This window comes from Ranitomeya imitator, chromosome 8 (assembly GCF_032444005.1).
Source record: "Ranitomeya imitator isolate aRanImi1 chromosome 8, aRanImi1.pri, whole genome shotgun sequence".
Lineage (NCBI taxonomy): Eukaryota > Metazoa > Chordata > Amphibia > Anura > Dendrobatidae > Ranitomeya > Ranitomeya imitator.
Window position 1 is genome coordinate 173,018,815 of NC_091289.1, and position 133,811 is coordinate 173,152,625.

A 133,811-nucleotide genomic window follows, 5' to 3' on the forward strand; every position below is an offset into this window, starting at 1 on the left:
TCACGATTCACCAGCCCTGGTACCACCTCTTGTAGCTGACCGCCAGGACAACAGTTATTGTATCAGATCATTGCGATACTGCAACTCCACAATCCATAAAACCTGATACCACAAGGTGCACATTACCTCTCTTCTAGAGGGGAATGAACTTACAAAAATCCAACTCGGCCAAAAATTTCAATTCTGCATGAATTGATTAGTACTAACATACCGTAAATTCCAATTGTCCTAAAGACATGTATGACATTCAGAGGTCTCCTAAGACACCATCCAGACCCTTTTTCGGTTCTTTAATGCAATGACTGACTTGGTAATATCATACTGACATCGGCATATATGGCTATGGGTAACTGGGTGGTAATTAACAGCCTGTTCAATAACAAACGGTATTGTCAGACGTTTTAAGCTTTCTAAAATTAAAAGGTCTATAAAAATATGCCTTTTTGGGGCAGATGCCTGCCATGCTTCATTCAGATACATTCATATCAGAAGAAGCAATGGCGTCTTAAAAAGCAGTCCAAAAATTATCTTTTTTTTTGGGGGGGGGGGGGGGAGGGAGGTAGCAATATGTTTAGTATCTGGAAAGTGAGGAAGCAATGGCTTATTTTAGCCATCTGAAAATCAACCCTTCTTGTGAGCAGTTACAGGTTTATTATATTTAGCCCAATGCAGGGAAGGGCTGCCAGCAGCAGTACATTATGGAACATGATGTACAGATTGGAGACGTGTAGTTTTAGCAACAGCAGTTCTGTATGGAACTTGATAGATAGGCAGGAGATATAGTGATAGCAGTACAGTATGGAACATCATAGACGGGGATGTGTGAAGGAACAAATAAAGAAAGATTCTCCATTTTGTGCTTTTGACTCCATTTTCTTGTTGCTTAAAGATAAATTCTGTTATTTAATTAGGTAAAAGGTTATAGCTGTCATGAAGTAACTTTATCTTGTTGTTCACAAGTCTGTTATTCAACTAGGCTATTGTTCATGTTCTGCCTCAAGGCCAGAGTGTTCTAACTTGAACCAGATAATGGACTCAGGGGTGTATCGCTATACAAGACTCTGAGGCACCTGTTGGTATACTTTTTCTATGCCAAGAAGACACGACCATATATGTAGTTTCCGGTTTTTCTGTATCCTCATAGGTGAAGTGCTGAAAGTGTGTTCTTATGCTGATTGGTTGAAGTATAACTTCTATGATTATGAAAAGTGATACACAATAAACAGGGGCCAGAGATCTGCTCGATTCTCCCAAACAGACACACGTCTCCGTCTGGTCATTTTCAGTTGCCGGCAATGGCCTGTTAATTAATCTGAAAATCACTAGGTTAACCGTGAAGGGTCACTTTAGATCCTCCCTCAACAATGGTAGCAACAGCTGTATGGAACATCACAGATGGGGATGTGTGGTGGTAGCAACAGCAGCACCGTATGGAACATCATAGACCGTAGACGTGTGGTAGTAGCAACAGCAGTACAGTATGGAACATCATAGATGGGGATGTGTGGTGGTAGCAACAGCAGCAGCACCGTATGAAACATCACAGACCGTAGACGTGTGGTAGTAGCAACAGCAGTACAGTATGGGACATCATAGATGGGGATGTGTGGTGGCAGCAACATCTGTATGGAACATGATAGATGGGGATGTGTGGTGGTAGCAGCAACAGCAGCAGCACCGTATTGGACATCATAGACTCGAGATGTGTGGTAATAGCAACAGCAGTACAGTATGGAACATCATAGATGGGGATGTGTGATGGTGGCAACAGCAGCACCGTATTGGACATCATAGACGGGGATGTGTGATGGTGGCAACAGCAGTACTGTATGGAACATCATAGATGGGGATGTGTGTTGTTCCATACGGTGCTGTTGCTACCATCATAGACCGTAGACGTGTGGTAGTAGCAACAGCAGTACTGTATGGAAGATCATAGATGGGGATGTGTGGTGGCAATAGCAGTACTGTATGGAACATCATAGACGGGGATGTGTGATGGTGGCAACAGCAGTACAGTATGGAACATCATAGATGGGGATGTGTGTTGGTAGCAACAGCACCGTATGAAACATCACAGACCGTAGACGTGTGGTAGTAGCAACAGCCGTACTGTATGGAAGATCATAGATGGGGATGTGATGGTGGCAACAGCAGTACAGTATAGAACATCATAGACGGGGATGTGTGTTGGTAGCAACAGCACCGTATGGAACATCATAGACCGTAGACGTGTGGTAGTAGCAACAGCAGTACTGTATGGAACATCATAGACGGGGATGTGTGATGGTTGCAACAGCAGTACAGTATGGAACATCGTACACGGGGATTTGTGATGGTGGCAACAGCTGTATGGAACATCATAGATGGGGATGTGTGGTGGTAGCAACAGCAGCAGCACCGTATGAAACATCACAGACCGTAGACGTGTGGTAGTAGCAACAGCAGTACTGTATGGAAGATCATACATGGGGATGTGTGATGGTGGCAACAGCAGTACTGTACGGAACATCATAGACGGGGATGTGTGATGGTGGCAACAGCAGTACAGTATGGAAGGTCATAGATGGGGATGTGTGTTAGTAGCAACAGCACCGTATGGAACATCATAGACCGTAGACGTGTGGTAGTAGCAACAGCAGTACTGTATGGAAGATCATAGATGGGGATGTGTGGTGGTAACAGCACCGTATGGAACATCATAGACCGTAGACGTGTGGTAGTAGCAACAGCAGTACTGTATGGAAGATCATAGATGGGGATGTGTGGTAGTAGCAACAGCAGTACTGTATGGAAGATCATAGATGGGGATGTGTGGTGGTGGCAACAGCAGTACTGTATGGAACATGTGTGGGAGTTGCAGCAATTACAAAAAAAAAATTTGTCATGCCTCACTAGTCAGACTGAAATATACCGGTAAGTATACACATACTGACAAATGGTTTATTAAACCGTCACGAAGTGTGTGATAAGCAAAACCTTTATTAACATACAACAGTACAAAGAGTGTAAAACAGTGCCTCAAAACCAGATAAAATGCAATGTCAAAGGAAACAGCAGGAGTCATAAATACCCTACTTATGATATACTTAACAGATTTTTAATGGTCATCGCAATATCGCCCTATGGTTCATATCAGAGATATTGCAGAATTGCTATCATATCTATCCCCGGTGGTCATACGAGAACCAACCATAGTGTGACCCGAGTGATCATTCACTCGACAACCCGTAATCCGCACAGCGGAACATGCATAGGGCTTAAAGCAAGAAACCCTGCACAACCATAAAATGCATGCGAGGCCGCCAAATATTGCACTTAGTCCATATCGTATGCCTTGCTCATACAGAAACCTCCCACCATCAGAGAGATATCACAGGCAAAACCTGCTCCTCCCATGTCCGTCACACCAGACCGATAGTATAGCACATGAAGAATATCAAGTCAAGTTATGGGCAATCCACCCGATACATATTACCTGTGTCCTTACTCCTCTGCCTCGTGGCATGCTGCACCTTGACAACCCCGACGCGCGTTTCGCCTCTGCTTCCTCCTGGGGGCATTATATATGAAATATAAGTAACAGCAATGTTCAAAGGCTAGTTTGACGCAGACAATAGATAATATTAGATGTGGCAGTCAGATCCTGCACAAATGCAACAAAATGAGAGCCGTGCTAAACTGTCACTTTATGTGGACACAGCACAGAGTGATTAAGGCACACACTGTGATTACACATTGTAGCACTGACAACAGCAGCCATTTGTCCCTCTCTGACTGCCCCCGGCCTAACAGTGTCAGTGACTTTTACCTCTCTCCCTAAAGCCTCACTCCATCAAGGTCTTCTAATCAAATCTATTCTTTTTATTTGCTAATACTCACAATGTGGCTGTCTCTCTTGCGTGAAATCCTCAGTTCTTTACCCATCTTCCACAAAATGACTGCAGCATCTCCTACTTGGGCTATTAAAAAATGCTGAGTCATCAGTGACCTCAAACTATTGCCCCTCATCATTGGCTGTTGTATAGGGTGGGGTGCTTGCAAGGCATTATTGGGAAACCCACCGGACTGCACTGAAGATCATGTACGTGATCCTCCTAATCTGAAACATGGCGTTTTGCCAGGAACTAATCGATAATTTTCCAAAATTTACAAAAAAAATGTGCCCAGAATAAATTCTCCCATCTTTCTTCACAATTGAATACAGTATGATCATATTGGTGAAAATGTATGCTTATACCCTGAACAGTTTTTATTGATGTTTATACGGGACCGATCTGTAGGAGTAGTTCCAAAAGCAAAATCCACAGGTAAAGTACTTAATTGTAAGGTGAATTGTAAATGGTGATAACCTCAGAATAAACTCATTCACTTGCTGAAGATTTCAGTTCCGCAGTGTCTGACAGTTTACGGTGTAGATTTTCTTAATTGTAAATTAGATTTCTTTGCGTATTTCCTCCATGAGAAAGTAACTTAGACAAATAGGAAGTTTCCTAAATTGAAATATACAAGTCACTATTTAGCACGCAGATGTAAGATTGTTTGTAATGTTGCACATTTTAGGTGCAACAACTTTGCACCTTTCACACTTGTACACTAGCCTTGGCCGGCTCTCCCAAACCTTTTTGGAAAGTGGTTTGTCACGAGGGTGTCATGTCCCCCTAGAAGACATGGAATTAGACTGTCACGTGGGGTTATGAATTGCAGGTCTTCTTTAGGCCAGTCTCACACGTCCAGATAATTCCGGTACCGGAAAAATTGGTACCGGAATTGTCCGTGTGCTCACGTGGCACATCAGTGTGGCACACGTGCGGCATCTGTGTGCCGACTGAGTACCACACGCACCGTGCAGGAGACAGCGCTACAGTTAAGCGCTGTCCCCTGCATCTGGTGCTGAAGCTGCCATTAATTTCTTCCCTTCAGCAGCGTTCCCTGGAGAGAAGATATGAAAAATCTTTATTTTTTTTTTATTTTTTGGTGTTTAAAAAAAGATCCCTGTCCCCAACCCCAGGGCCGGCTCCAGGTTTTTGAGGGCCCCGGGCGAAAGAGTCTCAGTGGGCCCCCCCCCTTTAACACATACCCGATTTATGATGCACAGATATGGCAGAGAAATGTATAGTACAATGCCAGATTTCACTTCTTACATGAGTGACAGCTATTGTAAATTCTGCAGTGTATATATACAGGACAGGAGGAGTGGTACTGTGCAGTGTATATATACAGGAGGAAAGGTGCTGTGCAGTGTATATATACAGGAGAGGTGCTGTGCAATGTATACATACAGGAGGAAAGGTGCTGTGCAGTGTATATATACAGGGGGAAAGGTGCTGTGCAGTGTATATATACAGGAGAGGTGCTGTGCAGTGTCGTGAGCAGGGCGTTGTATCAGAAAATCTTTTCTGTTTTGAGTTTTTCTATGAAACAAAGACTTTTCTACATAAACAACGTTGTTTAGTTTTGCGGCCCTAACAGATCTGTGCTACAAAGTAACATCGCTCGGGCATTAATGAGGGACCTGATGCTGAATCCTTTCCACAAACCCTAATGACCCAATTAGTGCCCCGTCATTAGAAGCTCATTAAACGCCTCCCTGTCCCGAGCAATCATGTACAGTATGGGGGGATCCTGCAGCCCACCCGTGACTGCTCCATACCATACACTGCCCTCTGTCGCTCTCACTATTATCCTGTGCATTTCTCCTTCATCGTTACCCCATGTTACACTTGTCACCCCCCACTACAGAGTAGCAGGGCAGCCAATGTCACCCCCTCCCGGACCCTAATGGCAGCAGGAAATGTCTGCTCCTCTATTGGGTTGGAACCTGATTTAATCAAGGAATAATGTGGATTTGTTGCCGGTGGCTGCAGGGGAAGGGTTAAGTGATGCCATGTCCTTGGTGGGAGCAGTGGCAGCTGCTGGGACCTGGACAGACACAACCAATGTTGCTGTGACTGCACAGTGTGACCTGGAGGAGAGAAGCTGAGACTCCGGAGCAGAAATCACCCACATGCCAGCACTGGGCAGAGTCCCTCCAGTCACCAGCATGGGGCCACGGGGCCCCAACCTACAGCCCACATGGCAGCAGCTCCCCTTCCTCCTGGCATCTGGTTAACCCCATTTATGCGGGTCAGATTGTTATATTTAAGGTTTAGCAATAACCTTCATACAGATGGGAAGGGGTTAAGCTTCTTCCTACCCCACTGGTGCAGGTTTGGTGCAGCATGCATGTATTCTGGGGTTCTGGGAGAGCTGGGTGGCTGCAGGCTGCACCCCACCAGCTGCTCCTCCAGACATCACCCACATTTTTAGGCAGCAGAGACAGACAGCAGCAGACTGAGCCACAGGACCAACTGCAATTATTGCTGGATACCTTTGCACTCTGGTAGGACTAGCTCCTCCGGAATCTTCCTGATAAGTTCAGCTCAGCAGCACTGTCTGCAGCCAGCCAGGGGCCAGAGCAGAGAACTGCTCTCTCCGCCCACAGTCACACTGGCTGCCTTCTGTTAACCCCTATGTGTGCCTGCCTGGCTGCACTGACTGAGTCAGAAGATGCTTGTGTCAGAGCTGGCACATAGGGGTTAAGAGAATACAGCCAGCAGTGACTTTGTGGGCGGAGAGAGCATGTTATCTCCTGCTCTGCTCTCCCAGCTGCTAGTGGGCCCCCCTTTCTTCCCAAGGCCCCGGCATTTGCCCGCTGTGCCGGGTGCTGACGCCGGCCCTGCCCAACCCCCTCCTGTTGTGAATTCCGCTCTTGGGCTCCCTCTTGTGGTTTCTAGTGGTATGGCTGCTCCTTGGAGTTAGCTGTCATCAGCTGCCTCCACTTATCGTCTCTTCTGCTCGGCTATTTAAGTCTGGCTCTATCTTCAGCCAGTGCCACTTGTAAATGGTTCCTGGTTGGATTCACATCTCTTTGGAGTTCCCTGTTATCCTGACCAGTTCAGCTAAGCTAAGTTTTTGCTTGCCCTTTTCTGTCCATAGATTGTGGACTTATCCATTCTGTGCTTTCTATGTTTGTCCAGCTTATCAGTGTGAATTAATTCTGTATTGCTGGAAGCTCTGGGAGGCAGATTTGCCCTCCACACCTTTAGTCAGGTGTGGAGATTTTTTGTAAACTCTGCGTGGATTTTTGTAGTGTTTTTATACTGACCGCACAGTATTCCATCCTGTCCTATTTAGTTAGACTGGCCTCCTGTGCTCATCCTGGTTTCATTCTGTGTATGTCTTTTCCCTCTCCACTTAGTCATTATTTGTGGGGTCTAATCTATCCTTTGGGGATTTTCTCTGAGGCAAGATAGCTTTCCTGCTTCTTTCTTTAGGGGTAGTTAGCTCTTAGGCTGTGACGAGATGCCTAGGGAGAGTTAGGAGCATTCCACGGCTACTTCTAGTGTTGTGTTGAGCTTAGGGACTGCGGTCAGTACAGTTACCACTTCCTTCAGAGCTCGTTCCATGTTGCTCCTAGACCACCGTATCATAACAGTACAAGTGGCCAAAAATGAATTAAATGCATCTCAAAAGAAGGAAAAGAAAGTTCTGAACCGTTTTTTTTTCTGTGCTCTAGTTTTTTTTTTTTTTCTTTTCCTCTTGATATCTGGGTGGTTCAGGATATATGCTTTGGCATGGATGTTCAGGGTTTGTTTTCTCGTGTGGATCAACTTGCTGCAAGAGTACAGAGTATCCAGGACTATGTTGTCCAGACTCCGGCTTTAGAGCCCAGAATTTCTACTCCTGATTTTTTTTTTTTGGGGGGGGGACAGATCCAAGTTTTTGAACTTTAAAAATAACTGCAAATTGTTTTTTTGCTTTGAAACCCCGTTCTTCTGGTGATCCCATTCAGCAGGTAAAAATATCATATTCTTGCTGCGTGGTGACCCTCAAGACTGGGCTTTTTCTCTTGAAACAGGGGATCCGGCATTATTGAATGTAGATGCATTTTTTCAAGCGCTCGGATTATTGTATGACGAACCTAATTCTGTGGATCATGCAGAAAAAACCCTGTTGGCCCTGTGTCAAGGTCAAGGTCAGGAAGCGGCAGAGTTATACTGCCAGAAATATAGGAAATGGTCTGTGCTCACTAAATGGAGTGAGGAGGCTCTGGCTGCTATTTTCAGAAAAGGTCTTTCTGAAGCCCTTAAAGATGTTATGATGGGCTTTCCTACGCCTGCCGGTTTGAGCGAATCTATGTCTCTAGCCATTCAGATTGATCGGCGTCTGCGCAAGCGCAAATCTGTGCACCATATGGCAGTATCCTCTGAGCAAAGTCCTGAACCTATGCAATGTGATAGGATTTTGACTAGAATAGAACGGCAGGAATTCAGACGTCAGAATAGGCTGTGTTTTTACTGTGGTGATTCGGCTCATGTTATCTCTGATTGCCCTAAGCGTACTAAGAGAGTCGCTAGGTCTGTTACCATTAGTACTATACAGCCTAAATTTCCCTTATCTGTGACCCTGATTTGCTCATTGTCGTCCTTTTCTGTCATGGCATTTGTGGATTCAGGCGCTGCCCTGAACTTAATGGACTTAGAATTCGCCAGGCGCTGTGGTTTTTCCTTGCAGCCTTTGCAGAGCCCTATTCCTTTGAGGGGCATTGATGCTACACCCTTGGCCAAGGATAAACCTCAGTACTGGACGCAGATGACCATGTACATGGCTCCTGCACATCAGGAAGATTGCCGTTTTCTGGTGTTGCATAACCTGCATGATGTTGTTGTACTGGGATTTCCATGGTTACAGGAACATAATCCGGTGCTGGATTGGAAAACTGTCGGTGACTAGTTGGGGTTGTCGAGGAGTACATAGTGACGTTCCTTTGATGTCAATTTCCTCTTCCCCCTCTTCTGAGGTCCCTGAGTTTTTGTCGGATTTCCAGGATGTATTTGGTGAGCCCAAGTCCAGTTCCCTTCCTCCGCACAGGGACTGTGATTGTGCTATTAACTTGATTCCTGGTTGTAAGTTCCCTAAGGGCCGACTTTTCAATCTGTCTGGGCCAGAGCATGCCGCCATGCGGAGCTATCTTAAGGAATCTTTGGAGAAGGGGCATATTCGGCCGTCTTCGTCACCATTGGGAGCGGGTTTCTTTTTTGTTGCTAAGAAGGATGGCTCCTTGAGACCCTGTATTGATTATCGTCTTCTTAATAAGATCACGGTCAAATTCCAATACCCCTTGCCTCTGCTTACTGATTTGTTTGCTCAGATTAAGGGGGCTAGTTGGTTTACTAAGATTGACCTCCGAGGGGCATATAATCTTGTTCGTATTAAACAGGGTGACGAATGGAAAACTGCATTTAATATGCCCGAAGGCCATTTTGAATACCTTGTGATGCCATTTGGGCTCTCTAATGCTCCATCTGTGTTCCAGTCTTTCATGCATGATATTTTCCTCAATTATCTTGATAAATTCATGGTCGTATATTTGGATGATATTTTGATTTTTTTCCGATGATTGGGAGTGTCATGTGAAGCAGGTCAGGATGGTGTTCCAGATCCTTCGTGATAATGCTTTCTTTGTGAAGGGGTCTAAGTGCCTATTCGGAGTTCAGAAGGTCTCTTTTTTTGGGTTTTGTTTTTTCTCCCTCGTCTATAGAAATGGATCCTGTTAAGGTCCAAGCTATTCATGACTGGATCCAACCCACATCTGTGAAGGGTCTTCAAAAATTTTGGGGTTTTGCTAATTTCTATCACCGTTTCATTGCCAACTTTTCCAGTGTGGTTAAGCCCCTTACTGATTTGACGAAGAAAGGAGCTGATGTGACGAATTGGTCCTCTGAGGCTGAGGCCTTTCAGGAGCTTAAACGCTGATTTACTTCTGCCCCTGTGTTGCGTCAGCCGGATGTTTCTCTTCCTTTTCAGGTTGACGCTTCTGAGATTGGGGCAGGGGCCGTTTTGTCTCAGAGGGAGTCTGATGGTTCTTTGATGAAACTGTGTGCCTTTTTTTCCAGAAAGTTTTCGCCTGCGGAACGCAATTATGATGTCGGCAATCGGGAGTTGTTGGCTATGAAGTGGGCGTTTGAGGAGTGGCGACATTGGCTTGAGGGAGCTAAACACCGTGTTGTGGTCCTGACCGATCATAAGAATCTGATTTACCTAGAGTCGGCCAAGCGGCTGAATCCTAGACAGGCTCGATGGTCCCTGTTTTTCTCCCGTTTTGATTTTGTGGTCTCGTATCTTCCGGGATCTAAGAATGTTAAGGCTGATGCCCTCTAGGAGTTTTTCGCCTTATTCTCCTGGAGTCCTTGAGCCGGTTGGCATTCTTAAGGAGGGGGTGATTTTTTTTCTGCTATCTCCCCTGATTTGCGGCGGGTGCTTCAGGAATTTCAGGCTGATAGGCCTGACCGCTGTCCAGTGGGGAAGCTGTTTGTTCCTGATAGATGGACAAGTAAGGGAATTTCTGAGGTTGTGTTGGCTGGGCATCCTGGGATTTTTGGTACCAGAGATTTGGTTGCTAGGTCCTTTTGGTGGCCTTCCTTGTCGCGCGATGTGCGTGCTTTTGTGCAGTCCTGTGGGACTTGCGCCCGGGCCAAGCCTTGCTGTTCCCGCGCTAGTGGGTTGCTTTTGCCTTTGCCGGTCCCTGAGAGGCCCTGGACGCATATTTCCATGGATTTTATTTCGGATCTTCCTGTTTCCCAGAAGATGTCTGTTATCTGGGTTGTTTGTGACCGGTTCTCTAAAATGGTCCATCTGGTACCTTTGCCTAAGTTGCCTTCCTCCTCAGATCTGGTTCCATTATTTTTTCAGCATGTGGTTCGTTTGCATGGCATTCCGGAGAATATTGTCTCTGACAGAGGTTCTCAGTTTGTCTCTAGATTTTGGCGGGCCTTTTGTGCTAGGATGGGCATTGATTTGTCTTTTTCTTCGGCGTTTCATCCTCAGACTAATGGCCAAACTGAGCGAACTAATCAGACCTTGGAGACCTATTTGAGATGCTTTGTGTCTGCTGATCAGGATGATTGGGTGGCTTTCTTGTCGTTGGCCGAGTTTGCCCTTAATAATCGGGCTAGTTCGGCTACTTTGGTTTCACCTTTCTTTTGTAATTTTGGTTTTCATCCTCATTTTTCTTCTGGGCAGGTTGAGCCTTCTGATTGTCCTGGTGTTGATTCTGTGGTGGACAGGCTGCAGCAGATTTGGACTCATGTGGTGGACAATTTTGACGTTGTCTCAAGAAAGGGCTCAACGTTTTGCCAACCGCCGTCGGTGTGTTGGTCCCCGGCTTCGTGTGGGGGATTTGGTTTGGTTGTCTTCTCGTCATGTTCCTATGAAGGTTTCTTCTCCTAAGTTTAAGCCTCGGTTTATTGGTCCTTATAAAATTTCTGAAATTATTAATCCGGTGTCTTTTCGTTTGGCTCTTCCTGCCTCTTTTGCCATTCATAATGTTTTCCATAGATCTTTGTTGCGGAGATATGTGGTGCCTGTTGTTCCCTCAGTTGACCCTCCTGCCCCGGTGTTGGTTGAGGGAGAGTTGGAATATAAGGTTGAGAAGATTTTGGATTCTCGTTTTTCGAGGCGGAGGCTTCAGTATCTTGTCAAGTGGAAGGGTTATGGCCAGGAGGATAATTCTTGGGTTGTTGCCTCCGATGTCCACGCCACCGATTTGGTTCGTGCTTTTCACTTGGCTCGTCCTGATCGGCCTGGGGGCTCTGGTGAGGGTTCGGTGATCCCTCCTCAAGGGGGGGTACTGTTGTGAGTTCTGCTCTTGGGCTCCTTCTTGTGGTTTCTAGTGGTATGGCTGCTCCTTGGAGTTAGCTGTCATCAGCTGCCTCCACTTATCGTCTCTTCTGCTCGGCTATTTAAGTCTGGCTCTATCTTCAGCCAGTGCCACTTGTAAATGGTTCCTGGTTGGATTCACATCTCTTTGGAGTTCCCTGTTATCCTGACCAGTTCAGCTAAGCTAAGTTTTTGCTTGCCCTTTTCTGTCCATAGATTGTGGACTTATCCATTCTGTGCTTTCTATGTTTGTCCAGCTTATCAGTGTGAATTAATTCTGTATTGCTGGAAGCTCTGGGAGGCAGATTTGCCCTCCACACCTTTAGTCAGGTGTGGAGATTTTTTGTAAACTCTGCGTGGATTTTTGTAGTGTTTTTATACTGACCGCACAGTATTCCATCCTGTCCTATTTAGTTAGACTGGCCTCCTGTGCTCATCCTGGTTTCATTCTGTGTATGTCTTTTCCCTCTCCACTCAGTCATTATTTGTGGGGGGCTAATCTATCCTTTGGGGATTTTCTCTGAAAAAGCGAACGCTGCTGGAGAGAAGAAATGAATGGTGGCTTCAGCACCATGCTGGGGGGACAGCGCTTACTGTAGCGCTGTCTCCTGCACGGCACACGGACAGCATCCGTGTGCGGTACGTGTTTTACACGGGCCCATTGACTTTAATGGGTCCGTGTAATACGTGCGCTCCCACGAACACTGACATGTCTCCGTGTTTTCCAAACGGACACACGGTCTGTGAAAACACGCTGACATGTGCAGAGACACATTGATTTTAATGTGTCTACATGAGTCAGTGTCTCCGGTACGTGAGGAAACTGTCACCCCCCCCCCCCTTCCTTACCGAAGACCATCAAAGCATGACTTGTTCATAGCTTAACCAGGAGGATGGTGGAGCACACCATGCAAATCTATAAAAATGACAATTTTGTGGTGTCACATAGCAGCTGATCGCTTAATGAATTTGGTACATTTTTCTCTGGTGCACTGTTCATCAAGACAGACATACCATACACCAGCACTGATGAATGGAGACATTAATATTTTGGTTCTCCCTTTAGATGCTGGTTGCAGTTTGTGTAATTGTTTTGTTTTCTCTTCAATTTAGTAAAAATCTCAAATTTATAATATCTCACATACAGGAAACCGCTGACAATATGTCAAAACGAGCTGTCGCAGACGCTAAAGTTACCTACGCCCATGCTGAAGCTTACTCCAATGGACAAGATGCCGAAGCTTATGCTGAAGCTGGGATTTGTAAAGCAGAAGTGGAGGCCGGCATGTTCAGTGCTGGGGCCAATCTGCTCAATGCTTCAGCTGGAGCTAAAGATACTAGAAGAGGAGCCGGAGCCATGGCAAGAGCCGAACTAGCAAGTGTATCAGCTGGTGTTGGACCCGTCAAGGTCAAAGCTGGTCTTGGCGTAGACACTGGGATCAAAGCAGGAAACGATGGATTAGAAGTTAAAGTCTTGGGTACCGGTTTAAATCTTGGACCCAAACCCAGTATTTCTGTTCTTGGTTCTGAAGCTGAATGTATTGTGATGTAAAAAAAGAAAAAAATTGGGCACTGGTGTCTTGTATCAGTATCACAAAATATAAAATATCTGATTTTCTTTACATTCTGCATAATAAATTCTGACGAGACCTGAAAACCTGTGTCTGATGACTGCATGTTTAAGAAAATATGATTTGCCTTAATGATATAAATGTATTCATAGAAGAACCAATCTATAATAACAAACCTAGAGATAGGGCTTGGAATAACAGGATTTTTGGTTGCTTACCGTAAAATCTGTTTCTCGGAGCCTTCATTGGGGGACACAGGAAACCATGGGTGTATGCTGCTGCCACTAGGAGGCTGACACTATGCAAATAAAAAAGTTAGCTCCTCCTCTGCAGTATACACCCTACCGACAGGAAGTAGGATATTCAGTTAGTGAGAAAGCAGTAGGAGAAGCAACGTGTAAAAGAGGAATAATAATAATAAACTTTATTCACATAGCGCCAACAAATTCTACGGCGCTCCATAGATTAACAGTTTCAAACACTCGAAGAGTGTTCAAAGAACTCAAACGTATACAGTAAACAGAGCTGTTCAACTTGGGAGGGTGCTGTGTCCCCCAATGAAGGCTCCGAGAAACAGATTTTACGGTAAGCAACCAAAAATCCTGTTTTCTCTATCGCCTTTCATTGGGGGACACAGGAACCATGGGACGTCCCAAAGCAGTCCCTGGGGTGGGAAAAACAGACTTCCATCAGGTCCGAGGACTCACCACTGCCGCCTGCAGGATCCTTCTGCCCAGGCTGGAGTCCGCCGTAGTTCGGCGAAACGTGTGGATGGAAGACCAGGTGCCGCTTGCAAAGCCGTCAGCGATAACCCTGTGACGTACCGCACTGGAAGCGCCGACTGCCCGGGTAGAGTGAGCCTTTATCTCAGGAGGGGGCACTCTTGTTCTTGACCCGGTAAAGCTTCCAAAATTGCCGATCTGATAGAGCGAACAATAGTCGCCATTGCCGATCTGATAGAGCGAGCAATAGTCGCCTTGGAAGTCGGCAGGCCTCTACGCACGCCATCAGGGATGGCGAAAAGAGAATCCATCTTTCGGAAAGCGGCTGTGCTAGCCAGGGAGATCCTCACTGCCCTGACGAGGCCCAGCCTGTTCAACGATCACTCCAGAGGATGAATCGGAGCTGGACAAAAGGAAAGGTATAACGATGTCCTCGTTGAGGTGGAAAGATGAAAAACCACCTCGAGAAAGGAAGGAAGGCAGAGGCCTGGGACTACCTTGTCCTGGTTTAAAATCAAAAAAGGAGGTCGGCAAGAAGCGGCCGCCAACTCAAAAACGCGGCGGATCAAAAAGATGGACCTGAGAAAAGCCACCTTCCGAGATAGAACTGACAGGGAAAACTCCCTGAGAGGCTCAAAGGGGGGAACCCCTAAGCACAACCAATCCAACCTTTAAATCCCATGAATCCACAGAGGCCCTGTACGGAGGGACAGCGTGGGCTACTCCTTGAAGGGAGGTCTTAACCTGTGGCTGAGAAGATAACGTCTTCTGAAAGGGAAGAAGAGCGCAGGAACCTGGTCCTTTAGGGAACTAAGAGCGAAGCCCGAATCCAGCCCTGCCTGAAGGAAAACCAAATGGAAGGCAGGGAAAAAGGACATAGGTGAAAAGTGGTTGGACTCGCATCAACGAAAGTAAGCCTTCCAGGTATGATAGTAGATCCTGGAAGAAGACAAAGGCTTCCCAGCCTGGATTATAGAGTGACTCATCTGGGCCGAAAGGCCGGACGCTCTTAGAACTGTGGAGTCCACAACCACGCCGTTAAACTGAGCGACCGATAATTCGGGTGGCAGATCGGACCCTGAGACAGCAGATCGGGTCCGCCCGGAAGACACCAGGGGTGTCCGCGGAAGATTGGCGATGTCTGCAAACTAAGACCTCCTTGGCCAATCCGGGACGATCAGAATGACCGGCACCCATCCAGCCTTGATCTTTTTCAACAGCTTGGAAAGCAAGGGAAGGCGTGGGAACCGATAGGGGAGCCCGAACTGCGACCGAGGAATGGCCAGAGAGACAACACCACTGAGAGGATCACGGGACCCTGGGCCGACCCGAGGGACCTCCTGTTCAATGGGGACGCCATGAGGAAAATACTCACCTAAACATCCCCCGCCGGTACTAACCTGGAAGGAATGAGACGTCCACGGAGCTGATGGACGTCCTCGTCTCCTCCGACCGACAGGCTCTGGTGGGCGAGTGGGTGGGGGACGGAGCCAGGACCGGACTTCTAAGCACGCTTGTGTGCTAGGATCTTGGTCCTGGTGAGGGATCTATGAGGATACGGGGTGGCAGTACACGCCGTACTCATAGTCCACATTGTGGGACTACAGGTGTGACTGTTCACCCTGTATCCCTCCGGAAAAACCTGAAAGGAAACGACGCACATTGAGGTAGATAAGGGTCTAATGAAAGACCCGTGTCCACCTCCTACTGACACTAAGCTAAACTGAATATCCTACTTCCTGTCGGTAGGGTGTATACTGCAGAGGAGGAGCTAACTTTTTTATTTGCATAGTGTCAGCCTCCTAGTGGCAGCAGCATACACCCATGGTTCCTGTGTCCCCCAATGAAAGGCGATAGAGAAACTATCTTTTTTTTTTCCTGTAGGATTTGCCTGCCTGTGGAACAGCTTCTGCCATATCTGACCCCTTAACTTCAACTTTATTTTTACAAAGCCATCTGGTTTCTTAATCTTAAAGTCTAGTTTACTGACATAAGAACTTATATGTACAGGGGTTGCCAGAACAATACTTGGTTGACCCCGTATTCTTTCACGCTGATCTCCAGGTCTGGCTAATACTGCAACCTTCTTCCAACTCAAGAGGAAACTGCCGTACTGTAGTTTACTTGATGTATGGCTTGCTCCCTTGCTGATCCGTTTCTTCATGCACACCCAATGACGACAGCACTCTGAAGGTGTCCTTTCTCTATCTCTCTATAAACTACAGAAAAACAGGAACTAACTTCTAGTGCCCATTTCTCCTCCCAATTATGGGCTAGCCCTACAGTTAACCCCATCTACCCTCAGGGAAACTGCAGCCTACATGAGGAATAATCACAAAACACACAGGTCACACCAGGGCAGGGACAAGGGGAAGGAAGGGTAGGCATAACCTCTCCTACCCCCTCCCGTTGGGGCTGCACTTTTTTTTTTTTTTAATTCGTTTATTAGCAACAAAATAAGTGATGTTACATACATTTTGTATCCAAGATTATTAAACATAGTGTATGATACACATAAATCATGCGTTGGTAAGCAGACAATAAAGCATAACTGTCACCTATATCCAGCATTGTCTTGTGATTATTAGATTTATCAAATCGATTGTAACATGTGAATTATGTAAATAGAAAAAAAAAAACTCGTAGAACCAGAACTCCTGAAATAAAACTGTACTCTTAACTACTAACTCGCCGCAATGCCTCGCGCCTACCTCTCCACGTGAAATCCCCAAACCACGATGAGTCTACAGGGTAAGATGGGAAGAATTCCACCTACCCCAGATCTTTTCAAATTTTCCCGGACATCCTCTATTTTGATACAATGTGCGTTCATATGGAATGATTGAATTAACCAAATCGATCCAAGCTCTTGTAGATGGGTTTGAGCTCCCCATCACCGCAAAGCCAGTACCTTTCGTGCCATAAAGAGCGTTTCGCGTAGGAAAATGTCAATGTAATGATCCCAGGACTCCTCCTCCCATACCCCAAATATGCAAACTAGTGGGTCAAGGGGAACTGGAATTGACAGCAATGTTGCAAGTAGTGATATCACCTCTCTCCAATATTGAAGAACAACAGAGCATCTCCATATCATGTGGATGAAGTCTGCATCTAGAGCCCGGCATCTCATACACTCAGATGTTTGAAACCTACCCATCCTAAAGAGCCTTACCGGAGTTGAATATGATTGGTGTAGTATGTATAGCTGGGTCATCCTATTGTTAACTGATGGGGATACTTTAATTGGAGATTCAATGATGTCGTCCCATTCCTCCTCTTGTACATTGGAAAGAAGTCCCTCCCACTTCCCTTTAATGGAATTGACAGTAGACATGGCTCCCGAAGATAGCAGATAGGTATATAAGGAGGAGATAAGGCCCTGGGGGCCCTGCGATTTAAGAATTCCTATTAAGGGTAAAGAGGATATAGCCCGACCTACACCCGCCTGTCTCATGTATGATTGTATGGCTGACCGTAACTGTAGATATCGGAAAAATTGGGATCTCGGTACGTCATACTTAGTTTGCAACTGCTCAAAGGACACAAACACCCCACCATCATACAAATCACCTATTGAGGAAACACCATGCCCAATCCAAAAGTCCGTTGATGGGTGATTCAATAAAGTTGAGAAATAACCGTTCCTCCACAGGGGCATCTCCGCTATAATATCTGTGAATCCTACAGTTTTTTTGATTTGTCTCCAAACTGACCGCGCCAAGCGAAGCAAGGGCAACATGCGAGGGATATTAATTTTCTCCAGCTCTAAGAAGTTCAATGGACAGTCAGTTTGAGCTGCATGAAGTAAATGATTTTCAGAGTTAGGGAGGCAACTATTAGGCATCCATTTATTGAGTGCTTTAACCTGACCGGCCAAATAATATAAATAAAAATCTGGCAGCGCTGCCCCACCCCCCTGCCTTGGTCTCTGCAGCATAGACAGCTTAAGTCTGGGCCTGGATTTCCCCCATATGAAGGATGTGATTTGAGAGTTCAGACCCGTGAAGAAGAATTTAGGGATTAGCACAGCACTATGTTGAAGACAGTAACAGAGCTTAGGGAGCAGTATCATTTTGATTAAGTTGATACGGCCAGCTACAGACAATGGAAGTTTGCTCCAAGTTGCAAATTTAGATTTAACTAATTCTAACAACGGAAATATATTAAGTTGCAGATCAGATCTACTATGGTGAGATATATGTATACCCAGGTATTTAAAGCTAGTTACAATAGGAAGGGAGGAAAGGGTCCCAAGACTGGGCATCGGAATATGGGAGAGAGACATCAACGCCGATTTGTCCCAATTTATGTATAAGCCTGAGTGTCTACTGAATCTGTCCACAGTAGCGATTACCCGTGGTAGTGTTACTTCCGCCTCATCCATAAATATCACCATGTCATCAGCATATAGGCCAATGGTGTCCACACGACCAGCTATATTTATGCCTTTAATGTCCGTAGATGATCTTATACGTATCGCAAGGGCCTCTATTGCGAGGGCAAAGAGGGCCGGGGAGAGGGGACACCCCTGGCGGGTCCCTCTATATAGTGAAAAAGATTTGGAGATGGAACCGTTAACAATTATACGGGCCTTGGGTTTCATATACAATAGACCTACCCAATTCAAAAATTTATCCCCAAAACCATATTTTTGTAAACATGCTAATAGGAAGGGCCATTCAAGAGAGTCAAAGGCTTTGGCCGCATCCAAGGATGCCAAAGCCCAGGAGTTATCTAGTTCCAATGAGCTGTATTGAACTACTGACTGGACCCGTCTAATGTTGATCGAAGTATTTTTGCCCGGCATTTGGGGCTGCACTTTGGGGAACAAAAACCGGACACTGCCGAATTCCTGCAGCAGTCCGCCATGTTCCTCCAACCACAGGCATTCAGGCCAAATGCGGTCGAAGTGCAGGCAAAAGGGAGCCGTGTCGGCTACTGACGCCACTCACCCCTCTCTCTTTAATACAATACTTGGGGGTATAACAATTTGGGCTGGACAGTATGATGAGCTAGCTGTGGGAACACAGTGATTATGATGTCAATATGATCGCCGCAGCCCTAAAAATAAGGAGAGATGGATATATGGTATATACATATCTACACATCTCCCAAATAAAAAAATTCCCTGTCACTGCGCCCCTGAACACAAATCTGTACCCCATATACTATCAGCCACACACCATTCAAAATATAAACTGATTAGGTAGTGCTGTGCCCCTCAATAACTATTTTCCACATTCAATGAATATGAATGAATCGGTCTCTGCGACGCTCACCCAATTAATTTGCTTTTTTTCACACGTACTAATAAATGGGGGGGGGGGGGGGGAAAATACGCAAAAAATTCACATGTAAAAAAGCACATCAAAAACATGTATTATGCTGCATTTTTCATACCAACATATCAGGATTTGCAGCTGCAAATCCTGAACATGTGCAAGTAGCCAAAGTCCCTGGCACTTGCTGCCTCCAACAATTCATTAAGTCCCTGATAGCATCATAATTAAGTAGTGAGAGAAGACATTATTAGGGTCTTCTAATATAATGGGGGTGAGAGAACGCTATCAGGTAATATTTAGGCTTCCTGAAATAATGTCCACCATACTGGGCCCCTTAATGGGATAATGTCTTCCAACCTGGTGTCCTTCAAGGTATAGTATTGTCCCCTTCTTGGGGGAATGTGCCACATCCTGGTGCAGGTGGGCACTCCTCGACCTCCGGGGACCAGTGCAGCGGTGACATACCAGTCTCCACTTTATACATTTAATGCATCAAACAAAATAATTTAATCCTTTGGAGAGAAGGAAAAAAAAAAAGTGTGAATCTGTTCTGGAAACTGACTCCACTGCATCAAATTTTTGTCCTTTCAATTTTTGGGGGCGTTTTGGAAAGATAATATTCATATGCAACTAACTCAGGAAAAGATGTTGAATGGCAATTTCAAAATGTATTTCATTGAGTTTCTGCAGGGCAATACAGGATGTGGACGGGCGCACCAAACTGCAAACAACCGCCTTTCGAAAGTTTTTACTGAAGCTCCAATTTTCACCTGACAGTTAATTTTCTTAATGACAATTTCAAAATGCCAGAATTATTTCTGCTACCTGAAACTATTTTAGTATAACTTATTTTATTTTTTTTTAATTTAAACACCTGCTCCTTCTAGGCTTAGGAGTCCAGGGGGCGGTCCTACCAGTGAGTGACAGCCATTCTGAAAAATGTAAGTTATACTGAATCCTAATCAATAAACCTACACAACCTCAGTCTGTTCAGCTCCTCTTGTTCTATAAAATGCTACTGGCAAATCAGACAATGTGACTGGTTTCCGTTAATGGGGTATTCTCATGTTATTAAATTGCTTTAGTTAGTGAGGCTGCAAGACATTAAAGGATAGAGTAGCGATCCACAGACCAGGGTATGAGAGCTACTCACAAAGCAGCTGTCCCACTAACCCGCTCACAGGTTTTCCTCCGAGTTATGAGACAATCATCAGCCAAATCCCTGCCCATACTTAATTATCAGTTTTCTTTTTCAAACGCCGCCCCCTCTATACAGCCGCCCTAGGCATGGGTCTTCTCATGTATTATAAATACAGCCCTTGCTGTAATCTTATGGAGCAGTTGGGATGTTGAGGCTCGCTACCTACAGGTGATGAAGATCTGATGGAGTATGAGCCTCTGAGAAGGAGCTGAGACCAGTGGAAGATGGTCATTTATAGGAGTGAAATTGTTAAAATGAACCTGTCAGGATCAGCAAATTAATTACATTGCTGGGTAGGGGAGTAAAAGACAAACCTCTACATACCTGCCGGACAACAAGTTTCCATTTCTGAGAAAATTAAGTTTGACTCTATATGTGAATGATGTTGCAAGTGCAACAAGGGCAGGGGGTATTACCGTCTAGTACAATCGATACTGTTCATTATTCTCTCCTAAGGCTAGGGTCACATTGCGTTAGGGCAATCCGTTTAGCGCTAGCGGATTGCGCTAACGCAATGTTTTTAAGGGGCCGCATTTCGGGGTCGCGTTAACGTCCCCGCTCTCGCAGATCCCCGATCTGCGAGAGCTGGGAACGGACCTCGGGCGCGCCACAGACGCTGCAAGCAGCGTCCGAGGCGCGCTGCAAAAGACCGGCACATCGCTAGCGCGTGCCGAAAAGGACACGCGCTAGCAATGCGCTGGTTACATTGCGGGCTATGGGAGCGCTAACGGGCGCGTTGAATGGCGTTAATTTCGCCGTGCAACGCTGTCCGTTAGCGCTCACACTAAAACGCAATGTGACCCTAGCCTAACTCCAATATGTGAGGGTCCACTACTTGGACAACCCCTTCGTGTTCAAAATGTTTGGCCCCAATAAAATAAATCCTATACTCGCCTCCCATGTCAGCGCCGTTCAAGCGGTGTCGGCACCCGCTCTCCCTAGGATTACGTGCGGTGCCCCTTGGCATTCTCTCGAACAGCTTCATCAGGTCGTCACCTGGAATGGCTTCCAATGAACAGGTAGGACTTCTCAAGAGTTCATTTGTGGAATCACTGGTCTTCAAAACCTGTTTGTAACCATCCGCTGTGATTTGCAGTGGCAACGTTGGTACACTGTTCCATATAGTGCTGAGCGCTATCCTATTCCACAGCTGTTCTAAGGCAGAATATGACAAGGTTTGGGATGAGTTGAACACGGAGTGAAGGCAAAACGGCCATTAAGTGCTTAACACCTGTAGGAAACTCATCAAGACTGTTGGAAGCCATTCCAGGTGACAACCAGATGAAGCTGCGTGAGAGAATGCCAAGGGAGTGTAATGCAGTCAGAATAAAAGGGGGGTACTTTAAAGAACTTGAAGTTTAACTCCTATTTTGGTTTGTTTCACATGCTTTTCTTTACTCCTGGCTTCCAAATATTCCTTGATGGTTTTGCCACCTTCAGTCTGAATTTACATTGTGCACATTCCAATAAGATCAAGGAAAACAATCGCGTAAACCGATAGGTCGAAAATTTTAACTGGTACTGTGTATAATGAATATGTGAATATGTGAACGAGCTATAATTATTTCATCAATAGTTAAGTGCAACGTATCAGTTGGTCTCTAGATCATGTTTGAAAACAAAAAGAGCCGAAACGCGTCACTGTAAGATGATGATGCCACTTCTCAAAACTATTGATTGTAGTTTTATTGAAAGAGAAGCGCTTTTCTATATAAATTTTCAGAAAGGAAAAAAAAAAAATGCCAAAAACTTCTGAACCTGAAGCAATGTTTAAAAATGGAATAAAAATTGAAAGAAAATACCAGTAATTCTATATTGTCAGAATAAAGAAAGATTAGCAATTATATTGACAAACATGATTACAACTCTACTGACAGCCACAAGTGATTAAACTAAAAGATAAGGCAACCTTAAACCTTATTTGGCTCCAGGTATCACTGAGGGGGGTCTGGCTTTGGTACAACAGCATCCCAGCTCCACTTGTAAATACGTATTCTCACCTAAAGGGACAGTCCGGCTTTAAGCTTCAAGTCTGAAGTCACATGCCGACTAGACGTGAGCGGCCTCGCTTAATGCAAGTGTTTTGAGCGAGGCCGGACAAGTCTAGTCGGAATGTGGCATCGGAGAATCCACACAGTGTGCATGATGTCTGGCTGGCTTTGGTACAACAGCATCCCAGCTCCACTTGTAAATACGTATTCTCACCTAAAGGGACAGTCCGGCTTTAAGCTTCAAGTCTGAAGTCACATGCCGACTAGACGTGAGCGGCCTCGCTTAATGCAAGTGTATTGAGCGAGGCCGGACAAGTCTAGTCGGAATGTGGCATCGGAGAATCCTCACAGTGTGCATGATGTGATGATTCACAAGTGTGCAGTCACATTGAGTGACTGCAGACTTGTAGCCTAAGGCCGGACAACCATGAAAACTCCATTCTCTGCACAGGTGCAGTTCCTAGAGGCACAGCGTGCATCCATCAGATATTTTCTGACAGATCCTGCAGACAAGCCATACATTTCCTAGACGGGAATCTCTCTTTTATACAAAAATGTTAAGTTTTATTTGAAATCACAACATTTATTAGGAAATGGGAAGAAATACAATAAGTTCTTTGTATTTGTATATCTGTTGGATGCCAGTACGCTCCCATTACCCCAATTACTCTCTGACAGCGGGTCTTTCTATGGTAATGAGGAAAAAAAAAAAACTACAAGTATTTTCTGAAGATTAGATTTTAATTGCAAATCATAAATGCGAATCTAATAAAATAATTTGCTCTAACATTTCATTAGGAAATAAATACAAAGGCAAGACCAATTTTTTTTTGGAAAAAAAAAAGGACTAAATGTGGAGAAGAAGTCGGTGAGATGGGGGGAGGCAGATTTACATATCAGAGTATTGGGAAACAAGTAATTCTTGATGAAAGTAAAGTTGTGGAAATTTTTGGAATTACATGTAACGTATAATAAAATGGCAGATTTATGTTATATACACAGGAGGAAACTGAAAACTTATATGGATACAGAAGAGTCATCAGGTCCTGTAAATCATCAGAAGAACAGACGTCCGGGCAAATCTTCTTTACAATGCATTTTACATGGCTGCCCGGGGTCAGTTCTTTACATTAAAGTGCACTTGTTGCCTACTTACAATGGTGGCAGCCATTCTGTGGGCATTGCCAATATTCCACCCACTGGGTTATAATATGATGGGCTCAGTCGCTTTCAGCTCATAGAATAGCTGCCTTCACTGCCAACAGGTCACACGTACATTTGGAAAGGGACAGAATAATAATAATAATAATATAAAAAAAAAAAAAAAAGAAATAAAAAAAGAAAGAGGGTCTTTTGTTTTTATTTTCTTATAGCATGAACACGATGCTGGCGAGTCACCATGCCCTGCTTGAATTGTCACTCCGTAGAAGTCCAGTATCCCTGAGTTAGGAACCGCTGCGGTGCAAGGGGATCTCAGCACCGCAGGGAAGATCGTCATCTAGAAATGTGAGAATACCTTCTTCCTTTCTGGGCTTCAGATGATACTTTTATTTCTGCTACAATTGTTCTGAAAGCCACTTAATGCCTGAGGCAAGGCTGTCTCTTCAGTAATGGTTCGTCGTACACCCAGCACTCTCCGTCCTCGTGGAACAGCTAAGACAAGAAGACGTCATCCATTATTTATAGGGTCATATTCTGCTATACGGTGCTTCTATCTGTGGCATCTAATATGTCTAACAATGGCATCGATACCAGTATATATGAGCTTACTGCAAAGCTTTGTCCATTCTACAGGAAAACACTGCTATACGTCTCATCGGAAATGATAAAATTGCACTGGATATTTTTTTTTTTCATTTTATAGTGGCTGGTTACCTAAGCAAGGAGTGGAGCATTTGCAAGCGCTTTGCTATAGAACTTTGGATCGCAGCTCTGAAGTTGGATGGATCTGGCTTCAGTGCCTTTGCACGCCTCCTATGCCTGCTTGCAGCATTGCAGAGCGCACCGTTAACACCAGCAGCTCAGACTAAGCTGCTGCTCCAAACAGTCAATTACAAAGAGTGCACCGCAGAGTAGCAGTGCGCTCCACAGAGTAGCAGTGCGCTCCACACTGGTGTATGATGGACATGCACTAGTTTGGAAGTCACAAATCGACAATATGCTTGTTCACGAGATTCCTAACTGAACAGGTCATACACATCTCATTTGTTTGAAACTCAACTATTTTGGTCAATGTGTATGGCAGCAGCCCTAGGTAATCTATAAGCCTGATTTTGTGCATCCAAAACTCCAATCCTCTCTGCGTAACGGTATAAAAGATGCTGCAGGATACAACAAATCTGCATGCTTATAGGGGGGCACTGTTAAATGTTTGTCTATCAATCAAATTGTGTCTGGACAGATTAATAGGGGTATTCTCATCTTATAAAGTGATGGTGTAAACATGGACACATTGATGGCTTGAATTGTCACTGTGTAGAAGGAAAGTATCCCCCAGTAAGGAACAGCTGCAGAGTAAGGGGACTTCATTACTGTGGATAATGAACCTATAAGACCTCCATAGTTTAGGAGACGCTGACGACGCAACGCTGTGCCCCCCACAGTGATGTCACCTCCTGTGTAGGAGCCCTACAACACAGCTTTGTACAAGTGAATGGGGCCCATGTCTTTCCCCGCACAGCAGAGGAAACATTAGAAAGTGACGCAGCAGTCCACCAGCACTAGACCTCCCTCATTCTCAGAATCGGCCATCGCTTTGGTAAGACGGAAACAACCTACTTAAAACCCAATAGCAAAGACAGCGGTTTAGAATTTAGTAGCAGAATTCAAGTCCTGCCTTGAGATCTCACATCCGTCCAAACAAATCACTATTTGATAAGACTCTGCAATGTGGATCTCGGGATGCACAAGAAATGGATGAGACCGAGTGGCTGCCGACTGGTCACATATACGATCAAGACCGGTCCCATAAACACGGCTAGTGAAACAAGGGTAGAATCTGCTCTAACATCATCACATAGATAGTGGCGGGGATGAGGCACTTACTCGAGTCTCCCACTGTTCCTCCTTCTCTTTGCGCTCCCTTGCTTCCGTTCGCTGTTTCTCTTCCAGGCGGTGCTTTGCCTCCGTGGCTGCATCGATGTCTCTGATTTTCAAGTTATATGTGACATCTTTCCATAATCTGACAAAAGGGGAGTACAGTTTAAAGGGGATGTCCACCTTTGCTGATCAATTTTTTTTTTAGTTAAATGCATGCATTTTGGGCTAGATATAATTTTTGCACTTGTGTTTCTTTAACTTTTTGTCAGTGTCTGCCTTTTACAAGCTATATTTTGCTGGACATCCATCTTTGCTGTGGTCTGTAGCCCTAAATCAGCTGGGAGGACCTCAGAAAAATAAAAAGTCTTAGTTACTCACCGGTTAACGGTGTTTTTCGGAGTCCATGACAGCACTACGGAGAGAGGGGATCCGCCCTTCAGGAACAGGAAACCTACAGATACATAAGGGCGGCACCTCTCCCCACGCATCAGTTGGTTTACAGAGCATAAGAGGACCACCAAGGTTAATAGCATACACAATAAACAATAATACAATATTAACCATTCACTACCCGTGAATTATATATAAATAAAGGAAGAGGTGTACACCCAGAACTTAAGAAGACAGGAGGGTATGTACAGGTGCTGTCATGGACTCCGAAAAACACCGTTAACCGGTGAGTAACTAAGACTTTATTCGGTCGTCCATGACAGCACTACGGAGAGAATTACAGAGAGTAACAACTAGGGAGGGACTACAGCTTGCAGCACCCTTACACCAAAAGAGAGGTCAGAGGAGGCACCCAGGTTCAATCTATAATGGTTATAGAAAGTGTTTGGAGAAGACCAAGTAGCAGCCTTACAAATCTGGTCGATCGACACCTCCAATCTTTCCGCCCACGAAGCCGCCATAGCTCTAGTGGAATGCGCTTTAAGACCTTCAGGCGCCGGCTTGCCCTTTGAGATATAAGCCAGCGAGATAGCCTCCCTGATCCATCTAGCTAGAGTAGACTTCGATGCTCTATGCCCTTTCCTACTACCCTGATAGGACACGAATAGGGCATTATCTAACTTCCAGGGATCAGTTACCGCTAGATACTCCAGGATACATCTTCTTACATCTAAAGTGTGTAACTTCCTTTCCTTATCGTTAGTAGGATTGGGGAGGAAAGATGGAAGAACTATTTCCTGTGTTCTGTGGAATCTGGACACTACCTTAGGAAGATATGCTGGATCAGGGGACAGTATCACTCTATCATCCCTAAGCTGCATGTAAGGGGGAACCCTGGATAATGCTTGTATGTCACCTATCCTACGCGCCGATGTTATGGCCACCAGGAAGGCTACTTTAAGGGATAGATGTTTAATAGAGGCTGAAGTAATTGGCTCAAATGGGGCCTCTGTCATGGCTGAGAGGACTAGGTTCAGGTCCAATGGCATGACTCTATTCTTCACAATTGGCCTAGACCGTTTTGTTGCCCTGATGAATCTGCTGACCCAGTGATTCTCAGCAATGTTGCAGCCAAAGAGGGCCCCCAAGGCTGATACCTGCACCTTAAGAGTATTTGGGGATAACCCCATATCTAACCCTCTTTGTAAGAACTCCAAGATCTGATCTATTGGTATTGACTGACCAGCTATTACCCCCGAGTTCTGAAGAAATCTCTTCCAGATTCTGACAGATTTTTGTGGTTATCACTTTCCTGCTTTTCAGCAGTGTGTTAATGAGGGCCGGCGAGAACCCCCTATCTTTTAGTAGCGCCCGCTCAAAATCCACGCCGTCAGATGAAGGCCAACCGCTCGAGGATGGTAGACTGGACCCTGGGATAGGAGATCCGGAATGTCTGGCAAGACCCATGGATCGGACATCGACATAGCCCTCAGGCATGGAAACCACGTCCTTCTGGGCCAGAAGGGGGCAATTACTATCACTGTGGCCTTGTCCTTCCTGATTTTCCTCACCACCAGAGGAAGTAGAGACAGGGGAGGAAAGGCGTAGGCTAGCCTGAAGTTCCAGTCTATGAGGAGGGCGTCTACTGACAGGGGATTTTCTCTGGGGTTCAGAGAGCAGAATTGTGCCACTTTCCTGTTTCCTTTTGTGGCAAACAGGTCTACCTCTGGTTGTCCCCACCTTTCCACGATAAGGTCGAAGATGGTGCTGTTCAGGGACCACTCTCCCTGCCTTAATGTGTTGCGACTTAAGAAATCCGCTGTAGTGTTTTCTGCCCCTTTTATGTGTAGAGCCGTCAACGAGAGAAGATGTTGCTCTGCTAGATGAAACAGACGATCTGCTACACACATCAGGGATCTGGAGCGAGTCCCGCCTTGGTGATTTATGTATGCCACGGTGACTCGATTGTCCGAGAATACCCGCACGTGGTGGCCCTGTAGACAGACAAGGAGTGTTTTAACCGCCTGTTCCACAGCCGTTAACTCCTTTAGATTGGAAGACATCTCCATCTGATCATGATCCCAAAGCCCCTGGACCAATGAATCCCCCATGTGAGCCCCCCACCCAGAAGGGCTAGCGTCCGAGGTGATAATACGAGTTATATTATACTCCCAGGGGACAGGTTCTTTTGATCTAACCACCACTCGAGGGATACCACAGCGTCTTGGGATAGGGTCAGCAGACTGTCTAGACCTCCTCCCAACCTTTTTTGATGTAACAGCACCTCGCCCTGGAGTATCCTCGTATGATACTGAGCCCATCGGACCGCTGGAATACAGGACGAGAGAGAGCCTAACAGAGACATGGCTCTACGTAGGGACATGGTGGGGTTTTTTGAGGCATTCAGCACCTGAAGGTGCAGGCGATTAATTTTTTCTTGAGGCAAACGGCATTCCTGAACCTGGGAATCCAGGGTCAGGCCTAAAAATCGCTGCACCGTCATGGGCTGTAAGCGAGATTTTTTAACGTTTAACATCCACCTCAGATGCTCTAGAGCTGACATCACTTTATGCAACTGTTCTAGACAGTGATCCGCTGTTTTACCTACGATAAGGAGATCGTCCAGGTAGGGGATTATTAGAATGTTGGACTCATGTAGGTGTGCCATAACTTCCGCCATTACCTTGGTAAATACCCGAGGGGCGACTGAAATCCCAAAGGGAAGGGCCCTATACTGGAAGTGTCTTATTACCCCATCCAACCGTACCGCCACCCTCAGGTATCGTTGGTGACCTGCATAAATAGGGATATGGTAATAGGCGTCCTTCAAATCCAATACTACCATAAAGCAGTTTTTAAACAGCAACTTTATTGCGGTATTAATAGTTTCCATTTTAAATGGTTGAACGGTCAGAAAATTATTCAGCGCTCTAAGGTTGATAATTGTTCTGAAGGAGCCGTCTGGTTTACTTATTAGGAATAGAGGAGAGTAGAATCCACTACCCTGTTCTCCTTCCGGAACCTCGGATAAGACATTTTTATTGAGCAGATCGTGAACTTCCGCTTCCAGGGCCGCCTGTTCCGCTGGAGAGGATCTGAGAGGGATGACTCTGAAGAAGTTCTGAGGGATAGAGGAGAATTCTAGCCGCAGACCCATAGCTATCAACCCCAAAATCCAATCGCTACTGGAGATCTTGGATCAGGCCAGGTAGAAGGCAGATAGTCTACCTCCCACCGGGGCGACTAGTCATTGGGGTGGTTTTTTGACTTCACGGGGTGGCTCCTGACGTCCTCCACCAAACATGAACCCAGTACCTCTCTTCTTTTTCTCGTCCCATCTGCTCTGATCTCTGGCCGGTCTCCTCCGCTTTTCCCTGCGAAGGGGCGCCTGTAAGAAGTAGTTGGTAGATTAGGAAACTTCTTCTTCTCATCTCCGGCTTTCTCTAGCAGCTCATCTAGGACTGGCCCAAACAGGTATTCCCCTTCGCATGGGATAGAGCACAGACGAGATCTGGACTGAAGGTCACCCGGCCAACATTTCAGCCATAGGGCCCTGCGCGCTGCGTTCGAAAGTCCTGCCGCTCTAGCCGCCATTCTTGCGGAATCCGCAGAAGCATCTGCGAGAAAGGCAGCAGCATTTTGAATTGTTGGCAGGAATTTCAACATGGAATCTCTGGAAACACCTTCTTCCAATTTAGACCCCAGCTGATCTAGCCAGACCATCATTGATCTAGCTGCGCATGTCGCCGCTACCGCAGGTCTCAAGGCACCAGCCGACATTTCCCATGTCCCTTTAAGGAACGAGTCAGCTTTTTTATCTAGAGGATCCTTTAGGGAAGCCATGTCGTCAAAGGGGATAGAAGATTTCTTAGATGCCTTAGACACCGCCGCATCTAATTTTGGTGCCTTATCCCATGTGTTCACCATGGGGTCCTCAAAGGGGTATCTTCGTTTAAAGGCCGGTGGAAAAGAGCCTTTTTTCTCTGGCTTCTTCCATTCTTTTTTAATGAGGTTTTGGACCTTGTCATTGAGCGGAAAAGACCTACGTTTTTTAGGGTCTAGGCCGCCAAACATTAAGTCCTGTGCTGAAAGTTCAGGCCTTTCATCCGCCACCCCCATAGTGGATCTAACTGATTTAATCAGTTTGTCCATTTGGTCCAACGGGAAACAGAACCGGTTAGACTCTTCATCCGAAGAGGACGCTGAGGAGACAGAGACGTCTGAATCATTCTCCCTACTTGGGCCAACAGACGAATCCGAATTTGAGGCGCTAGGCTCCCTTCTCCTTTTGGAAGGCTCCCCCCGGGATAGGGATTTCAGGGAATCCTTCACCTCCTTTCTGATAATCTCCCTAAGATTTGATGTGAAATCGGGAGACTCCTCCGCCACCTATGGGAGCGGAAAAAAGGCTATGTAATTTATCCGGTGCTACCGCTATACCGTATCCTATTCAACTATTTCCTACCGTCTGCCGCACACACGACTGACAAAGTCTTTTAGGGTAGGCGTCTGGCAAAGGGCAAGCGCATAGCGCGCACTCCTTGTTTTTTGATTTACCAGCGCTTTTTTTCCCCTACGGAAATAAACATAGGAAAAAGACTGCATCAGGGTACATTCACGAAGATCTCTTACCCAGGCAGTAGCGGTAGGTACCGGATCACTGGGGGGTCGGTCCAGATCCTTCTGTCTAGATCTGCGGCTGGGCTGATTACTGCGTCCGCGGGTCTTCGGCTGGGGGTTTGCATGGGACTTCTCCGAGGATCTGTCCTGCTCCTGCTCCAGCAGACCGACGGCAGCTTCCGGCTCATCCATAGCTGCAGATGGGCACACAAGCAGCCCTGCAGCGTTCTGTTCGGCTATAAATAGCCCTTCCCCCGGATCCGGAACATGTGCAGCTGTGTGGCCGAATCAACCCCCCCCACGTGCAGGACGCTCCCCCACCCCCAATCGCCCCTCCCCCGCCGCATGCAGGACAGCGGCGCTGCAAGCAAAAAACCGGCCGGCGTTTCACTTCCGGTTTAGGCACCGCCCCCTGTGCGTCACTTCCGGTTTCGGGCAGAGAGCTCAGGGACGCTCCCGGAAGCCGGGGACGGCTCCGCCGGACCCCCCAGCCGCCCGCTGCTACACTACCGCCGCTCACGGCCGCAGCACAGTGGCGATCGCGGCAGAAGCCAGCGCCCGACCCCCGGCTCCGGTCCCGCCCCCCCCCCCCCCCGAACCGAAAGGAGCGCACGGGGCGCTCCCGGAAAGCTTGCCCCGCACTGCACCGATGGGGGCCAGAGGCGGAGAAGACCGAGGCCCAGGAGAGAGAACCGCACCGGGGGGGGGGGGGATATACTCACCCTGCTGCCACTGGGGATGGACCTCCTCCGGACGCCGCTCCAGCCTGCACCGCACACTGTCATGGAGTCCTACCCGGACCCACCGTGGCGCTTCCAGGGACCCGCACTGCCCGAGGTAGGAGACCCCCTCGCTACCTGGGTCGGACAGCCGGCCTGGGTGCTTGATAGGTGAACGAACGTATCTGAAGGGAATCCTGTCCTCCAGGAACAGGAAACCAACTGATGCGTGGGGAGAGGTGCCGCCCTTATGTATCTGTAGGTTTCCTGTTCCTGAAGGGCGGATCCCCTCTCTCCGTAGTGCTGTCATGGACGACCGAATAAATAATGAACTCGCCTGTCGTTCTGTCTGTATGAGCTCACTGGCTGATTTTCAGTTAACTCACTCTACAGCCAGGAATAGACAGAGCAACACAGTAGCTATAAAAAGCAAACGGTGCAAATTTTTTTATGAAACCCAACTGCAAACATTTATTTTAGCTCAAATTCATGCATTTAAGAAATACAAAAAAAAAAAGTCCTCGAAGATGGATAAAGACTTGTGTATCAGTCCAGTGTGCACAGTGCCAAGTCACATGACAGACCGTGTAACACTTTATTTTGGTTTTAGGCTTCTTTTACACTTCCACCGGTACGGGGCCGTCGCTAAGTGTCGGCGCGACGTACTGACGGACGTTGTGAAAATTCTGTGCAACGTGGGCAGCGGACGCAGTGTTTCAACGCATCCGCTGCTCACTGTATAGTCCCAGGGAGGAGGGGGTGGAGTTCCGGCCACGCATGCGCGGTAGGAATTGCAGGACCCGACGTACGAAAAAACGTTCCCTTGAATGTTTTTTCGATACGACGGTCCGCCAAATACCGACACATCCAGTGCACGACGTATGGAACGTGTGTCTATACATCACGATGCGTCGGTAATACAAGTCTATGTGCAAAAAACCCATCCTGCGGGCGACTTTGCAGGATGTGTTTTTTGCACAGAACGACGCATTGCGACGGCCCCTAAATGACGCAAGTGTGAAAGAGGCCTTAGGCGTACACATTTTGTTGGCGGACTTAATGTGGTTCAGTCAGAAATATAAGCTGAGGAATAATGACCTGACATGATACCACCGTGCTGAAAGAAAACTTACCGTCTAGATTCATGCTCTATCTGATCCTCTAGCTTCCGAACCCTTTTCTTGACTATAGGCATTTTCTTGGTATCTATAAAAACTACATTCTCCTGAGTAAAAGAAGAAGAAAAAATGATAAATTATCAAAGCTGGCATATAAAAGAGCACACAAAAACGGAGGATCAAAAGGACCTTTGAGAAGATCGCTTATTTGAGAAGGCTGATGGTGTCTATACTCATACATATCCGTATTTTAGATATAAGTCCCTTAAATGGTTAAAAGCGACATCTCTGCACATTAGATACCACTGCTCTAACTTACAGGATACTCAAGTAATAAAATGTCCCCCAACAGGTAATGCAAACCACAGCCTATCCTAATCACGTGTCAGGATGGGCTGCAGTCTGAAGAAACACCGCTCCCGAGACCTGTGTCTCAACTGAAAGAGGAGCTGCGTTGGAAGCACACATACCTCCGTGAGCCGAAGAGAAGGACTGTGACATAACAAAAATATATATTTATTCCAGGGTGATTGAGAGCAAATAATTTTATCTTCAGTCTCAGCCCTCTGTGCATAGTCTGCCAAAGATTTATTTCTCCTCCTGTCACAGCTCTGCTCTGGCCGCTCACCAGTATGTATGCTTACGAAACAGCTCCTCTGTTAGCTAAGACACAGGTCTCAGGAGCAGCGTTTGCGTCAGACTACGGACCATCCAGACATGTTACTAGGACAGGCTGCCATTTTAATTATGTGACAGCAGCCCTTTTTAAGACCATATGTATATCATAACTAAAAAACATCATGTGGACAGGCTGTCTAATATTCTATATAACTATATTAAGTTATCGTTAGACTTATAACTGAAATGTAAACATGCGAATGCAACAGTGAAAATTTCTATGGATATTCGATTACCCCATTTGCATATTTTGCATACATGACGCCATTCCACTCTCCTTCCACCGAACATATTGATTTCTTGTCATTGTGAGGACTGAAAAAAAAAACAAAAACAGAACTTGTAAGCGTCATTCATTGATATTCCACAATGGCTAAACGGACATATGGATTTATTACTCATCCTTCCTGGGCATATTCTTATGGTGAACTTAGCCATTGATGAAGTCTTGTGTAACATCGATAAAAGTACAACATAGACCCAAGACCACGACTCTCAGACCCCAAGTCTCTTAGCTCAGACACATATTATAAATCTGTGCTGTTTCAGGTCACTCATTTTTTATCAAAATGCAGGACTGGTTTGTGAAAAGTCTTACAATGCAGTCAGCTCTCCTGATATTTTAGCAATAAATAGTCTGTATGTTAAGGATACAAAATGCTACAGAGAGCACGGTGGGTGTGGGAACGAATGAAAGACGGGACCGTGTTCTGAATATAGGAAAGGAGAACTGAGAAAAGTTAAATTAGTGAAGTGATAAGCCAGCCTAAAAAGAAGTGTCTCAGGGCACGCTTAAAACTGTGGATACTGGGAATTACATTGAATTTTTAGGGTTGTGCATTCCAGAGAACTGGTGCAGCAGGAGAAAAGTCCTGGAGAAAGAAGTGATAGTCAGATTATGGAGGAGGTTAGAGTTAAATCATTTGCATTATAGAAGAGCACAGGTTGGATTCTAATTACGAAACGAGTGAAGATGTAGGGCAGTGCAGCAGTGTGGAGAGCTTTGTTGGCGAGTGTGATATGAGTACATTGTTTACCATAGTGGAAGGTTAACCAGTGCAAGGACTGGCACAGGGTGGAGGCATCAGTGTAGCAGCTGGACGGAAATATCAGCCTGGCAGCTGCATTCAGGACAGATAGAAGAGGCGAGAATTAAGTGAGATGGAGACAGATTAGTAGCGAGCCGCAGTAATCTAGTCAATGAATCAGAACCGCAGTAAGAACACTCAGTTTTGAGGTGCAGGTGACCATAGAGACCGAGTAAAGGAAAGATATGAGTTAAATATAACCCCAAGACAGCAAGCGTGCCTCCTGGGAATTATGGTACTACCACAGATGGAAATCTCAGGTTTAGGCAGGTTAGTACGAGGGGAAAGGAGCCCATCCAAAAAGTTATTCCAATGTAAATGAGAGCACACAGAGGAAGCCTAAAACATTTTATAAGTGCTGCTCCGTGATAATCATACATCAAACCAATGTACAAAGACAAATGTTTTATTGGAGGTACACAACTACATTGTAAAAATAAAAAATATTAATTTAAAACAAGAAGCAATGAAAGCAAGGGGAGGCTGACGAGAGACATAAAATAATCAAGATAAGAAGACAATGCAAAGGGGTAGCCACACACACAGTGCTATATAATGCACAAAATTAGTTCAGTGGTAAAGAGATAAAGATGCATTATAGTTCGACGTACCCAAAATAAAAATATTATGTGTCACCACATGGGCCTCCACCTGCGTTTTAACCCTACTTCATCTATAAATGCGTGTTGGTAGTATTCTGCCATCTGGTGGCCACTCTTTTGTATTGTCAGCCTATCTTAATTATTTAGTGTCTCTCATCAGCCTCCCCTTGTTTTCATTGCTTCTTGATTTTAATTAAAAACTTTACATTGTTATTGTGTAGCTGTTGCCCCTTAATAACACATTTAAGGTCTATGTACGTTTGTTTGATTTCTGATTTTTATGGAGAAACACTTCTATGATATTTTAGGTAGGTTAGTAGAGGAAGGAATGGAAAGATGTTCAGTTTTTTAAAGATTTATTTTCAGATACAGGGAGGCCATGATGTTAGAGACAGCGGACAATAGTGCAGGGGTGATGCCATGATAAGATACGTATAACTGCGTCATCAGTCTAAAGATGGTTCTGGAAGCCAGATCTGCTGACAGTTTGTCCAATAAAAGTGTAATGTATAGAGAAAAAAAAGAGAAGGGGACCTAGGACTGAACCCTGAGGAGCCCGGACAGAAAAAGAAAGAAGAGCCAGCAAAGGATCCACTGAAAGAGCGGTCAGAGACATAGGAGGAGATCTAGGAGAGCGGCAGTCATGCTAAAGAGGTAATAGCATTTTTCTTAAAACCCTGCAATGTCCATTCCTTTTTCTAGAAATGTGCGAATAAAGTCAAGGCTATAGCGCAACACTGCTGGTGCGACAAATGCCGAGATCAAAAACATTTGTGCGACTTGTCTGCAACTTGCTCTCATTGCGACTATTTTAGAACGGCTATTTGACAGCTCCGTACAGGCGACAGGCATCATAACTCTGCCCAAGGTCTCTGTGCGTCACTATACGTTATGGAGATAGGTTCCTTTACAAATCCAGCATTACCATTTTTCAGATTTGGAGTATGTTATTCATACAGAGGCATGGTATACACAGCGATGGGGGCTGTAACGCAGCTACGTACAACCTGAAGGTTGTGCAGAGGCCTAGTATGGCTGTGTAGACAAGGCCTTACACAAGTGTGCATTTAGGAAGGTGGATATTTCCATCTCAATTTGCAAATAAAACGTCTGTTTTGGACACTTACTAGATCTCTCCTGTTATTCTGTGCTTTTTGCCCCCATAGAAGGGTTTGGTATGAAACGAGATTGTGGCGCTGTATCCAGTTTTGGAACAGTTAATGTTGCATTCTCCTCCCAGCTCCACCCAAGGCACAGTCAGTATGGACCTGAGGACACAGATGTATTTATTCCCCGTTTTTATAAAGGTTTACAACATAACAGGTAACGCAAGACCCCAAAGTAGCTTGTATTCCTGCCTAGAATGACCTTTACTCACCTCCCGTAACCATTGGGGAAAGTTAGGATGTAGTGCTCATCGTAGTCCAAGCAGGTCACACAACCTGCAGAGAGAAAAATGGAGACAGTTTTTATTTTCTTGCAGGTTTTAACTCATTAACCGCAATATAACTTATGTGTTACCTTGCCCGATATTATGGACTCCGATGGACATTCCCAAAAATTTAGACTTTGTCCATATGTGGGCATTAAACTGTATCCTCTTGTTATAACATTCGGCATAAAAGGCTGAAACTACATAGTAAGAAAAAACAAAAGTTATGTGTTTTATGTACAGATATATTCAAGGTCATTCATAATATACAGTAGCAGATCCTGTGTAAAGAATATGTACACAGCAGATGAAGTAAGTATTGAATACGTCACCTGTTTTCTTAGTAAATATATATGAAATTCTCACCACATGTCGGCAACAACCCATCCAAGCTTTATTTTCTTTCTCTGAAACCAACTGAGTCAATAATGATCATTTACTCCTTGCAGAATTTGGCTAAGTGCGGGTGCCAGACAGGTTAACCTGTTATCTGCAGGTTAATAGCGGTTTTGTTTCTGGTGACCCTTGAACATGTTTTTTGTTCAACAATGGAGTCTTTGTTGAGGAGCGTGCACACAGGTCATGGAGGGCGAGTGCATTACTTATTGTACCTGTTGATCCCAAGTGTTGCGGTTCTCCACAGGTGGTCCACGGCTCTTGGACAACTCTTCTGATATTTATTTTCACTCACTCCTCTGTCTGAAATCTTGCGGGTAGCACCTGATCGTGTTCTTTCCTCCTCTAGTTTATGGTCCCAACAGGGCTCACTAGACCGTTCAATAATTTAGAAATTCTTCTGTAACCAATGCCGCCAGTATGTTTTGCAACAATAAGGTTGTGAAGGTCTTGAGACAGCTCACTGGTTTTACACATCATGAGATGTATCTTGTGTGGCACCTTGCTAATGAGACTCCTTTTTATAGACCATCAGATGAACCAGCTAATATTTTCCAGGATTGCTACTATTATAGTGGCAGGATTGCTTTCTAACTACAGCTGGTGTCAGCACTTTCCAGAGCTTTTTGCCCCTCTCTTTCTTCAAGTGTTCAATACTTTTTCCCTGTGTCATTTCTCATTATTACACAACTTAGTTTATGGACATCTATTGTTTGATTTAACTACCTGTGTGGACTGGATGGGTTGTTACCGACGTGTACATGTATATATGCGAGTGTATCTATCTCAAAAACATTTAAGCCCTAATAAGATAGCAAAAAAGCAAATTACTGCACAATATCCATGTATGCACGCCCCCATATCTCAGATTTTTTCTATGAATGGAAATATTTTACAACTGCCTTAAATATTATTAAAGGGAACCTGTCACCCCGTTTTTTCAAGATGAGCTACAAATACCATTAAATAGGGGCAGAGCTGTGCTTTACATTAGTGTATTTTGTGAGCCTTTATTCCCCACCTATGCTGCCGAAATACCTTTGTAAAGTCGCCGTTTTGGGCTGTCACTCACGCTGGTCAGGTCATATGGGCGTGGTGACAGCGCTGTTTCTCCCCCAGATCTCCGTTGGTGGCGTATTGGTGTGCGCATGTCCAACTGGCGAATCCACTGCGCAGCTTGAAGGAAAATAGCGCGATCTGCGCCATTCAGCCGTTTATCGGTGGGCGCGGCCATCTTTCTGAGGCCACGCATGCGCAGATTGTTCTTCTCGGCTTCCCGGGGCTTCAGGAAAATGGCCGCGGGATGCCGCGCGTGCGCACATGGAGATCTCGGCGGCCATTTTCCTGAAGCCGAGTTCGCTTCAAAGGTACACTTTACAAAGGTATTTCGGCAGCATAGGTGGGGAATAAAGGCTCACAAAATACACTAATGTAAAGCACAGCTCTGCCCCTATTTAACGGTATTTGTAGCTCATCTTGAAAAAACGGGATGACAGGTTCCCTTTAAGCCATGATGCATGAATAAAAGTGAGAATACAAATTATGAAACTTACTTGGCGGATGGTGCGAGACCTGCTCGGCTACGAAAGTCACATTGTTTTTGGAAGCCCAGGGAACTGGACCTTCAGAAACCTGCTCCTGAAATAAATTGATAATACCGTCATAAGCATACGTGACCATGGCAGGTTATGTGTTCGTACTACGACGATGATGAGGTTTTCCCACAAATAAGTATTTATTTACTCTGATGTATCAAGCAAAATACAAAGATTTCATTTGGAATGATTTATTAAAAAAAAAAAAACTCCGATATGTAGATATTACAGTTCTTGTTATTGCGCCCCTGATGTTCTTTTGCTTTTCTCCGTGGATGTCCACCTAATTTAACCGATGCTTACAGTCACACAGGCTCAGGCTGAATCCCCTTTTGTGATTCCTGTGGCTTTGGTGCCAAAATCTGAGCTTCTCACCAGCACTGGACACATTAGGCGGACGTCCAGAGAGGAAATTAAAAGAAGAGCTGAGGCATCAGAAACAAATAACTAGAATATGTTTTTGGTTTTTTTAATAATGATTCCAATTGAAAAACTTGTTCTGTTTTTCGTTCTCCAACAGAGAAATGTAGAAACTAATCACAAGATAACACAATTAAGCTAAAGTTCACATTTGCGTTGTGCGCCGCAGCGTCGTCGCCGCAACGCACAACGCAAACAAAAACGCAGCAAAACGCATGCACATGCGGCCCATGCGGCGCCAATGTTAAAAGATAGGGCCGCACGACGCATGCGTTTTTGAAAAGGTCGGCGCCGCACAAAAAATCCAACATGTTGCGTTTGCCGCGCCCAGACAGGTGCGCCCTAACGCCGCATGCGGCGTAAAACGCAACACAACGCATGCACATGCGGCCCCATGCGGCGCCAATGTTAAAGATAGGGCCGCACGACGCATGCGTTTTGTTGCGGCGGCGACGCTGCGGCGCAAACCGCAAATGTGAACGTACCCTAATAGGGTTCTCTGGTTATATGATCATGATGACCTATCCTGAGGACAGGCATTAAATGTCACATTGTTGTGGGTCTACCACCCAGCACTCCGGTCCATCAGCGAGAATAGGAGATGATGTGCAGTACCCGGCATCGGCACAGTCGGGGTCACATCACACATAGTCTAGTCTTTTCTGTAGTAACATATGACAAACCAATCAAGCCAGACATGTCACTGGAAGCAAGGATCACCAAGCTACAACTTGCCTACTTTGGACACATTGTACAAAGAGAGCAATCACTGGAGAAGGACATCATGGTCCGAAGAATAGAAGGTACAAGGCGAAGAGGAAGACCCGCACCGCAATGGCTTGATACTATGAAGACAACGGTGGAGAAGACCCTGATGAACCTATCTGGGCTTACACAAGATCGCTCTTCCTATAGAGTGTTCATCCATCAAGTCGCCATGGCTCCAGACAGAGCCCAAAGCCATTAAATAAATAATAAACCTGGCATTGACACGGTGCAGCTCCATTCAATGGTTCCTTCAGCTGGTCGGGTGGGAGTGGGGTGAGGTGCTGGGTGTTGGACCACCATCGATCTGATAGTGATGACCCATCTCAGAAATAGCTCATCAATATTATATGCCTGGAGAACCTCTTCATTCAGCACAACTGAAGTGAACTCACAGAGTCCTCGTTATCCTGCCCTGGTAGGTCCCAGTGACACTGGAAGACTTCTCCGAGGATAGGGTTGTAAGGCTTCTTTGCAACAGAACCCTTCCTGCCGGCGTGGAAGGCAGACAGGTACCATCTGACCACCTGAACCATCCTGTCTTTGGGATCTTTGTAGTCACCAATACTAAAAAGAAACCACACGTCATATTAATTGAGAATGTATGACATCTTGTATCCTGCAACGTCACCGTTCTGTGTGCTGGTGTATGGATACCACAACAAACTGTTTGTTTATGTTGGTGGTGTCTTCACTTCAGGCTGTAAAGGATTCATAATGACTTATAATGGAGATTGTCAGGCTTTTATTTACTTGATAAAATAGCGCAGCCTACTACTGGCCACCAAACTGCAAAGGAGGGCTCTTTTCACAATGGGGGGGGGGTCTGCTTTTTTTTGTTAGTAGATCATGTGAAGCATATACAGTACCTTACAAACAAGTCTGGATGTGCAAAGAAGTCGGCATACATTTCCAGTAAAGATCTTCGCTCAAGGATAAAGGTAGGGAGTACAACCTGCGGAAGAATAATAAAAAGTATAAAGACATATTTCCACTGTCACAAACACAATGTCACGTGCAGAAAATATTCTGCAAATTGCCGAGTGTGAACGGACTGATGACTTGAACGCATTAGAAATTGTGAAGGCGTCAGGGAATTGCCCTGTGATCATGTGTTTTAGGTTTTTTTTTTTTTTTCAACCGCTTCAAAATAAAAACGTCAGTTCACCACGTAGAACACAAGTCCTCGCATAGCTCCATCTTCAGAAAAAGAAAAAAAAGTTGAGTCTCAAAAAAAGTGAGACAAAGAACTTGTTTTTTTTATATTTTAAAGTGGTTGAGAAAAAAAAAGAAAAATCTTTACAAATTCGAAATCGAAATTTAAAGAGTAAAAAAAAGGTTAAGAATAACGGCAAATATTCCTTTCAGATTCAAGAGGCAAAATAGAAGACAGAGATTATAATGTTTGCAAATATTTAGGATTTATTTGTCTTCCTTGTGTTTCTTGCCCTCCTCTGAATCATTAAGGGTTAAGGCCGAACTTGGAATCACATGAGTTTTATCAACCACACGTCTTCTTAGCACCAGCAATTAAATCTTCATCTTGAATGGGATAATATAATCTTAAGATTGTGCTCAGATAAACCCAAGATCGGTGCAGAAAGAATCCTTCGCTTTGCCACCACGAGAGTTTTTGGCCCAGACACAAACCTTCCATTAACACAGTCTGCAAGGAACCTGTTTATAGAACGTTCTTCTATCTGACTGGTTCCAAACAAGTGGAAAATACACAAAGACTGGTTTTGAGGGATAACATTTTTAATGAAGTTCTCACCTTGGTGAGATCCATGCCCAGTCGGACCTGGGACAGAAGGTGCATGATGACGCTCTTGTGCTCCTCCACAGATTCTCCTTCCCAGTCGTCATCACGGTCGTCCTGAGGGTCAAACTGACCTATGGAAAAATTACTGTGGTTAAAACATGCCAACACTAGAGAGAACTCGGGAACTTACAAATACCCATTTTAAGTAGGATAATTAGGGCTTGGCAAAAGGAAATTGGACCTTGATTCCAACATTTAAAAAAAAAAAAAAAGTATTCTTGTGCTTACCGTAAAACCACTTTCTCATAGTCTTCATTGGGGGACACAGCACCCATGGTCTCCTCTATTCCCCAATGAAGTGACCAAGAAAATTACCCATCACATAATTTTGGAACTAGAAATACTAAGTGTTAAAAAAGTGGGTATTTCCTCTAAAACGGATTTCAGATGCCCATAATAATTGAACCCCCTGATGTCCATGATACGGATTTCTGACGGTGCAGTCTTCAGATGTATTCCCGTCTCATACATTGATAGTGGATGCGGTTCCACCAGTGGGTGCTGCATCTATCTCCATAATGGGGCACAGTCCTGTCCTGCTGTCAGTAGTCAGGTACTGGAAATTCCCATTCATTTGTAAGGAAATTACGACCAGTGGCAGCGGTACACGACCGGGTCCCATTTACGAAAGAGATGCACGTCTTATAGGTGGGATCCGACCCTTCTGTCCCGTTGATGTGCCATAAACGTTTGAGATGGGAAGATTCCTTTAAAATGGACATTAAAAGGCAGCTGTCTGACTCTACAAGGAGGAGATTGTATCTGCGGTGCAAATTTTCCAATTTTTTCTCGAGTCATTTTAAGAGGTTGCATGCAACCCGCCGAACATTAATGAAATGAGGCTCTCGCTTGATAAAACTAGGACGCTGTGCTACAAGAAATGCCCAGCAGGTATCGGGGTATTTGCCACTACCTACCGGCATCATTGGTCCCATTTGACATGGAGGAATTGAGGGATTCGGTAGTGTCCGGCCTCTTCAGACTGGCTCCCGTGCTGCTGTGCGTCAGGGCTGCAGCAGATTCGGACGAGCTGAGAAACAAAATGCATTTTGTTTTATAGCCAACCGGTATTTTATCCCTGAGAAATCCAAAACACCCCAGATATCATGAAATGATGGAACCAGAAGTTTCAGCAAGCCTAGTAAAAACGGTACGTTCCTCCTTTTCAAAATGTTTTTTTTTTGTTTTTTTTGCAGATAATCCATTATCCGTAGAAGCCAGCACAGACTAGCAATGCCCAGGAGGACATCGTATAATCGGAAAATGAAGGATGGGAGACGGTAAGACTTCTGTCCGGGAGGACATTGTATGATTGGAAAATAAAGGAGAACAAGAGACAAGATGAAGGGCAGCAGAGCGCCCCGGCTTATAGAGAGCGTCATATGTGCAGTAAATACAGCAAATCAGTGCAGAACTGTGAAAGTAGCACAACTTAAAACACAGAAATAACCTATAAGAGCTTAAAGGGGTTGTCTCGTTCCAGAATTTAAGGACATGCAATAAAATGTCTAATAGATCTGGGTCCCAATTTTGGAAACCGAACCTACCTCCACAGAACATGGCCCCATGAGCTCTACTTTGGCCCCCGGCTGTAATCTGAACTCCCATATCAGTGAATGGAGAGTCTCGGCGCTTAGTGCGGCCACATCATTTGTCACTGCAGGTCGGGCACTAGTCAGAACGGAGGTCCCCGTCCTGGAGACAGGTTTGGGTCCTTAAGGTAGTATCCGCGTCTGTTATGGACATTTATGTGCTCAGAGACAACCCCTTTAAAAGAGTTATTCCCATCTGCCGGGTTTCACCTCCATCCCCTGCTGCGACTTCCTGCTCTGTGTGTAGGCGGACGCTGCAGATGCTGCTACATGACATCAGCAGGTCTATGGATCACGTTTTTGGCTGCTATGCATGCCCCGCAGCCGTCCCACCGCCCATAATAGAGGCGGACGGGAGACGGGAGCCACGAACGGCATAAGGTGCTGCATATTAACTCTCATTGGAAAAGGGACCTTACAGGGACAGTCTGTGTGGTTTCAGATCATAAAGAAGGACTAATAGCATCACTGATCTGCAGAGATAGGAGAACGTCAGGGGACGAGGGTGCGTGAAATACTGGACAGACACTATCCCCTATACACCTCCAAGGGCTGGCTGCAGTGTAAAAAACAATGTGTCAATGGGTCCACGAGACAGAAAGATTAATATCCGTCACATTTCAATGTATGAAGCAGGCCACGCTTCATTATAAAACCATTAGTAAAGGTCCCAGCATAGATAAGAGCCCCCGATGTAAATGTCTGAAATATACATGGATCCTTACCAACTAGACAGAAGTCTTGCAGCAAAAACAGAAAAAACAAAACAAAAACACAGACATATTTAGAACAGGACGTGACACTACACAAATGGTGAATACACAACAGACACGCGCATTATAGATTACACCACATACAGAAATGGAGGGGACGATTGTCTGTTACCATCTGATAAAGCAATGACATCGCTAGGAATCTGATTAGTGGCGGTCCGACCGACCTGCTGCTACACTAATACTTAATTTTATAAGTTCCTCATACATATTGGATGAAAGTCGGACAAACCTCGATTTCGATAGGACTCGACGATCATCTGTTGTGTATAGGGGAATATCCCACAGCAGAAGACGTCGAGGAAAGAAAGGATCCGGCACGTTGGAATTTCAAAGCCTGATCTTTTGGATTTCAGGGGAGATGAGCTGTGCCTCTTTACACAAGCTGATAATTTCCAAAAAGGTGTTCCTAGGAATGCTCATTTCAAGTTACTGGCCTGTGTAAACAGGCTCGGATTTGCAATGGTCGACAGTTGGCAGTAAATGACCGCCTATCAACCACTTGTTTGCCGACCGCTTAATAGCTTGTTTAGGCTAGGTTCACACATCCATTTTTTTGTGTTAAGGCTAAATCCGGCCAATTTATAAAAAAAACGGATGTGGCGCGAATTGTTGGAAACTGGTGCGCCGATGCGAGAGAGAGAGAGAGAGAGAGAGAGAGACCCAACAATCGGCCAATGGGGCCCTTAGAGTTAAAATTCCTGGTGGTATTCGGTCTGATTATTAACCAGGGGAGCAGAATGCCATGCTATCAGTGTGGTGCTCCAGAAGTGTTTTCTTATCAGGATTATGACACAATGTTTCATTTACTCTTTTGTGTTTTCGTTGTTAATCAGAGTAACAGAGGTCACTTCACGCCATGGAATTTGTACTTTTGAATGTTTTTGTTTTTTCCGGTCACGCTGGATCCGTTTTTTTTTTTTTGTTTGTTTTGTTTATATATACTATTCAACATTGAACTGTGAACGCTGCTAGAAATTACCCATGGCCAAATCACGTTAATTAAATTGCCAATCATATAATGAAGACAAGAGAAAAGAATATTACAGGCTAAAACTGAAAATCTACACTCAGGTTTAAGCACAGCCAACATTTTGTACTACGTAGTGGCTTCTCTATACATTGTATAGTTTAAGAGTCCTCATAAAATTTTAGGGGAAAAAAAAATGCCCTCTACCTACACGACCTGACTAAGAACCATTACACTGAAAATGGCTGTCATTTGGCGACAACTTGTGCTCATAGTCGGGAGTCAGCTAAAGGAATATTATGAGGAAGCGGGAACCAGACTTACTCCATGCATCGCTTAGGGGAGGACGCGCTCTGGTAGAATTCATCAGCGTCATAGAACTCATCTTCACTGCTGGAGTAGGAGAAATCCGGCACTGTATTAGGGGACAGATTGACATGGCTGGGGGACGTCAGACTACTGCTGGGAACAGACTGACCGCTTCCTGGAAGGACAGAAGAATCAGAATTGTAACCTGTGCATTGGCAATAAGGCACAAACTTCAGGAGTATTCGTTTTCCAGGAAACCAATATTCTAGTCATAGTTGTGGACCATGAAAAGCTCCTCTCAGCCCCAAACAGCAGCACAGCCCTTAATTAATAGAGCGGAGGCGTGCATTTTTGACCTCCACGTCACACAACAGGAGCTTGCAAGAGGTTAGTTCTCAGGTTCATTAACAGCTAGGACCCCAGTGATCAGTAAATTATACCTGTCACGGATCCCTTCTCCGTGGTGTCACTTATTCGTCACGTGCCTGCTCTCACACGTGAGTTGGGGTTGTGCCTGCAAGGGTTAATCTATCTCCCCACTCTCAGTCCAGCATTCAACCTCTGTCCTATGCTGTAATGGGAGCATAAATCACACACCCGCCCATATGCGCTGCCACCACTCATCGAATACATGGGCGATGAGTCCCGGAACTAAGAATAATACTAATAAAAATATGTCTATCACTCATAAGGCTCACACACCTTTAGGCTATGGATTCTTTTAGAACATTCAAGGTTCAACTTGTTAAAGTTTTATACTTTAATAACAAAAAGTTCAATGCTTACAATAAGAAAAAGGTATAAAAATATGATAATAAAAAGACATACAACTTATGCAAAACAGTATCAAAATAAAGAGGAGAAAACTTACAGAAATCATCTAACTGGTAGTTGCTTTCTGCTCCCTGAGGGAAGGGGGTGAATGGAGTTGGTGGAACACATCAGCTTCTCAGGCTGACCTCACATGTGAACACAATTCTCTGTCTGCAGCCTAAATTTATAACTTTGGTCTGAGGTCAGGTTTCTAGACCGGGCTCCCCAGGTTAATATCATAATTGCGGTCTGTTTGATTGGGCACGGCCGCTCTACTAATGAATATATTATTTTTTCTTGTGAAAAGGTTCTCAGGAATAGATTCCCGCAATTACCACATCCCCTCCAAGACCTAGTAGGTGCCAAATGTTAGCTTCTTCTTGGCCCTAGCTAGACCTCCTGGGGAGATATGGAGACAATTTCTACTAGTCCCAAGGAAGTACCTATTAACACCTAGGTGCGACTTGCCTTCAGGACAGATGTTACATTATCACTAATCACACATATAACCCTAGACATATGTCCCTACACACAATATATATATATAGGAAAATCCCTTTAAAAAAAAGAGAAAGTCATTATTTAAGGTCCCACCTGTGCTGTTGGGTGTTGGTGTTTGATGACTGGCAAGGGTACCCACTACAGACCCCACAGCCAGAGAAGATGGACGCTGCTCTCCTTTGCCAACCTGCACAGCTTCTGGAATATAAAGGCAAACGAGTCACCGAAAATGGCAATGCTAAACAATCCAATGTATTGTAATGTTGAATGTTTGCTAAATTAATTTGTTGCATTGTATTACTTACTGCTGTACATCCATGCTGGGGTCACAGGAGATACTATCGTGTTCAAAGTGTTAGAGCATATGGTTGCAGCCAGGCTCAGTGCCTTTGATCATGTAACCTCCCCTGGGGTGTTGGTCAATTGCTAATTTATCCCAAATAAGGACCCACAATCCCTCTCACCTGATCCTTTACTCAGTCCTATAAATTTAGTAGCAACTTAAGGGGTGCACGCGTGTGGGGTAAGGCACGCGCATTTTGCAGCTAAGCATAAAGACGCCGCAGTTATTTCAACGGCAGGAGTCAGGACTCCACTCTATGATCTGTCTCTTTTGGGTAGGTCTGCTGAATAAGCACTTCTTATTACTTGGATCTAGCTTTTCTATTAACCCATCTTACTCCTTCACCATGTTAACATATGCCCTTACAGTGTTTGCTCCACTAATCCTCTCTCTCCTTCGCTATCACAAACCCCAGCACACTCTAACCTAATAATCATCTCCCCTTCCCTCTTACCTCCCCACCTGTCCTCCTCTGCTGACCTGCTCAACCTCAAATCTGTCCTAAGAAAACATAAAACAAGCCGGCCACTCTCCTTCTCCCACCTGCTCTCCCTTTCTCTGCTTTTCCTCACTGCTGGAGACAAATCTACCAACCCGGGACCCCCACAGCTCACACCTCCCACTACCCCCTCCTATCACTCCCCATCTAATATGAACTATCGCAATCTTTCCAACATAAAACCCGTGCCCCTGACGCCCGCCTCCCTGCTCCCTCTCTCTGAAGCACTCTGGAATGCCCGCTCAATCTGCAATAAGCTTCATGTGATTCATGACGTTTTTCTCTCTCGCAATCTTGCCTTCCTTGGCCTCACAGAAACATGGCTAAAACCCTCTGACATCGCCTCCCCTGCTGTGCTGTGTTACAGAGGCCTCCACTTCACCCACACCCCTCGACCCGGCAACAAACATGGTGGAGGAGTGGGTCTTCTCCTTTCCTCTAACTGCACCTTTAACCCAATCCCACCTCTAACCTCCCTTATCCTCCCCTCTTTTGAAGACCATTCTGTAAGCATCTACTCTCCCTCCAACCTCCAAGTGGCCATCATATACCGACCTCCAGGCCCGGCCACTGCCTTTATTGACCAATTCTCCACCTGGCTTCTTCACTTTCTCTCTGCTGACATTCCCACCGCCATCATGGGTGACTTCAACATCCCCATTGATACTCTTCAGTCAACAGCCTCCAAACTTCTGTCCCTTACCTCATCCTTTGGACTTACTCAGTGGTCCTCCGCAGCCACCCACACAGACGGACATACATTAGACCTGGTAATCACCCGTCTCTGCTCTCTATCTAACTTCACCACCTCCCCTCTTCCTCTATCCGACCACTATCTGCTCACCTTCTCATTCCTGTCCTCCTCACTGGTCATCCATGTCCAGCAACATGCGCACCCACACAGAAACCTTGCACACCTAGACACCCACACACTCTCTGACTTTATCCTACCCCTAGTATCCATATCCTCACTCCACGACACAGACAGTGCCACTGCTTTCTACAATACCACTCTTGCATCAGCTATTGACATGGTGCCCCTCTCGTCCATGGCAGAGTGCGACGTATCAATTAGACAACCCTGGCACAATAACACCACTAAAAAGCTCCGGCAAGTGTCCAGGGTTGCGGAGCTGCGTTGGAAGAAAACACACTTGCAAGATGACTTCACTGCATTCAAACAGGCAACACTCGCTTTTAAATCTGCTCTCACCTCTGCTAAAAAGGTCTACTTCACAACCCTCGTATGTTCCCTATCCTACAACCCCAAACAGTTATTCAAAACCTTTAACTCCCTCCTCCGCCCCCCACTGCCCCCTCCAACCTCCCTCATCTCTGCTGAGGACTTTGCCACACACTTTAAAAATAAGAACAAGACAAGGCAACAAGGCAAGTCTTCATTGTTCAACCACCACAACCCCTTTGTATACCAAACCAATGCCCAAACCCCATAACCTCCCTATCCAACATCACTGAAGGGGGGCTTAATTGTCTCCTCTCCAAATCGCACCTCACCACCTGTGCGCTCGAGGTCCTTACCTGACCTATCTATCGCAATCAATGACATCATGCTTTCCCCCGTACCGGAAGTCCGCTGCCTCGGAGTAACCTTCGACTCTGCCCTGTCCTTCAAACCGCACATCCAAGCTCTTTCCACCTCCTGTCTCCTCTAGCTCAAAAATATCTCCAGAATCCGTCCTTTCCTCAACCTACTAAAATGCTTGTGCATGCCCTCATCATCTCCCGCCTTGACTACTGCAACATCCTTTTCTTCGGCCTCCCTGCTAACACCCTTGCACCTCTCCAGTCCATCCTTAACTCTGCTGCCTGACTAAGTCAGCTCTCTCCTCGCTACTCCTCTGCTTCCCCCATCTGCAAATCTCTTCACTGGCTCCAATTCCCTCAGCGTATGCAGTTCAAATTACTAATACTGACCTACAAAGCCATCCCTAACCTGTCTCCTCCAAATATCTCTGAACTAATCTCCCGATATCTTCCCTCACGTGATCTCTGATCCTCCCAAGACCTCCTTCTCTCCTCCACACTTATTCGCTCCTCATCCAACCGCCTCCAAGACTTCTCCCGAATATCCCCCATCCTCTGGAATTCTTTGCCCCAACACATTCGACTATCAACCATATTCGGATCCTACAGATGGAACCTGAAAACCCATCTCTTCAGGAAAGCCTACAGCCTGCACTGACCCCGCTGCCTCCTCACCACTACCGAAGCTACCGCCTCACCAACACCGGAGCTCCTGCAACCCTCAACCTACTGTCTCCTTCCCCATAATCCTGTAGAATGTAAGCCCACAAGGGCAGGGTCCTCTCCCCTCTGTACCAGTCTGTCATTGTTAGTTTGTTTACTGTATGTGATATTTGTAACTTGTATGTAACCCCTTCTCATGTAAAGCACCATGGAATCAATGGTGCTATATAAATAAATACCGTAATAATAAAAAATTGTAATAAGGACAAGGAGCCGTGTACGAGGTTATGTCCTATTCTATAATGCAAGGCATCAATAAACGTATTTAATATGCAACAACGTACAGCTCCTGTTGTCTGCATAAAGGCCATTAGTATATTGTTACCTGGCATCGGAACAGTTTGCGTTGGCATCGTGCAGATCACTGCAGGCTCCAATGGACTTGGCTGATATATCGAATCCACAGGATTTATGGTGCTCTATGGAGAGAGAAGCAGAAAGGGAACTTAATAGAGTAAGAAGAGGAACGGGGCAAATACGAGACAGCAGACTCCAGTGCAGAAGATCTAGAAAGTGAATCTGTTCAAGAACGGAATAAAAAAAATAAATATTTATGTATATAGCCATCTACCAAATCTCTTCTTCATAAGAAACAAGAAGAACAATAATGTCCGTTACTATGACGTGCTCTCCGGAGATGCTAATGACACTTAATGCATTCTTTTAAGAACTTGCAGGACAAGAATGGTAACACATTGAGTTATTTTTCCATTAGGCAGATACGTGGAAAAATAACAATGCAATGTTAGCCATAATGCAAAACACAACAAGAAAGTATCTCAAGGCTGAAGCCTTCAGTGCCATAAATATTTCATGTGCAAACAAAAAGCAAAGTGTCTTCATGTAAGCTAAGATTAGTCTTTATTTTAAATCTCAGAATGATAAGATGGCGCCGGGGATGAGCATTTTCTTTAAGGAGTTGTCTATGCTTAGAAATGAGAGTCTCCTTACTCCACTGATGCCGTAACATTCTGGTTGATGGCTGGATCCGGTACTGCAGCTCCAATCTAATGATGTGAACTGATGTGAAGCTGTAGTACCAGATGCAGCCAAAGGACAAGAGTGGCGCTGTAGTACCAGATGCAACCAAAGGACAAGAGTGGCGCTGTAGTACCAGATGCAGCCAAAGGACAAGAGTGGCGCTGTAGTACCAGATGCAACCAAAGGACAAGAGTGGCGCTGTTTTGTTTCTTTTTTTTTCTAACCTTGGAAACCCCACTGTGAAGATTGGTAAAGGATTTTATAGAAATTACAGCTACCAAGATATGTTCCCATAAGGCAATTCGCAAAAGGAAATTAAGCTATGGGTTACAGTATCCGCCTTATTAATGATATTTTATTTTTAAATCTCACTCATAGGCTACAGAGAAAATCTGCAGCACATCAATAAATGATAAAGATTTTCCTCTGACGTGCGGATTATGATGACTTGCAGCTGTATCATCATGGAAACACACCCGAAAGCTGCAATATGGAGTTCGCCAATCCCTGGTATTCACATCGTGTGAACCTGGTCTTACAGGTAAAACATGCGGCGATGACTTTGCCATTAGTAATAATGCAAACAGGATGAATTAAACTACGTGGAGTGGTTAATGGGAGAGGTCGACCGGATGGTAATCCAGAGGCAGAAAGAAAAACGAAGAGCAACGTCGCACTCAAGAGATGATGGGTTACATGTAGAAAGCGAGAGAACAGATGCCTGTGGGAATGGGGTAGTGACATAAAGGAGATGTAAGACCATGTTCACATGGGAGTTTTTTCAGGCAGACAAAACAGTCTTTCAAGCGGAAGCCGCTTCAGGAAATTATTTCAAAGTTTTTGTAGATGTTATTCCTTTTTTCGGAAGCGGTTTTGAAAAAGTTTTTTTTTTTTTCATTAAGGGTTTTCTGCAGTGCTTGTTTGCAGGGATTTTTTTTTGCCCTACCAGGTGTTTTCCAAAACACCCCGACTGTCGACACCATTGATTAGCTGCCGAGTCCGGTGACTGATGTACAGGACGTCATCCCACCCGCTCATCAGTGGCTGCAGCGGTCAGCAAGACAAAATCAACAGGACGCAATGACTCCCCGCTCCTTATAAGAGACCACCGGAGAGGTGGGCGAATGGGGTTTTAAGTAAAACCCAATTACTTTGTAACGACCCCTTCCCTGTGGCAAATCATAGTCAGACGGGATACAATATTACTCGATGGCAGGGCTGGATACATTTCCTTCTCTCAATAGATTAGGAGTTGAGAGCGTAAGGACTGGCCATCGGCTCTCCCGGTCCAAGCTTGACTTCTTCCTATGTTTCTATGCATATGTCCCAATCGGTTGGGAGAGCCACCAGCCAGTCCGTGCACTGCAGTCCGATTTATATGACCGCCCAACTGTGCCCTTACCCTGATAATTATTCAGATAAAAAGGACAGGGAAGATTCACAATATTTTGTAGTAAATTAAAAAAAAAAAAAAGAAAGAAAACTCTACATTTATTCCAGATTCGAGCAAACATCTTCCCGAACTCCCGACTGTTTATATCTTTATATATAATCAAAAAATAAAAAAAGTGAATGTTTATTGCACAATTCCATATGCAATTATCGTACATGTGACGCTGTAAGAAAAAACCTCAAGATTTCAGCTGTGAAGCCTGCACAATTCAAAACACAGCTCCCAATGGAGCACAAGCTGTAACTAAAGGTACCTTCACACAACGATTTAGTTAACGATATCGTTGCTTTTTGTGACGTAGCAACGATATTGTTAACGAAATCGTTATGCGTGACAGCGACCAACGATCAGGCCCCTGCTGGGAGATCGTTGGTCGCTGGGAATGATCAGGACCTTTTTTTTGGTCGCTGATCACCTGCTGTCATCGCTGGATCGGCGTGTGTGACACCGATCCAGCGATGTGTTCACTGGTAACCAGGGTAAATATCGGGTTACTAAGCGCAGGGCCACGCTTAGTAACCCGATATTTACCCTAGTTACCATTGTAAAAGTTAAAAAAAAAAAAAAAAACAGTACATACTCACATTCCGATGTCTGTCACCTCCCCCGGCGTCAGCTTCCCTGCACTGACTGTCAGCGTCGGCAGTGCGGGAAGCTGACGCCGGGGGACGTGACAGACATCGGAATGTGAGTATGTACTGTTTTTTTTTTTAATCTTTTACAATGGTAACCAGGGTAAATATCGGGTTATTAAGCGCGGCCCTGCACTTAGTAACCCGATATTTACCCTGGTTACCCGGGGACTTCGGCATCGTTGAAAACAGTTTCAACGATGCCGAAGTCTTTCCCCTGATCGTTGGTCGCTGGAGAGCTGCCTGTGTGACAGCTCCCCAGCGACCACACAACGACTTACCAACGATCACGGCCAGGTCGTATCACTGGTCGTGATCGTTGGTAAGTCGTTTAGTGTAACGGTACCTTTAGAAGTGTTACTAAGCAGCTAAAGCAATAGATTTACAAATTTTCATCAAAGGGGGTGTTCGGTGACAACAAGCCATCGCCTATCCACGAGGTAAGTGATACCTTACTGATCGATTACACCGATTGGAAAAATGGAGAATTTTTATTCTAGTTACAAAATTGAGCCACTGGTCAGATACTCGCCAGTCGTTCCACTTATTCTCTATGGGACTGCCGGGATAAAGCTGAGTGCAGCTGTTGAAAGCCCCGTAGGGAATGAATGAAGGGGAGTTTGAGCAGCTCCAGTGCTGCTTTTTAGTATCAGATCGGTGCCAGTCCCAGTGGTCAGACCCCACCGATCAATAAAGGTGTCATTTACCCAGGGGTAGGCGATACTGTGTTTTCACTGAACAACCTCTTTAATGCTATCCCATAATACTGCTCAAAAGTGGACAGGTGATTAATGGGTTGCCTAGTGTTAGAAAAACATGGCTGCTTTCCACGGTGGCATACCTGGCAAAATAATGGAGAGTCCTATTGACTTAAATGAGGCTTACTGCAACACCAGTCATAAACTGAGGACAGGCGTAGTGCTATGTTTGGGATTAAGCAAATCTTTAATCCTATTAAGCAAATCTTTAATCCTGGACAACCCCTTTAAAATGTAGCCCATGGCTTCCAGTGGCCATTTTTTTTGGTTGGGGTCATGAATGTTCAGCTACTTTTCATCAACAAGAGATAACTGACCACATCCCACACATACAAGAGAGGGAACCTCAGAGATGTTGTAAGGAAACAGGACTTTCTTCTGAGACAATTAGTGTTAGGTGGGAGAAATGATTACTCTAAGAAGCAGGGGAGGTTGGTGGATCTAGAAGAATGATGAAGACAACCAGGTCTTCCTGAGATCAGGAGAATGTTCTGCAGAAATAAAGGAAGTAATCCATTAGGGATAAACTTACTATAAGTCCATCTGCGTGCTTGTCCTCGTTAGTTTGGTCCTTAAGAAAAGAAATGTTAACATTGTGAACATGCAGCAACGGAGGACGCCACAAACAACAGCTCCTGAAGACTGGAGTACAATTTTTCATGAAGACTACTATAGCTGGTCGTACACACTAGATTAATGTCGACCAACAGCAACAATTCTTGGACGAGTTTCCAATATGTAGACCTCCAAATTCTCCCCAAATAGCAGGTGTTGGGGGACAGAAGGATCGGGCAGTTGGTGGTCAACATGGGCCCATCTTTAGGTTCTCAGCGAAAAGCCAAACCCTGAGGAGTCCAAGAGGAGCTTCTCCCCATAGAAGCCAAACCCTGAGGAGTCCAACAGGAGCTTCTCCCCATAGAAGCCAAACCCTGAGGAGTCCAACAAGAGCTTCTTCCCCATAGAAGCCAAACCCTGAGGAGTCCAACAGGAGCTTCTCCCCATAGAAGCAAACCCTGAGGAGTCCAACAGGAGCTTCTCGCCATAGAAGCCAAACCCTGAGGAGTCCAACAGGAGCTTCTCCCCATAGAAGCCAAACCCTGAGGAGTCCAACAGGAGCTTCTCCCCATAGAGGCCAAACCCTGAGGAGTCCAACAGGAGCTTCTCCCCATAGAAGCCAAACCCTGAGGAGTCCAACAGGAGCTTCTCCCCATAGAAGCAAACCCTGAGGAGTCCAACAGGAGCTTCTCCCCATAGAAGCCAAACCCTGAGGAGTCCAACAGGAGCTTCTCCCCATCTCCCTACTGAGAACACGTCAGCTGATAATTTATGTGTTTCACTGGGGAGAGAGAAGGATAGATGTTGAATGGCATCAGCGCTTCATGCACGGTCTATACACAGACCAGGATGCCCAGACCGTCCATGGCTCTCCGACCATATCTATATATTACATATAGCTGCTGGTTTGGGTCAAGAGTCTCACGGTTGATCTGGACATGATGATCTAAACATGGATGTGTGAAGTCAGCCATATACAAAATGTGCCCTCAATTAGTAAGGATATTTCCCTTCTTTCTAACAAAAAAATGGATTATCCGGCGAAATAAAGTCATCATTGAGCTAAAAGATAGATAATTTGTTAAAGGGGTTGTCCGGGACTTTTATATTGATGGCCTAGTCTTAGGATAGGTTATCAATATGTGACCAATGGGGGTGCGACACCCAGCGTTCCCCTGCCGATCAGGTGTTCACGATGCAGTCGGATGTTCTCAGTTGCGGAGCTCAACTGCTCAGGTCCGCCGACTGTACAGTGGCCGCGTACTTCACATTTGCCACTATATCAATTAATAGGGGGCGGATGTGCAGAGTCCAGGGGGGCCGCAAGGCAAAAGTGAGAAGGGAATGCAGCGCTAAAACAGCAGGACTGTGGCATTATCAGGATCCGGTGGGGAACCCAGTAGCTAAACCCTCAAGTTTCATTATGTAATGAAAGAATAATACATATATATGGCAATTAGGAAAGGAATTAGAATAAGGTGCCAATCACCGACATAAAACAGAACACGAGTAGAAGAGCATCTGACTCATCACCGTCCACCTATAATAGGGAGAAAAATACAAAACCACAAGTAACACAAGAATCACAGAGATCACTAGTATCACCAGGAATACCGCCTGCAGATATCACACACGTTCTCATACATTACAGCGACCATTATAGGAGGTGCGGGATGCACAATACGTGTAGGCGGGACAAGCTACAATGGAGACCGCTGCCCTCAGAAGAGATGGGGATTTGATACAGATTATCAGGATTCATTACAAGAGTGCAAGGTCATGACCCCCGCTGTGATTAACGCATGTTATGGGCAGATATCATCACCAGGGGATTAAGCAGTGGGGACTTCTCCAGCCGCTACATGGAGACAATTTTTCCACATTGTGCAACCAAACAGGAGAATAAATAATGCCGTTGTAATGAGAAGGTGGAGAGCGGCAATCCTTCACTTACATCTGATGCTTAAACTGATAATCCGGCTTCTTGCACTAGAACACTGAGGGTATGTGCAAACGATCAGTAAACGCCGCAGGTTGGACGCTGTGTACTGTGTACAGATGTTACAGCATAGTGGATAGGATTTCAAGAAACCCCATGCCCACTATGTGTCCACAGATGCCTGCAGCATACCCGTGGAGACGGATATGTGGCGCGTCTTTCCAGACTGCACCATGTCTATTTATCTTGGGAGACGCGAGCCTCTGCAAGAGAAATTACAACTATAGAATGTACTGGATGCGGTGATTCTGCACGGTTCAGTGAGCACATGCAGATTCATCTGCGTTCTATAGACAGCAGTGCTTTGGAAGCCGCGGACATGTGTTGCGTCCAAAGCGCTGCCAATTCCTGAACGTCTGCACATACCCTAAAGGGGAAGGGCAATGACAGCCTGAAAAATTACATGTGACGCCTCTTCCTTCTGTGTAGTGTAAAAGAGGAGCGTTTTCTCAGTAACCCTTCTACTACTTGTATGCAGTGGGCCCATAGAGACTTTTCTAAAGCCTTTTGCTACCTTTGATGTACCTGTAAGTCACGCAGCGAGCTCAGGAGCGCAGTACACAGCGTGTCCCACTGAAATGTTACTGTTAGTGATTGGCAGCTAAGGGACGAAGATGCAGCAATCATTGTAATTGCTGTTCAAGGCAGGTTCTGACTGTATAATACAGCCGTCACCCACTGTACATGGAGAGGGCTCAGCTCCATAAACCCACTAAAAGTAAAAGAACATGAAGAATACCCCGAAGATGAAGATCCAGAAGAAGATCACGAAGATGAAGAACACCACAAAGAAAAACATGAAGACAAAAAAGAACAATAACACAGACAAAGAAGAAGAAAGACAACAGGAAGGCAAAGAAGAACAACGACAACACAGACAAAAAAAGAAAAACAACAACAAGAAGAAGACAAAGAACAACAAAACTACGAAGACAAAGAAGAACAACACCACAAAGACAAAGAAGGACAAAACAGACAAAAAAAAAAAAAAAGAAAAACAAGAACAAGACAAAGAACACGAAAACAAAGAAGAACACGAAGACGAAAAAGAAGATGAAGAACACAAAGACAACGGAGAACACAAGGAAGAAGAAGAAGGATCTGGGTTTCTCTAAATGAAGTGTGGGTGGGGGTCCTTTGTCTCTCTGATCCCAATTTAATGTCTTTCACGCTGTTTACAGGCATAAAAGAGGCAGGCTTTCAGTTTGTAGAAGGTAAGTCACTGGACAATAGCAGCAGCGATGCATACTGGGAAAGGAAGTTCCAGCTCCTACAGTGCTGGATGAATACCATTGAATAGTAGTTTTATACTTACTAAATAAGTAAAAATATATTTTAAACAGTAATTGAATGCCACGGCATAGCAAAAGCTTCACCGCTTTATCAATAAAAAATAAATAAATAAAAGGGATCTACAAAAGTTATGTTTAACAACAATCGCACTCATAAAAATGCACTAAAAGATAGAAGAATGAAGACAGGCATGGGACAACTTACTTTTGCAATCTGCAGCAACACAATACAGTGTTTAATGGATTCTACCATGCTCTAGAAAAGCAAAGACAATTCCATTAGGGTCATGGTACAGTGGTGTCACGCTCGTCCTCACACTACGCTCGATCTTGGCTATGCTCTCGCAGTAACCTAGTATGATTTAATGGTAAACCTTCCAGGCTGCAGCCACCCCACAGGAGTCCCGGGAGCTGCAGACAGGAGGTGAAAACGTTTTGCACAAGAAAATAAGTACTTTCTAGAGTTATAAAACTAATAAACAATCCTATCAAGATGGCCGGGACTAACCCTAAGAGCACAGAGCGGCATAAATAACAGCACGTGTGACGTTTACATAAAGGGGTGTGATACAATGGAATAAACAAAGCACAATTATCACCATAGGTAAATGTATTATAGGTGCTGATTGCTAGGACTCCCATCGATCCCAAAAATAGGGGGCACGTGAAAGGAGCACTAGTTGTACATGAGTGACCGCCGCTCTGTTCACTTCTATGGGAGTAGTAGTGAATACGCGCAAGCCCTGCCATTAATGGAGCTTTGGTCACACATCTATAATATAACGCTGGGAGCGTCACTCTGTCCGAAGCCTTTATAGACTGCGCAGGCGCAAGCGCCGGCGCAGTCTGGCCCCCACAGAGTGACGCTCCCAGGAGATCGCATACCGCAATCTCCACCGGAGAGTCAGGGACCGCCAGGAGGGTAAGTATATTCACCTTTCCCCGTTCCAGCGCTGCGTGCGGCTCAGTCTCCCGGCTCCTCTGCTGTGACAGTTCAGAGGGCGCGATGACGCGCTTAATGCGCGCCGGCGCCGCCCTCTGACTTACCAGTCGCAGGCAGAGGAGCCGGAGGGTGTCTTCAAGAAAATGGCGCCGGAAAGCGCGGACTGCGCAGGCGCTGATTCCTGCTGCCGGAATCGTCGCCTGCGCAGTCCACGCTTTTCGGCGCCATTTTCTTGAAGACACACCTGCAGTGCAGCCAGACGATAGGTGAGTATGGTATTTTTTTTTTTTATATATATGGCAGCAGCATACGGGGGCATACACACTGGAGCGTCTTATGGGGGGCATATCATACAATGGTGGCGCAGGATGGGAGCAGCACATGACAGAACGGGCGCAGGATGGCAGCAGCACATGACAGAACAGGCGCAGGATGGCAGCAGCACATGACAGAACGGGCGCAGGATGGCAGCAGCACATGACAGAACAGGCGCAGGATGGCAGCAGCACATGACAGAACGGGCCCAGGATGGCAGCAGCACATGACAGAACGGGCGCAGGATGGCAGCAGCACATGACAGAACGGGCGCAGGATGGCAGCAGCACATGACAGAACGGGCGCAGGATGGGAGCAGCACATGACAGAACGGGCGCAGGATGGCAGCAGCACATGACAGAACGGGCGCAGGATGGGAGCAGCACATGACAGAACGGGGGCGCAGGATGGGAGCAGCACATGACAGAACGGGGGCGCAGGATGGGAGCAGCATATGACAGAACGGGGGCGCAGGATGGGAGCAGCACATGACAGAACGGGCGCAGGATGGGAGCAGCACATGACAGGATGGGAGCAGCAAATGACAGAATGGAGGCGCAGGATGGGAGCAGCACATGACAGAACGGGGGCGCAGGATGGGAGCTGCATATGACAGAACGGGGGCGCAGGATGGGAGCAGCACATGACAGAACGGGCGCAGGATGGGAGCAGCACATGACAGGATGGGAGCAGCAAATGACAGAATGGAGGCGCAGGATGGGAGCAGCACATGACAGAACGGGGGCGCAGGATGGGAGCAGCACATGACAGGATGGGGATGCAGGATGGAGCAGCACATGACAGAATGGGGGCGCAGGATGGAGCAGCACATGACAGAATGGGGGCGCAGGATGGAGCAGCACATGACAGAATGGAGCAGCACATACCAGGATGGAGACCATATACCAATATAAATGCTCGCCACCCGGGCGTAGAACGGGTTCAATAGCTAGTGTACAATAACGCTACAGGGACACCGGACCGCTGATCATGATCACGGGGGTCCTATTAGTCATTTAGAGATGGTGCGGATCGATTATCACACCACACATGAGGCGCTTCTATCTAGCTGACAACTTTTGTTTTTTTTTCTCGTGGCCATAAATGTTCTTGAATCTGTACAGAGAACACCTGAAGGGTTAAAGTGAAGAAAAGCAAGAGTGACTTACACATGTGGTATCCTTGAGGTTTTCAATTTTCTGCAAAAAAAAAAAAAAAAAAAAATACAGCGAGATTATTCACAAATAAAACTGATGATTTCCAATAGACTATGTCTGACATAGCAATTATCTGCACAGAAGAATACAACATATGTGACTGAATAGAAGGCGATGATTGTGGCGAGAAGCTGCCGGTGTCTCCTGATGCCAGGATCTGGGCTAATTAATACATACCTGCTCCCTCGGGAATATCCTGCCTGCAGAGAACAGCTGCAGATCATTTACCAGTGCATTCCCTCAGGATGAGCTGAACGCCTCCTTAGAGTGATATAACAGCCCGGCAATATATATGCTCCAGCGCTGATATGAGATGACTACTACCCCCAAGCTGCCGAGGAACCGCCCTTTATAGTGATCCATTATCACCAAGTTGTGCGTCAAAAATGACCGGACGCTTTTCAGCAATTTTGCACACGATTGTCTCAGTTCTAAATTTTGTTAGGTCACGTTCCCAATTAAGATTTTTTTTTTTGCATGGAAAACTTTCTGGGACAAGTGCTATGTTTTTTTTTTTTTTTTTTAATTTTCACAGATAGCACTTGAGCATCGGATCAAAATCAGTAATGCTAGTCTAGGAGTTTGTGGGAAAAAAATAATAAAAAAATTGGACTTCACTCAGATGACATCCAAGTGCAGCCTTAATATTCATGGGCTGTCAGAACGGAGAAGGTGGAGAAACATTTTTTTTCTTCTCCATGTACATGGAGCACACCCATCGGTGCGGTTTTGTCATGCGTGGAAAATATTGACATCTGAATTAGCCCTAGCAGTTCAAGGAACGTGGATGTCCGTCAAAACTCGTGCCCACTGTGGAGCTCTTTACATCTGTCACCTGAAAAATCTGCATGTAAAAAATGTAGTTTTTTTTTTTTTATAAAGTACGGAATTGCAGAGTTTCTGTACTTTGTATAAAAACAAAAGAAGAAGAAAAAAAATGAAAGCATGAAAAAAAAAAAACCTTAAGCATGTGCAATGAACAGAATGGACTTAATTTGGTGCAGACACTTTCGTAATAAAAAAAAAAAAAAAAAAAAAAAGCTTGCCACGCTTCCGCCTAGGAGAAAAAGGCTTTAGGGTAAACTAGTCGCATGTAGTGTCATGGGTAGTCTGTACACATATATAGCTCCATGACGCACATCTAGGGGAGAAATGCATCACAACGTATCATCCGATGAAACGTGCCATGATCTGGATTTATACAGATTTTAAACAGAAAAACCCCCTCTGTGTACGACCATATAAAAGTCCGACCATGTGCGGGGAAGCAGGAATCCATATACCGGTAATCATCATCATATGCTCCTGTGCCGGAGCCAAACTCGCACTCTTTGGGCCAGATTCATTATTGCGTTGTGACTTTTTTGCTTTGTCTAGTTTTGGATGTTTTTCACTTGTTCTTTTAACTAGAAACTGTTTTCTTAGTCCACTTTATATGTGTTTGCCCGTTTCTTGTCTTTTTTTTTTGCTTTCGGCAACAATGCACTTTAAAAGTTGCTACATTTATGTGCAAAATGTACTCCAGTGACCTTCCCTCTGGAATAATGTTAGGCAAGCATGTCATTTGGGCACAAATTTAGGGACATGCAACAGGCAAAAAGAAAAACAAACAGAAAAGAAAGAACATTTTTGATTTTGCACAAAATGTGTATATTTGAAGAATTTGCTGGAAAAAAAAAGTTAAATACCATAAAACAAACAAAACAAAAAAAATCACCACTGACCTTTCTCTGTTCATCATCCTTGCAGTTTTGGATTTTGTCATCAAACACCTAATGGGGGGGAAAAAAAAGAAAAAAAAGAGAAACCGCAAAGTCATAAGAGAAGAAATGAAATACAAGAAAAAGTCATAGTAAAAAATGAAGAAAAAAAAGAAAAGAAAAAAGAGCAGCCCGTGAATATACAGGGCTGACAAATGATTATGTAGTAGAGCGGCAGGAGAAGGATCATGGACACGTACGAGCTACGATCTGCTCTATCACCGGTATGGACGACGCTCTGCCCCTAACAAAGGCATGTCTAATAATTACACCAGAGAATCCGCAGCAGGAAGTGACCTTTACACATTAGCACATACTGCAGTCACCGCCAATTAAAGGGGTCCCGCACCTTATAATGAGCAAGGATCGATAACCACGTAAGACACGCAGTGTTCACGTTCTGTGGATCCCGGTGCTATTCTATAGACAGAGATGGTAGATCGGCATTATACCGCTCTGTGCGATGATGCAAGCTGTGATAATGCTGCGACTTTACCACTACTCACGGGGGACTCCCAAAACTGCTTATAGCCGGATTATTTTTAACCACTTGCAGCACAATGTATGCCATTGTGAATGCGCAGGGACCCTCCGCAGGGCTGCTGCCACTGACAACCCCACAAGCTGCCAGCCTTTTAACCCTTTAAGGGTGCAGCAAGACTCCTGTTTGCAATATTGGATTGAAGTTCATTCTCTGTCCTCCATAGTACACGCCTGCGCAAGGCAAGATTGCACCTTGTTCAGGCGTGTACTACAGAGGACAGAGAATGAACTTCAATCCAATATTGCAGCCAGCATGCAGCCAGCGGGTAAGGAAAGGGTGAATCAAACACCCGAAAACCCCGCCTCCATGGCTGAAGATTGTTCCCTCCAAATTCAGGTGACAGTGTCCCTTTAAGTGACGGTCTCTCCCTGAATGCATGCATAGGGAGAGACCGATCAGTGATAGAAAAGCAGGTGGGTAGAAACCGCCAAGAACATACATTTTCGACTAATTACCCGTGCGGTTTTAAAGCCACAGCGTATACAAGGCTGACATCATACGGGCAGATCAGGTTCCCTTTAAATGTTCATTCCTAGGTTTAGTGCTCCTTTAAGGGTTGATCGGGGCCAGAAGTGATCAGTCCAATACCATTCCAGAGCAGGAGAAACAAAAATGAAGAAGTAGAGCATCTGCGGAGTTTCCTTACCTTTATCTGATCTATTAAGATCTGCAGATAAGCGTCTGACTCGGCAAGCTTCTTATCAAAGTCCTGAACGCTTGGAACGAACCCAGACTCCACACCCTGAAAAATAAGATGCGACCATACTGTGAAATTAGTGTCTGCAGATCAGAGCGGCGGTCACGAGGAGAATAGCCAGACGGAAGCCTGCGAGCGCGTTACTGACACTGAAGATTACAGCCTGGACGCTCTAATCGGGCTTTAGCGTGAAACGGATACGAGAAAAGTGACGAGCTCATCATGGAGAAGACGCGAAACGACGCGGTGAAGGTAAAGGAAAAAAAAAAGTTCCATCCGGAGGTGTACGGACAAGGGATACTGGAAATAGAACAATCCACTATTCTTGCAACGGAGCCTGCAGTGTACACAACTCACACTGGGTGTAACCAGGAGAAATAGGGGGGAAAAAAAAAAAAACTTTGCATTTTTAATGGAGTTTAAAAGTAATGAACTGGAAAAAACCTCACCCAAAACCCAGCAAGAAAAGCTGCAAATATAAAGCATTGGCCCTGGAGCATACAAGGCGATAAAGAGGAAAGTAACAGGGATAGAAGTACTGTCTCCTGCACCGACCTCCGGATTCCAGCGTCCTGTGTCATCTCTATAAGGGCAGAATGGCTGTTTTATGCCACGTATCGCACACAGGGAGGGGGGCGCCGCTCCAGACGGCAGCGCTGCCAGCTCTTGGAAGAGTACAAGCGCTACATCCTCCCATTACACAGTGATTCTCAGGGACGACACCCATACGGGCCACTAAGCACCTAAGCCTTGTTCTATATACGCAGCGAGCGACCTGTAGGGACGGTGTTTACACAGGATTAAGCCCCGACACTGCACAGATGGGCTCACGGTGATAGCGCCGCAGGTTTCATCCAGTAAGCTGCCAAGAGCGAGCCACCACGGGCCGGTCATCTTCTCTGCCACAAATGCCTACCGTTCCTTCTACAGATGGCAGGGTTACAGCTAGAACATCACAAGCTAAATAATAAACCTGTTTACACAGTCAATAGTGATAAACATGCTCGGATAAGGGGTTCTCTGAGCGTATTCGGCGTGCGCAAAAAATATGTTCCAGTCCCTGCGGCTGCATGTCTTGCGGCTGTTTGCTAGACAATCCCTACATGTGTTGTGCCTGTCGAGCAGCCGCGGGGACTGGAACATTATTCCAGCACGTCAAAGACTCTCAGTTGGCACCCGAGCATGCTCAGATAACACCTTATCTGAGCATGTTTGCTCATCACTAATACCCAGTACAAAAATCACCATCTTCAGTGCAACCTTAAAGGGGTGGTCTCCATTCACAAACCTTTAAGCCAAAGGTTGAGATATTTGGAAAACAAGGTATCACTGACCCTCTTTGGGTCTAGAACTGTCTCCAACGTTACTGGATGTCAAGTTGACAGCGCTGCAGCCGATCAGAGAGCTCAGCTGCTCTTGTTGTCTACACGGACAGAGCCGATGAGATGCAGCGCCATCGACAGGACGTCACCGCTGCAGTCAAACCATAAAGACCAGAGTAGCTTCGGAGAGACAGTACTGGGCCTGAGGAGGGCAAGTATGATAATATCCAGTTAATTTTGTTTTTTTAGAACCAGCTCATCATAGGGTATAAAGTTTTCTGAAAAAGGACAACCCCTTTAATGTACTGTGCCAATGTTCCAAATCCAGTTACGTTTCCAAGTTATGAAAGCAAAATCCCAGAAGTGAAGGTAAGACGCAAAGTTACAATGCAGCAAAACACGACAGCGCTAGAAACAAAGTATGAAACAAGGAAAGAAGTGATACAAATTTAACGTTATCTGGACAGAAAGTGTCAGCCGAGGTGAGAAGACCTGAACATGAAACAATCAGGGTACAAGAAGGGCAAAGGATATGAGGGGGAAAAAAAATAAAGGTGTGATGGGTGAGCGGAGATGCTTCACCAGTTCTGTCTCCACCTAGCAGGAAATGCCCTCAGCGCATACACAACTCGGGCATCAGCTGGGCAAGTAGAGGACCCCCGGCCCTCTGTGCCCTCCAGCTATGCAGTCAGAGGTCTGGAGATTTTCCTGACATTTTCCCCAAACTGGGAAATGTCCTTCCTGGAAAGAGAAATGTTCCTTCCCCATTTATGAGCCACTTCATCCCTTTCCCTCCCCCCATGTCTCCTAAACTCACCATTCAAAACTGAGAAAACCCGCTCAAGATGGACTTCCAGCACAGTGAGGAGTCAGGTTACACCTCCTACTACTATATTCTATGGAGGGGAGGAGGAGTGAGAAGAGAGAAAACAGGAAGAGGGAGATATAAATATGCAAATTGCCTCTTCTGAGAAAAAGAGGACTTAAACTCTATAGCGCCGCCTGTTGGAAGTAGCGATCCTATAAGTCACAATCAACCCTTTAACGAGTCGTGCAATATGACTTAGGATAAAAGCCAAATCAGTATCTCAATTCGCAGACGCGGTGTTTCGGGCTTTTGGCCCTCGTCAGTGCGAAGCATGAGAACTGATTTGGCTAGGTGAGAGGCTCTGGACTGGGGTCTAAGGGGTATCGTTTCTCATTATGGAGAGTGACATACCATCTCTGGCTTGTCAAGGTAAGGAGGCTTATTCGCCGTGCAATGCTCCTCTGGGAAATATAATATGCAAATTGCCTCTTCTGAGAAAAAGAGGACTTAACCAGGAAGAGGGAGAGAAAGACCGTGCTGAGCTGGATTCACATCTACACTGATCAGTGCTGCGGTATAATTTTTCTGTACTGCTGCTTGTTTATTAGAGCTAAGGAACGAGAGCAGCAATCTGTGTATGGAATAGATGACAGCGGCCAGTCTCATCCATCTAACTCAGAGTCAACTGTAAATTAAGAGCCTGAAAAGGGGAAAACTGATGAAAATGTAGGGTACAAGTCATATAAATGGTCAAAGATGCGGGATATTCTGAAAAGTTACTGGAAAGTAAATGTAATGTGAATAGAGCCTCAAAGGACAAGTATTCTGGTTGGAAGAAGTGGTCACCTATCTACAGGGTAAGCAATAACTTAAATCAGAGGGGTCCAACCGCTAGGACCCCCCACAGAATACATCCAGAATGTGGGCCTTTGATACCAGGTTAGAAGTGCACGTGCGCTGCTCCATTCATTCTCTTTGTACTTTGCTTTCTACGACAAACCACATATTGGCCATGTGAGCTGCAATGGAGCAGTATGGGAACGAGTAATAATGGCAGCAATCTTACTGAACTGATACCTGATGGCAGCGCTACTGATTATACGCAGCATTTCGCTTTGATGCTGTGCTGCACAGTCTGAACTCTGTCTACAGCCATTGTGGCCGGGGTGGAGGGGACGGGTTGAGCTGAAAATAAGAAGGGGGCTTATTATATGGACCAGTCAATAAATCAGCGAAGAAGGAGCGCTGAATAGACCGTCAGCTTGTGCTGCCAAAATCATCAGGGGAGGAGCAGAGGGATGAATAAGGTATTTGTGTAATATCTGTGTGATGTCTGTGCCAAAAAGTAATCGCTTACCTTCAAAGAGCTTATTAACAAAGCCCCAGAAGTGGCCGCAATGTGCACTCCTGGCTGGTGGAAGGAGTAACACGGGAGAGCGAAGGAAACAAACACACACCCCATAATAAAATAAAAGGACCTTTACTAAAGCACCACCCTGGTCAGAAGACGTAAGAAACACTCAATGTATTCCAAGAGCCTGTAAGTTATCCCCCGTCCATAAAAGAGGCACAAATTCTGGGTTGCTGGGTGTCCGACCACTGGTGCCAAAAAAAAAAAACAGGGTTTTCAAGATCCCTGATGTCCATGAAGCAAAAGTCGAGCATGCACAGTTCCACTGCATTCATAGAAAAGGGGAAACCTTACTTGTTGGGGGTCAGACCATTATGTCCCCCGGCAATCCTGAAAACAGGACAGCTGCGCCACGAGATTAAGAGAACTAGCAGATTACTATTCTCTCCAGCAGACAAAGGGTGGAGCGGAGGAGGAGCACCATAACGCCATTCAGGACAGAGTCCTAGCCTCATTCTCCGCACTGCTGAGTGACCGAACACGGGACCCGCCAGCGATCAGTACCTCATCTCCTATCCTATGTGTAGGGATTACTTGCAAGTCAGGGATCAGCCCCATATAACTTTACATGCACTGATGTGGTCACAAATGCAACTTCCTTCCTGCCTTTTCCTATAATTGATGTAGGCACAGATAGTACTGCTTCCTTGCTTCTTCTTCTGTGGTGAATCTTGCCTGAGCGCTTTAGATAGCCGCCATACACATTTACATTGGCCAACATTCGCTCCTGTCCAGGATGACAGCAGAATTTCTTCATCTAAAAGTTTCTAAAACCAGGATTATAGATGTTTCATGAACTACTTTAATGGCTCGTGAACACCGTGGCTGCATATTAACTTAACAACTTGCAAGTGGCCACTTTAAGTAGCTTTTCTCATGATTGCATACACCTGGCTGTGAAGGTCAAAGCTCAATGAGGTTCGGAAACCAAAAAAAGTGCTTTAGTAAGGGTACCGTCACACTATACGATTTACCTACGATCACGACCAGCGATATGACCTGGCCGTGATCGTAGGTAAATCGTAGTGTGGTCGCTGGGGAGCTGTCACACAGACAACTCTCCAGCGACCAACGATGCCGAGGTCCCTGGGTAACCAGGGTAAACATCGGGTAACTAAGCGCAGGACCGCGCTTAGTTACCCGATGTTTACCCTGGTTACAAGCGTTAAACTAAAAAAAACAAACAGCACATACTTACATTCTGGTGTCCGTCAGGTCCCTTGCAGTCTGCTTCCCGCACTGTGACTGCCGGCCGTAAAGTGAAAGTGAAAGCACAGCCGCTGTGCTCTGCTTTCACTTTACAGCCGGCAGTCACATACACACATATATATATATATATATATATATTATATAATATATACACAGCAGCACATGTACATGAATCTAGGCCATGTGAAAACACAGACAAATATTCAATACGAATTATACTTCTCAAAAATATTTTTTCATATAACTTTCAGTTATAGATAAAATGAAGATTCTTAGCGCATAAATTGGCCAATTCATGTGTGCCCATCAACCACAGCAAGGTGATCTCCCTCTGATGGGTCCTACCAGGGCACTAGACAGACACTAGATGGTGGCCCGATTCTAACGCATCGGTTATTCTAGAATATGTATGTAGTTTATTTATGAAGATTTCAGAATAATGCAATGAATACACAGGATTCAGCCGGCCGGGCACGACCAATTAGCGAGGCGAGGTTCAAATCCCACGCCAATTCGCGAGCAGACTGCGTCTGACGCTGATTGTTTGCGGCCAGGAGCGACAAATCAGTGAAGCCAGGGAGAGCTCCAGGTTTTTGGGGGCTCTGGGCGAAAGAGTCTCACAGCCCACGTAGTATATAACACAGCCACGTAGCATATAACACAGCCCACACAGTATATAGCAATGTGGGCACGATATTCCTGTTAAAAAAAAAAAAAAAAAGAATTAAAATAAAAAATAGTTATATACTCACCTTCCGGAGGCCCCCGGATCCAGCCCAGGCCTTTAGCGACGGTCCTCGCGACGCTCCGTTCCAAGTAATGCCTTGCGGCAATAACCCGTGATGATGTAGCGGTCTTGCGAGTCTTGGGGTCATTTCCACAATGCATTCTTGGGACTGGAGCGTTGCGAGGAGCGGGAAAGGCTGCTGCAGACGCCGGAAGGTGAGAAAATTATTATTTTTTTATTATTATTTTTAACATTCTATGTTTTTACTATTGATGCTGCATATGCTCTGTGGAATAAAAGAATACTTGAATATTATAAGGACGAGTGGAACCTTCCTATAAATCCCTGTCACTATTACATGAGGTGTATACGGTATGTGCCCTGTCTCACACTGTAAATGACTCCGATCCTCAGGACAGGCATGTGCTGTACTGCCATCCATCCATACGGGGAGGGGGTATTGCTGCAAAGCTGCTTGGCTTGTGGATGTGAGCGAGGAAATGTGGGACAGCTGGGAGATCTCTCAGACACGCGCCAGGATTGGTGGAAAAATAACGTAAGAAAGATTAAGAGATAAGACCCTTATATCCATCAGTGCAGTATGAGAACCAGAGCAATGGAAGCCACCGGGAACGTAGTACGGTACATAAAAAAATGCTTTCCTTATTACAGAAATAAGAAAAAACAAACAAACAATAAAAAGTGCAGCGATTCCCGGGCTCCATAGAGTCGTTCATCTGCGTCTTGCACCCCTGAATATACGTCACAGGAGCAAAGATGGTCAGCAACTAGGAAACCTCTCACCAATCTATAGGGTTCTTAACAGGAACCGGTCAGTGGATTCATGCTGCCCCAATCCTGAATCCGATCCTAACAGAAAACAGACTGAAGCGATGACCGAGGACTACAGGGAGACCCCGAACTATTCCCACCCGGGCGGATTTTCCCCACGAGGTTCTGGTTGATTGACAGGTGCCCACCCATCGTCTGGGCAGGAAAAAAAATGGAGTTCAATAACTTTTGGATGCCACAAATCCAGAGACCGGGGCTCTGAAATGCCAGTCTTCAGTTTGGTGGTGGCCGAGCATCCACAGCCCCGTTCATTGTCTATGCCACCGGACCTAGCGAGGTGCAGCGCTGGGCTATTTCCATCAGTCCCACAGACCATGAACGGATGGAAGGCGTGGAAACAAATCTACAGCACAGCTACATTATTAAAAGCAGAAATCTATTCCAAAGGGCCCGCACACGTTGGCCGACCCACGGCTAATCAGCTACATAGAAGCAGTTGTTTATTAGCCCGTTTAGGCAGAAAGAGCAAAAAACAGCGGCTAATAGATCACTTTGTGTGCATATACTATCATTATTCTCGACAGCACACGTCCTGTTTACACAGGGCGATGTGCTGCCTAGAAGGATGACTAAGAAGGTTTTCCTAGTTGTCAAGTGATTGGCAGACTGTCTACTCTGCCCGATTATCCTGCGCAGGGCGTTCCTTGGATAATCATGCACCCAGAGACCGCATTCACACTGCGATGCACGCATGCTCTGCAAAAGCTCCAGCCATTTATGTCAAATGTATTCATAGGGAGCCATTTACACGGGAGTATACGGGAGGCATGCACCACTGTATGTGTATGTGCGGGGGGCATCCGTCAGAGTCCTCCCAGCGCACACTTCATATGATGTGAACAGACCCTATAAGGGACATATGAGTGGTCCTAGGACAGGTACATCGCATTTTCTAATTCCGTCAATGTCATTTTCACACTTGGAAATCCCAGCAGCATGGAAGATAATCGCTCCTTGGACAACTATTGGAAATCCCAGCCAAACATATTATTGTGATCATTAGACTAGGTGGTTGAAAGCAGAAGGCACGCGGGGGGGGGGGCTGAGGGGTCTTCATGTGGTGCTCTGATTAGGAATCCATCAGTATGGCTTCTCACAGGTCACTGATCCCTCACTGACCTAGTCCATAGTTTACATCATGAATAATAAGCATATTATATACCGTATATATATATAATTGTCTAAGGGTCACTTCCGTCGTCTTTCTGTCCTTCTGTCTGTCTGTCACGGATATTCATTGGTCGCGGCCTCTGTCTGTCATGGAAATCCAAGTCGCTGATTGGTCATGGCAAAACAGCCACGACCAATTAGCGACGGGCACAGTCCGGAAGAAAATGGCCGCTCCTTCCTCCCCGCAGTTAGTGTCTGGCGCCCGCATCCTCCCCTCCACCACCACTCACACAGGGTTAATGCCGGCAGTAACGGACCGCGTTATGCTGCGGGTAACTCACTCCGTAACCGCCGCTATTAACCCTGTGTGACCAACTTTTTATTATTGATGCTGCGTATACGGCATCAATAGTAAAAAGATCTAATGTTAAAAATAATAAAAAAATAAAGTCGTTAGATACTCACCGTCCGTCGGCCCCTCCTCGCGACGCTCTGGTGACCGCGCCATGCATTGCGGTCTCGCGAGATGATGACGTAGCGGTCTCGCGAGACCGCTACGTCATCATCTCGCGAGACCGCAATACACTCTTGAGACCGGAGCGCACGAGGAGCGTCGGTAACCGCTTCCTGGATCCAGGGGCCAACGGAGGGAGAGTATATAACTGTGCAATATACTACATGGACTGTGCAATATACTCCGTGGGCCGCGCTATATACTCCGTGGGCCGCGCTATATACTACGTGGGCCGTGCTATATACTACGTGGGCCGTGCTATATACTACGTGGGCTGTGCTATATACTACGTGGGCTGTGCTATATACTACGTGGGCTGTGCTATATACTACGTGGGCCGTGCTATATACTACGTGGGCTGTGAGACTCTTTCGCCCAGGGACATCAAAAACCTGGAGCTCGCCCTGGCTTCACTGATTGGTTGCACCCGGCAACAATCAGCGACAGACACAGTCTGGCCGCGAATTGGCGCAGGATTTGAACCACGCTTCATTGATTGGTCGCGCCCGGCCGGCTCCTGTGTATTCATTGCATTATTCTGAAATCTTCATAGATAAACTACATACATATTCTAGAATACCCGATGCGTTAGAATCGGGCCACCATCTAGTGTATATATATATATATATATATATATATATATATATATATATATATATATATATATATATATATATATATATATATATATATATATATATATATATATATATATATATATATATATATATATATATATATATATATATAAAATCACCTTCCACAGGCATGCACAGGCAACTGTGCTGCAGCATGACCGCATCTATAATAAAGTATTTCATTTTTATTTTTAATGGTATACATGAATTCATAAAAAATAAAAAAGTCAGTCTGAAAATGGCGCCAGCGCAATAGCAGCTATCGGCTATCCGATAGCTGCTACTGCACAGTTGCCGGCGGTGCCATCTTAATAGGAGGGAAAAAAAAATTGACTCCTCCAAGATGGCTCCACCGGCACCTGCACAGTAGCATCTATCGGATCGCTGGGTCCACTAAGATGGTGCCTGTGTAGTAGCTGCTATTGCTCAGGCGCAGCTGGCGCCATTTTCAGACAGGTTTTTTTGCTTTTGTTTTTTTTCTAGGATTTAATGTAGGGTATATCATTAATGTGTCCATTTTCCTAGATCCTGTTTTGTGGCACTGACCTGGATAGGTTTACTCAAGCAAAATGTGCACAAACATACATATTGTTTGAGCACACAGAACATGACTGCAATGTGACAAGCACACAGTTCAAGACCTTGTAGTGGATCCTCTGCTGCCTGCGCTCAGAACGGAAAGTGCAACTCAGGACACTGCTCCCCTGTAACCTGCACGAAGATGGGAAACTTACTGACATCTGATCATTTCTGCAATCCCCAATTTACCGTCCGATCCGGACCCTCGTATCGTAGCCTAAGTGGAGGGCAGCTATACAGAGGGTCTTTACCCCCGGGTGATCTGTACGGACCTGCGCTGCACAGAAAACGCAGGCACCAAACCCTTACTGCAATGTTTTCCCGTAGATTACTGCTGATCACTGGGCTTTTCAGCAGAAGGACACTAAGGCCATGTTCACACATTGCTTTTTTTGCTGCTTTTTTTGCAGCCAAAACCTGATCTCTTGGCAGTAAAAAAAAAAAAGAAAAAAATACCAGACAAAAAGTAGGTTTTGCAGTGTTTTTTTTCCTGGGTTTTTCTGGATCCCAAAGTTCAGATTTGCAAGCATGAACAATGCAAAGTGTTTGTATGTCCACCAATGCAAGACTTATGTGAAATCATAAAACACTTTTTTTTGGGGGAAAAGGGGCAATTTGATCAAATTATTTAGTTGAAAAAGTTTTTAGTTTGTTTTAATGTCTGGAAAAAAAATATAGTGACTATTCAGAACAAATGAAAAAAAATACACAATTGCAAATGAAAAAATAGCGGGGGTGGAGGGTCTGAATTGGTCGGGCATAGTTTACCTAAGCTATGGAAAGACATTGAGATGGTCGGGTATTGGTCAATTTCACACACTGGTCGGGTAAGGTTTACTTTCACATGCTGGGCTCAGGTGAGGACACCAAGACATTTTGGTTTACATTTGTGAAAAAAAAAAAAAAATCACAAAAATAAATGGGTTTCACATCCTGCTGTACCTGCTATTATTCACTAAAACCGCCGTAAAAACTGATGGCAATGGGATTTTTTTTGCTCTTATTCGTTGCTTTTATTCAACGCAGCAAGAAATCCACACATTGCAGGTTATTTCCCATATTGCGGTGAGAATTATTTTTTTTTTCTTTTTTACAAGCGGCATGACAATTGATGTAGCGGACCTGCAGAACTTCCCACTGAGTTCATTGGGAATCCCACTATCTGGACTAAAATCCACCATAAAAAAAAAAAAATTAAAAACCAAGACTGACATGAAAACACTGCAAGGAGCGAGAGAAGAGGAGAGAATTCCCGCTTATTAGTTTGTGACGTGCTCTCAGCAAGATCCGCAATATTTGGATGGGGATCGGGGATCTGCCGCTGCACTTTACGGCGGATCACACAGCCATGGTGTTAGATTTTCAGATATTATACATGGTTGTATGTAGTTGCATTGCACTAGTGTGTAAAAGCCTCATCTATTGATACAAGAGTGAAGAAAGATGAAGAAATCTCCCACATCAATAATAATGATGGCTGTTTATGGCGTTTGTTTTATGACTCATTTATATTGTGTTCTGTCTGTGCTTTGGTCATTTGTTTATATGTGACGCTGAATAGTTTTTACACTATAACAACCTGCGATTTCTTGCTATGGTTTTATTTAGATTATATATTATGTAGTAATATGAGGTAACTAATATTAGATAACAAAAATCAGTATTAGCGATAATATTGAGCGTGTGCTCTAGTCCAACATAAACCACATGGAGAAAACTATAGGGGCACACGTCTGGTCATTGAATGTAGGGTGTACATGGAGTCCAATTGCCCGTTGTATACAACGTTCAGCCCCTCGGTGTATAACATCCGGCCCCTCGCCCCCCCCCCCCCCCCCCCCCAGGTGTATAACATCTGGCCCCTCGCCGTATAATATCCGTCCCCTCGCCCCCCCGGTGTATAAGATCCAGCCCCTCACACACCCCCCCCCCCCCAGTGTATAACAACCGGCCCTTCGCCCCCGGAGAATAACATCCGGCCCCTCGCCCCTCCAGTGTATAATATCCGGCCCCTCAACCCCCTCCCCCCCCCCCCGGGGTATAACATCCATCCCCTCCGACATAAACCACATGGAGAAAACTATTGGGACACACGTCTGGTCATTGAATGTAGGGTGTACATGGAGTCCAATTGCCCGTTGTATATAACGTTCAGCCCCTCGGTGTATAACATCCGGCCCCTCGCCCCCCCCCCCCCAGGTGTATAACATCCGGCCCCTCGCCGTATAATATCCGTCCCCTCGCCCCCCCGGTGTATAAGATCCAGCCCCTCACACACCCCCCCCCCCCCCCCAGTGTATAACAACCGGCCCTTCGCCCCCGGAGAATAACATCCGGCCCCTCGCCCCTCCAGTGTATAATATCCGGCCCCTCAACCCCCTCCCCCCCCCCCCGGGGTATAACATCCATCCCCTCCGACATAAACCACATGGAGAAAACTATTGGGACACACGTCTGGTCATTGAATGTAGGGTGTACATGGAGTCCAATTGCCCGTTGTATATAACGTTCAGCCCCTCGGTGTATAACATCCGGCCCCTCGCCCCCCCCCCCCAGGTGTATAACATCCGGCCCCTCGCCCCCCGCCGTATAAGATCCAGCCCCTCGCACCCCCCCCCGCAGTGTATAACAACTGGCCCTTCGCCCCCGGAGAATAACATCCGGCCCCTCGCCCCTCCAGTGTATAATATCCGGCCCCTCAACCCCCCCGGGGTATAACATCCATCCCCTCAACACCCCCCCCCCCCCCCCAGTGTATAACATCCGGCCCCTCACCACCCTGGTGTATAACATCCATTCCCTCGCCCACCCCCCGGTGTATAACATCCGGCCCCTCGCCCCCGGAAAATAACATCCGGCTCGCCACCATGCTTTCTGCCTTTACTTACATGTGACAGAACGGCCGGTGGTGCAGAGCTCACTGATACCAGCACGGTCGGGGGTAAGAAGTCCCTTCATGAAATTTCTTCCTCCTATATCTTCCCCCATCACCTGTGACTGATATTATTGAGAAGTGGAAGGAAGCGCAGCAACTCAGCCATGAACTGGAGACCCCGTAATGTTACAGAGCGGGGGGCCGAGTGCTGAGGCGCAGAAAAGTTAGCAACGCTCTTCTGACTCCATAACTACAGAGTCCAGACCTCATCTGGTATAACATCAGCACAAACACTGCGCCCCCACCAGGAGCTTCATGGCCGAGCAGCTGCTATTGCCGTACATCACCAAGCACAATGCTGAGCGTCGGATGTAGTGGTGTAAAGCCGCCACCACTGGACTCTGGAGGAAATGTGTTCTGTTCAGTGATGGATCACACTTCTCTATCCGGTGTCTGGAGTAGTCTGGGTTTGCTGAAAGTCAGGAGAACATTACCCCCTGACAGCATTGTGCTGGCTGTACAGATGGTGGAGGAGGATAGTGCTATGGGCTTGTTATCGGGGGCGGCCTCGGCCCTTTCAGTTCCAGTGAAGGGAAACCTTAATGCTTCAGCACCAGAGATTTTGGGGAATTGCAACTTCCAAACGTGTGAAAACAGTTTTAGAGAAGACCTTTTTCTGTTCCCCATGACTGTGCCCAGTACACGAGGTCAATGCACACATGGTTGGGGCAGTTTGGGGTGTAAACATGACTGGCCGCACTGGGGCCCGGACCTCGCCCCCATCCAACACCTTAGGGATGAACGAGAATGTAGATTGTGAGCCCGGCCTCCCCCCAACATTGGGGTCTGAAATCACAAATGTTCTTCTGGATGAGGGGACAAAAATTCCCACAGATCCCTCCAAAATCTTGTAGTAAGTTTCCCTGTAGAGCGGAAGCTGTTCTATCTGGAGAGGGGCCGAATCAATATTAACGTCTATGGATGTATAATGGGAGGTCAGAGAAGCCCCTGTAATGTGGAGGGGGCACATACGTTGTCCATATAGTGTTTGTGGGGCAATATTTCTATAATGGCCATGTACTGCAGGTGGTATGTGAGGGGCAGTAATGGAGGTGACAGACATGTCCTACCTGACGGGTCACTCGCTCTGATCGTGATCATCAAGTCCAAACGTAAAGCCCTGATTAATGGCGGATCACTTCCCATTTCACAACCTCATGACTGCAGCTCAGAGACAGAAATATTACACAAGCAGAACGGTCAGGCCTGAACATCAGAGAAAGCTCCAGACAGCGACGCACTACAGATCCCAGCTACTTTCCACAACCGCCAGGTGATGGCACACTGACGCGCGCTGGGGTCTGCCGCTGAATCGCAGTTATGTGCTTCATAACAGGGTGGGTTCAGCAGCAAACGCCTGGATTTCTAATAGATCCATATATCTGCCGTATGTGAACATCCCCTAACGGTACAGTGCCAAGGTGCCCGGCCGCCCGTGGCCAAAAAGTCATTCCCACCTGTGGGGGAGCGAATGGGCCCAAGACTGTGCTCCAACACTAAGGTACTACTGGAAACCTTGTGTGCACCCCCCCTCACCTCCCACAGGTGGGCTCTGGTGGCACGTGCCAGCACAACGGGGGTCCGTACACCGACAAGGTGCCCGATGCTTTACTACATACGTCCACGGGAGCCGATCGTGAACAGAGTGGCAGACTCTTTAATGGCCGTCCCAACACTGTAGAGCGTATTACTCTCTCTAGTCTGTGGTGGCTGACAACAGGGAACAGTAGCTTCTAAATCAACGATTCAACAAAATCAACTTTTGGTTTAATTTCTAAGTGACTTCCAGGGGACACAGGTAGTAGAGATAGACCAGGAGTGGAGAAGCCAGGGGTCCGGGCAATACGGGGGGCTGCATCCACCTCTGAAGCTGCAAGCAGCCCCCTCGCTGACACATAGAGGGATGCAATATGACAACTGCACAGGGCCCGAATACAGTTCATACTCAGAGGGCCTGTATAAACAAAAATGGCTTCCCCCGTACAGAGTATATATGTATAATAGAAGAACCCTTACTGCATTTGTCTATAATATTATATTATAGCGCTAGCCACAAAATATAATTCCCATTCTCGTCCTTAATATCACCCCCTAGAGCAGCTCAATCAAGCTTCCCCTCCCCCTCCGTCCAGTGCACGACGACCCTGAGCCCAGCAGATGGTATATACGTCTTTATTTAATACCGCCATACAGGGCTGTGCCTCTTACGTCCTTGTATGACCCCCTGCCATTCCAGAAAACCCCCATGACAATCACTTTGCACAGAATAGGCCCCCCCGGGGCAGTCTCCATTTTTCCTGCCCCCAGAGTCACGCGCTGGCTGACATGCTAACAATGACAGGAGGACGCCGGCCGTTACTTACGCTGCTGCAGCCTTCCCGGGCCATTGTGATCACACAGCCCAGTAATCCTCATCGGCGGTGGCGACATGCATGCTTGTTACTTACAGGATGAGCGTATCCGGCTACTTCCTCCGCGCGTCTCCTGACCTGCTGCTGCTGCTGCTACTCGCCTCCCACCATGTCACCATTGGACGGGCGCAGCTTACATAGCAAAAACATCCGTGCCCATTGGGTGTCTACGGGTCACATGACGGCGTGCGTGGTTTACTAATCACTGGGGAACATGCCAGTTCTGATTCACATCATGCTCGGCTTAGTAATCAGTCTATTGCGGCTATCAGATACCATTACAGATTTGTTAACCCCATAGTTCTGGGATGTGAGCGGAGTATACAGCGCTGCGGGGCGAACGCGATGCCGTCTAATCCTCACATGATCATCAAAACAATACTGTTCTCTATTGCAGACATCTACCGCATAATTACCGGTCACGTATCAGACATTACTAACGAGCACCAAGTACCGAGCTCCGGCCATTAACCCTTCAGCCTCCTGCCTGCCTTATATTACAGGCTGCCTCCACTGATGACGCCAGCTACAAAGGAATAGGATGAAATGTGAGGTTTCAATGAACTATTTTATGATTTGCAAACGTAAAAAAAAAAAAAAAAAAAATCTAATCGCATTTAGTAGCTCATATTTTGCCAAATAAATGAACACCGATTGCCTTGACAAGTCCGCTAGCGCTCGTTTATGGCCCATTCTTTATATACAGTCTTGAGGCGCTCGTTCATGAGTTATTCCCATCTTCATTGTCGGATGGTGCTTGCAAAAAGAAGCACGTTTGCCATTTACCGCTCATTAAAAATATCAGCCGTTTTTTTACATAATGGCACTATTGTTTACAGCTCGTTGCCTAAGAGACCGACCACCGCTGTGTAAGCTCTGTGCTGAAGCTCACCAGGACTAGGAGGTAACAGCGCGATTCAGTGATCCTGCACCAGCTTGAAAACGAGTGCTTACAAACTCAAAAGAAAAGAGCTTGTGAACGCTTAACATATTCTGGTCGGTCTCCACGGCAGCGAGCTGGAAACAAAAGTATTCATATCTCAAGAACGGCTGATAATTTTTAAAAGCAGAAAATTGCAAAACTGTAAAGCGATACCAATTTATGAAGACGGTAATAACCCTTTGATATCTGAGTGCACCCAAGGAGGAGTCATCTTCTGCTACCTTGGCTTCCGTCATCAGTCCCATAGCCAATGAAGTAGGTGATTACGTGCAAGCCAGAGCAGCAATTACTTAGCTATATGCGGCACTTGCACTGGACTGTCTTACATGATAACACCACATTAATTATACATTATACACGAGTTTATCGACAAGCTCGACACAAAGGTTGTGGCCCATCAGAAAGGGAGTGCAAGCTAAATGGCAATGCATAAATGGCAATGCAGGGGCCCCAAATTCCACCTAAATTTAGTGAAACTTGGTAGATAGTTGATGGTGTAAACTTGGACTAGACACTAAATATGCATCAGGTTGCAATGGGGAAAAATTTTGAGTATTTGAAGACCATTTATTCTTTGACCCAAGTTCATCAAGAATTTTGTTCAAAATAAAAAATTCCTTTTTATTTTTGGTTTTAATTTTTTTTTGCTACTTTGTGTGACTTTTTTTTTTGCACTAAAATCAGCTAAAATTGAGGACTGGAGAACATTTGTGCCAAAATATCTCAACTTTTTAAAAGGAATCAATGGGATTTTTTTTCTATGTAGTCTGAAAGCAGCATGATGTAGGGACAGAGAACCTGATTCCAGTGATGTGTCACTTATTGGGCTACATGTAGAAAAGCCACGGAGACACCATCACGTGTTTCTCAACGCAAGCAATAAATAGCCAGGTCTTTCACCGGGAAGGAACAACCACGGGAAGGGCAGCATCCAAAAAAAAAAAAAAAAAAAAAAAAACACCTATGCCAAAACATGGTATCCATCCACAGACAGCTGTTTCGGGGTATTTGCCCCTCATCAGTGTGGAGTAGGAAACTGGCTATTAGGAGCAGTGCCTGGTAAAAGGACTATAAACATAAGGATGAATGACCTCGGGGAGATCAAAACATCCAACACCGAGGAGACACCATCACGTGTTTCTCAACGCAGTGATCCAGAACACTGCTCCCATCCCTTATGGGAAATATGCAAATGCATGTAGAAAAGCCGCGGAGACACCATCACGTGTCACTCAACGCAAGCAATAAATAGCCAGGAATCAGTCAACGGGATTTTTTTTCTATGTAGTCTGAGAGCAGCATGATGTAGGGACAGAGAACCTGATTCCAGCGATGTGTCACTTACTGGGCTGCTTGCTGCAGTTTTGATTAAAATCAGTTTTCTCTATTGCAGAACTAGCAGTTTTCCAAATGCGGAGCTTTGTAGAACCCCGCCCACACCACTGATTGGCTGTCTACTGAGTACACTGTGCATAGGCAGAAGGACTACATGGCAGCAGGTTTACTAGTCCTCTACTGATAATATCCTGCTGATAAAACAGCGATTTTATGAAAACTGCAGAACGCAGCCCAGTATGTGACACCGCTGGAATCAGTCTCTTCTCCTTCATAATGATGCTCTCAGATTAAACAGCAAAAAAAACAAACAAAAAAATACTGACAAATTCCTTAAAAAAATACATACCGTATATACTCGAGTTTAAGCCGAGATTTTCAGCCCAAATTTTTGCGCTGAAAGTGCCCCTCTCGGCTTATACTCGAGTCACGGTCGGCGGTGGGGTCGGCGGGTGAGGAGGAGAGGGCGCTGAGGCATACTTACCTGCTTCTGGGGCTCCTGGCGCTGTCCCTGCGCATCCCACAGTCTCTGGGTGCCGCAGCTCTTCCCCTGTTCAGCGGTCACGTGGGACCGCTCATTAGAGAAATGAATATGGACTCCACTCCCATAGGGGTGGAGCCGCATATTCATTTCTCGAATGAGCGGTAACGGTGACCGCTGATAGAGGAAGAGGCTGCGGCACCGAAGACCAGCTGTGCGGGGGAAGGACACCGGGAGCAGGTAAGTATGTCATATTTACCTATCCCGTTCCACACGCCGGGCGCCGCTCTGTCTTCGCGTCCTCTTGCTCTGACTGTTCAGGTCAGAGGGCGCGATGACGCATATAGTGTGCGCGGCACCCTCTGCCTGATCAGTCAGTGCGGAGAAACGCCGGGACGGGACGCTGAGGAGCTGCAAGCAAGAGAGGCGAGTATGGCATTTTTTTTTTTTTTTTTATTGCAGCAGCAGCAGCAATGGCAGAGCTTTATATGGAGCATCTATGGGGCAATAATGAATGGTGCAGAGCACTATATGGCACAGCTATGGGGCAATAGTGAACGGTGCAGAGCACTATATGGCACAGCTATGGAGCAATACTGAACGGTGCAGAGCACTATATGGCACAGCTATGGGGCAATAATGAATGGTGCAGAGCACTATATGGCACAGCTATGGGGCACTAATGAACGGTGCAGAGCACTATATGGCACAGCTATGGGGAAATAATGAACGGTGCAGAGCACTATATGGCACAGCTATGGGGCAATAATGAACGGTGCAGAGCACTATATGGCAGAGCTATGGGGCAATAATGAACGGTGCAGAGCACTATATGGCACAGCTAAGGGGCAATAATGAATGGTGCAGAGCACTATATGGCACAGCTATGGGGAAATAATGAACGGTGCAGAGCACTATATGGCACAGCTATGGGGCAATAATGAACGGTGCAGAGCACTATATGGCACAGCTATGGAGCAATAATGAACGGTGCAGAGCACTATATGGCACAGCTATGGGGCAATAATGAACGGTGCAGAGCACTATATGGCACAGCTATGGGGCAATAATGAACGGTGCAGAGCACTATATGGCACAGCTATGGGGCAATAATGAACGGTGCAGAGCACTATATGGCACAGCTATGGAGCAATAATGAACGGTGCAGAGCACTATATGGCACAGCTAAGGAGCAATAATGAACGGTGCAGAGCACTATATGGCACAGCTATGGGGCAATAATGAACGGTGCAGGGCACTATATGGCACAGCTAAGGAGCAATAATGAACGGTGCAGAGCACTATATGGCACAGCTATGGGGCAATACTGAACGGTGCAGAGCACTATATGGCACAGCTATGGAGCAATAATGAACGGTGCAGAGCACTATATGGCACAGCTATGGGGCAATAATGAACGGTGCAGAGCACTATATGGCACAGCTATGGGGAAATAATGAACGGTGCAGAGCACTATATGGCACAGCTATGGGGCAATAATGAACGGTGCAGAGCACTATATGGCACAGCTATGGGGCAATAATGAACGGTGCAGAGCACTATATGGCACAGCTATGGGGCAATAATGAACGGTGCAGAGCACTATATGGCACAGCTATGGGGCAATAATGAACGGTGCAGAGCACTATATGGCACAGCTATGGAGCAATACTGAACGGTGCAGAGCACTATATGGCACAGCTATGGGGCAATAATGAACGGTGCAGAGCACTATATGGCACAGCTATGGGGCAATAATGAACGGTGCAGAGCACTATATGGCACAGCTATGGAGCAATAATGAACGGTGCAGAGCACTATATGGCAGAGCTATGGGGCAATAATGAACGGTGCAGAGCACTATATGGCAGAGCTATGGGGCAATAATGAACGGTGCAGAGCACTATATGGCACAGCTAAGGAGCAATAATGAACGGTGCAGAGCACTATATGGCACAGCTATGGGGCAATAATGAACGGTGCAGGGCACTATATGGCACAGCTAAGGAGCAATAATGAACGGTGCAGAGCACTATATGGCACAGCTATGGGGCAATAATGAACGGTGCAGAGCACTATATGGCACAGCTATGGAGCAATACTGAACGGTACAGAGCACTATATGGCACAGCTATGGGGCAATAATGAACGGTGCAGAGCACTATATGGCAGAGCTATGGGGCAATAATGAACGGTGCAGAGCACTATATGGCAGAGCTATGGGGCAATAATGAACGGTGCAGAGCACTATATGGCACAGCTAAGGAGCAATAATGAACGGTGCAGAGCACTATATGGCACAGCTATGGGGCAATAATGAACGGTGCAGGGCACTATATGGCACAGCTAAGGAGCAATAATGAACGGTGCAGAGCACTATATGGCACAGCTATGGGGCAATACTGAACGGTGCAGAGCACTATATGGCACAGCTATGGGGCAATAATGAACGGTGCAGAGCACTATATGGCACAGCTATGGAGCAATAATGAACGGTGCAGAGCACTATATGGCACAGCTATGGGGCACTAATGAACGGTGCAGAGCACTATATGGCACAGCTATGGGGCAATAATGAACGGTGCAGAGCACTATATGGCACAGCTATGGGGCAATAATGAACGGTGCAGAGCACTATATGGCACAGCTATGGGGCAATAATGAACGGTGCAGAGCACTATATGGCACAGCTATGGGGCCATAATGAACGGTGCAGAGCACTATATGGCACAGCTATGGGGCCATAATGAACGGTATGGAGCATCTATTTTTATTTTTGAAATTCACCGGTAGCTGCTGCATTTTGCACCCTAGGCTTATACTCGAGTCAATAAGTTTTCACAGTTTTTTGTGGCAAAATTAGGGGGGGGGTCGGCTTATACTCGAGTATATACGGTAAATAAAAATCACAATTGAGAAATTAACTGAAAAGATCTGAAAACAAAAAGAGAAAAAGAAACCCATGAAATGGACTTAAAGGGAACCTGTCACCCCGTTTTTTGAGATTGAGCTATAAATACTGTTAAATAGGGCCTGCGCTGTGTGTTCCTATAGTGTATGTAGTGTACCCCGATTCCCCATGTATGCTGAGAAATAACTTACCAAAGTCGCCGTTTTCGCCTGTCAATCAGGCTGGTCAGGTCGGGAGGGCGTGGTGACATCGCTGGTTCTTCCTCAGCTTTACGTTGGTGGCGTAGTGGCGTAGTGGTGAACAAGCAGCGCGCGATCTGCGCTGTCATCCCTTTCGTCGGCGGGGGCGGCCATCTTCCTGGGGCCGCGCGTGCGCAGATCGAGTGCTCTGCTGCACGGGGCTTCAGGAAAATGGCCGCGGGATGCCGCGCGTGCGCATTAGAGATCGCGGCGGCCATTTTCCCAAAGCCGAGTTTGCATCTCGGCTTTGGGAAAATGGCCGCCGCGATCTCTAATGCGCACGCGCGGCATCCCGCGGCCATTTTCCTGAAGCCCCGTGCAGCAGAGCACTCGATCTGCGCACGCGCGGCCCCAGGAAGATGGCCGCCCCCGCCGACGAAAGGGATGACAGCGCAGATCGCGCACTGCTTGTTCACCACTACGCCACTACGCCACCAACGTAAAGCTGAGGAAGAACCAGCGATGTCACCACGCCCTCCCGACCTGACCAGCCTGATTGACAGGCGAAAACGGCGACTTTGGTAAGTTATTTCTCAGCATACATGGGGAATCGGGGTACACTACATACACTATAGGAACACACAGCGCAGGCCCTATTTAACAGTATTTATAGCTCAATCTCAAAAAACGGGGTGACAGGTTCCCTTTAAAATAAAAAGAAGAATAAAGGTACCGTCACACTAAGCGACGCTGCAGCGATACCGACAACGATCCGGATCGCTGCAGCGTCGCTGTTTGGTCGCTGGAGAGCTGTCACACAGACCGCTCTCCAGCGACCAACGATGCCGGTAACCAGGGTAAACATCGGGTAACTAAGCGCAGGGCCGCGCTTAGTAACCCGATGTTTACCCTGGTTACCATCCTAAAAGTAAAAAAAACAAACACTACATACTTACCTACAGCCGTCTGTCCTCCAGCGCTGTGCTCTGCACTCCTCCTGTACTGTCTGTGTGAGCACAGCGGCCGGAAAGCAGAGCGGTGACGTCACCGCTCTGCTTTCCGGCTGACCGACGCTCACAGCCAGTACAGGAGGAGTGCAGAGCACAGCGCTGGAGGACAGACTGCTGTAGGTAAGTATGTAGTGTTTGTTTTTTTTACTTTAAGGATGGTAACCAGGGTAAACATCGGGTTACTAAGCGCGGCCCTGCGCTTAGTTACCCGATGTTTACCCTGGTTACCAGCGAAGACATCGCTGAATCGGTGTCACACACGCCGATTCAGCGATGTCTGCGGGGAGTCCAGCGACCAAATAAAGTTCTGGACTTTCTTCCCCGACCAGCGACAGCACAGCAGGGGCCTGATCGCTGCTGCCTGTCACACTGGACGATATCGCTAGCGAGGACGCTGCAACGTCACGGATCGCTAGCGATATCGTCTAGTGTGACGGCACCTTAAGGTGCAAATGAAAAATAGGTGAAAAACAGCAAAAGTTAAACAAAAAATAGGCTACAATGAAATAAAGAATCGGGCCCTAGATTTGCACTGTCTAAGGGTATGTGCACACATCAGGATTTCTTGCAGAAATTTTCCTGACAAAAAATGCATAGAATAGCGGGAAAAACGCAGAAAATCCGCAAAATTAATGAACATGCTGCTTTTTTTTACCGCGATGAAACGCATCATGTGCACAAAACTTGCAGAATGCATTCTAAATGATAGGATGCATAATGTATGCGTTTTTAATGAGTTTTTATAGCGTTTGTACCGCAAAAAAACCTGAACGTCTGCACACAGCCTAAATGTTACAGAGTATTAGTAAATCAGCCCCATTCTGGTGATAAAGCCGGAGCAGTTGTTGGAGAAATCACCATGACTTTTCCAGTCTCCGACAATCCTTATACATTTCGTTTTGAGCCCTTTTCAGCAAAGAGCAAAAAAGTAAAAATACTCATCATCAATTTAACTTTTTTTTTTTTTAATGAAGAATCAATAAGGCTACGTTCACATTTACGTTGCGTCGGTCGCAGGTTCGGCGACGCATAGCGATGCATGCGTCATGCGCCCCTATATTTAACATGGGGGCACATGGACATGCGTTTTCTTGCGTTTTGTGACGCATGCGTCATTTTTGGCGCAAGCGTCAGGGCGCAGAGGACGCAGCAAGTTGCATTTTTTTTTTGCGTCCAAAATCAAGCCAAAAATGGACGCATGCGTCACAAAACAATGCGTTTTTGCGTGCGTTTCACATCCGTCGTGCGTTGTGGCGACGACCCTGCGTCCAAAGACGCGAATGTGAACGTAGCCCAAGAGCTTTCATCACATCAATGAACGATATAACAATCGGAAGTCGCTCCCACATCATGCTCATACTCGAGTTGTGTGACGTACTACTGACACCAGCATTGGCCAATCTGCAATAAGTGACTGCAGCAGGCAGGACTCGGTCGCTAAAGGAAGGCAATGCTAAAATAAGCCAACAATTACAGGACCACAACTCAGAAGAATAGAAAGAAAAATTGCTGAAAACCTAACATTTCCATGCGGCCGGACATAATGACAGTAGAACGGCGCAGCTGCCAGACTCCTATCTATTGAATGTTAAGAATACAATCCGGGGAGAAGAAGGACTTACAACTAATTTTCTGTCCAAACACAGTATGAAATCTTACCCCAAAATCTGAGAATAAATTACCAAGCAGAGATCTTAAAAGGGGTTGTCCAGGTAAAAATACAATTTTTACACCGGTGACTTGGTATGTTAAAATAATAAAGGCGGCGATTCGCACCTCCTGGGACTTTCCTGGATCCAGCACAGGCTGATGGTGCTCAGCATTTACATCGGCAAGGAAGCCGTCGTTATTCAAAGATGCTGGGACCTGGGATAGCCCTCCGCGGTCAGGTGACTTCCGCAGCGTGTCATTGGTCAAATCACTGATGATGCGCTATGGTAGTCACCTGACCGCGGACAACAATCACAAGGGCTGATGCTGCTTGAGCACCGACGTCTCCATTCTGGCCTCCACAGTGCGCTGGATAAGATGCCAAGCCACTGGGAAAATGTTCATTTCACTTAGACAACCCCTTTAAATTCCACACGGAATGGATGCAGAAAGTATATTACAAAACTTTAGGTTTCAAGATTACACAATGAAGAAACTTTATATCCAACATCAACTCTTTCCTGGCATTATACTGGCCAAGATGCTGCCACGGAAGCTCTGATTATAATGTTCATCACAAATATGAAGAGACCCCCCTCCCAGTACATTGTTCTGACCGATCTGGCAATTAATAGTCCTTTTATCTAGTCCTTACCTGTAGCTGCAAAGTGTGACGCAGAATGGTTTCCTCTAACGCATTAATCCACTTTTCTCTTTCATCTGCATCTCGGGCTGTGGGATGTAAAGAGAATTATTAAGAGGACAATGTATCATTCAGAAGTTTGCCAAAAATGGGGCCTTAAGAAACTTGGAGGACAGTGTCCTCCTTACAAGAACTGACGGTAATGAAGTCAATGAGCAGAGAATAAGAACGTTACTGAGATCTATATGATGCAGCACACTGTCTGCAGCCCGTTACTGAGATCTCTATGATGCAACACACTGTCTGCAACCCTCGTCCCCCAGAGAGCGGTAACCAGGTACAAGTAATTGGCAGATCGGCACCTTTTTATAGTGTAGTGTGAAAAACAAGTCTTCTAAAAAAAAAAAAAAAAAAGATATTATCATGGGTAAAAGCAACATTTCTCCAGTGAATAGTAATTGTAAAAATAAAAAAAAGAAACATGCTACCATACCTGTAGAACGCAAATAAATCAGAAAGGAAAAATGGTTCGGGATAACCAACTTGCAGTGTTCAGTGCTTCAACAGTTGAAATAGAAGACTAAGGCTATGTGCACACGTTGCGAATTTTGCTGCGGATCCGCAGCGAATTCGCACCAGTTTTCCATGCGATGTACAGTACCATGTTAACGTATGGAAAACGAAATCCGCAGTGCCCATGGTGTGGAAAATACTGTATGGCATGTCAATTCTTTGTGCGGATTCCGCAGCGTTTTACACCTGCTCCTCAACGGGAATCCGCAGGTGTAAAACCGCTGTAGAATCCGCACAAAAACCGCAGTAATTCCACAGGTAAAAGGCAGTGCATTTTACCTGCACATTTTTCAAAAAAAGGTGCGGAAAATTCCGCAAAAGGATCCGCAACGTGTGCACATAGCCTAAAACCTGTAGAAAGCGGCACTTACCAGTGGTGTGCGCATAAAATGGCAACTTTATTCAGTCATCATATGAGGAGCAAAGAAAGAGGAATGGCCAAACTATAGCCGTTTCGCACGAGCACATGCTTCTTCTGAGCCGGAAGAAGCATGAACTCATGCGAAACAGCTGTTGCTCGTTTATTACTCTATGTGAGGGACACTTTCCACATTGTTTCATCTTCTATTTAAATAGTAATTACCAAGTCACGGTTCTCTGCATCAGATACATATTACAGAAAAAAAAAAAGGCGAGAAGCAATGCCCTTTCTCAACCGCTGCCATGTTGCATTCTTCCTTGCCAGCACAGACAGATTGGCTGCCAGGAATATATTGCCTTTCAGCAGATTTGCAATGACTTCCTATGGCCGTGTTGCACCAACAAACCAATGTTTTTTTAGTATAAAATCTGCCGAAGAGACAGACTGAAATACAGCACTATGTAAAAGATTTCGGCAAGTTTGGAATAAAATGCTGCATTTTGTATTGTCTCTTGTGAATGCTGATAAAATGTATTGCTTCAAACATTAATAAAAAAAGTAAAAAAAAAAAAAATACTCCCTTCTCCTCGCTGGCCGCTGTCCTGCTTCGGACTCCTCAGCTCTCTGCACTGTGACTGTTCAGGCAGAGAGAGTGAACTGTAGTGACAACATCGCGCCCTCTGACCTGAACGGCGGTGGACCGGGGGAGGCAAGTATCGAAAGTGCTGGGGTCCTGAGCAAGCAGGGGGCCTACTCACGGCACTGGCAACCATAGCTCATCGGTGTCCCTGACAGCAAGTGGGGCCCCCCGCACTAGCCTGGGTGCGCCGGGTGCTGACGTCAGCCCTGGGAAGGGTACAGACTAAGGGCGGATTTAGGAGCTAAGGCAAGGAATGTGGCACTGGCATCTTCACCATCAGAAGTAACCCGGGGAACAGGGCGAGATAGGGCTGCCCTAGCGTTAGTTACAGGGAAGCCCGTATTCCCGGAACACCCAACAACAGAGTCGTTTTCCCGCAGTGATGTAAATTCTCACATCTTCAACCATATCTTATGCATTAACAATAGTACCAAACAGCCAAGAAATATATCCAAGAATTGGGCACCGCTCACCCTCCGACTTTTCTCTCTGTAAAGTTTCCAATTTAATACGGGCCATCCCAAGGGTCTGAGTATACCATTAATTGCTTAAAGAACCGGGATGGAATCGGAAATGGTAATTATTACCATGTCCAAACAATCTTGTTGAAAGCAATCAGTGAAATGAAAGCAGAACCTGGAATTAATGGGATTGCATACTCTCAGCAGGGGCCCAGCTGGGTCACAGATTCAGTGAGGGTCCCCCCTAGCTAATCATCACATTTTTACAAGTCCTAATGACCATAAATTTGATAACCAATGGAAAAAAAAAAAATCACTTGATGCGCTACTACTGAACATTGCCCAAATTCAAGCACACAGCCTAAGCCCGTCCCTTCTGGATAAGCCACTATTATAAAAACATTGCGGTTGGTAATTCATTTATGCAACCCATATTTAGGCTGCAGGCCCCTTTATTAGATCAGTTTGCATTCAGTGATTAATGGCGATGGTTTCTGGCCCGCTGCGAGCATCGCTGTATTAACCCAAATACATAAGAATCGAGTCCTTCGAATTGATATTACAAAGCAGACGATCGATCAGTCTTTTGGCTGCAGGATGAAAGAGGAACACACAATAAAATAATACACAAAGGGGTCATGTCTCAATAGTGTGACAGAAGTGGGGAAACGTCAGAAATGTAAAAATGTAAAAAAATAAAAATATCCTCCCGATTTTACTAGGGTATACTGCTGTCACAATAATGGGACACACATTAGTGTGTCTCCTGGTGAGAGAAGTACTGTGTAGTAAAAATACGCACCTTTTTTGCTGTATCCCCCCACCATTTATTAGAATGGGTGAAAAATGCTGAAAGAAATCGACATGCTGCAGATATAGAAATCTGCAAGGAATTAAGCAAAGTGTGAATGAGATATGAGAGATCTCGTTCACTTTGCTGTACTATAAAACGCAGCTTTTTTGGCAGGAAAAAATAAATTAAAAAAAATCGCCAAGCCCTATGTCTGGAATATTCCCCTAATATATATATATGTCCTATGCAATAAAATCAGTTATACAACGACATAGAAATAATAGTAAGAATATATTCTAAAAAAGATTTTATAATTATTTTTAAGATTTTATAAATATTATATCAAATGTATTAATTGTGGATAAAAGAAAAAAAAAAAGTGCTGCAACATTTTTCCCTTTGCACAAGTGACTGTATATATTTGGTGTACGCACCATAAACTATAGGTGTAAATGCAGAATCTGTGCTCACAGACAAGCGTAAGTGAGAGTAACGAAGGTGCAGTAGTTACGCAAACAACATACATTACAGGGAATGAGCCGTTATATCAGTACAGACAATATGGAGAATATCGGAGCTGCTCTATAGTTGCCGAAATCCAGCAGAGATCACAAGATACAATGCAGCAACTGTCCCAAGCAAGATTTAGCCATGTACCCAACCCCCTACAAATGAAGCCATGTACTCCACCCCCTACAAATGAAGCATGTACCCCCAATAAAGTCATGTACCCCACCCCTGCAAATAAAGCCATGTACCCCCATAAATAAAGCCATGTACCCAACTCCCTACAAATAAAGCCATGTACCCCCTATAAAACCATGTACCCCACCCCTACAAATAAAGCGATGTACCCACTATAAAGCCATGTACCACACCCCTACAAATAAAGTCATGTACCCCCATAAATAAAGCCATGTACTTCACCGCCTACAAATAAAGCCATGTACCCCCTATAAAGCCATGCACCCCACCCCTACAAATAAAGCCATGTATCCCCTATAAAGCCATGTACCCCACCCCTACAAATGAAGTCATGTACCCCCATAAATAAATTCATGTACCACCATAAATAAAGCCATATACCCAACTCCCTACAAATAAAGCCATGTACCCCCTATAAAGCCATGTACCCCACCTCTACAAATAAAGCCATGTACCCCCTATAAAGCCACGTACCCCACCTCTACAAATAAAGTCATGTACCCCCATAAATAAAGCAATTTACCCCACCCCCTACAAATAACTGTAAATGAAGCGGAGTTCCTACATATTCAGGGGCTGCTCTCGCGTCATAATCTGGATGATGACGGTTTAATAACTGGAGGTGAAGAAGTTGATATCCAGGCGCTAGATGAGCACTCCACATTATTTCGCCGTGCCCCCAAATCCACGTGTAAAGTAGTGGGATTGCACGGAGCGGATTACAGGAAGAGTCACATCTTACCCTTTCTACGGTTCAGCCACAGCATGCAATGCCGAAACATAGCAGTGACAGAAGGCATTGATTTGTGAAGTTATGATCGGAAATGGTGAGTAAAAGCAGAGGAATGGTGACAAGGAGCGCAGATGAGAGAGAGAAGACACTCCAAGTCTTGAAGAACAACTCCACCTTAAAAAGGAAACTGCAGGTAAAGTAATAGACGACAAAAAAGCCGGATGCTGGCTCTCGTCACACAGAGAGGATCCGCGGGCACATTCCCCAGCAAACTCCGCATCTCAAAAGGCGAGAGGATGTGAGCGTCTGCTGGATGCAAAGTGGTCTCCTATGAGTCAGCTTGTAAGATAGGAAATGCCTGGAGTCGTGCGCTCCCATCCGCTGCAGAGTGCGCTATCCCATCCCAGCGGGGACGTGAGCCGGAGAGGAGACACGCCGCACACCACACTGACACATACAAGATTTTTTTGCTCACCCTGAAAATGAAAGGTTTTCTGGTCCACCGTTATAGTAAAGGTGCTGTCGTCCTCGTCGTCAATACCAATCACGGCCCCCTGTGGAACAAAGAGCAGATTGCTGAGCAGAGTAGCAGTGACATCAGCAGTACATACGGTATTACTACAGCACTGCAGTACAGCAGCCAGGAGGGGGGACCGTGCACTAATGGGAAGGAATCTGCAATTATCTCACAAGCTTCCTGAAGCACCACGCTCCGTAAATCTAAAGCGCAGCAACGGCACGAGCGCCGTCCAGGCACAGCGACGCACGAGCGCCGTCCAAGCACAGCGACGCACGAACGCCGCCCAGGCACAGCGACGCACGAGCGCCGTCCAGGCACAGCGACCGCCGTCCAGGCACAGCGACGCACGAGCGCCGTCCAGGCATAGCAACCGCCGTCCAAGCACAGCGACGCACGACTGCCATTCTGGCACAGCGACGCACGACCGCCATCCTGGCACAGCGACGCACGACCACCATCCTGGCACAGCACCAACAATGCCAAGCACAAGTCATGTGGCCATAATGGGGCAAAAGTTCTGATTTTCCAACAATGCCATTAGTATTTATATCTATGGCCTCCCGGGCTATTGTCACCCGGCTTTGTAATCCTCATGAATTGTGCTGCTGTCTGGGGATGACCAGGTAGAAAAATATCTTTGTTAATCAGGTGCCCGGAAACCTGGATGGCAACCTTCCTTTATTTTGTGGCTTTTTGTTACTTAAATATTACATTTTTATGATCTTAAATTAAATTTGACATCGATAGCTGGGGACGATTGTTGAGATAAATGCAGCAGAATTCTAGTCCAATTTATGCAAAAACAAACCTATCCTTTCATGTCAGACCATTTTCATTATGTTCTTTGGACACTTTGGGGCCAATTCATTAAAGCATTCATGCATTTGGTATAAAACGGTCTGAAAAGTCGCACTATTTTTGCGAAATGCAAAGTTGTTGCGCAAAACATTTGCCACTTGGCGTTTTGACACCAGTCTCAGCTAGCTCTGCTGAAGTGTGTGGAGCACAGGGAGGACAGGGTGCGGCGGTGCCAACAGCAAAAATCGCTCAGAAGTTATGAAATTGCTTATACCAGAAATGTTACACAATTCCCTAACTGGGCTTGTATTTGCGGTGAAGTGTACGCCAACGATCAGATGCTCCAGCTTCATGAAGGGACGTGCGTCTCAATAAATTACTCCACCACTACCCTTTGTTAATACCGACATGTGCAAAGCTTGCCTTGAGGAATTGGCTCCTTCGTGTCTTGTCCAACAAAGAGCATGGCTTTGCAGAAAGGGGCCTAGCAAATGTTAGGAACAAAATAACTAATATTTGGAGTAAACATACTAGACAATCAAAAATTCACCAGCTTTATCAAACAGCATGGATCACTGTGATTGTCACTGATGACTTATTCTAAGGAAAGGTCGTCAATAGATTGGTGGAAAACACAGAATCCGAACAATTATGGCTCACATAAAACATGCCGGCCCAGCCCTGAGCACAAAGCCTGTATGGCCTTATTGGTATACAGCCATGTGGCGGCACAACCAGAGGCGCGCGTGGAGCCGGCACAGCCAGAGGCTTTTTCCCCTCGTAGCACCGGCCTTGCAAACCTGTTCTGCTGAAGCCTGGTGCCGCAGCGCCCGGGAAGCCCCCACTGCCCGAGTGGAATTTGCTTTTATTCCGGCCGGAACGACTACGTCCTTGACGCGGTAGGCCTCCTGAATAGCCGATCATATCCACCTGGCCAAGGTTGATCTCGAGGCAGCAAGTCCCTTTCTGCGACCCTCAGTGAGGACAAACAGCGCATTCGTCTGCCGAAAAGGTGCTGTCCGTGAAATGTACCTTCTCAGCGCTCTCACTAGGTGTAACGTATGGAGAGCTTTTTCCACATGGTTCGTTGGCGCCGGACAAAAAGAAGGCAAGACAATGTCCTCGTTAATGTGGAACGAGGAAACCACCTTTGGTATATAAAAAAAAAGGAGAGGGTGCTGGTCTGAGCACCACCTTATCTTGATGGAACCGTAGAAAAGGAGCCCGGCAGGATAGGGCAGCCAGCTCCGATACCCGTCTAATTGAAGTAACGGCCACCAAGAATACAACTTTCCAGGAAAGGTAAGTTAAGGAGACGTCCTGAAGGGGTTCGAAAGGAACTTCCTGCAAGGCACTTAAGACCAGATTAAGGTCCCAAGCATCCAGGGGGGCTCTGCAAGGCAGAACCTTGTGAGCTACTCCCTGTAGGAAAGTCTTCACCTGTAGATTAAGGGTATGTGCACACGTCAGGATTTTTAGCGTTTTTTTTTTTGCGGAATTTCGCCATAAAAACGCTATAAATCCGCTGAAAAAACGCTAACATTATGCATCCTATCATTTAGAATGCATTCCGCATTTTTTGTGCATATGTTAGCGTTTTTTTCCGCAAAAAAAACGCATACCACAAAAAATCCGGACATGCTCTATCTTTTTGCGGATTTTCTGCGGATTTCCTATCAAAATGGACATTCCGGAAAAATCCGCACAAATTCTGCAAAAAATCCGCGCAAAAAACGTGTCAAAAACGCGCAAATTCCAAGAGAAATCCGCGCGAAAAAAGCACGCGGATTTCTGGCAGAATTCTCCGGATTTTGTCAGGAAAAAATCCTGACGTGTGCACATACCCTAATAGCGATCCTGCTCTGAAAAAGTACCGACAAGGCTGATATCTGTCTTTTAAGTGTACTCGGTGCAAGCCCTGAATCCAGGCCGGTTTGGAGAAAGGCAAGAATGTTTGGGATGGAGAAACGTAGTGGGGGGAGCTCACGCCTTCTGCACCATGAAAGGAAAACCTTCCAGGTGCGATAACTACGTGCAGAGACGGGTTTCCGGGCGCTAATCATGGTAGCGGCTACCTCTTGGGAAAACCCAGCCTGTGTTAGAATCCCAAGATTCAATGGCCAGGCCGTTAAACACAGGGCCCCTAAGCTCTGGTGGTAGATCGGGCCCTGCGAAAGTAGATCCGGGCGGTCTGGAAGCCGCCACGGAGCTCCGGCGAGCAGCTGTACTAGGTCTGCGTACCATGACCGACGAGGCCAATCTGGGGCGACCAGGATAGCTGGAACTCCTTCTGTCTTGACCTTTCTGATTACCTTCGGGAGAAGTGCTAGTGGAGGGAGGGGAACAGATATGGGAGACAAAACTGGTCCCAAGGCAAAACTAACGCATCCACAGCAATCGCCTGTGGATCTCGATACCGGGCGACAAACCTGGGTACCTTGGCATTCCTCCCGGAAGCCATCAGGGTCCACGTCCGGGGTTCCCCAGTGTTGACATATCTGTTGAAATAATTTGGGAAGGAGAGACCACTCCCCGGATGCAAGGCCCTGTCGACTAAGAAAATCCGCAGCCCAGTTTTTCTCGCCCGGGATGTGGATTGCCGAAATCACCTTTCGGCCCAGCAGAGGACCTGCTTTACCTCGTACATGGCCGCCCTGCTGCGGGTACCCCCTTGATGATTTATGTATGCCACCACTGTGACATTGTCCGACTTAATCCGGACAGGGCGGCCTGCCAGGAGATGATGAAAATGCTGCAGAGCCAGCCGAACAGCCCAAATCTCCAAAAGATTGATTGGAAGACCTGACTCCCGAGAGGACCAGAGTCCCTGGGCTGTGTGGCGATAAAACACTGCTCCCCAACCTAGAAGGCTGGCATCTGTCGTGACTACTAGCCAATGGACTGGGGGAAAAGGTTCCCCTGTTGTAGAGACGGACTTGTTGACCACCATGAGAGCCTGTGTGACCTGGAAAGACAGACGGCACCTGAGGTTGAGAGAGAATGGATTTTTGTCCCATGCTGTTAATAGTGCATGTTGGAGAGGACGAAGATGGAGTTGCGCAAATAGCACTGCTTCCATTACGGCCACGATTCTTCGTAAGACCCTCATGCAAAACCGGATTGTATGATAGACAGGCCGGCGAATGATCCTCACCTCTTGCCGAAGATTCAGGACCTTGTCCTGGGGTAGGATTGTCAGACCTTGTAAGGTGTCGAAGATCATCCCTAGAAAAGAAATTCTCCGGGATGGTACAAGAGACAACTTTTCTAGGTTCACCAGCCACCCTAGACAAGAAAGAGTGTCTAGAGTAATGCTGACATTTTCATCACAGGCCTGAAAAGACAGACCCTTGATGAGATCGTCTAAATAAGGTAAAACGAGTATGCCCCGGGAATGCAGGATGGACACAACAGCCGCCATGACCTTTGTGAACACTCTGGGGGCGGTGGCTAGCCCGAAAGGTAAGGCCGTGAACTGGAAATGCAGGTTGACTACGGCGAAACGTAGGAATCTTTGATGCGCAGGAAATATGGGTATGTGCAGATAGGCATCTTGAATATCTATTGAAGCCAAGAATTCTCCCTTTTCCATTGACTCAATGACTGACCGGAGAGATTCCATTCGAAAGCGACAAATGTTGACAAACATGGGCCTTACCGTTCCATCTTTTTTGGGAACTATGAACAGGTTGGAATAGAACCCCTGAAATCTTTCTTCCTTTGGAACTGGAAAGATGACCCCGCGGAGCCGAAGGGACTCTAGAATTGAACAGGACCTGTACCTGGGATTTTTAGCTGGAAAGGCGGGCAGGAAAGAATCGGCACGGGGGAAGGCTGACAAACTCTATCTTGTATCCTGAAGACACCAGTTCTCTTACCCACCTGTCGTGAACCAAAGTGAGCCAGGACAGGTGAAAAGAGAGTAGGTGGCAGCGTACTCTGTCGGCGGAAACCAGAGACCGACTTCAGTCATTTGGCCAAAAGCCTCTGGGACCTAGATCCCCTTCCCCTCCCCTGGGATCGCATTCTTCCCAATGGGTTATCTCTCTAGGAGAGCTGATGATCTCTGTCCTGATTGGGTCGCCCTGGAGCAGCGGGATTTGACGTTGGGGTCAACCTGGTATTACGAAAGGGCTTAAAGCGAGCCTGGAACAGGCGACGAAAAGGCTGTTTAATCCTCTGCTGTGGAAGAAAATTGCTTTTCCCTCCTGTTGTATCAGAAATGAGCTGATCCAATTTTTCTCCAAATAATCGGCCACCCTGATAAGGAAGGGTTGTAAGAGATTTTTTAGAGGTACAATCTGCCCGCCATGTTCTCAACCAAAGAGCCCTTCTGATGGCAATAGCGTTTGCTGCCGCTGAAGCCGCACGGTTCGCTGCAGATAAAGACGCATTGATCAGGTAGCTCCCAGCTAGAGCTATTTGATTTGACATCTCTGTTAACTCCACTGGTAGATCCCTCTCCTGAAGAGCTTTGGTCAAAGATTCTGATCAAGACATGATGGCCTTAGCTACCCACGTCGATGCAAAGGAGGGCGAGAGGGCTGAACCTGAAGCCTCAAAAATTGAATGAGCCAAACTATCAATAAGCTGATCAGTAGGATCTTTAATAGATGAGCCGTTGGGAAGGGATAACAGTGTGTTAGAGGCCAAACGAGAAACCGGAGGATCTACCGAAGGAGATTCTGCCCATTTCTTACACAGATCAGGAGCAAAAGGGTATCTAGCATTCAGAGCCTTTTGTCCCGCAAAACGTCTGTCTGGATGCTCCCTGTGACGTTGGACCAAGTCCTCAAACTCGGGGTGAGAAGCGAACACCCTATGAGACTGCTTGGCCTTCTTGAATGATACCTTATGACCAGAGGTCAAGGTAGATTTGTCCTCTATACCCAGGGTTTGGTTGACGGCCTCAATTAGACTGTCTACTGACTTCTGATAATCAGGCACCTCTAGATTGAGGGATCCCTCGGAATCGTAGTCCGAACCAAGTTCACCGCTCTCCGCTGGAGAAGGTGAACAAGAGGCAGAACTCCAGGACGCAGATGCCCCTGACGGACCGGGAGACGCTGTGTGGGTTCGCTTTCCCCGCGTCTGCCTAGTGTGAGCGCGGCCCCTGCAGGCCGAAGGCTCCTGAGAGCCGGAGGACCTCTCCATGGCAGGTGAACTGCTGTCCCTGGCCCCAGCCGGTGTCTGCAGGGACTCTATTGCCTTAGTTAGGGATGCCATAGACTGTGAAAAGGAGGTGACCCATTCCGGGGGAGAAACCACCGCTTCTACCTGAGTCGCAGGGGAGGGCCCCTGAGCGCGTTCGGAGTCTCAGGCCTCACAGAGACGAGTACTCTGGGCATGCGGAAAAGCGGACCGACAGACTACACATGCGGTATATAGCACCGTGTGAGATTTGGCCCTTCTACACATGGTGCCCTGCAAATGCTATAATCAGGGGATCTAGATAGGCCATAGCAATGCAGAGATTAATGCTGTCAAGCTGGGGGGAGTAGCACTTACCCCAGTCCTGTGTCCCCATTCGTCCTGTGGAACTTGTCCCACAGCGAAGAATCTGAGCTGCCTTTTGCAAAAGAGCGCCCTCACTATAGGGCGGAACCAGAAACTGAGGTTTCTGTGGCCTAGATTATGCTTTCCAGTGTTCGGCGAGGAAAGGGAGGGAGCCGAGCCGTCGGAAAATGATGCGGCCGGAAGGGGCGGGACTTCCGCCCGTGGCCTACTTCCTGACAGAAGCCGGGGACTAAATTATCGACCGCCCCGGAAGTGACACCGGCGGCCCGCAGTGCGGCATCGCCACTAGAAACAAGAAGATCGCGGTGCCGCAGGCAGGAAAAAAATCTCGGCCCCGCCAGCCGCAGCCAGACCACAGTGTCGTCAGCCCCAAGAAAGAGAGGTGCCCGCAGAGCAGTCCTGCCCTCCAGATCCCCAGTATGATGCGCGCCTCAGGAGCCCTCATAGCCCCCCCCCCCCGCGTGAGGGGGCTGTGTGAAACAAAAGGACGGTCAGGCACCCTAACTCCATCTTCCTTTTCATAGGATGAGGAGAGGGACCGTCCGCCCCCCTTTATCACCGCTGTCTAGCATTGGTGATGCAATGGGGGCCGCACAGACAATCCGTATGCACCTGTACAGGCTAGGGTTTAATTACCTTAGGGTGGTCAGGGCTAAGTCCGGCAAGTCCCACGTTGCGGGATAGGATACGTGAAGGCGACACTCCACGTGCTCGCCCGTTGATGGTTTGGGGAGATCGGACCCCTTCAAAAAGGGTCCGTCGCCCCTGTCTCGCTTCCAAAAAAAAAAAGGTCCAGGAGGTCTGGGAACCAGACCTGTGCCTCCTTCAGACACTAAGCATGAACTGGGTTCGCCTGCAGCCAGTGTCAGGGTGTATACGGCTGAAAAGGAGATAAACTTTTTTTATGTTTACTTAGTGTCAGCCTCCTGGCGGCAGTAGCATACACCACAGTCCTGTGTTCCCCAATGAGTCGAAGGAGAAAAGTGAGAAGTCACCGGAGCCGCCCATTACTGCACTTCTGGAACCTGGACTTTGGGACTTTTTTTTTTTTGCAATGCAGATATACACAGTGTCCACTTATATTAGGTCTCCTGTGCTCGGGACTACACAAAACATCCTGGTCTGGTGCATCCTGGAAAAGTACATCCATCCGATCATCCGCAAGAAAGCAAACCTTTCCATTGCTGCGCTATTCTGGACTCAAGTGTCGATACAGCTGTATGGAGCAAATTCACGGGAGACCGGGCCGCATTACTGTGTGCCAATTGCACATGGCAGTAGTTTGCCACAATATCCATGAAACAGAACCAGGAGATGGAAATAAAGACGGAATAATGAGAATAGTTGAATTCTTCAATGTTTTTGCTTACAAATATTGATTAGAGAGGACCAGTCATTTGCCAACTACCTTGGAAAAAAAATCCCTGAGCTCCCCCGACTGTTTTTTTTTTGGTTTTGTGTCAGGTTAATATTTGCTGCTTTAGGCTTTACTTACAACCCAGTACGTTTGGTCAGTATTTGTGTGTCAAAACCAGGAGTAACTCCAAAACACAGAAAAGGCATCAACCTTTCAATTATAGTTCCACTCCTGGTTTTGCCATGCAAACACTGATGCAAAATACTGACCAAATATGAAAGAGCCCTGAGGCGTGCACTATGTCAAAACTCTGCCTGCAGACCAGCTGGGTGTTTCTTCTCAGTCTTCCTTGGTGGGTGGGGGGGCGTGTGCTTTTACACCTCTCTCCCAGATGCTGCCAATCACAGTTCAGCAGGTGGTGTAGCAGCCTATCAGTCTCAGACATGATTGAGCTGTGATTGGCAGTATCTGGGAGAGAGGTGTAAAAGCACACGCCCCCCCCCCACCCACCAAGGAAGACTGAGAAGAAACACCCAGCTGGTCTGCAGGCAGAGTTTTGACATATGAAAGAGCCCTGAGGCGTGCACTATTTGGTCAGTATTTTGCATCAGTGTTTGCATGGCAAAACCAGGAGTGGAACTATAATTGAAAGGTTGATGCCTTTTCTGTGTTTTGGAGTTACTCCTGGTTTTGACACACAAATACTGACCAAACGTACTGGGTTGTGAGTAAAGCCTAAAGCAGCAAATATTAACCTGACACAAAACCAAAAAAAAAAACAGTCGGGGGAGCTCAGGGATTTTTTTTCCAAGGTAGTTGGCAAATGACTGGTCCTCTCTAATCAATATTTGTAAGCAAAAACATTGAAGAATTCAACTATTCTCATTATTCCCCCCCCCCCCCCCAGGGAAGACTCTGAAGAAACACCAGTGGGCTGTAAACCAGAAATGTCACAAAATGGAAAAAAACATCAGGAACAAGGGAGCTCAGAGATATTTTTTACGAGGTATTTAACTCAATTTCCTTGAACTTGTGGCTGGTCCTCTTTACAAATTAATATGCAAGTGGAAATTACACCACAATGGCAAATAGTATAGGACCTAAGAGGCTACAGAACCACATTTTTTTAATTGCGATTCTAAAAAAATGACCTAAGTGCTCTGGCAATATTCACTCCAGCCACTTAGGCTATTCTAGACTAACATTCTTTTGGTTTATAATTTCTACAGAGAATGTGGAGTCAAGTTCATTAATACATTTTTATTGCAAAAATAGACTAAGACAAAATACAAATAATATATCAATAAGATCGTAATATCAGAGAGAAGACTCAAGTCTTAAACTCATGTATAGAGGGGCAGTATTACTAGGGGTAAATATAAAGTGCATGAACTGACAATAATAGTAATCATGTACCGTAACTTCACCTATTCATAGTAAATAGATGATACAAATGGAAAAAATTAAAATAAAATGAGGGTGAATAGTTCCTAAAGAAAGTATACAAGTACGATAATAATACACATCAAGCTGTCAGATATATTCCTAAAGCTTACCCAATGCTTCCTGTGTCAAAACAGATGTCAGCAACCCCGACGCATGTTTCGCGTGGGCTTCCTGTGGTGGTGGGGGGGGGGGGTGTCAACTTATGTATTCATCTCAGATTACCAAATTGCTACGTTATTTGTATTTTGTGTTGGTCTATTTTTATAATAAAAATGTATTGCTTTTTTTGGTGAACCTAAATCAGACATGCGCGATCAAAATATCTGCAGACCATCATTTGTCCAATGCCCCCATACAAATTAGACCATCGCTTGAACCTGTCCAGTAGACAACAGTCTAATGTGTATGGAGGCCTTAACGCCGCCCCTTCCATGTCTCCGACTTACACATGTGTGCCAGGTAAGTCTCATGCTTGTGTCCTTGCACATAAGACTGGTGCATGCCTGTTTGCGCTGCATTGGAAAGGGATCCTCTGCGCTTGCACCAGTCTTCTAAGTCATGGTGCATGTGCGAGATTTGGCTAATCCACCTGTCCAATCAGAGTGGTGGACAAAGGATGCATCCAACAGACCATTAGGATTTTTTTTTTCTTTCAGCAGGTACGTGGAAGAGCAAAAGGAATAATACAGGGGTCATGGGAAAGTGGAAAAAAAAACTGATAGAAAAGGTGGTGGCGAGAGTTTACAAAGGGGAAAAAGGCAGATTCCCTTTAACACCACTCTGTGCGGAGCATGACGGTAAAAGTGAATTTCATTCTTGCAGCTCCTGCACAGTAAGATACTGTGGTTTCTGACTATGGTCATTACTCACATAGGGTCTTGTCCTCGGGGACAGTGCATATCGCTTATGCTTTAGGAATGATCGTCCGTGCAGGAAATGTTGACAGAGGAAGACTACTTAGAGTTCACCGGTCATGGTAGAAATCCACAAGAGTCAGAGAAAACAATAAAAAAAAGACATTTCATAACCCAACCAGCATAATGGGAGTCTGGACTTACTCTGAGACGGACACAGCCGCGCCGAGATCCTCTCATCATCTTGTCTTTTGACTGAAAAAGAAATGAAAATTTCTATTATTCATTGGAATTGCGGTAGATTCCACCTTGATATCGCAGAATCTATAGGGTGTATTTTTCTACAGTGATCCTCATAGGAGAGCTTTCCTAAAATCAAAGTTTTGTCAAAGCCAAATACCAGAATGTATCAAAAATAAAAGTAGGTAAAAAAAAAAAAAAAGAAAAAAAAAGAAAAACTGCAACGTAAAAAAAAGAAATGCATAAAAAGAAAAAATACAACTAATTTACCTAATAAGTGCAGAAATTTTGCAACATCAAAAACATCATGGTGGAAACGCAGCCTAGAGGGTAATGCACCAACTGACAGGGTGGCTACCCTTAGTAGATGGCACCACGGGCAGCGGCCTTGCCTGCATTGACTGTGGCTAATTTTACACAAGCGATTAAAACTCAGACGCGTTGGTGCATAATAATGAAGAGAATGGGAATGAGCCATTATACAATGTGCAATCTCCAGATCCCGGCTGCTTCATTACTATGCATCGATGCTCTTGTTAAAAGCCGGCGCTGTAATTGTCCATGTGCCATTACCCAGAATGGCTCGTCAGCCCTATGCCGCCTACGACAAGCTGATAAACCAACTGTGTCACTATATGGTTTGTATTTGCAATAATTGGTTGATTGATTTATTATAAAGCTCGATGCACTGCTGATAAATTGCTTTTACATCAAGTACGGTCCTCGATTTAAAAAAAAAGTGCCAGCCGGGCGATCGTCATGTGCCAAATGGCAGAGGTTCCGCTCCAGCCGGAATTGACCAATCATGTCCCCCGTTCCGGCAATCTGTGGGGGTCCCAGCAGTCAGGCCCGCACCGATCTAGAAGCTATCACCTATACTGTAGATAGGTACCACCTTATTCTTACTAGAAAAATCCCTTTAAAGGGGTTTTCCTAATCACCGGCTGAACACTTTGTCCAGCGCAGAGTCTCCGCCGTCGCTCATAGTGTCTATTCTTGTCCGCACTGCTGCAGCCGATCAATGAGCTCAGCAGCTCTGCCCGAGTAGACAGCACGAGCTGCTGAGCTCACCGATTGTCTGCAGTGACATTAAGGCTGTAGACAAAAACAGAAAGCCGGAGCAGCCACAGAGACCAAGTACTGGACTATGGAAAGGTCAATAAAAACAGCACCTGTAACAGGTTTTTTTGTTTTGTTTTTTTTAAGCTGAAAGCCCCTTTAATTACTGGATTTCAACAAATTCTCAGAATGAAGGGGCCACATTACTGGGTCGACTGGGGAGTTGTTTTCTATTCTCTCCCAAAAAAATGCTGGAAGAAACAAGCCCTTGCATTGCACCATTGAAGTTCTTAATCTCGAAAGGCAGTTTTAAGCAAAAAAATTACCCCAAATTAGCCATGTCCTCAAGAAGTTAAAGGGGGTAATCAGTTCTCCCTCCTCCTTTGTCAAATCCACACTGTGTGATTAGATTGTCAGTAGTGAAGCACGAACGTGCTGGGATAAGGTGTTATCTGAGCATGCTCGGGTACTAACAGAGTGTTTTCGGAGTGCTCTAATAATATGTTAGTCCCCACGGCTCCGGGATTTCCTGTTTGTCAGGCAAACCCTGCATGTGTTGTGGCTGTCGAACAGCCGCGAAACGTGCAGCCATGGGGACTCAAGCATATTATTCGACCATGCAGAAGACACTGGGTCAGCACCCGAGCATGCTCAGATAACACCTTATCCCAGCACATTCGCTCATCACTATTGTTGAGGCAATCATCCCCAACTTTAGGAATTTCATAATGGGACACGTACACAATATGAGTAATGACTCCACAGCCTGAGCGCCCGGCGTGCAGATGGGTCTCTCCATGACTGGATATGGCAGATCCTATAAATATACCATATCGTTATATTATGGGATACCTCTTTGCACAGGTTTCATATCGTACCTACGCGTGTTGTCTGCAATGCTCCTGCGCACTGGACGATAGTTGTGGTAGTAAATAAACTCAAATAGAGTATAGTAACTAATGAGAACAGGACCCTCGCGGCACCGTACAGCAACGCCGCGCTCCAGCGCCTGACCGCCTCCGGCAGTATAACGCACGAGCGCTGTAAAGGTGCGCTAAGGACAAACACTATAATCCACGCTCTCCCTTGAGAGATAAATATTAAAACAATTAATTTCAGAGAATTTTATTTTTAAATTGAAAATGAAAAGATGGAAAAAAACAGTTTCCCTTCCAAGAACGGCAGCCAGAAAACGCCATGTGACAGACGCACAAGACAGGATACACAACACTTAGCGGAAAGGATTTTTGGACAGGATTCAGCAGCACAGACATTAATAATGTACGAGGAGTCAGCGGCTATAGAGGCTGCACCGCTCCTAGAAAAGAAGCCAGCTCCAGATCACAAGCATGCAGATCGCACAGGCAGGGAATGCTGAGAGTTGTAGTCCCACAAAAGCTGATGCAGCAAAGGTTAAGGGCCAAAGCGGGGCTTAATGCATTAGTGTTATTAGATCGGTTGTGCAGCTAACATATAACATTTTCTGTACACAAAGGAAATGACTTGCAAATAATATTTCACATGATTTCTAAAGTATTCGCACTTCTGCTTTAGGACGCTGCACATGTCAGGAGTCCAGTGTGACGGCTCAGTATGTGCACACCACGTCCTCAGGTGGCTACACTCCATAACCCACCTGAAAAAGTTCTAAACATAAGCTAAAAAGAATGATAATATGCATTTTCAAATTTGCTTACGCTTTAGAGCCTCTTTTAACAGCTTAAGGTTTCCAAAGAAGCTGAGTGGCTAAAAGAAGCAGACGGTCCATCCTTCAGGCGGCGGCTTCCACTCGGACGGTCCATCCTTCAGGCGGCGGCTTCCACTCGGACGGTCCATCCTTCAGGCGGCGGCTTCCACTCGGACGGTCCATCCTTCAGGCGGCGGCTTCCACTCGGACGGTCCATCCTTCAGGCGGCGGCTTCCACTCGGACGGTCCATCCTTCAGGCGGCGGCTTCCACTCGGACGGTCCATCCTTCAGGCGGCGGCTTCCACTCGGACGGTCCATCCTTCAGGCGGCGGCTTCCACTCGGACGGTCCATCCTTCAGGCGGCGGCTTCCACTCGGACGGTCCATCCTTCAGGCGGCGGCTTCCACTCGGACGGTCCATCCTTCAGAAGGCGGCTTCCACTCGGACGGTCCATCCTTCAGAAGGCGGCTTCCACTCGGACGGTCCATCCTTCAGAAGGCGGCTTCCACTCGGACGGTCCATTCTTCAGAAGGCGGCTTCCACTCGGACGGTCCAATTTTCAGAAGGCGGCTTCCACTCGGACGGTCCATCCTTCAGAAGGCGGCTTCCACTCGGACGGTCCATCCTTCAGAAGGCGGCTTCCACTCGGACGGTCCATTCTTCAGAAGGCGGCTTCCACTCGGACGGTCCAATTTTCAGAAGGCGGCTTCCACTCGGACGGTCCATTCTTCAGAAGGCGGCTTCCACTCGGACGGTCCATTCTTCAGAAGGCGGCTTCCACTCGGACGGTCCATTCTTCAGAAGGCGGCTTCCACTCGGACGGTCCATTCTTCAGAAGGCGGCTTCCACTCGGACGGTCCATTCTTCAGGCGGCGGCTTCCACTCGGACGGTCCATTCTTCAGGCGGCGGCTTCCACTCGGACGGTCCATTCTTCAGGCGGCGGCTTCCACTCGGACGGTCCATTCTTCAGGCGGCTGCCACTCGGACGGTCCATTCTTCAGGCGGCTTCCACTCGGACGGTCCATTCTTCAGGCGGCTTCCACTCGGACGGTCCATTCTTCAGGCGGCTTCCACTCGGACGGTCCATTCTTCAGGCGGCTTCCACTCGGACGGTCCATTCTTCAGGCGGCTTCCACTCGGACGGTCCATTCTTCAGGCGGCTTCCACTCGGACGGTCCATTCTTCAGGCGGCTTCCACTCGGACGGTCCATTCTTCAGGCGGCTTCCACTCGGACGGTCCATTCTTCAGGCGGCTTCCACTCGGACGGTCCATTCTTCAGGCGGCTTCCACTCGGACGGTCCATTCTTCAGGCGGCTTCCACTCGGACGGTCCATTCTTCAGGCGGCTTCCACTCGGACGGTCCATTCTTCAGGCGGCTTCCACTCGGACGGTCCATTCTTCAGGCGGCTTCCACTCGGACGGTCCATTCTTCAAGCGGCTTCCACTCGGACGGTCCATTCAGAAGGCAGCTTCCACTCGGAAGGTCCATTCTTCAGAAGGCAGCTTCCACTCGGAAGGTCCATTCTTCAGAAGGCAGCTTCCACTCGGAAGGTCCATTCTTCAGAAGGCAGCTTCCACTCGGAAGGTCCATTCTTCAGAAGGCAGCTTCCACTCGGAAGGTCCATTCTTCAGGCAGCTTCCACTTGGAAGGTCCATTCTTCAGGCAGCTTCCACTAGGAAGGTCCATTCTTCAGAAGGCAGCTTCCACTTGGAAGGTCCATTCTTCAGAAGGCAGCTTCCACCTGAACGGTCCATTCTTCAGGCTGCTTCCACTTGGATGATCCATTATTTTGGCAAGTGCCATCTTTTTTGCAATCACGTGCTGGGGTAGTAGTGTGCGGGCCTCTGATGCTAATAAGCTGAATAAGATTATTAAGAAGGCAAGCTCTGCTGTTGGCTGTAATCTGGACTCTTTTGGGGAGGTAGTGGAGAGAAGAACTCTGAAAAAGTGTATGGCGATTATGAACAATAATGCACATCCATTATATGAGCTATTCATGAGACAGAAGAGCACCTTCAGTAACCGGCTAATACTTCTGATGTGTAAGAAGGAAAAATATAGGAAATCGTTTGTGCCAACTGCCATGGGAATGTACAATAATAACATTAGGGTTAAACCACCAAGGTGAAAGCATTAAGCTACTTACTGGTAGCGGCATTTTTCGGAGGCCCATGACAGCACTACGAGAGAGGGGATCCGCCCTTCAGGAACAGGAAACCTACAGATACAAAAGGGCGGTACCTCTCCCCATGCATCAGTTGTATATTAGAGCCTGAGAGGACTACCGCGGTTAGTAGCACACAAACATACATTATATACAGTTTATGTCCAAAAATAATCAATCATAATGAACTATATACCACACGTGAGATCTATCTATCTCATTATATACATTATGGGAAGTGCAACCCCCACGTGAATAGGGAGGGAACTAAGGGTGCTGTCATGGGCCTCCGAAAAATGCCGCTACCAGTAAGTAGCTTAATGCTTTATTCGGACTCCCATGACAGCACTACGAGAGAATTACAGAGATGTAAACTACCTTAGGGAGGGACTATAGCCTGTAGCACCCTTAACCCGAAGGTGAGATCAGAAGAGAACCCCAAGTCCAACCTATAGTGCTTGAAAAAGGTGGAAGGGGATGACCACGTAGCTGCCTTACATATCTGGTCGATGGAAACTCCAGATCTCTCAGCCCAGGATGCAGCCATGGCCCGAGTGGAATGTGCCCTCAGATTCTGCGGAGCTGGACCTCCACCTGCAGTATAAGCCAGAGAGATAGCCTCCCTAATCCACTTCGCTAGCGTGTACTTCGACACTCTAAGACCTTTCCTGGGACCTTGGAAAGATAGAAACAACGCCTCCTCTCTCTTCCAAGCATCAGTGACTGATATATATTCTAAGAGACATCTCCTAACATCTAACGTATGGAGTAACTCCTCTTTGGAATTAGAAGGATTAGGGAGAAATGATGGTAGAACTATCTCCTGAGATCTATGAAATTCTGAGGCCACTTTTGGTAAGTAAGCTGGATCTGGTCTGAGGACTACCCTGTCCTGTAGAAACTCTGTATAGGGGGACAGCCTAGAAAGAGCCTGTATGTCTCCTACCCTACGAGCAGATGTAATTGCCACCAAAAATGCTGTTTTGAGGGATAGTAATTTAAGTGAGGCTGAATGTAAAGGCTCAAACGGTTCTTTAGTCAAGGCTGAGAGGACTAGGTTAAGATCCCAAGGCATTGACCTATTCCTGTGTATAGGTCTGGATCTACTAGCTGCTTTGATGAACCTTGATACCCAATAATTACCAGCAATGTTGCAAGAAAATAAGGCCCCTAGGGCTGAGACTTGTACTTTTAGCGTACTCGTGGATAGATTTAGCTCTAGCCCTCTCTGCAGGAATTCTAGAATCTGGTTGATTGGTAAACCCTCTTCGATATTAAAATTTGAAGAGGCCAGAAACTTCCTCCAAGTTCTAGAGTAGATCTTAGTTGTTATGAGTTTTCTACTCTTCATAAGGGTATCAATGAGATTTGGAGAAAATCCTCTGTTTTTTAACAGTGACCTTTCAAAGACCATGCCGTCAAATGTAGACCCTTCACTTGTGGATGGTTGATCGGACCTTGATGAAGTAGGTCCGGGATGTCTGGCAGTACCCAGGGGTCTTCCACCGACATGGTCCTGAGCCAGGAGAACCAAGCCCTTCGGGGCCAGAACGGAGCGATCAGTATGATTCTCGCTTGATCCTCCCTTATCTTTCTGACCACCAGAGGCAACAGGTTTAGCGGGGGAAACGCATAAGCCAACCGGAAATCCCATCTGATCAGGAAGGCATCCACTACCAGCGGATATTCCCTGGGATTCAAGGAACAGAATTTTTTCGTTTTTCTGTTGTCCTTGTTGGCAAATAGGTCCACCTCTGGATGACCCCACCTGCGGACAATCTGGTTGAAGATTTTTGTGTTCAGAGACCACTCTCCTTGTCTTAAGGTGTTTCGACTTAGAAAGTCCGCCTTTATATTTTCCTTCCCTTTTATATGTACTGCTGCTAAAGATAGAAAATGATTTTCCGCTATCTGGAGCAGGCGGTCCGCTATTTCCATCAGGGACTCGGAGCGTGTTCCACCTTGGTGATTCACGTAGGCCACTGCCACCTGATTGTCGGAGAGGATTTTGACATGGTGACCCTGTAGATACACGAGGAGTTCCTTAATTGATAATTCAATCGCCAACAACTCCTTTTGATTAGAAGAGGCTGATGTTTGGGGGTCCCATAGACCCTGGACTACCACGTCACCCATGTGTGCCCCCCACCCTGTGGGGCTGGCGTCCGTCGTAACTACCCGAGTCACTTGAGTCACCCAGGGAACTCCTGCTGACAGATTGTCTTCCCTTAGCCACCATCTAAGAGATGTCAGAACCTCTGGACTCAATGTCATCTGACCCTGCAAGGAACCCTGTAAGACTCTGTCATAATTCAGTACGTCAAACTGTAAAGGTCTGGAGTGGAACTGGGCCCAACGGACGGCGGGAATACAGGAAGTTAGGGAACCTAACAAGGACATAGCCTGTCTAAGAGTCATGGTTGGTTCTTTAATTGCTTTTAATACCTGTTGTTGGATATGGCGCAGTTTATCAGTTGGAAGACAGCATTGTTGGGACTCGGAATCTAACAGCAGACCTAGGAATCTCTGGTTTTTTAGGGGTTGTAATCGGGATTTTTCATAATTCACGATCCAGCCCAGATTCTCTAGCTTAGATATAGCTGTTTTTACCTGAGCAAGGCAATGGTCTGCTGAGTTCCCAACTATCAGGAAATCATCCAGATAAGGGATTATGAGGATATCAGATTCACGTAAATGCGCCATGACCTCCGCAACTACTTTAGTGAATACTCGGGGAGACGTTGAGAGGCCGAAGGGAAGGGCTCTAAATTGAAAATGTCGAACAATACCCCCCATAGACACCGCCACACGTAGAAACCTCTGAAAGTTTTCATGGATAGGAACATGATAATACGCATCTTTTAAGTCCACAACTACCATGAAGCAGTGTTTGAACAACATTTTAATTGCAGAGCTGATTGACTCCATTTTAAATGTGGCTTTAACCAGGTATTCATTCAGGGATTTAAGGTTAATGATAGTCCTAAATGATCTGTCTCCTCAACGATCCGGCTGCCATCTCCCAGGTACCTTTAAGGAAGGTATCCGCCTTCCTGTCAAGGGGGTCTTTAAGGGATCCCATATCTTCGAAAGGTAATGCGGCCTTTTTTGATGCCTTTGCTACCGCAGCATCTAATTTAGGGGCCTTGTCCCAGGTATCCACAGTCGTATCCTCAAAGGGATATCTGCGTTTTAAGGCTGGTGGTAATGAGCCTTTCTTCTCCGGTTTCTTCCATTCCCGGAGAATCAGGTCTTGAATTTTATCATTCACCGGGAAGGACCTACGCTTCTTGTGTTCCAAACCACTGAACATTAGTTGCTGACGGGAAAGCGGAGTCTTAGGTTCTTCTAGGCCCATCGTACCTCTGACCGACTTAACTAATTTATCTACTCGGTCCAGAGGCAGACAGAATCGGCCAGATTCCTCTTCTGATGACGAGGAAGAGAGATTTGAGCCATAGGAACCTTCATCCTTATCTTCCTCTGATGAATCAGAGATCACCGAGGTTCTCTGTTTTGAACTCCCCGCCTGGGACATAGACCGCAGGGATTCCCTTACTTCTGTACGGATCATCTCACGCAGATTAGCCGTAGAAGCAGATTCTTCCGCTACCTAGGGGAGGACAATAAGGGTGATACCATCTATCTAGCCTGATGTCACTCAACCCCTCCACTCCTGTAGACCTCACCGTCTGTTGTATACAGGAGGCGCATAATTTTTTAATATAAGAATCTGGTAACGGGACTTCACACAGGGCACACTCCTTATGTTTCGACTTTGCACTTTTCTTTCCCTAAAATGACAAAGTATAAGGGGCCCGCGTCACTGAGTGAGCATTCACGTAGATCTCTTACCAGTGTACGCCAAAAAAGGTACCGGAACACGAGGGGGTTCTTTGCCAGTCGATGCTCTGGATCCCTGCTTGGACGAGCTTTTACGGCTGGACTGGTCACTTCTGGCATGCTCCTTCTCCGTGGGCTTTTGTCGCACGTCCTCCGGCAACTGAAGCTGCCGCTCACCATCACTCTCCATGATGTGGATGTGACCAAAGGCAGAGCTCTATTCCCAGCTCCTGCTTAAATCCCCCTCAGATCCGGTCAGCAGGCTGCCTGGCGCCACTCCTATTGGTTCCGGCTGATGAGACTACATCTGGGGGGTCAGCGCAGTGTGTGAGGAGACCGGCGTTCAGGATCGATGGGCGCCGCCATCTTGGATGAACTGCGCATGCGCAGTCACCCAGAGACCGGAAACGCCTGCTGACTCCGCCCCCTCGACGTCACTGCACCGGAAACGCTCCAGCTAACGCTGAGAGCGATGCAGGACGCCGAAGAGCACGCAGCAGCGTTCCGGATAGCGTTCCCCTCCTGGCACCGCTACATCACCACCGTGCTGCACCACCACACCGAAGGAGCGATATACTTACCGGCGCCGGCGCTAACGGAGATCAGGAATCCTCTGGACTCTGCTCCCTGCTGTCTACATCACTGACGTGCAGTCCAGCCAGGACCACCGTGATGTCTTCCAGGAGCTTCCGCACCGGTCGAGGTAGGAGACCCCCCCGCTACCTGATTCGACCGGCCGGCCTGGGATCCATCTACGAGATTCATCTGTAGGATCCTGCCCCTCCAGGAACAGGAAACCAACTGATGCATGGGGAGAGGTACCGCCCTTTTGTATCTGTAGGTTTCCTGTTCCTGAAGGGCGGATCCCCTCTCTCGTAGTGCTGTCATGGGAGTCCGAATAAAGTCTACTTATTTCTCTACATTCCAGTTCACTCGTTGTGTATGTCCTATTCTAATGTATAATGTTCTTCTGTCAACAAACTGTCATGTCAACTATGTAATTCCTTTATGTTTTTTATGATTTAAGTTGTGCTGCTGTGATACCATAATTTCCCACGGGATCAATAAAGTGTATCGTATCGTATCGTATTTTAACCACTTAGTGTCTTTGAAAATCTTAAAAGGCGCTCAAAAAACTGAACATATGAACAGTGAATCATTTTTACATGGAAGCATTAGTTAATAAAAATGAGAAAAAAATGCTGGAGGTCAGAAACTTTGCAAACTGTGCTCAGGAAATGACTAGAAAGACACTTCACGACAAGAGACGGTGGCGTGTGCTGAAGTGTCTTCCTCCCGAAGAACTCGACGAGAGCAGCTTTAAGCCCAAAGGAGAAATTCTCCGGCCTGCGGTGGCCATTACCTGCAGCATATTACAACTCGAGGCCTCTAATGTACGAGAAAAAAAAGATAAAAGTTTAATCAGTGATTTTCATCAGTGTCATCCAACCGCTGTCGGAGTTGGTCATGGAGCCATAGTTTTGCACTACTGATTTTGTTCTGACCTTGGATCAAAACTGGACACATCTCCATGATTTTCTGTCTGCGAAAAAACCCTGACCCTGGTTTAGTGTCCAGTCCGATCCTCCGTGGCTGGCGATCCTCACTTCTACATCCGGCATTGCGGACACCACAACATGATGATATTGTTAGTGACTATGATGTTGGATGAAGAAGTGAAGACCGGCTTGCAGAGAGGACCGAGCGCTGCACCAGGGAAGCTCAAATTAATCTTCTCTACCCCCATACGCACGCTCGGTTTCACGGAGCATGCATCTGCCCTCAATTCTTTTACGTACTAATCTAGACTTTCACTTGGTAAACCTACAATGTAACAAAACCCAACGAATGACAACTCGTGCAAATCTGCAGGACGGTGCGGCTTATGCGCTTATTCAACTCCTAGCTAATTCCATTACACCAAATGTGTATTTTCCGTGGCACCACGGCACTGACGTGTCACCGACATGGAAAAGGCACACATCTAATCCAGGAAACACTCATTTTTGTGCAGCTTTTGGAGAGGTTTTTTTTTTTTAAGTCTACTGATTAAATCCACTCCAAACTAGGCACCGTCCAATTAGGAGCCTCCTCAAAAGTCTCATGCCCTTCCTTTTTTTTTTTTTTTTTATTAAAAAAAACCTTTTCAAGAAAAAAAAAAAAACATTAAAAATACTGAAGATATGATCAGCAATGTAGTTTTTACACTAGAAATAAATAAAGTCTTTTAAAAGCTTAAGTGATTTTTAATTTTTTTTTTTTTTTTTTTAGAAAGAGCACCGGCTCAAAAAATTCTGTGTGTACATGGCCTCCGGACACTTTAGTCAAGGTGGAGGGAATTATGAGCAGTACCAAATATCAGTCAATATTGCAACAAACTTTTCAGGCTTCTGCTAAACAGATGAGAAGAATTTTTCCTTTCAGCAGTCACTGACCGTGAATTCCTACAAATCAACAAGAGAACTGCTTCACCAGAAGATCATAGTTTTGGGATGGCCCAACCACAGCCCAGCCCTGAAATGAAAATCTATGGGTAACCTGAAGAGGGCGCTGCACACAGTAGATGCCCCCTGCAATGTGACAGATAAGACTGGGCAAACATTGCCAGTTCCAGAAGCGACACCCTGATGGCCTCCTGCCCCAAAACACTGAATGCTGTCATAAATTGGTACTTCAACTAAGTATTAGGGTACCGTCACACTATACGATTTACCTACGATCACGACCAGCGATACGACCTGGCCGTGATCGTAGGTAAATCGTAGTGTGGTCGCTGGAGAGCTGTCACACAGACAGCTCTCCAGCGACCAACGATGCCGAGGTCCCCGGGTAACCAGGGTAAACATCGGGTTACTAAGCGCAGGACCGCACTTAGTAACCCGATGTTTACCCTGGTTACCAGCGTAAAAAAAAACAAACAGCTCATACTTACATTATCGGTGTCCGTCAGGTCCCTTGCCGTCTGCTTCCCGCACTCTGACTGCCGGCCGTAAAGTGAAAGTGAAAGCACAGCGGTGACATCACCGCTGTGCTCTGCTTTCACTTTACGGCCGGCAGTCACTGAGTGCGGGAAGCAGACGGCAAGGGACCTGACGGACACCCAAATGTAAGTATGTGCGGTTTGTTTTTTTTTAGTTTTACGCTTGTAACCAGGGTAAACATCGGGTTACTAAGCGCGGCCCTGCGCTTAGTAACCCGATGTTTACCCTGGTTACAAGCGAACGCATCGCTAGATCGGTGTCACACACACCGATCTAGCGATGACAGCGGGAGATCCAGCGACGAAAGAAAGTTCTAAACGATCTGCTACGACGTACGATTCTCAGCAGGATCCCTGATCGCTGCTGCGTGTCAGACACAGCGATATCGTAACGATATCGCTGGAACGTCACGAATCGTACCGTCGTAGCGATCGAAATGGCAATGTGTGACGGTACCCTTAGATTAAGGGTGTGCATATTTATGCAACCACATTATTTTTGTTCTGTTTTTTTTCCCACCTGAAAGGATTTCAATGGATTTGTACAGATTATGGGTGACATTAAAAGATGGAAAAGGTTCTGAAATTATTCTTCTTGGTACGATCTATTTATACGACAAAAAAAAAAAAAAAAATTATATATTTATTTTAAACAGGGGTGTGTAAAATTTTTACATAGCCGCTGTACACCCTGATGTACGGCACTGTATACTTGTACCAGGGAATACATCAGCTAGTTGACTCTGATGGTCAAAAAATGTATGTGATATTATATATACGGTATTTTTATAAATTTGTCCTTCTGAAAAACCAGGGTCAGTATCCCTAAGCAGAAAAAAAAAAAAACGCCAATCCATAGCAGCCCTCCCTCGTAACATATGTGAGGTGTACGGGGGGCTAAGGTCACATCAGGACTGCTCTGGATGTGTACAGACATGACAAGTGAATGAACTCTGGTGCATTGCGTACTGCCTACACGATGCTACAGAACGCTGCCTTCTCCAACTGCTGACATGGAGATGGGGAGTTTTCTAACCGCAGCTACAGGAAGCTTCATTATTAACCAAATCATGATAAACAAAAAAAAAAATGGTGGCTTAGTTGCAGGCAGCCTAGTAAGTGACATCACTGGAATCAGGGTCTCTGCCCCTACATCATGCTGCTCTCAGATTACTAGAAGGGCGAACCTGAACAGAGCTAGAGACAGAGCTATATAGAGTGAGAAATAGAGAGAAGGTTCTGGAGGTAGTTCGGGTCAGATACTAGAACCCGAACTTCCATCACCCAACTCTACAGATCCCCAGACTGTCACAGTGCGCTCACTGACAGATTCTCAGACAGCAATAGTGTAACACAGAGTATACAGAAAAAAAATTAGATATATCTCCAGATTTGTTTTCTGCCATTCGTGGTGCAGTAAAAATGACTTGGGATCATGATTATCCAGTCCAATATCAAATTTTAACAAAAAAAAAACCCTGTTTCATCTCTTTTTCTTCATTATTTTTTCCTGTCACTCTCAGCCTGGAACTTTTTTTGTAATTAATATTTTAGGTGACTGTATTCACCTACAGCCTTCTGTGGTAAAGTCGTTAAATAGAATAGTGATTGTAATACGGCTCTCCGTGCAGTAAAGTCCGGGACTTCGGGTCAGTCCCGTGGAGAGAGGCGGCGGTGACAGAGGTGTGCCTCTACCAACATGGCGTGAGGCCGCGGACAGCGTACACTCCAGATAACGCCCGCCTTCACCCTCATTGGCTGGAACTGACCGGGAACGTGCACTCATTGGCTGCAAACATACCATAAGTCCATCCCTATTGGTTGAAGCCCTATCCCATTTGTGCTCTGATTGGCTGGCTCCGGACAGCAGCCCAACGTTTCTCACATACCACGGAAAAGCGATATAACTACTGCGCCCCGAGCGCTGAGCACTCACCGTGTAGTAAGAGAGCAGGCCGGCGTTGTAGTCCAGCACAAACCAGCGGTACTGCCATCCCTTCATCACGTTTGTCCATTTACTCAGCGGACCCTCCATGATCGACGCCATCTTGGGATCGTGGAATAACAACAGGCGTCTGGACGTGCGTCGTGCGTCACCAGGAGAGTGGGCGGGAACGAAATTCAGTGGGCGTGGTTAGCCGTTGCTAGGGGAAGCGGGGATGCCGAGGACGGCTGAGTAATGGCCGCTCCTGAGGTGTCAGCTTCCTCCACATACAGGATAACCAGTCTGTGGGGCCACAGTGTCACACCTAGGGGGCCGCAATAAAATATATGAAATACAATTACCCATGATGCAAAGTGAAAAACATAACTATAGATTCATACATTACAGATGAGCACATTTGGGCCAAATTAAAAGTGTCCTAAAATAAAAAAAATATTCTCTGAGGTCTCTCCGACCCCAAAATGTGATAGAGGGCTGGAAAGGGTTAACTCCTTCACCCCCTTGGGATTTTCCATTTTTTTGTTTCCGTTTTTCGCTCCCCCTTCTTCCCAGAGCCACATTTTTTTTTCCGGTCATTATGGCCATGTGGGGGCTTGTTTTTTTTGCGGGACAAGTTGTACATTTGAACGACACCATTGGTTTTACCATATCCTGCACTGGAAAATGTGAAAAAAAAATCAAGGTGGGGTGAAATTTCAAAAAGAGTGCAATTCCACAATTGTTTTTTGGATTTATTTTTTACCAGGTTCACTAAATGCTAAAACTGAGCTGCCATTATGATTCTCCAGGTCATTCCGAGTTCACAGACACCTAACATGTCTAGGTACTTTTTTATTTAACTGGTGAAAAAAATCCAAAGTTTGCCCCCCCAAAAATGGCGCCATTTGCCGAGACCCTTAACTTGTCCATTTTTCGTGATTTGGGGATAGATTAGGGCTTATTTTTTGCGCGCCGAGCTGATGCTTTTATTGATGCCATTTTGGTGTAGATATGATGTTTTGATCACCTGTTGTTGCATTTTATTGCAATGTTGTGGCGACCAAAAAAAAACGTAATTCTGGCGTTTTGATTTTTTTCTCATTACGCCGTTTACTGATTGGATTAATTATTTTTGTATATTGATAGATCTGGAGATTCTGAACGCGGCGATACCAAATATGTGTATTTTTTATTGCTTTATTTTGAATGGGGCAAAAGGGGGGGGGGCGATTTAAACTTTTACATATTTTTTTCATATTTTTGAAAAACTTTTTTTCTTTTTACTGACTTCAATAGTCTCCTTAGGCTACTTTCGCACTAGCGTCGTTTGGGATACGTCGCAATGCGTCGTTTTGGTGAAAAAACGCATCCTGCAAAGTTGTCTGCAGGATGCGTTTTTTCCCCATAGACTAATATTAGCGCCGCATTGCGGGCGCATTGCCACACGTCGCAACCGTCGTGCGACGGTTGCGTCGTGTTGTGGCGGACCGCCCGAACAAAATAAACGTTGCTTGCCCCGCAGCTGTTAGGGGCACTTGTCAGCTGATGAAATATAAACTTGAATGAGATGATTAAAATCCGCAGCGGAAACTCACTTAACAAAAAAAAAATTTAATCTGCACATGACTTTATTAACCCCTTCACGACCTTGCCCTTTTCCGTTTTTGCGTTTTCGTTTTTCACTCCCCTCCTTCCCAGAGCCATAACTTTTTTATTTTTCCGTCAATATGGTCATGTGAGGGCTTATTTTTTTGCGGGACAAGTTGCACTTTTCAACGACATCATTGGTTTTAGCATGTCGTGTACTAGAAAACCGGAAAAAAATTCCAAGTGCGGTGAAATTGCAAAAAAAGTGCAATCCCACACTTGTTTTTTGTTTGACTTTTTTGCTAGGTTCACTAAATGCTAAAACTGACCTTCCATTATGATTCTCCACGTCATTACGCGTTCATAGACACCAAATATGACTAGGTTACGTTTTATCTAAGTAGTAAAAAAAAAAAAATCGAAACTTTGCTAAAAACACTGCTGCACAGAAGATATCAATCGCGGCTTCAGCACGATGCAGGGGACAGCGCTAAACTTTAGCGCTGTCTCCTGCATGGTGCGTGTGGTACCCAGTGGGCACACGGGCGGCACACGTGTGCTGCCCGTGTGCCACACTGATGTGCCACAGAAACGCAGGGGCACACGGACACGGATAATTCCGGTACCGATTTTTTCCGGTACCGGAATTATCTGGACGTGTGGGACTGCCCTAATAGATTTGCTTAGTTTACACTGGCTTTTCCTCGTATACATAACCCTCTCTTATATAGACAAATGTATCACTGATTTAATTGATAATGGGTTGTAAGTCCCCAGTATCCTGTCTTGATATACATCAATTTCAAGGGTGAAAGTGTAGTCAGCCAGGTATCTATTTACACATATTGAGCATTAGCATATGTCTCCCACATTGTCTGTCTCAATACATATAGCAAAGCAGGCTTAATAAAAGTTAAGATCAAAAGCATCATTTGCAAATAAAGATCCATGTGACTTATCTCTAGTCTGGGCAGAGTACCCCAACCCGACGTGTTTCTCCCTTCTCCAGTGTCATGAAGTGTTCATCAGGGGAAGAAGAAAATAAGGGGCTCAAAACATCTCCTACCGAATTGAGACTATGTGTCCAGTAGACTAGTGTACATGCGTCTGGGCTCAAGTTTGTGCTTCTCCCTTTTTATGATTCCCGCCGGTCACAGACCGGAAAAGGATGCCAACGTTGAAGATGGTCGAGAATTTCAAAAGTCAATTTCATTTAGTTTTTGCAGGGAAATACGAGACTAAGGCCGGCGTCACACTAGCGAGTTTTACGGACGTATGAGCGCATAAAATACGTCCGTAAAACACGCATTACACACGGCCCAATTATTCTCTATGCCCCTGCTCCTATCAGCCATATTTTACTGATCCGTATTATATGGTCTTCTATGGCCGTAGAAAATCGCAGCATGCTGCGTTTGTCACCGTATTGCGCAAAAAATACGCCAATGAAAGTCTATGGGGGCCAGAAAAATACGGATTACACACGGACCAGCAGTGTGACTTGCGAGAAATACGCAGCGGTGTTAGAGAGAAAAGCCGGCAATTCAGCGCGGTGTACAGTAAAATCACACTGACAGCTTACAGTAGAATAGGTAGAATAAATGTGTACACATAGAATAGGTCAGTGAGACACATATATGTAAATATATTAATATTTCATCCAGCGCGAGATAGCTTTAAAGCCGGTAATTCAATTGCCGGCTTTTGCTATCTCCTTCCTAAACCCGACATGGTATGAGACATGGTTTACATACAGTAAACCATGTCATATTCCCATTTTTTTTTGCATATTCCACACTACTAATGTTAGTAGTGTGTATGCGCAAAATTTGGGCGCTCTAGCTATTAAATTTAAGGGTTAAATGGCGGAAAAAATTGGCGTGGTCTCCCGCGCAATTTTCTCCTCCAGAGTAGTAAAGCCAGTGACTGAGGGCAGATATTAATAGCCTGGAGCTATTTTCAGAAAGGGTCTCTCTGAAGCTCTTAAGGATGTCATGGTGGGATTTCCTATGCCTGCTGGTTTGAATGAGTCTATGTCTTTGGCTATTCAGATCGGTCGACGCTTGCGTGAGCGTAAATCTGTGCACCATTTGGCGGTATTACCTGAGCTTAAACCTGAGCCTATGCAGTGCGATAGGACTTTGACCAGAGTTGAACGGCAAGAACACAGACGTCTGAATGGGCTGTGTTTCTACTGTGGTGATTCCACTCATGCTATCTCTGATTGTCCTAAGCGCACTAAGCGGTCCGCTAGGTCTGCCACCATTGGTACGGTACAGTCAAAATTTCTTTTGTCCGTTACCTTGATCTGCTCTTTGTCATCATATTCTGTCATGGCATTTGTGGATTCAGGCGCTGCCCTGAATTTGATGGACTTGGACTTTGCTAGGCGTTGTGGGTTTTTCTTGGAGCCCTTGCAGTGTCCTATTCCATTGAGAGGAATTGATGCTACGCCTTTGGCCAAGAATAAGCCTCAGTACTGGACCCAGCTGACCATGTGCATGGCTCCTGCACATCAGGAGGTTATTCGCTTTCTGGTGTTGCATAATCTGCATTATGTGGTCGTGTTGGGGTTGCCATGGCTACAAGCCCATAATCCAGTATTAGATTGGAAATCCATGTCTGTGTCCAGCTGGGGTAAGGGGGTACATGGTGATGTCCCATTTCTGACTATTTCGTCATCCACCCCTTCTGAGGTTCCAGAGTTCTTGTCTGATTACCGGGATGTATTTGATGAGCCCAAGTCCGATACCCTACCTCCGCATAGGGATTGTGATTGTGCTATCAATTTGATTCCTGGTAGTAAATTCCCAAAAGGTCGACTGTTTAATTTATCCGTACCTGAGCACGCCGCTATGCGCAGTTATGTGAAGGAATCCCTGGAGAAGGGGCATATTCGCCCATCATCGTCGCCATTAGGAGCAGGGTTCTTTTTTGTAGCCTAGAAGGATGGTTCGCTGAGACCTTGTATAGATTACCGCCTTCTAAATAAGATCACGGTTAAATTTCAGTACCCCTTGCCGTTGTTATCTGATTTGTTTGCTCAGATTAAGGGGGCCAGTTGGTTCACCAAGATAGATCTTCGTGGTGCGTATAATCTTGTGCGTATTAAGCGAGGCGATGAATGGAAAACTGCAATTAATACGCCCGAGGGCCATTTTGAATATCTAGTAATGCCATTCGGACTTGCCAATGCTCCATCAGTGTTTCAGTCCTTTATGCATGACATCTTCCGAGAGTACCTGGATAAATTCCTGATTGTGTACTTGGATGACATTTTGATCTTCTCGGATGATTGGGAGTCTCATGTGAAGCAGGTCAGAACGGTGTTTCAGGTCCTGCGTGCTAATTCTTTGTTTGTGAAGGGATCAAAGTGTCTCTTTGGTGTTCAGAAGGTTTCATTTTTGGGGTTCATCTTTTCCCCTTCTACTATCGAGATGGACCCTGTTAAGGTCCAAGCCATCCATGATTGGACTCAGCCGACATCTCTGAAAAGTCTGCAAAAGTTCCTGGGCTTTGCTAATTTTTATCGTCGCTTCATCTGCAGTTTTTCTAGTATTGCTAAACCATTGACCGATTTGACCAAGAAGGGTGCTGATGTGGTCAATTGGTCTTCTGCTGCGGTGGAAGCTTTTCAAGAGTTGAAGCGTCGTTTTTCTTCTGCCCCTGTGTTGTGTCAACCAGATGTTTCTCTTCCGTTCCAGGTCGAGGTTGATGCTTCTGAGATTGGAGCAGGGGCTGTTTTGTCGCAGAGAGGTTCTGATTGCTCAGTGATGAAACCATGCGCCTTCTTTTCCAGGAAGTTTTCGCCTGCTGAGCGAAATTATGATGTGGGCAATCGAGAGTTGCTGGCCATGAAGTGGGCATTCGAGGAGTGGCGTCATTGGCTTGAAGGAGCTAAGCATCGCGTGGTGGTCTTGACTGATCATAAGAACCTGACTTATCTCGAGTCTGCCAAGCGGTTGAATCCTAGACAGGCTCGTTGGTCGCTGTTTTTTGCCCGTTTTGACTTTGTGATTTCGTACCTTCCGGGCTCTAAAAATGTGAAGGCGGATGCTCTGTCTAGGAGTTTTGTGCCCAACTCTCCGGGTTTGTCTGAGCCGGCGGGTATCCTCAAAGAGGGAGTAATTGTGTCTGCCATCTCCCCTGATTTGCGGCGGGTGCTGCAAAAATTTCAGGCTAATAAACCTGATCGTTGTCCAGCGGAGAAACTGTTTGTCCCTGATAGGTGGACGAATAAAGTTATCTCTGAGGTTCATTGTTCGGTGTTGGCTGGTCATCCTGGAATCTTTGGTACCAGAGAGTTGGTGGCTAGATCCTTTTGGTGGCCATCTCTGTCGCGGGATGTGCGTTCTTTTGTGCAGTCCTGTGGGATTTGTGCTCGGGCTAAGCCCTGCTGTTCTCGTGCCAGTGGGTTGCTTTTGCCCTTGCTGTTCCCGAAGAGGCCTTGGACACATATCTCTATGGATTTTATTTCAGATCTTCCCGTCTCTCAAAAGATGTCAGTCATTTGGGTGGTCTGTGATCGCTTCTCTAAGATGGTCCATTTGGTACCCTTGTCTAAATTACCTTCCTCCTCTGATTTGGTGCCATTGTTCTTCCAGCATGTGGTTCGTTTACATGGCATTCCAGAGAACATCGTTTCTGACAGAGGTTCCCAGTTTGTTTCGAGGTTTTGGCGAGCCTTTTGTGGTAGGATGGGCATTGACTTGTCTTTTTCCTCGGCTTTCCATCCTCAGACTAATGGCCAGACCGAACGAACCAATCAGACCTTGGAAACATATCTGAGATGCTTTGTTTCCGCTGATCAGGATGACTGGGTGTCCTTTTTGCCTTTGGCTGAGTTCGCCCTTAATAATCGGGCCAGCTCGGCTACCTTGGTTTCGCCGTTTTTCTGCAACTCTGGGTTCCATCCTCGTTTCTCTTCAGGGCAGGTTGAGTCTTCGGACTGTCCTGGTGTGGATACTGTGGTGGACAGGTTGCAGCAGATTTGGACTCATGTAGTGGACAATTTGACCTTGTCCCAGGAGAAGGCTCAACGTTTTGCTAATCGCAGACGCTGCGTGGGTCCCCGACTTCGTGTTGGGGATTTGGTTTGGTTATCTTCTCGTCATATTCCTATGAAGGTTTCCTCTCCTAAGTTTAAACCTCGTTTCATTGGTCCGTATAGGATTTCTGAGGTTCTTAATCCTGTGTCTTTTCGTCTGACCCTTCCAGATTCTTTTTCCATACATAACGTATTCCATAGGTCATTGTTGCGGAGATACGTGGCACCTATGGTTCCATCTGTTGATCCTCCTGCCCCGGTTTTGGTGGAGGGGGAGTTGGAGTATATTGTGGAGAAGATTTTGGATTCTCGTCTTTCAAGATGGAAACTCCAGTATCTGGTTAAGTGGAAGGGTTATGCTCAGGAAGATAATTCCTGGGTCTTTGCCTCTGATGTCCATGCTCCCGATCTTGTTCGTGCCTTTCATATGGCTCATCCTGGTCATCCTGGGGGCTCTGGTGAGGGTTCGGTGACCCCTCCTCAAGGGGGGGTACTGTTGTGAATTCTGTGGCAGAGCTCCCTCCTGTGGTCACAAGTGGTACTTCGGCTGATTCTCTCTGTGAGCTTCCGTTGGTGGAGGAGAGTGGTACTGCGGCTTCTGAGTTTCCTTCCTCAGGTGATGTGGTGAAGTCGTTAAGTGCTGCTCTATTTAACTCCACCTAGTGCTTTGATCCTGGCCTCCAGTCAATGTTCTAGTATTGGACCTGTTTCCTCCTGGATTGTTCCTGTGGCCTGCTGCTCTGCATAGCTAAGTTCCACTATGCTATTTTGTTTGCTGTTTTTTTCTGTCCAGCTTGTCTATTTGTTTTTTCTTGCTTGCTGGAAGCTCTGGGACGCAGAGGGTGTACCTCCGTGCCGTTAGTTCGGTACGGAGGGTCTTTTTGCCCCCTTTGCGTGGTTGTTTGTAGGGTTTTGTGTTGACCGCAAAGTTACCTTTCCTATCCTCGCTCTGTTTAGTAAGTCGGGCCTCACTTTGCTAAATCTATTTCATCTCTACGTTTGTTTTTTCATCTTAACTCACAGTCATTATTTGTGGGGGCTGCCTTTTCCTTTGGGGTATTTCTCTGAGGCAAGGTAGGCTTATTTTCTATCTTCAGGCTAGCTAGTTTCTCAGGCTGTGCCGAGTTGCATAGGGAGCGTTAGGCGCAATCCACGGCTGCCTCTAGTGTGGTTGGAGAGGATTAGGGATTGCGGTCAACAGAGTTCCCACGTCTCAGAGCTCGTTCTATGTTTTTGGGCTATTGTCAGATCACTGTATGTGCTCTGACTTCTATGTCCATTGTGGTACTGAATTACCTCTCATAACACCTAACACTCCCTAGACCCCTCGACACAGCCTAAGAAATAACTACCCCTAAAGACAGAAACAGGAAACCTATCTTGCCTCAGAAAATCCCCAAAGGAAAGACAGCCCCCCACAAATATTGACTGTGAGAGGAGAGGGAAATAACATACGCAGAAATGAAATCAGGATTTAGCATAGGAGGCCATACTAGCTAAAAAGAAAGAATAGGACAGAGTACTATGCGGTCAGTATCAAAACACTAGAAAATATCCACCACAGAAGATAGAAAACACCACATCTGACTAAAGACATGGAGGGTATATCTGCATCTCCAGAGAAATAGCTAGGCTGCAAAAAATCCTTCACAGACAAAGCTGGACAAGACAAAAACATGAAAAGTCACAGAACTATAAGGTCCACAGCAGGTGGACAGCAAAAACAAAGCCAGGACTTATCTTTGAAGAAAAGCGCAGCAAACAGGAGAGACCAGAAGGGATGTGAATCCTCCAAAAACAATGGACAACTGGCACTGACTAAAGGATCAAGCAAGGCTATATAGCCCAGCCCAAATTGCAAAAAATAGATACACCTGATAAATGCTGCGAACCAACTACCGCAGCACTACCACTCATAACCACCGGAGGGAGCCCAAGAGCAGAATTCATTCACTGGGGTTTTACAGTCAGGAGCACAGCTGCATTATAGCAGAGCTCCTGGCTGTAAAAGAAATTAACCCCTTCAGATGAATTTACATCGTGGGACGTGACAGATCCTCGGAAGGTATGTATATTGTTGGTTTATTATTTTTTCTTTGTCACAGAGCGAGGGTCTTCAGGTGGATTACCAGAATAATAAAATATTCAAACAACCTGTGTTTTTATTTCATTAAAAGACTTTTAAATAATGTGTTTGTGTTTTTTTTTAACCATTTCAGACTATTGGATTAATAATGGATAGGTGTCATAATTGACGCCTCTCCATTATTAATCTGGCTTAATGTCACCTTACAATAGCAAGGTGACATTAACCCTTCATTATCCCCATATCTCACCACTACACGGGAATGGGAAGAGAGTGGCCAAGTGCCAGAATAGGCACATCTTCCAGATGTGCCTTTTCTGGGGTGGCTGGGGGCAGATGTTTTTAGCCGGGGGGGGGGGCAATAACCGTGGACCCTCTCCAGGCTATTAATATTTGCCCTCAGTCACTGGTTTTACTACTCTGGCGGAGAAAATTGCGCGGGAGCCCACGCCAATTTTTTCCGCCATTTAACCTTTAAATTTAATAGCTAGAGCGCCCAAATTTTGCACATACACACTACTAACATTAGTAGTGTGGAATATGCAAAAAAATGGGAGTATGACATGGTTTACTTTATGTAAACCATGTCTCATATCATGTTGGGTTTAGGAAGGAGATAGCAAAAGCCGGCAATTGAATTACCGGCTTTTAAGCTATCTCGCGCTGGATGAAATATTAATATATATATATATATATATATATGTGTCTCACTAACATATATATATACACTGTATATATATATATATATATATATATATATATATATAGACAGTACATATGTTTTTATTATTTTTTGAGCACATGGATCCCTTGTATATCCGTATGTCGGTTTTGCAAGCCTGCGAGAAAATCTCGCAGTACGGATGCCATACGGATTACATACGGAGGATGCCATGCGCAAAATACGCTGACACACCCTTCCTATGGATGAGATACGGACCACTATTTTGGGGACTTTTCTGCGTATTACGGCCGTAAATTACGGACCGTATTTTTATACGCTGAGTGTGACGCCGGCCTTAGGCTATGTTTCCAAAATAAGTTTTTGGTTTTGGTGCTGTGTATTTTGTCTGTGTCAAAATTGCAAATAATACACCCGTTTAAAAAAAACACACACAATAACGCAAGTAACCTAATTTACATAATAGGTGCAGAAATTCTGCGGTGACGAAAACTCAACAAAAGCTCATCTTGGGAACTTAACCTGATCCTGAAAAAAACAAGACACCTCTGGAATTTTTTTTGCTGAATTTCCAATCTTCACCTGACAGGGTTAACTTTTTTCTTAATCACAGTCTCAAAGTGACAAAACCTTTTCTGGTAAAACTTAGCACTTGTCAAAGCTAATACTTTTCTCCATAGCAGCAGAATTTATTTTGGTCTGCCAGAAATACTCAAACCCATCTATCAATCAATTCCTCTCTCTCTCTCTTTCTCTCTCTCTATATATACACACAGTCATGGCCGAAAGTTTTGGCACCCTTGAAATTGTTCCAGAAAATGAAATATTTCTCCCAAAAAATTATTACAATTAAACATTTTTTGTTATACACATGTTTATTTCCTTTGTGTTGGAACAACATAAAAAAAGAGAAAAAAAGGCAAATTGAACATAATTTCAGGTAGTTTTTCCATGTGGATTCTTTCACTGTTATTTTTAAACTGATGAAATAAAAGACTTATAATTTCAACATGCCAATGCATTTGTACTGGAAGCTGGATCATCTCTTTTTTCCTTCGTACTAAGCAGTAGTGTGGATCACGAGCTTCTTTTCCGATTGGACTACTGAAACCAGCTAAAAAGTGGAGGAGTTGACTCAATCTTTCCATTGTGTGCCTGTGTGTGCCACACTAAGAATGGAGAACAGAAGGAGGAGAAGAGAACTGTTTGAGAACCAAAATTGTTGGACAGTATCAACAATCTCAAGGTTACAAGTCCATCTCCAAAGATCTGGATGTTCCTTTGTCCAAGGTACGCAACATAAGAAGTTTACAACCCATGGCACTGTAGCTAATCTCCCTGGACATAGACAGCAAAGAAAAATTGATGAACGGTTGCAGCTGTGGGTAGTCTTGATGGTGGATAAGCAGCTCATCAATTTCCAAAGAAACTAAAGCTGTCCTAGAGGCTCAGGGTGCATCAGTGTCAGCGCGACCTCTCCATGAACATTTAAATTAAATGAAACGCTATGCAGGAGGCCCAGAAGGGCCACACTGCTGACACATAAAACATAAAAAATGCATAAAAAAGCCAGACTGAAGTTTGCCAAAATGTACATGAGTAAGCCAAAATCCTTCTGGGAAAGCGTCTTGTGGACAGATGAGACCAAGATAGAGCTTTTTCGTAAAACACATCATTCTACTGTTTACTGAAAACGGAATGAGGCCTACAAAGAAAAGAACACAGTACCTAAAGTCAAATACGGTGGAGGCTCAGAGATGTTTTGGGATTTGTTTGCTGCCTCTGCCATTCAGTGCCTTTACTGTGTACAAGGCATCATGAAATCTAAAGACTACCAAAGGATTTTGGGTTGCAATGTAGTGCCCAGTGTCAGAAAGCTGGATTTGCATCCTAGGTCATGGGTCTTCCAGCAGTACAATTACCCCAAACATACTTCAGGAAGCCCACAGAAATGGCTGGAAACAAAGCGCTGGAGAGTTCTGAAGTGGCAGCTATTAGTCCGGATCTAAATCCCATTGAACACCTGTGGAGAGATCTTAAAATTGCTGTTGGCAGAAGTCGCCTCCAAATATGAGAAACCGTGAGCAGTTTGCAAAAGAAGAGTGGGCCAAAATTCCAGCTGAGAGGTGTAAGAGGCTTGTTGATGGTTATTGGAAGTGATTGATTGCCGTTATTTATTCCAAAGGATGCGCAACCACATGTTAAGTTGAGGGTGCCAACAATTTTGTCCGGCCCATTTTTGGGGTTTCATGTGAATCATTCCTTGTCTTTAGTGTTTTGTCTTATTTTTTATCTTCTGAAGAGTTAATTAGCTTTTTTCTAACAAAAAACTCTTCCGAAGAAGAAAATGCCGACAAAACACTAAAAACAGGGAACAATTCTTGACACGTTTTCCGATTGAAAAATGAATGTTTTTGAACGCAGTGTGAACATGCACTAAGAGTTCCTATTTTCCTGCAAAACGAGACAGATTTACTGTTCTGGGCTCTTGGGAAGATGGGTGATACTATTATCTGAAGCAGCCCAAAAAAATGATTAAAGATGCAATAAGTTACATTATCGTGACATTTAAAAACATTTCTAAATATTTACTCTTGAGTTGCAATAAATAACAGAATATGGAAGATGCTCCTTTATCCTTTATGTCGCATCTTCAGGCATGTGGTCTGCTGTGATTGGTGGACGGGGACCCATCTGTCCAATAGCAATGAGCCATCTGTTTGAGAATTAGTTTGAGGAGTAGAATCTATTTCTAGGGAGTCACCTGGGTCCGGCACCTCCGCACCTGCCTGACTGCAACCTGCTGCCTCCTCTGCACTGTCTGCTACTAATCTGCAGGTAAGCGCCATCCTTATCGCCATTACCTCTGTATCTGGATATTAGCAGAGCTCAATTTGTCAAATCCACATTTGTTATATGTGGTTATAGTACATGATTTACCTATAGATAAAATGGGACATGTCATATCAGAAAATTAGCTTAGCTACACCTATATACACATACCATACACCCAGTGACGAGCTACATCTTTATTATCCCGTCTATAATGATGGAGACCATAAACAGTCGTATATTTTGCATTGTTTTGCAGTTGTAGTAGTGCGTGTGGTTTACCCCATATACAGTATATCACAATGCACCATTGCATTATGCAGTACAAGACCTGTAAAGAAGACTTACAATGCACAAGAAAGAAGTAGCAATCCATCAAATTTCTGTACGTGTGTGTGTACATATTTATACACATAGTATTTATACATACACAATACATACTACACATGTCTATACATAATTTTCAATTTGATGGATTGCTACTTCTTTCTTGTGCATTGTAAGTCTTCTTTGCATGTTTAATTTATTTACCATTATCTTTTCAACAGTATTCCACACTTTATATTACTATGTGGAGTATATAGGTTTGCATGCTTTGCTTATTTTTTTATGGTGATATATATATATATATATATATATATATATATATATATATTTATATGTGTATATATATATATATATATATATATATATATAATGCTATGGTCACATGGCAAATAAAGTAACATCCCAAAAATGACGCTAGGCTAAGTTTCAGCTTTCTAGTAGACCACAGATAGTCATTGCCAATGACAATATATGTACAAGCAACCACTGACAGCGTCTTATAGTAATTGTCTCAAGATGCAGCTACAGAAAATCCCTTAGGACATAATTAATTTGCCTGCAACTTCATGTAACATCCATCTGGACTGTGCTATTATTTAAAAATATATATATATATATACTGTATATCACCCCATTATACATGTACATTTCACGTGCGGCTTTTTAAATATTTTCAATTAGACTTTATACTACAATCAATAATTGTCTTGTAGGCGCTGCCTGAAAAGCTGCTAAAGTCCAGGGATCCTCACGAGTCCTTCTTTTATTATCTCACGTCGTGAGGAGTGATTACACACATAGAAGTCGTAAATATTCAATTTCTTATTAATATGATGAGCCTTTGCCTAATCTTATAATGGTCCCCCATTTTTTCTGTATTGCCTTTCTCAATAAGTAGATTTTGTTTCTGTCTTTTCCTTTTCTTGTACAATTTAGACCCCAATGGTATAGCATACACGTTTTTCCCCCAAAACATCTCAAATTACTGAGTTATGGATCGGGTAGGAGCTCTGACTTTTCTATAAGTCAAATTTTCCCTGAGTGAAGCAAAAGATCCCATCCAGCTCCTAGTGAGGGATCAAGAATCAGTGGTGGACAATAACCAAGTAAAACAGCAGAAGAAACTAGAGCCAGAGAAAAGTGAAAACTGTTAGCGACAAGGTGGCAGCCTTATAACTGCTAGGTTAGGGTCACGCGACCGTCTATTCTCTCATCGGATACATTATGCAAACGACACTGATCAAACACTGATCATAGTGTGATCTGATTCTTTCGATGTGATCTGATCTTTTGGATGAGGAGAAGATGGAGAAAAAAAAGTCTCGATCTTCTCCATTCTGTCTGTCTGTGGAAATCGGACTGCACTCAGATGTCATCCGACTGCAGTCTGATGATTTCCACCAACTCATTGACTTTCATGGCTGAGTCTGATCTGAATATTGGATCTAACTCAGGTTTGCAGCGATCTGTTTATTGGACGGTATCTGCCTGAGGAAAATATTGGACATGTGCATAGCCCCATAGACTAACATTCGCACTCGGGCCGATAATACGGTAGTCTGCACGAGCCCTTAGAAGTCTGTAAAGTCCAGCTGGATAAAGGCACAGTCCCTCAGATCATGGGGCTTGAGAGTGTTTTTTTCTTTCATAGAGGCAGTCTTGTGAAGAAATTCACATAGTCTAGAAAGCTGCTTTTGCCCACCGTATAAAGCTCTTATCGACAAAGCTAACCACGAGATACATTTGATGCCTTATGCCATAATCAGACATGATGGATTTGATGCTGATTATTTTATCTGGATTCCACAGCAAAAAAGCCAAAAACACAACCAACTACACTACAATGATGATGGGTCGGTGTCTGCAAAACCCAATTGACACGAAAGCATAAAAAATCCACAAAGATTTATACATTGGCACAATTACCTATATATTGTGAAATAAAAACTGCAGCAAAAAATTCCATTACATTTGAAGATATCCCGAATCCTCAGAACTTTAGAAAAAACTGGAGGCATCTGACATCTTACTCCAAAAGGAGAATTATCACTCGGAACATTTAGGAAATCATTATTGTCAGTGACATATGGGCCTAGAGTTCATTCACACAAAGTTTTTAGATTGTAAATTCCTCTGTGAATCTGTGTTCAGAAAATCCGCACTGTATTAGGCTATGTGCACACGATGCGGATTTACTGCGATTTTTTTCCACGCAGAAACGCTGCAGATCCGCAAAGTGATTTACAGTACAATGTAAATCAATAGAAAAAAAATGCTGTGCTAATGGTGCGGAAAATTCCGCATGGAAAACGCTGCGGATCAAAAGAAGTAGCATGTCACTTCTTTTGTGAGAATCTGCAGCGTGCATCCTTCCGTTATAGAAATCCGCAAGGGTAAAAAACGCATGAAATCCGCTTAAAAAAATGCATCAAATCTGCACCTGCGTTTTCTGCCAGGAGATGCAGATTTTGTGCAGAAAATTCTGCACCCCAATCTGCAGCGTGTGCACATAGCCTTATAGTACCATCAAAGTGGGTGAGATTTCAAGAAATCCCATTCACACGTTATGGAGAAAATCTGCAAGAAAAATGTACGATTTGGGTTTTGGCCACTGCACAATTCACTATAGATCTTCAGCAAACTGTCCCATGTTCAAGTACCCGGCTTAGGTCATGTTCACATAGAAATACATGCAGCCGCGCGCTCCGGTCCCGAGTGTCGGCGGCAGTGCCGGGTATTGATGCGAGAGACTCGCACGAGTTTCTAGCATTGCACTTGCAAGTGTGACCCCGATCTATGGGTGTAGCTCCGGGTGGCCCCTCAGAGCACAGGACCCAGAATGACTGCCTCCTCTGCCCCCTACTGGCTGAAACCTTAATGTCTGCTTCAGATTTATGCTGCAGATTTTGTAGCTAATATATGTTTGATTTTTTCCAAGTGTTCACCCCGGGGTGCCCGTAATTCTAGGGAATGTTTACACAACATTGGCAGATTTGGAAATAGTTTGGTATACAAAAAATAAAAAAGAAAAGCCAGCCCCCCGAGGAAGCCCAACGCGAAACGCGCGTCGGGGCTGCTGAAGTGACACATACTGGCACATATTTATGGGTAAGATGAGCATTACATTTTGTCTACTTGTTTACTTTTTGGCCCCATAGGTGATATAATATATACGGAGCCCTAACTCCGGATAGAGATCTTGCTACATACACTCTGGCACCTTATTTTGCACTAAGCACTTTTCTGATATACGCTGCATTATATCCATTATGGGGTTATTCGCTCTACATGCCCATGGTGTTACTACAGTTGTTTGTGTCCTCTGTACAAGCATCATTTCTGGATTCTATGTTGTTAGTCTGTAGTTATCTTTTTTGTGTGATTATTAATAAAATTATTGATTTTTTTATATATGTGTATATGGGACTTCTTACTCCATGGATTTCTGTAGGATTGGTATACAAAAAATGCCTGAAAAAGCTCTCCAAAAATGCTCAAAAGAATTAATATATTCATTTCTATGTAAAAAAAAAAATACTTGCTGTTCTTATTTTTAGGCTTTGGAGCGTCCTTTAACCCCTTCAGGTTTCCAAAACCACAAAGTGGTTAAAAGAAGTGACCCGACCATTCCTATGATGTTTTCTGCATATAAGTCCAAACTTATAAGGCTATAAACATACCTGGGTGTGTTTGCCAAAAAAAAAGGCTTGTGTTTTACTCATTGGGAAAAACTTGGGAAAAAAAGGGCTGCAAATTGTCCGATAAGACCCCATAAAACACCAGCAAAAAAAAAAAAGATCCAGGAAACACTAAAAGACACATTAGGAAAAAAAGTGTTTTCTGAAGCAGTTTCCACTTGAAAACCTCTTTTGTTTTGCGCATTTAAGAAAAAATAAAACCCTCTGTGTGCACATGCCCTTAGCACTAGCAGATAGAAAAGGGCACTTGTGCAAGAATAAGAATATGGGCCCTTTGAAGTCCAATAGCTTCTCATAATGCACAATTCTACCTGCTTTGGAGATGGAAATGGGCCCCCTTATCTCTTGGGAAACTATAGGGCCGCACTAATGATCAGTCCGCCCCTGCCTACCAATCCGGGATCAGAATATGCTGCATGTAACGTTTTGTGTCCCGGCTCTAGGACCGATCATGCACGACAATTGATTTTTTATCTTTTCTGGGCAGCTTAACCAGATTTGAAAGACTGCCAACAATTTTTACTGACGCATTCAAAAGCCGTAATGAATCTTTAGGATTATAATTTATTTGTCCTCAGTTTAGAATATTAAAACAAACACATTAGCTGCAGTTATTGTGAACCGTAAAATGTTGATAATTACAATCAAAATAATCTATTCCTCCAGCTTAAAAATTACAGTGAAAAAAGTGTCCTAATTTTCTAGACAGTCCAGGCATTTCTCAGTGGTTGGATAATCTTGCAAGTGAGGCAGCGGTGGCCGATAATTTAGGCAACAAGCAGTTAACTATTTAATTAAAAATATATTTTTTTATAGAATTTTTAATAAGAGGTGAATTGCAACGTTAATTGTATTTACAAGAAGTTTGCAATTTTACTTATTTCAGTTGGGAAGAAAACTCTTTTAAGTTTATGCAATTAAGTAAAAAAAAAAATGGATGCAATGCAAACTCTTTATTTGTATAAATATAGTGTATTTTCCCTGGTTTGATGGATGTGTTCAGACCCTGCATCAAAGAAGGGGACCTGATATATGAACTACCATTATGTTATACTAGATTGTGGCCCGATTCTAACGCATCGGGTATTCTAGAATATGCATGTCCCCGTAGTATATGGACAATGATGATTCCAGAATTCGCGGCAGACTGTGCCCGTCGCTGATTGGTCGAAGCAACCTTTATGACATCGTCGCCATGGCAACCATTATGACATCTACGTCGATAATGTGCCCATTGCTGAATCAGAAACGTGAGATGTCTACGTCCTTTATGACATCATCGTCGCTGTGCCCGTTGCTGATTGGTCGAGGCCTGGCGGCCTCGACCAATCAGAGACGCGGGATTTCTACGTCGATGCTGTGCCGGTCTCTGATTGGTCGAGGCCTGGCGGCCTCGACCAATCAGAGAGCCGGGATTTCCAGGACAGACAGACAGACAGACAGACAGACAGACAGACAGACGGAAAAACCCTTAGACAATTATATATATAGATAGATGTCGGGATTGCGTTAAAGGGGCCTTAGAGATCAAGTCTGCAGCTGCTCGATGTGACTGCAGACTTGTGAATCCTCACAGTGCACGCACTGCTCGCTGTCAGGATTCTCTGGTGCCAGGAGCAGCAACCGCGTGACCGCAATCATGCAAGTTGCATACATGCGGTCATGTGCCGACTAGACGGGCGGCCTCGGTCAATTCAGGTGAACTGAGTGAGGCCGGACACTTTCTAGTCGGAAAGGGAGTATGCAAATCGCATACCTGCAGTTACGATCGCACCTCCTGGCATCAGGGAATCCTCACATTGAACAGTGCGCGCACTATGAGGATTCACAAGTCTGCAGTCACACATCGTGACTGCAGACTTGTAGCCTAAGGCCGGACAAAACTTTTTAGGCAGGGGCAAACACACCATTAGGCCAGTCTCACACGTTCAGATAATTCCGGTACCGAAAAAATCGGTACCGGAGTTATCCGTGTCCGTGTGTCCGTGAGCTCACGTAGGCCATCCGTGTGGCACACGTGCAGCACACGTGTGCCGCCCGTGTGCCGACTGGGTACCACACGCAGCGTGCAGGAGACAGTGCTAGAGATAAGCGCTGTCCCCTGCATCTGGTGCTGAAGCCGCCATTCATATCTTCTCTCCAACAGCGTTCGCTGGAAAGTAAATATGAAAAATCCTTTTTTTTTGTTTTTTTCGTGGTGTAAATAAAGGTCCCTGTCCCCACCCCCCTCCCACCCCCTGTGCACCCACCCGCTGGTAATAAAATACTCACCCGGCTCCCTCGCAGCATCCTGTCCTCCCGCAGCTTCTCCTGTATGAGCGGTCACGTGGTGCCGCCCATTACAGTCATGAATATGCGGCTCCACCCCTATACCAGCGGGCAGGCGCACAGGGGGTGGGAGGGGGTGGGGACAGGGATCTTTATTTACACCACGAAAAAAAAAAAAAGATTTTTCATATCTTCTTTCCAGCGAACGCTGCTGGAGAGAAGATATGAATGGCGGCTTCAGCACCACGTGGGGAGGACAGCGCTTACTGTAGCGCTGTCTCCTGCACGGCACACGGACTGCACACGGACAGCGTCCGTGTGCGGTACGTGTTTTACATGGACCCATTGACTTTAATGGGTCCGTGTAATCCGTGCGCTCCCACGAACACTGACATGTCTCCGTGTTTTGCACACGGACACACGGTCCGTGAAAACACGCTGACATGTGCAGAGACATATTGATTTCAATGTGTCTACGTGAGTCAGTGTCTCCGGTACGTGAGGAAACTGTCACCTCACGTACCGGAGCCACTGACGTGTGAAACTGGCCTTAGTGCAGCCGCACAGCATCACAAGGGGTCCACTACCAGCT

The 133,811-nt window shown here is 45.8% G+C and overlaps 1 protein-coding gene across 8 annotated transcripts; it reads right to left on the minus strand.

The window, feature by feature from the left end:
- Nucleotides 1-23,187: 23,187 nt before the first annotated feature.
- OSBPL9 (oxysterol binding protein like 9) lies at nt 23,188-114,858 on the minus strand. Of its 8 annotated transcripts, XM_069737920.1 has the most exons (24): nt 114,705-114,858; nt 100,996-101,046; nt 90,775-90,853; nt 86,046-86,122; nt 62,315-62,410; nt 61,089-61,136; nt 59,317-59,346; nt 57,095-57,145; nt 53,576-53,614; nt 49,545-49,638; nt 46,203-46,307; nt 44,811-44,970; nt 42,069-42,181; nt 41,104-41,222; nt 40,199-40,284; nt 39,725-39,896; nt 38,103-38,187; nt 36,243-36,353; nt 36,100-36,163; nt 35,849-35,989; nt 33,268-33,346; nt 32,369-32,460; nt 25,513-25,648; nt 23,188-24,120 (listed from the first exon to the last, which is right to left on the minus strand). In XM_069737920.1, the coding sequence occupies exons 1-24, from the start codon at nt 114,813-114,815 to the stop codon at nt 24,046-24,048; spliced, it is 2,214 nt and encodes a 737-aa protein (XP_069594021.1). In that variant the 5' UTR covers nt 114,816-114,858; the 3' UTR covers nt 23,188-24,045. The 8 variants fall into 8 exon arrangements, with proteins under 8 accessions (XP_069594021.1, XP_069594016.1, XP_069594019.1 ...); XM_069737915.1 differs by lacking the exon at nt 53,576-53,614 and having other exon boundaries at nt 114,705-114,857; XM_069737918.1 differs by lacking the exons at nt 86,046-86,122; nt 90,775-90,853; nt 100,996-101,046; nt 114,705-114,858 and adding an exon at nt 76,918-76,982.
- Nucleotides 114,859-133,811: the final 18,953 nt, after the last annotated feature.

Bases quoted from the DNA above. Each gene is read 5' to 3' on its own strand.
- OSBPL9 (XM_069737920.1), bottom strand. From the start codon at position 114,815: ATGGCGTCGATCATGGAGGGTCCGCTGAGTAAATGGACAAACGTGATG. The intron at 62,411-86,045 runs GTAAGGACTAGA...CTTATTTTTCAG, and splicing joins GTCACACTTTGCAGCTACAG to GGTGTGGAGTCTGGGTTCGT. The intron at 24,121-25,512 runs GTAAGTGCCTCA...TTCTTGTCTTAG, and splicing joins AGGAACAGTGGGAGACTCGA to CTGTTCCACGAGGACGGAGA.